This window comes from Canis aureus, chromosome 7 (genome assembly GCF_053574225.1).
Source record: "Canis aureus isolate CA01 chromosome 7, VMU_Caureus_v.1.0, whole genome shotgun sequence".
Taxonomy (NCBI): Eukaryota; Metazoa; Chordata; class Mammalia; order Carnivora; family Canidae; genus Canis; species Canis aureus.
Window position 1 is genome coordinate 31,931,187 of NC_135617.1, and position 120,389 is coordinate 32,051,575.

A 120,389-nucleotide genomic window follows, 5' to 3' on the forward strand; every position below is an offset into this window, starting at 1 on the left:
GTAAATTTCTTCTGTATATGTGTTGTAGGATTTCAGAGCATTTCAGATTTTTTATTGCAGTAAGTGACTAATCTTAAATATTATTTGAACTATAACACTCAGTTATGTGGGTCATTTTGTCTGGAACTACTGAACTATATGTCAGGACAGCCTGTATCAAAATTGCTAAAACTAAATCTGATGTGTTAGGATGCATAAAATGTGTAATTCAGGTACAGATATCCTCACTAATCTGCAGGTTTGTATTTTCAAACTGAGGAATTCCATTACATTCTATTTTGCATAATTCCCATCAAAAAATGAAAAAAAGTAGGGCAGCCCAGGTGGCTCAGTGGTTTAGCGCTGCCTTCAGCCCAGGGCGTGATCCTGGAGACCTGGGATTGAGTCCCACATCGGGCTCCCTGCATGGAGCCTGCTTCTCCCTCTGCCTCTCTCTGTGTGTCTCTCGTGAATAAATAAATAAATAATCTTTTAAAAAAAAGAAAAAAGTGTTGGTACTTTTATAATTACATGTATTTATTGCTTACCTTCCTGACCAGAAAGAACTTCTCTTTTGGTTTGGCATCAGTGAGAACTGAACCCTCAGTATGCAATGTTACACACTGGTGATAGGAAAACTTTCCACAGACCAGCTTATGGTTGATACATCACAAACCTTATTTTTTCTTCTATGTCCATTTGCTTCAATAGCAACGGTAGTAGGACATGTTTATAGCACGATTCCACCTCTGGTCCTGCATCATTGTGCTGTGATGCTGTGAATCAGCACAGTGGGAAGCAGGAGTATTCTTGGAGCTCATCCCACACCAAGCCAGCTAGCAGTAACTTCCCTGTACAAAGAAGTAACTGCCAACTACACAAACATTTTTCAAACTAAGTGTATCCCCAGTTCAGCTTCCCCTCAGCCATATTTTAGCCCCTGGCCAATTGGATATACTTGACACTAGAGAAATGATGACAGAAGAGAAAGACAGTAGTCTTGACCAGCCTTATGATTACTTTTATACAAATATATGATGATATGGGAACATATTGCTAGGTCCCTACTCAAGGCTTTGAAGGAGGGGTATGCAGTGGAAGTTCCCAAAGCTTAACACTTGTGACTAAATTAGTCTCTGCAATTATTGGACGATCCAGCCAGAGGTTTGTGGTCCTCCAGGAAGATACTTAGCATCAGTCAGTCTTTCTTGAAGCCTGAAGCTGAGAGTAGATCTGAGGAGCTAAGGTGTTCTAAACTAAAATCCACATGCACTTCTATTCAGAGTTAGTGTGGGGGCAACTCTGAAAGAGTAATCATTGGTTTAGTAACTTGAAATTGAGGATGCTGACTGGGGGGAGGGCAGATGAAGTGATAGAATTACTGTTGGAAAAAGCATGTTCTTGACCAAAGTAGAAAAAAGCTGTAGCACTCTATGCTCTATGTGTTTTCTGACTAGTTATTTCAGTGTCCCAAGGTTTTCACATGATGGAGAAATAAACTTCCATGTTGTTTAAGCTACTGTAATTAGGGTTTCGTCGAGTAGTTGCAGCCCAAACTATTCTTAACTGAGACAAGGTAGCATCAGGGTTACCTAGAGAGCTTTCCTCCATTCTGCTCTCTTAATGCAGGACAATTGTTTAATAATTTAATAATAAACTATTTATTATTTCCCATAATTCTGTGGGATGGATCGGCTCTGCTGGGAGGTTCTGTCCTCACAGTGTTATTTGGGATTGCATAGGTGGCTTCATGAGCCAGGTACTCAGCTCAGGCTGGGAAACACCCAAGAACACCCAAGATACCTTTATTCACATGTTCCACACCTCAGCTGGGTGCTGGCTGGGTCTCATCATGTGATCTTCCATTATTCTGTAGTGTAGTCTAAGTTTCTTTACATAGCCACAGCCCACCAGAGCAAAGCAGAAATTGCCAGGCCTCATAAAGCCCAGGCCTGGAGTTAGTGCAGTCTCGTTCCCACCACACTGTGCTGGACGAAGCAAGTCACTCAGCCAGCCCAGATTTAAAGGGAGGGGAAACAGATCCTATCTCTTGATGGGGCAAGTGGTTTGCAGGAAGAAGGATGGAAAAATGGTTGGCAGCCATTTTTGTAGACATGCAGAGAGATGTTTAGAGAAGTAAAATGATTCCTAAAAGGACAAAGAAAGTAGGATGGAATGCAACTCAGGTGTTTACTCTTCTGGCACATAGAACACATTGTCTCTGTCAGATTTCAACCTTTCTTTCTATTTAGTCACATTTAATCACTTGACCTTATAGAAAATTGATACTGTGAGGAATAGGGATGCTGCATGTTTTCCTAGACTGGGCCCACCCAGAATGGCACAACCTGTGGTGACTCTGTTCCCAGATCTAGCTTTTGGAATACAAGTTCCCACAGCAAAGTTTCTCAGCGAATGCCGAGTTGAGCTGATTCATTGAAATAAGCACATTACACACAAATACACATACACATGTGACAATCAAATTGCCAGTTTATGAATTAGAAATTGGAAAATAACTGCTAAGTAATCCAGAATATTGTGTTTTCTGACCTGTACATCTTTTCTTAGAAATTGGACAGTCTACTTGGAAAGCCAAATTATTTCTGGAGGTTGCATAAGCAAAATTAGAATTGGAATGAAGGAATCAGATCATTTTAATATGGTGTCCTCTTCTATGAGGCTTGAAGGAAGCGCCCAACCAAGTGGACAGTTAGATTACTGGTCCCCTGGCTAAATCAAATCTGTAGTCTGTCTGGGTACAATCTTTGAGCTCAGATTGAAAGTGCTTTAAAGAAAAACAAAGAAATACACAGTAGGGGCCTTATATAACCAATAAAACTTAAGATATTTACTACTTGGCCTTTTACAGAAAAAGGATACTGAGCCCTGAGCTAGATAGTGACTTCCTTGACAGAAGGTATTCTCTGTTTTTCCTAGAACAGTGTTTACAAACTGCATGGCACAACCCAATAGAGGACTGTGAAACTAAGTTACTGGGTAGAAACCAGTATGTCATGGGCACGGTTGTGTCCTCTAAAATTCGCTTATTGAAGTCCTGATCCCCAGTATCTCAGAATGTGATTGTATTTAGAGACAGGACCTTTAGAGAGGTAATTAAGGTAATATGAGGCTATGAGGGTGGGTCCCAATCCAGTAGGATTGGGGTCCTTTAAGAAAAGGAAATTTGGATACAAACATATACAGAAGAAAGACCATGTGAAGACACAGGGAGAAGATAGTCATCTATAAGCTAGGGACAAAGGCCTCAGAAGAAACCAAACTTGCTGAAACCTCATTCTGAGACTTTCAGACTTTCAGCCTCAGAATCGTGAGAAAACAAATTTTTGTGGTTCAAGCCACCCAGTCTGCAATACTTTGTTATGGCAGTCCTGGCAAACTAACACGCAGGAATTTTTGAAATATGCAATGGACTGAATGGAAAATGTCAGGGAGCACTGTATATTGAAAGAGTAAATATTTTTCATATAGTTGTATTACAATTACATGATATGTACATGTTAGGGGATTGACATGTGATGTATTTCTCAACGTGGCTCAGGGTCAAAAAGCTTGAGAGCTACTGCCTTAGAATGTAGTAGGCGCTCAATGTGTTTGCTAAAGAATAACTTGCATCATCCTGTCAGGATCCCATCTGGGGCTCACTGAGATTTCTGCTCTTTATCTGTCTTTCTCTGTAAGGGCTTCTCTTTTTCTCTTCACTTTATTTCTGGTATCATATTGTGATCAATTAGGGTATGATCTTCTTTTATACTGTCATGTCCCTAATTCTACCTTAAATCAAATTCTGTTATTCACAAAGTCTTACTACTCGATTTATGTGGCTTCTGATCATTTTCAGAACATTTCCAAACGACTAATTTCACTCATTTTTGGGGGCGTAGCAGATATCTGTTATTTTCATCTGACCACCATGACAAGTGACAATAGCCCCCCCCCCCAACCTTTCTTTTGGGGAACCACCTCTCCATACTCCATGTGGTTCTGGTAGGCTATTCTGTAGGGTGGATATGTGATCCAGACTGGCCAAGGTCTTCCCTGAAATTTGATATATAGTTATTAGTTTTAAGGACCATGGAGCTGTTTTTCCTTCAGCATGGAAAATACTCTGGGAAATGAAGCCAGACACAGGCTCAAGCAGAGAGCTGGAGAGAAAGAGCCCTGGCAACATGGCTGGAGTCCCAAGATCCAGCCGTGCCTAATGTGTTAACTTCAGTCCTCAAATCAGTATTCTGTTATCACTGCTTGAATTTAACAAGATGGGTTGGTCCTATTTGCTTCACATCCAAATTATCTTTGGGCTGTAGATGGCTACAAGTGCCAGTTATGTGGGCTGATAATAAATACCAGGTTACCCAATGAGGAGCACTGGTGTGATGATAAAGGTAGGTTTAGGAAAAAATGATAGCGTCTGGATACAGGACTGGGTGAATTCAATTATTTAGACTGTGCAAGTGGAAAAGAGATGTGTTACCTGGGAAAGGTGACAATAAACAAATACTGTAAAATGAATGAAGACCCCGTATGGGAGGTCCCGCTGTATGGCCAACAACTGAACTAAACCAATTAGCAGGCAATTTAAAAATCTTTCAGATTTATGATGTTTTGTTTGGAGGAAGAAATTATTGTATGTAATGACTGAGTAAAAATAAAGACTCCTACAAAGATAGTAATTACTCTGTCATTTTTAGTTTTACTTTAAAAAAACATAAAAATCATGGAAACAAAAGTACAGCTTCAGAATCAAGTTTTTGTGAATTATACTAGAATAGAAGGTAAGATTAGATACAGCTAGTAACTTACATGTCTGTGAGGATCTCCCATTCACTTATATGGAAGCCTTCCTGTGGGCTTTGCTTCTTGAGTAGAACAGATCCCCAAAGCATACATCTTTCGAAGACACTAAAAAAATTACCATGATAAAAACATCTCTGTAGCTCATGGACTGTGAACATTAAGAAAGTACAATAACTTGAAGCCTACCCAGTTTGTAATGCACTAAAAATATTACACCTAGAGAAACACAGCTAGGTAACAGCGGGTCTAGTGCATGGAGAACTTCCAACACAGTGTAGCGTGGACAGCCAGCTGAGACGTCATTAGTGATGTAAGACAATAGGCAGGGCTAACCCCATACGCTTCACGAGATAGAGCAAAACTGAAGACACTCTTAATGACCATCGTTTAAAATAGAGTCACCCCTGTCTTTATCACTTATTTCCAACTTTCTTCTTTGTTTTCCTTCTGTAAAAATCTCTATAGGACCTCTAATGCCTCTCATCTCCATTTTCTCAATTTTCTTTCTTTTTTCTGGGCTCCCTGTGCTTCAGTTGGCTCTTATAAGATTTTGGCTGAAGCATTCTCCTTTTCAAGTGGCTTGCTTGCTGCCATAAGAGTCCTTAAAATCACACCTGCTACTACAAGTCCACACACTCCAACTTGGAATTTTTCTTTAGTGACTTTCTCTATGCATTCATGGTCTTATTCCATTTCTATCCACTCCCTCTCAATTTCTCAATTCTGTCTCACATTTTGGGGGCCTATAAATTACTAAGGAGCTCACCCCAAAACTAGGATGTCACATCCAAAGGATGTGTTTTAGTGTTTGTTTGACCTTTCTTTGAGACTCTTCTCTCTCTCAGCTTCCCATACAATATTTTCCACTGGTTTTCCTACTTCTCAGGTGGTCATTCATTTTCTGTTCTCCAGGACTTCCTGAACTATCTTAGCCCAGCAACACTGCTGTCCAATGGTGAATTTCATCACCTGGGTGTTTCGCCTGCATCTCAAGCTCAGTGTCCAAAACCAGCCTCATTATTTCCCCTATTTTAGTTAATTGCACCCATCAGCCAAACCAGAAAATATGGGTGTCACCCTTCACTCCTCTCTCTCCTCAACAGTTAATCAGACATCTCTATGGCCATGATCCTTGTTCCAATCCTTATCAACCCTGAATTAACTTTCTAATTGGTCTCTACCTCTATTCTTCCCCAGATCACCATGGTTCACAACCCATCTTCTCCTCTCACTGCAACTCTGTGATTTTATACAAATGTGAACCTAATTCTTGGACACTCTTGCTTTAAATCTTTCAATATCTTCCATGATCTATAGCATGCTTATCAAACCTCAGTGTGACTCTGAATAAGTAGGGGCTTGTTAAAACGTGATTTTGACCAGGGTTGGGGTGTGGTAGTCTCCATGTGTTGCTCCTGCTCCTTGGACCACATTTTAAGTAGTAAGAGTTCCAGACTTATGTCCAAGTCCCATAGCCTATTATAGTCTGCTACCTCCTTAATGTTATAACTGCAATTCCTGATATTGGGGAAACACCTATGATGCCTCAGTCACTCCAAACTTTCATTCCACCTTGATCCACTGACCCTCATGGATTTCTAGCCACATTTCTCACTTCTTTTGTAGGCCGATGCAAGAAGCACCAGCTGGGGATTCGTCTATATTCAAAAGATAAAAATCTAATAAAATTTCCATAATAGCAGGGAAATACATGTTTTACAAGCTCTTTAGTGTGAAATGGTTCAATAATATCACATTTGTTTCACATTTCTTAACAATTCACCTTTGGGTCTTTACCATGGCAATCTTCTCTTCTTAATGAAAATCTCACTAAAATTTTCATGAGGCCAGCAGTAAGAGAACAGAACTATATTAAGAATCTTATGAAAAATATATTATACATCTTTCTCTAGATATTGTCTTTTAATATTTTCATTGGATTATCAATTGCTTATCTTCATTCTAGCTTTATGGCTCCTTTTTCTTTTATTATTAGAAGTGGCTAATAAAAAGGTAGATTAAAATACATTTGGCTGTTTTATCAGGGTTGAACATAATTTCTTATACCACAGACACTGGGAAGTAATGTTTATGTGAGAAAAGATCGGCCTCCTTTTTCTCTGAGCCCAGAACACATATTATTATAGGAAGAACAATCTCTCATAAGGTAGTTGAGTGATTAGGTTCAGCCTCATCTCCTGCCACCTCCAGCAGCACAACCTGACATCTTATTAATCATGGAAACTGCTGAGCTATTTCACACATTTCTGAACTTTTGCATATGCTATTTGCTTTGCTTCAAACTCCCTTTCTCACCCCCAGAGCTGACGCTCCCTGATCTTCCAGAGCTAGGTCACATGGCACCTGGATTAGGAAGCCTGAACCGATTGCCTCAGCTGAGCTAAGGCTGTTACCTTCATAACCACTGTTTTTCCTGCTGAAAAATCTTTTTTTTTTTTTCCCACAATCCCCATCTCCACCCTGTTAAAGGCAGGGACGTTATGTCTCCCGGGCCTGGTTGGCACAGTGTTCACCTATAGGGTGCTTGTGGTAGACAGAATAATGCACTCCTCCCAAAGATGTCCACATCCTAATCCCTTGAGCCTGTGAATGTGTTGCTTTACAATGGCAAAGGGAATTTGCAGATGGCATTAATGATCTTGAAATGGAGAGTTTATCTCAGATTATTTTGAGTGGGCCCAATGTAATCACATGGATCCTTTTAAGGAAGAAGTGGCTAAATCAAAGGAGATGTCAAATGAAAGCAGAAGCCAAGTGGTGCAGCCCTGAGCTAAGGCATGCAGGCAGCTTGTAGAAACTGGAAAAGGCAAAGAAATGAATTTTCTCCTAGAACCAGCAGAAAGAAACACATCCCTGCCAACACCTTGATTTTAGCCTGTAAGAATCCATTTTGGACTTCTGACCTCCTGAAGCCCACCATACATTTATGTTATTTTAAGCCACTGAGTTTGGGTAATTTGCAGTAACAGCAGCGGTAGGAAACTAATACAGTGCTCAGTTAATGTTCTTCTACAGAATGCATGAATTAAAAATGTCTCAGGGTCATCTTCTCTGTTCTTGTGTTTTTTTCTCTCTGCTCTTTCTCCCTGAGCTGTGAGAGAAGCTGCAGGCAATGGCTCTAGTTCTGCTGGTCCAGCTGCATCAGGGCTGGCAAGGAGGTCAGAACCTTCCCACTATATCACTCCAGCAAAACACAGAGTCACATTTAATATTTTCTATCACCTATTGGTGCGAGATCCTGTGGTTGGTGCTGTAGGAAATCTTATTTGGTCTGTAGTTTACTTTTAAATTCCCTGCCACTCTTTGAGAATGAGCATGGCAATAAGGAAATTCAAACACAACGCGTCTGGCTTGGCGATCAGCTCCTGCGCCCCACCCGCAGCTCCCCAGGCTCCCTGCCTGCCCCAAAGGTGCAGGAATGCCTACCTCCTTTGACAACATCTGTATCCTGACCCACTTGGGTAACTTTCTGAAATACTGCAGTTTCTCCTGCCCCAGACCTTCATTTCCAATTTAACATTCATAAATATATACTGAAAAAGATTTTTGAAAAGGTAAATTTCCTTTTCGCCATTATCCTCACAGGTCTTTTTTAATCACTGTGGTGACAAGTGAAATGTGTAACTGGTACTCAGCTGTCCGGCCTCTAGGTGTCGCCACCAGCCAAGTCCTGTTGAAGGGTGCCTGGCCCTGTATATATACATGCTGGGCATGTAGTATTTTTTTTTTTAGATTATCCAGCTGGGGGGGGGGGGGGGGGGAGGGGGGAATATATATATAGTTTTTCACCTGTTACATATATGTGTATTTATTCCATTCCAGCTCTACTGTTCTGTGCAAAATTCAAACTAAGAGAAGAAATGATATATGTAGCTACTTTTTAATTTTATTCTTTTGTTCTATTTTCCACATCAGCACTGGAACAGGGTGGATTTTGTTTGACTTTCAGAATATTCACTAAAGATGCACCCAGGTCCATAAACTTACAAAACAATCATTTTTCTTGCACAACACCATTTTAATGTTTTCCTTTCCTTTAGATTTGCATGCAGTTTTGGAGGAACTAGGTTGATTTGATTTTCAAAGCAAGTGGAAAAGCAGCAAACATTGGAGAGTGGATACATTTAGAGTTCTGGAAATACTCCAAAAGTTCACTAATATTTGGTTCTTCCCCATTTGGAAATTTTACAACTTATAAATATAAGTATGTGGTATTTTAAAATTTGAAATAAGAATGCCGAGTGGGAGAATTCAGAAGGATTCAGAAAGATTGAAACCCTGCCCTCCAGGACTGCTCCTTTCTGATTGTACAGGTTTCTCCATGTTGCCAAATCCAGAAGAGTTGTCTGTTTTGACTTCAAAACATAGGACGGACTTCTACAAAAATCATCAGTTCAGTTCTTCCACTTTTTTCCTTTATGCTAGAATTGCCTCCTCTGTGTGTCCCTATTTGTGCCATGGCACTGCCGCCACTTTTGCTATTCACTTGTCACTCTCTCCCTGTTTCCTATTTCTGACTGTAATTACTGCAGCTTACTTCTGATGGCTGCTATAGGTTAAATTTCATAGGCTAGAGAAAGACTTGAATGGAATAACTGGAAAGAACATTCTGTTTAAAGGTATTATTGCCTCCTTTTCCTTTAAGCTAAGATTTAGTAGAACTAAAAATTGAGACAAATCTCCACTAAGATATATATGTATGGATGTGTATACACACACACACGTGCGCAGATACGCACACACGCGCACACAAATGTGTGCGTGCACACACAAACGCAGACGTGTGCACACACCCACACACAAACACACATGTGTGCACACACAAACGCGCACACATATGTGTGCACACGCTCACATGCACACACACACGCACACATATAAAGAAATGAGAGCTTTCCACATCTTGCATTTAACATCTATACATTTTCTGAAAGCTTTGAATATAACCAAAGCTACTGGTAGGCAAAGAACTTTGACTATAATGAAGGTTATTGTAAGACAAGAGAACAAGCTGTTTTTATCACCCGCCCACGTGCTCTCCCCAAGAAAAATACCGAACAGCAGTGAGCTCATTTAAGGGCTATATCTAGTTACTGCTAAACTCGCAGAATTGTCAGGCTTCTAAAGGCAACGGGTATTGATTTCTGACTTTAGGGCTAAAATTGATAAGGAGCCCAGGAAGGCCAGGGTTTTTCCTTGAACAGAGAAACAACCCAAAGGTCATGTTAGGGACTGAATTTGCTGTGCTAGTTAAGGTTTTGTTTTTGTGTTTAAGTACGATATTAAAGAGTATCAGTCACATTGGAAGAACGGGTAGTTCTATAATGAGTGATTATCGGATTTTGGCCTGTTTTTATTGCAAGCTAGCAGTGACCCTTCCATTTGCCTATTAGAGAAATGGAGTGTTTTGCTAACTACAACTTCTGTGAGATAATAGTCTCAAACCTCGCCGGCATGTGTATTGATGGATGACAAACTCTGGGTTTGTGGAGTAAGAGTAATGAATTCCTGGAACCAAGACTAATGTTACTACTGATTTACAGACACCTATAAAATCTGCACCATAGAATTAAAAGGGCGCAGAGTGTGTGAAGGCTCCTTTCCACTGCAGAAGTCCTTTCCCAGGGTGGGCTCGGTGGCAGCACAACCACGTCAACGCTGTAAACTCCAATATGACAGAGCCACACTGGAAGCTACTTTTATTCTCCCAATCAAGTCCAGAACGATGTTGGCACTCTGAATATCTATTTGTTATCTTGATTTAGTAAACATCCCTCGATGTCACACAAAACCCTCCGATACTAGTGAGAAAATCAAGACAGAAAACGGGCAAACCAAGCTTCCCAGTAGCAAGGCTAGATAGAGGCAGGCACAGGTAAGGAATGGAGTAGTCTGGATTAGTTGTCTTTTGAAGCCAATGACTTCCTCAGCAAAATTAATTTTTTTTCACTTCAGGCTCACTTAGAAGTTAATAAAGGAAGACTATCTGGCAGGATCATCTATCTCTTCATCTACCCACCCGCTTAATCACTTAGCCACCATGAACCGAGAGTCTGGGAATGCACATAATTATTGGATTTAATTGGATCTGGCACATTCTATTTCCTAATAACCTTCTGTCTTGTCTTCCATTAGAGGTAAGATCTTTTAGGGTGAGTGAGTAGGTCAGACTTTACAGAGAAGTTTTTCAATTTTCTGTTTGCCACAGGAGTAAATTAAAAGCAAAAAGATTCAGAGCCAATAGCTATGTCCTTTGTTCTTGGTATTTATTGTTGAGGAATTTGAGAAATTCTAGTGCAAGGCTAAGAGCAGTGCTCTATAAATAGGTTGGTGCATATCCTCTGATAACTGATTATATGACGAGGCATTTCTAGAAGCTTTAAATATTTATTTCAGCATCATATGAGCTTTTTCCTTTAAATATTTCATCTTCAACATAAGGATGACTAGAAGTCATGGTTACATCCTAAAATTTGCATCTTTCTGTAACATTGTGTTTGTGACATGATGCTCACCAGGTTAGTCAACAAGTGAGTTGCCAACTTCCCACAATAAAGTTTTGGATACCTGACAGCAAGACATCGGTATTGCTTTTATTTTTTCATTTATTTTTAAAGATTTTATTTATTTATTCATGAGAGAGAGAGAGAGAGAGAGAAGCAGAGACACAAGCAGAGGGAGAAGCAAGCTCCATGCAGGGAGCCTGATGTGGGACTTGATCCCGGAACTCCAGGATTACGCCCTGGGCCGAAGGCAGGTGCTAAAGTGCTGAGCCACCCAGGGATCCCCAGGGAATTGCTTTTAATGCAAATTTTCACTTGAACTGCCTAAACTTCACAAGACACTGATCATCCTCTTGCTTTTAATGAACATGGCTAATTCCCAATAAGAAGTCATTAAGAGAATTCATTTGCGATACATGCCAGTTATCAGTTTACCATGTCTTAGCTCCAAGTTCACCCTCTGGCACGTGTTCTGTAATCGTGGACGGAATTCCTTTTAGCAAGTCTCCCTCACACGAGTACGATGTCAAGATTTCTCAGTTGGAGGGAGGCTCTCCTGTGTGGCTGCCGCACACTGGGTCAGTGGTATGGATCTAATGGTGCTGCCTTCTCTTGGAGGCCCCGGGCACATGGTCCCCCAGAGACCTGGAGTGCTGGCCTGCCAGTAACCTCCCTGTAGCTTCCTTGACATAGACGCATGCTCTGTGTCTCCCATCTGAACTGGCAACTGGACTCTCTTTGTAGCACACGAGCCTGGCCGTGGCTCACTGGGTCCCAACTGCACTCGAGGTTGCTTCCTGTTGCACCATGACTGGGCAACCTGCGAACCTCTGTGCCATCAAGTGAGCTGCAACTCTAACTTCTCCAAAGAGCTCTGAAGGCCGCTTCCCTTCCCGGTCTGCCCTTCCTTGGGTATTGTCCCTTAGCCCCAGGGTAAAATACAGTTTTCTTACATCTGATAGTCACTCCTTTGTCAATGTTTGGTAACCCTTTATATTTAACTTCCTGGGTAAATAACCATGTGGTGTTTACCTCGTGTTTGGTTACAGACTGATAAAAAACACATTTCACTTACACAACTAGTAGTTGTCAGCAGAAAGGACAGAAGGAGTAGAAGTTACTAGTGATACAGTAAGAAAAAACTAGACTTCTTAGTTCATGGTCATTTTTTAAATTATTAAGCAGACTGTTGAACACATACTAATAAACCATGTATTTTATTTGACTGTAGGGTCAGCTTTTATACATTTAGTGTACATAAAATAAAAAGACATACAAGTAATTTGACTCTCTTAATAAAAAGTGGACCCAGATCAAATGGTAGAAAATAACACCAAGAAAAGCAGCTTCTAAAAAGAAAAGAAAAGAAAAGAAAGGAAAAAAAAAGAGAAGCAGCTTCTGAGCTACTAAGTAGTGAACACTTATGCTCACAGGTTAAGTTACAGAGTATTACACTTTCATCAGCATCTTGCAAACGTAAGTATCAATACTGAGTATCAACAAACTCACATACTGGTTTTATTTTTTTTAAGATTTTATTTATTTATTCATGAGAGACACAGAGAGGGAGAGAGAGGCAGAGACACAAGGCAGAAGGAGAAGCAGGCACCATGCAGGGAGCCCGACGTGGGACTTGATCCTGGGACTCCGGGGCGGAAGGCAGGTGCCAAACTGGTGAGCCACCCAGGCGTCCCATACATACTGGTTTTAATACAGAAGAGAAAATGGATGTGGTTTTTATAACATCGTATTTGGGCTTAACTGGTGATTGGTGGTTATACCCTCACTGAATGGGAAAGTGCTATTCTCTTCTTTCTCAGATGTTTACAAGCTGGGGTACGAAAAAAATATATATATTATATATATACGACTTACCCGCACAGAGTTCTTGGGCTTTGGCTAGACAACTTATATGGTGACCCTTAGTTCTACCACAAATCATGCGAAGGATGCTCTTCCAATTAGCAACAAATGTAAATTATAACTATATTGAAAATACTACTCCATAAAGGGCAATTTGCAATGAAAATGAAATAAAGTTTTCAGTAATGGTGAAAACACTGGGAAAAAAACAGATCTTCACCATCATTTGAAATCTTTTCTCTGCTAAAATTACCCATTTTCAGCAAGGTGGCCATCTCTTTAGGTAGACACCATTTCCACCCAAATTCTCCCATCACAACTTGTCATTTGCCTTCACTCCATGTCCATCTGATTCCAGCAGTACCTCTGTCCCCTCTCGCTGCAGATGTTACAGTTTATGTGTTGGGGTTCTAGAGGTCTGAATCCCTCTGGAATTGCTCAGAGGCAACTTGGTCTCTAAATGAGTCAATGATGGGGAACAGATTTCCTGTTGTCATTCAGAAACCACCCACAAGTCTGAATGCTGTAATCATTTCACTTGCCAGATACCTAACTGCTAAAATTCTATTTCCCCAGTCACCTCATGACTAGGATAGGAAACCTGTCAGGATTCAGTTTCTCATTTATGATTGTGATGGTGTAATAATAAATACTTATTAGGCATGTAAAATAGTGCAGCAAGGGAAGTTGCAGGGGGAGGCATTCCTTCTGTCTGCCAATCTGGGGAGTAAAAATATTGCTGTTGTCATCACTTCTGCTACCCATACTAGTTGGTTAGGATGTGGCTAGGAGCAGATTGTTTACGGGTGGTTTGCCACTAAAGACAGGCAGGGTGAGAATAGAGGGTAAGTCTGGTCCAGGATAACAGACTCAATGCCAAATTACTGGTCTTTTTTGCCCTATCTATTGATCTGAGTCATCAATGAATCTAGTTATGGGCTGTCCCAGAGCCCAGAATCTGTATTTCAACCTAGTGATATATTATTAGTACATGGCATGAAATGGATTGATATGAAGAAAAATACTATCCCAATTTAACAGATTGGGATAATAGTATCAATAAGCTAAATCAAGTTAACCTGAGAAATGTTTATCTATAATTTACCTCAGACAGATTCTGTGGGGTTATTGCATCCATCCTGAAAGTATAAATCCAACAAAGGTGTGGTAGTTCATGAGAATGACAAATGAGCCCCCAAACAACATGCAAAACAGTTACATGAAACACAGATAGTTGGCTTCTGTTGACTTGCAAGGGCTATCATACAATCACTCTCATTTCAGGGAAAGGTCCCAAACAAAATAAACACACACACACACACACACACACACACACACACACCAAAAAAAACCATTCTCCTACCTAAACAACTACTGTCACCATCAATTATTTTAATAACAAAACTAATGTAGCTTTCCCCCCCAAGAAACTATTTTGCTAAGTAGTAGCAACAAGAAAATGGTTTAAAAACCTGGGCAATAAAAAGGAAGATATTTTTCCTTAATACTCACATTTTGTTTTAATATTTGGCAATGAGACCAGAAAGAAACTTTCAGAAAGACAATCACCATATATTCTTATGAGTTCAAATGAGTTTTACAGATACAGACAACATTTTAGGAAATCTAGGATAAAATCCTGATATTGGTCACTGTTTTGCAGGTTTAGATGCATCTGTATGGCTCATTCAATTCTCTCTTTAAAAATAAAGAAAAAAAACACAAAAAACTCCCACCATGACTATTCACAGATGTGGACCAATTCAACAGGAGACATCAACTTTGTAAGACAATAATGGAACAAGAGGTTATATACACAGAGAGATGCCCCATATTATAGGACACACAGATTACTCTTTTTATCCCAGGAAAAAAAATCTCCCTCCTCACTACAAATGTGCTTCAGGCTAAAAGGACAAAAAGAAAAATGAGAAAAACATTTCTCTTGGCAGTTCTATTAGAAAATTATATTCCAAAACATGTTCACATTTCCTTTCATCTTGCAAATTAAAGAAGTATTTTGCCAAAACCCAAAAAAAACTTTTAAAGGTTTTGTAAATCTTGTAAATTCTATTGTAAATTCAGGTAAAGAAGCTAGTAGAGAATAGTACCACCCAAGAGAACTGTAACACAAGCCCTACATGTAATTTAACATTTTATTGTGCTACATTTTAAGAAAAGGTGAAATAAATTTTAATATTTAATCCAACATGTTCAAAATATGATCATTTAAAATGCAATCAATATACTTTACAACCTTTATTCTCATACTAAGTCTTGTAGTATGCCAGGGTCCTTAGTCTATTAAAAATGCTGTCTCCTGGCCCAGGAGCCTCAGAAGATAGGACTGCATTGTAGTTTCCCATTCTTATACCTACTGGTCAGTTTACACACATGAAAACATGCTAGAAGCACAGTACATGGGTTATATTCCCAGGTTACATATCTATCTCATTCAGCTTAAGGATTATTTAATTACAAGTATAGATTTGAAACAATCTTTTAAATGAATTTCTTTGATGTCCTTAATAAGTGTAACATCATTTTGGCCTAGTGTAAGTCTATCATGTTGGTAAACTAAGGAAATGTGCATCTATAAACATGTAGTCTACATAAAGATTTCCTTTTGATAAAATTTTGTAGCAGAAAACCAAATATGACATTAATTTCCGACCAAATAACTAGAATTGATGAGCCTTAAAATAGCTTCAAGGAAAGAAACCTCCTAGAGCAGAGAGGGGTTTCCTTTTTTTTTTTTTTTAAGATTTTATTTATTTATTCATGAGAGACACAGAGAGAGAGGCAGAGACACAGGCAGAGGGAGAAGCAGGCTCCATGCAGAGAGCTCGATGTGGGACTTAATGCCTGTCTCCAGGATCACACCCTTGGCTGAAGGCGGGGCTAAACGGCTGAGTCACCTGGGCTGCCCCAGAGAGGGGTTTCCAAAGTACATCTTCTCTTGGCTAATATGCTGACAGGTTGAAAATTAGCACACAAGAACACACAATATATGCATTTAACTTTATTTTCTCCAAATAGAAGAAAATTTCACATGCCTTTCATACTTCTGGAAATTGCTTCAGAAGATTTTTCTATTCTAAATATAGTTTCTCTTTACTTTAATAGTTAAATAAGCATTAACCAATAAAAGGTAAGTATAAAGAACTTATAAAAACTAATAATTAAAAACAAAACACAATAGGAAAAAAGGTAAGAGACATGAAGAAGAATTTCCAAATTCCTACTTAGGAATTATCATAATAAAACATGTTCAACTTATTAGTAATCAAATATGTACAACATGTAACCACAAAGAGAGATCATTTTACATTTTTCAGCTTGGCAAAAAATCTAGGATACCAGTGAAAGTGTAGGTTGGTACCACGACTTTGGAAAACAATTTGGCCTTATCTATTAGAGTTGATAATGTGCTTTATTGTATGACATAGCAATTCTATTCAAGGCATACATCAAGTCTCGGGTATGTGCACCAGAAGTCTTAATATAAAAGAATGTTCATAGCAACACTGCCTTTTTCTATTTCAAAGAAAGATGGAGTTCAATATCTAATAACAGGAGAAGGGAAAAACTGTGAGATAGTCATATAATGAAGTGTAGTACTTAGCAGTGAAAATAAAACAGGTTGCTTAAAAATGATAATGCCCAACTGCAAAGAACATCAAGTAAATGACAGAAGATACAGTTTAATGCCATTTAGTATTGTTTAAAGATCCATATGATAAAGGACAGAAAGGCTATGATCAAGAGAGTTCAGGAGAGGGGCTCCTGCTCTCAAACGGGTGAGACAGGGCCAGAGGATAGCACACAGCGCCTCGGAGGAAAGGCAATGAATGAGCTGGTGACAGGCACGGGGGGGGTTTATTACTCTTTATATTTTAGTGTGTGTGTATATGTGTATGTGTGTATGCATATATATTCCACTGCATGAAATAATTTTTAAAATTGGCAGGGTTGTAACAAACAAAGAAGGTTATACATAATGTTTCAGTGAGTGCCACAAACTGACCTTGGCTCCATCATTCACCACTCAGCAGTAACCGCTGCTCCTGATTCTGTTTTGTCCTCCTTCCAGGTGGAGACTACTGTCCTGCTCAGAAAGAACCCACTGCGTGCTAGGGGCTCAACACATGCTGATTGAAAGGATGACCAAACCAACCTGACCTGCATTTCTAGAAGAACTAAGAAAACTGAAAATCGGGGTTATAAGTGGGCAGTGATTACCTGGCTTATTTGGTTTCACAATTTAGCACATTTCCTCCAAACTTACAGCCTGTTTTCCTCCTTCACCCTCCCTCTGTCTTGGTGTTTAAGGTCTGAAATAGTTCAGTGATGAGATCAGCCTCAGACTGCCTTCAGAAATGTTTTCTCCTGCTTTCAGAGAGGGCTGCATCTAAGGGGGCCATGCCGTTTAACGGTGGCAGCTACACTGTACTTGGTTTTCTACACCCAATTAAGGGAACAAATCCAGCATTCCATGGCTTCAGTGTACTCAGGAAACCACAATTGTTCATCTGTTGGAACCAACCAAGGGAATAAGAGATTTAATGGCATCCTTGATCATGGTCACTGTCTGAGGGGTCTGTGATCACCTCCCAACACACATACACACAGAACCGCATACACGTATGTTTCCTCGAACAGTCCAATGATCTGTCGCAGTCTTAGAACTAATCTGCGGCATTCAGGTATGAGATTCATGGGAGTAGAAGTATGGCATCCCAACTAAACAGGAAGGTTTCAACCAAACGCAGAACTAAACTTAGAAAAGGTATAAGAAATGGTAGGGAACAAATACTCCATTTTCAAAGCATGTGTTTTCTGGAATGTATTTCTGTTTAATGCTGAATATAAAATCTGAGATTTCACCAGTGCCTGTAGAGACAAACGCATACACACTGATATCTATAAACAATGATTATGCAGATCAAAGTGGGCACGGACACTTCAGAAACACTGTTAAATGAAAAGCATTTCTAGAAAAAGCAAAACGTTATAGAGCAAAATCAAGTTTAAAAAAAAGAAAACAGAAAGAAGCTTTGGTACCTTTCAATAACAGAGACCAAAAACAAGTTTAGCTCATTTTAAAATATATGTAATACAAAAACAGCAAGGTATTTAAAGGAATCTATAAAACAGAAATAAATCTAAAATATATATATAAGAATCTGAGAGAGAGAAAAAAATCTTCCTTTTCTCCTCTTTGATTTTAATAGAACACCAGAATTTGGAAAAATAAGTATTTCCCCAACTAAATTTTCTTTTGGTCTGCATATACCTAACAGGATGGCACTCTATATTTTATCTAATTTTAAAATGGCATAATTTTATTTTTAGCAGCACATATCCTTTGTCCCAATAAGCCTACTACAGGAAATAAAAATTGTCTTGAAATGCCTTTGATATTACATCTACATCTGCAACTCTCACCTATTGCTTTCCTAGGTTTTTAAGACCCTGCATATTCAAATCTAAAGGCATCTAGTTAAAGAAGGGAACAAGAAATCATTACATGTTTGTTTTGGTAAAACATTACACGTAAAGAGACAATATTCTCTGAACACAATGTGGTCCCAGAGGGCAATATGTCAGTACTCCGCAGAACCTGGGTATTGTAGTAAATGCCACATAATGTGCTTCTACCTCACTCATAACAAGTACAGTACTAGCCAGGGCTGGTCTCTCCTATTTCCATGCTGATTTAAAAAAGAAAAAAAAAAGTAAGGTGAGCAATAGACGATATGTAACTGGTAGCAATTTAGCAATACCATCCATCTAGTATGTTTAGGAGAACCATTCTGGTCCTACTATAACCACAGGAATTCAAAAGTTTTAAGATGAACAAATCTGAGTAGCTATCTTTGTCTAGCAAGTATCGTATCAATCCCACAACCCCAGGATTTAAATTGCAAGGCCCCAGTCTTACCAAGTTGGTTCTTGGAGCTCATTGACAAGAACAGACTAAATATAAGTTAGGTCACTGTAGAATTAAAGTTTTTAAAATTGTTGTATCTGAAAACGAAATTCTGAGTCTTATCAGAAGACTCATTTACTCAAACACAATATCCAGTTCAAAAAAAAAGTTTCCTGGATAGTCCCTGGGATTTATCAAATGGAATTTGACCTGGATTTCATTTAATGCCAACTGAGCAGTAATACCCATGATTTCACAACAGCTTTCTTTGGAGAGAAAATTGTGGATCATGTCTTTGTTCCAGTCAAGTAGAAATCTGTGGCATGCTCTTCTTCTGGTTGTAGTCCTGGGCTGCAAATCTCAGGCTGGGATTTCAACTTTAGCATTTGACAAGTCCTTTAGAGTGGTCCACATTTAGTTGAGGGTGAGAGAACACAGGTGACAGGGCTTTAATTCTTATGCTCTTTCAATTTCTTACATCCTGCTTAGAATCTGAAGGATAGGTCCCACATCAGGGTGCTGAGAATAGAATATTCTGGGCAACCCTCTAAGAATTTATCCTGTTCAAGACTGTTTATGTTTGGCAACTAAAAACTCTCAAGACTGTAAGCAGGGATAAGGATGGAGAAAAGTAGCCTCTGCCCTAATGAAGTAGACATGTTCAGTATCCACTCCAAAGAAAGTGGAGATTCTACATGCCAAGTACAATTCAGAGCTATTCTCTGACACCGCCTTTCTCACAAGACTGCTCTGAAAGCTCACTGGTATCCATATATGGAATGAGAACACGTATCTACATTACTCTGAAAAACCTGGGACTGTACATTGGCCAGAAATATGAGCAGTTAGATGTCCAGTGAAAAGCAACAGAGGAAAAAAAATGAAATTGTACCCCAATATTAGTATCTTTTAGTGTGGGTTCAAAAATATATCTAACTAAAGATCTTCCTTTCTCAAAAAAATATAATTCATTCACAAAATAGAACAAGCAGCTGTTAGTTAGGGAAGCTGCATTTAAAAATATGTTACTTGTGCATAAATACATTGCTAGAGCTGAAAATCCCTTTAGAGAGGAGTCGGATCATTTCCCTATAAATTTGCTATCTAATTAGTACACCTCCTAAAATATACCTTTTAAGCTGTCTTCTACATTTAAATGAAATTTTTCCTTTGCAAGAGATAAAGAAGCCTATATTTTTCAAAATACCAACTATTTTTAACCTTGTAACTTGGTCCTGATCACACATTGTTGCAACAGTGTTTTTTTTTTTTTTTTAAACATCTGTATGACTTTGGGGGATTTATGGAAAGAAGAGTGTCCTCTGCCAAAGGTGGTTAGAACATCTTTTTCTATAGGTGCTATTACAAAGCACTGGAATAGTGATGTATGTGACTTTTGCAGCAAAAATCTTTAGCCCTTTGTCAACCAGCATTGCTTTTTTTCTTTCTGATCAAAAATTTCTGATAGCCTGGCAAACTAATTTCAAGGATACAATCCAGGCAACTTAAAGAGAGGCAGGTCTGAGCAATACTGGCATCAACTACAACCTAGGGCAGATCCAACATTTTCTCTCCAATGGTGCCACCCACTTATCGTTCAGTCATTAAGGAAGCACACCTGTAACAGGTCAGAGTACCTCCAGGTGAATGAGGCAACTGCAGGCAATTCTGAAAATAAGAAAAAACACACCACAGTCCTGATTTGGTTTAAAGCAATCATGCAATCCCATTATACCCACGTCTTCCAAAAACACCTTTTCCATGGCAAGCAAAGTTACTGTTGATGCATGTGGCTTTAGTCACAGTGATGCATTGGGTAAGCAGGTGTGTGCTGAGTACCAGAGGGCGCTCCAAAATGCATCTCCGTAATCTTCCACTTGTCTTCTCTAAGGTTCTGCCTATTTATTAAAAAAAAAAAAAAAAAAAAAAGGGAAAAGTCAGTTGTTGCATTGGATTGACAAGAAAATTTACCCTGGCAATAATATTTTAAATGTCAGGAATGGAGATGTTGGAAATCACAATAAATCACCCCCAGGTGATTGATGAGAGCAAATCTTAGGTTTTAGGATCAGCACAGATTTCAATCATACCTACTCAACTACAAAAGTGAAATATAAAAATGAAAAAGAAGGTACATGTTTCCAATGACTGTTGAGACTCCTCTCAGAGGCACTGTTCCACTTGTACGTAGGTGAGTGGGTTGTGTTTGGGTACTTCACTTGGGGCCTGTGCAGGGCAACCAGAGATGAAGAACAGCACCTATAGGGCCAAAACTCTTGGTAAATAAGCTGCAGGCCGATTCCCTAAGTGCCACCTCTGGCCCTCCCCGCCAGGACAGCTCCATGTTTCAACCACAAAAGACACCTGCCATAGGGGGAGCTTCCGAGACATGCTCAAGCTAACTCTTGCTGATCAGTGTCCAGGATTTACCAGTTGTTACATATTTTGAATATCACCCCTGAATGGCAGGGATCCAAAAGCAGAAACTTCTACTCCAGGTCCTGCTTTGAATCTAATTAAACAACAAACTTGATGGTTTTCTACCTAAAAATTATTGGTGAAAAAGGGCTCCTTTTCTCTTAGGTACGTACCACAGTGGGTTGGCTTCTACTGGCTCCAACTAGTCAAAGGAGGAAGTGGACTCCCCTAGGGTTTCCATACCTTCCAATTTCTTCAGAAAAGTCAGAAGTCTGTATTTTAAATATTAGCAACTCATTTAAAATCTTTTCAAAATTCTGCACAGGACAGATGCATCCAGAGCCAATGTGGCCTATAGGCCACCATTTTGTGACCTCTTACCTTCCTCTGTCCTGTCCATTTTTGAGAACTGCCCAGAGTCTACCTTATATCTGGGCCTGTTGGGTTTGTAAACATTCTTTTCCTACCATCTGTCTGCTCTCTCCCTACTGTGTAAGAGCAATTACAGATGCTAATGGCGTTTTTATATGTTCCTTGGTAGGCTTTCTAATCCTATTGTTTATATGTATGTATACTGCAGAGAGGGTGGCAAAGGAAAGGAGAAAAGGGAGCTTCCACCTTTTAGTACATTGCTCTGCCTAGGCCTTTTTTTTTTTTTTTAAGATTTTATTTATTTATTCATGAGAGACACAGAGAGAGAGGCAGACACAGGCAGAGGGAGAAGCAGGCTCCATGCAGGGAGCCTGATGTGGGACTCAATCCTGGGACCCCAGGATCACGCCCTGAGCTGAAGGCAGGTGCTAAACTGCTAAGCCACCCAGGGATCCCCTGCCTAGGCCTTTGAGTGTGGATGTGAACTGAATGTATATTCCTCACAAGGTAATAAATAAATAAATAAATAAATAAATAGGAAGGGACAAAAGGCTAAATTGCTCTTAAACATATTTTAACCTCTCTCTATGCAGACGAAGTGTGAGCTGCTATTAACCCTTAAGGCACTGAATGATTCACAGGAGAGGGTCGCACAAACACTGCACCATGGCCTTCTATTTTGGTTCCATGTGCTCCTGCTCGTATGACTGATTCAGGAGCCTGAATATGGTGGGCTGAATGGGTCGGGTTGCCCAGAGCCTTTAAGTCCTTTGGAATGGTCTATTAAAATCAAGCCAATGTCAACAGTATCAGAAGACCAACTTTAATACTATGATCACAAGTCATGTGAAAATGCTATCTTATAGATAGCATAGGCTTCCTGAGAAACTTATGAGAATTTTTTTAAAGATTTTATTTATTTATTTATTTATTTATTTATTTATTTATTTATTTATTTATTCATTCATTCATTCATTCATTCATTCATTCATGAGAGATACACAGAGAGAGGCAGAGAGATAGACGGAAGGAGAAGCAGGCTCCTTTGCAGGGAGCCTGATGCAGAACTTAATCCCAGGACTGTGATCACGGCCTGAGCTGAAGGCAGACACTCAACTGCTGAGCCACTCGGGCATCACGAGAATAAATATTTTTAAAGAGTAAAAAAGTCATCCCTCAGAGTCTCTAAGGAATCTGCATCTTCAGGGAAAAATGAGAACAAAGATGGCAAGCACACCAAATTTTTTTTAAAGGTTTTTGCATAGATAATGATGTCCACTAGATTTATGCATCCTTTAGATTACTCCCACCCAAGTTTTCTCCACTTCTTTGAAGATAAATCTGGATTGTTTAATATCTTTGGATGAAATATGTTATAAAAATACTACAATTTTCCTAACAAGTATTCCAATTTTCCATCTTTATAAAAATAGTTTTAAGAACTTTTAAATATTATATGTGTGGGTTTTGCCACTGTTTAAAACATATGCACAGAAACCACCCACAACCATCTGTGGACTTAGCAATGTAAAAACAAAGCAAGATTTCACATCAGCTATGAACTGCGGGTGCTGGTGTATAATTTATATTATTGATAGTCTTTGCTTTCCTCCCATAGGTGTTCCAGAAATGGTACAAATCCTGGGTGGCTTCAAAAGACCTATTACTTATAGACATCAAAGTTCCCAGTAATATACTTTCATTTTAATTCAGTGTTAAAAATAGGCACTTTAGAATTCAGTCTCAATTTGAAATATAGTCAAAACCTCAATTGCTTCGTATATAAAGATCACAAGGAAATGCGTCCAAAAAAGTTAATATGCTTATCTCTGGATGGTGGAATAATAGGTGATTTTTATTTTCAACTCTATACTTTTGTAAATGAAACTAGGCTCCTTTCATAATCAGAATAAAATAGTTATGTTTTAATGGGGCGAATAATCAAAATATTATTTAATAAAAATGCTATTTTTTATTTTAAAAGTGAATCTACACACTTCACAAAGCTGTCATTATATATATATTTAATATATATATATATATATATATAAAATACAGATTAGACTTCTGGTCTAAATATTAGAAAAGCTTGAGCCTTTTATGTTCCATCAACGACATATGACATAATAAAGTAGCTTCAAAAAACATTTTTGATTAGTTTCGGAATTGTAGTGTTTTTTTTCAAGGTTGACCATTTATTATTATAGGTTATCTCCCAAGTAAAGAAGTTAAATGTGCAGAAAACCTTAAAGATATGGCTTTGATTCTGTTATTTCAAAAAATGTAAAGTAATGTAAACTTGCACTTTAAAATAGAAAGCACTTACTACCTTAAATTCTTGGAAGAAGGGGATATAGACTATAAATAAAATAAATTATAAAAATAAATTCTAATATACAACAATTGAAAATTTGAGAAAAAAATAAACTGTGCTTCTTTGTGTGTTTTTATACTGGCCAGACCCCTGACTATGCATTTGAGAAAGTGAAATTTAAAAATTTAGGAGACTACACATGATTCCTCTAACGCCTTCAATCTCAATCCCTAGAGACAATTCAAGAAAAATAAATTTTAAAACTAGAAAAGATTTACCTACCTTTGATGCCAACCGTGATTTCAGGCCTAAGAATGAATAGACTGTGTTGCTTTCCTTTGCTTCAAAAAAACTGTCATAATCCTAGAAAAAAGATGAAGAGAAAAGAAAAAAAGCAAAAAATTAGTATTTGGTACTTTTGAAAAATTCTTTATAGAAAGGTAAAAAAAATATCATTGCTCCATCCAGGCCAGGAAAGAGCTACATAAATCTACTGGATTTGCTGTGCTTGAGCATAAAAATTTCTCTGAGTATGACGATGGGTGTAACATGTTTTTAATCCAAGGCCTGTGATAGGATTAAAATGTAAAACACTGACAACACAGGAGAAATCAGAACACATTCCCTTTCCCTCCTGTGCGAAACACTAACATTTATTTGTGTGAAATCACTCAGATCTAAGATTTTATTTTATTCTAGTGCTTCAATATGAAAGGCTGACTCCCAATTCCATTCTTGATATTTTGTTATCTAGGGCTTTAAAAAAAAATCACTGGGTAAACAGAAAGCCATAAAGGTCTCCATGTGTCAGTGCAAGTGCTTCCATTCTGCTTTTGAAGTTTTCCACATTCTTTCAGACTGTGTCTTCAGAGAGAATAAAAAGATCAAATAAAACCTAGAGGAAACTATATTCTCTGTAACATTTATCTTTGCCTCAGACACAGAATCATTTTTCTCTTCCTACTTTCACAAGGGAAACCATCAAGGAATTCTAGTCAATACGTTCGTCAATTGTTTCTTTCCAAAAGTTGCACACATATATAACTATATGGTTTCTAAGTTGATGTAAAGCTGTCTTAAAATTTGGTAGAAGTCCCTCTGATAACTTTATCCGAAGGATAAATGTAAGCAGACAGTGATCAGAATCATTTTTAGCCATTTGCTCTGTGCCAGGTGCCTTACAATCAGTACTTCATTTAATCCCCACCATAGACCACCTGGTTGGAGACTGGCTCAGAGCAAAGAAATATTTTGCCCAAGTTTGACAGGTAATCCGTGAAAGAGCTGAGATTCGGGGCCAATTCTCATTAACATTGAAATCAATGCTTTTTGTACTCTGATGCTTGTTGCCCAAGAGGAAACCAGGTATGGAGCACCCTGTATACTGGAGTCACTAAGTCCTAATGAATCCACTGCTGAGCTGAGCCAATAGCATCACAAGGACTTTTGAAACTTGTCTAGGAACTAAATGAGAGTCCATGACTTGTAGAATGGAGATCTGCTTCTTGCAAAGGATGTCTCAATGATGAAAAACAATCTTTGAATTATTTCACTCTGTATAGATTCTCTTGTTCAAATGCTTTGGCAAGTTGAGTCTCATGTGGTTTTGAAGGTAGCTTGATTTTAATTCATTATCATCTCAGCCTAACAACTTGCTGCTCCTTCCAGATTTCTGGTGGTAGCTCCCTCTGCAATTTGGGGTCAGGCCTAATACAGTTCACCACCAAAGAGAGGCCTTCCTTGACGTGCCAAGAAGGAGCAATCCATCTGAAAAGGGAGACTCAGCAAAAAAACTACTTCAAAAATGGCATTTTAAGCTAAAATCTGAAGGAGGAGAAGAGTTGACCAAGTAAAGGATTGGAACAGGGGCACTCAGGACAGGGAACAGCACTGATGAAGAATGAAGCTGGCAGGTCTGACAAGGATGAGCACATGCCAGACTATGTAAAATCAAGAAAGAGATTTTGAATTTTATCTTAAGTACAAAAGGAAATCATGTATGGGCTCTGAGCAAGGGAGCAGAATGATCTAGTTTCCTTTCAGAAAATAGCTAAGTTAGGGGCGCCTAGATGGTTCAGTCGGTTAGGCATCCAAATATTGATTTCAGCTCAGGTTGTGAACTCAAGGTCATCGGATCGAGCCCCATATTGTGCTACACACTCAGCAGGGCAGCAGAGAGTCTTGAGATTCTCTCCCTCAGTCCTTCTCCCCCCTCTCTCTCTCTCCAAATAAATGGATAAAACCTTAAAGAAAAAAAGAAAGAAAATAGCTAAGTTAACTGTGTGGAGAATAGAGTCAGGCCAGCAAGAAGGAAAGCAGGTAGTAAAGTGAGAAGAGTGTTGTTGGTAATCCAGGTAAGATGGTGGCAGCCTGAACCCGACCAATGATAGCGGAGATAGAGAAAAGTGAACTGGAGATGTTATGGAGGAAGAATTGATCATACTCAACCATGGAATTAGGGGAGAGGGTTAAGGAGAATTAAGACTTAAAGCAGCTCTAAGCTTTGTGACTTGATAGGAAAGACCAGAGAAAAAGCAGATGTGAGAATAAGGCTAAAATGGAGTTTCAAAATGTTCAGTTTGAGCAACTGTATGAGACATTCAAGTAAATAAGATACCAAATGGGAAGTTGGAGGTTTCTAGTGACTCTAGGATATTACAGATTTCATATAATTTTATGGAAAATTTTTAATTTTTTATAAGAAAAACTATGTCATAAATAATACAGGTCTAGCAGAACTTAGGCAAAATCCCATGAACTGAAAATGTTGTTAAAATATTCTTTTTAACAAAGTTATTTCCAAACAGTTGAGTACCATTTCATTGATCCAGGTTCAAGAAATAATCCTGTTCAATGCATACTTTCTCTGCTTTTAACATCACTATGGCTGGGGGGCTTCTTATGTGAATATTGATTAGATCCTACTAACAGTTTAGAAATTGTCACTTAAGGTAATTAACTCCTTTCAAAGTGACAAATATAAGATTTGGTAATTAATTTTAAAAGTAGAATAATTTAAAGGCAATAATTTTTAAAAGTGAATGTTAGAATAGTACCTGACAAACACCAGGTTACCAACAGTTTTTGTCAAGGATGAACGAGTTGTGTTTGCAAATTAATGACTGATGTGTCTGTCATGTTTTAGGTAATCTCATGCTGGTAATATAATCTGAGTAAATCCTCCTCTACTATGGGTTTTTAAAAATTATATAAAAAATTATGTAAAAAATGTTTTCTAATAAAGTCTGATGAATCTCAAAGTGTAAAAGGTAAATTTTTTTTGTCATATTTAGACAAAGAGTAGGTGATTAATAATCTAAAATCTTGGATTTCTTAATAGTTAATACCTCCTTCCAGAGGTAATAAGTTAAATACTATGATTGAGATAATTTAAAATAGTATTAGAAATTTTAAAATCAAGTCCTATAAAGTATAAATTCTTATGGCCATAGACATTTCCCAATAAAAGAGAAAGGTCTGCTTTCTTAACAAATTCATTTCACTTATCAGCTTCTATTATTAAAAATATATCAAGGTTGGTACTGCAAAAGTTAAAAGCATTGTATTTTAAAAACTCACTATTATAAAGTTTCTAAATAGGTTTGCTGAATTCCTTATAGTCAAAGACATTCTCTCTGAAGTGTCTATAAATACACATCTGCAAATTATACATTTCAGGACAATCAAACCTCTGTAACAATACCAAATAATAATCAGTTAATATTACCTGTGGAGAAGGGCACAAACATAAGAGCATAGTCAAGATAAAATTGCCCAGTTTCAGAAGCTGGTACATTTTTCTTACGTGAAAACAAAAGATGTTTTTGTGCTAACTGCTTATGAAAAGAGAAATTTCTGGACTATATAGGTATCAGTGTAACTGAGCACTATTACTAATGGAATATCTATCTAAATGCTGCAATTTTAAGAAAAATAAAACAAGCTAAATAGCTGTTAAGAAGAAAAAAAAGCTTCTGTCACCTATATTTCTGTTTGCATTCAAGTGAAAACCAATGTTAGAAAATTTCTAAGCTCATGATAAAATCTACAACAGGTAAAGTGCACAATAGCCTCATTCTTCCACAGAGCTTACTTGCGTACATTACCCATACATACACCATGATTAGACTACTATGGGCTAAACGAGCATTCGAGACAAAGACCTTAAAGTTCTTTGCCCTTTTAGTGTTCCCTAGGAGAACAGCGAGGAAAACCCACAGCAGCCACGCTGCAAAGCTGTATCGCTTCCCACACTAAGTCAATGACAATTAAATGACAGACCCATATTATTTCTACATGCCAAGGGCATATCCAAACAGGAGGCTATGGGGAATAAAAACAATACATGGCTTATATGGAAATGGTAGCAGCACTGATTTTAAATGAGCCAAAGCAAATTTGGCTTACCCAAAGGGAAGAAAAAAAAAATTTAATTCTTTCTACCAGAGTTACTGCTGCTGCAGCTGAAAATGGGCAGAAGCTCCTTCTTAAAAATTTTCAAGCCTGAGGGTAGCCTCTGAGCAGAATATCTTGATTTAGTGGTTAAGGACCATTAATGCTATGTTCTATTTTATAAAATCTTGACATAGAAGGAAAAAATAGTTGACAGTTCCAACCCTGGTAGTGTATGTAAGATGTATTTGTCTGAAACAGCTTCATTCAGCAATTTTTATGCCAAACACCAAAAATATGGGCAAGCCCGAAGCTGAGGATTTTAAATTCCTAATTCATGCTTAACATTTCTGACCATGCTGGTTCAAGACAGTAGAGCAAGCAAGTACATCTACCCAAGCACCAACTGAAATTGAATTAAAAAAAATGTTTGTGTTAAACACAGGAAAAAGAACCAGCAATAACATTTTAAGAAATACCCAGAGGAGTTAAGTGAAGAGGCTTACAATTAATTAAGAGAATCTCTGGATATTGACATTTATGTCATTCTCTTTTAAGCTACAGGGATTTAGTAAAATAGGATAATGTATCATCCGCTATGACTGCTCACACAACTAAACAGCTCTATAGAGATTAGCATTTATATGTTTATAACAAAATAAATATTAATATGTATATATATTTTATTTTATAATAGTTATTACAGTTACAGGAGAATGTGACTTATAAACTTTAGCAATGTTGTGTGTGTGTGTGTGTGTGTGTTTGTGTGTGTGTGTATGGATGAACATGGGGGAGAAATGAGAGAAACTATTAAAAATCCATATTTCTCTTCATCTTTCTTTCCTTTTTTTTTTTTTTTAAAGATTTTATTTATTCATGAGACAGAGAGAGAGAGAGAGGCAGAGACACAAGCAAAGAGAGAAGCAGGCTCCATTCAGGGAGCCCAATGTGGGACTCGATCCCGAATCTGGGATCACGCCCTGAGCCAAAGGCAGATGCTGAACTGCTGAGCCATCCAGGCATCCCTCTCTTCATTTTTCAAAGAAAAACGTGCTGTCTAAAGTTTTAAATCAAGGAATATAGGCACAGAATGGTGGTAATTAAGAAAACTATAAAGCAGAACCTGACAAGAGAGGCTATCTCTTGGGAGTCCAGGGGAGGATGCATAGAAAGCAGGGCAGAGTAAAGGGAGTTTTCACTTTTGACCCTCCTTTATTATCTTAATATTGAAAGTATTAACATGGCCTTAGTGTCTTAACAGTTTTGTTTTCTTTTCATTAACTCTAACTGCATAAGGCTCAGAAGGAGAAACATTTTAACCAAAAGAAAACCTTGAATATGCACCCTATTTAAGCCATACCATTAAGCATGCAACTGGGGGAGCCTGAACCTGTCTGGATGAAGGTTTTCAATATTCACAGCACAGGCCATTGTTTTAATGAAAGACACGTCTCAGGGATTCATCACTGTAGAATATTGCTGCAAACATCTCAGTAAGGTGAAAATAGGAGATTAAACATTTATAGACAGAAGAATAAAAACTATGGTTATATAAAAGAGATAAAACTGCAAAGAATATCCAATTAAATTGTTATGCTTCTGGGCATACAGCTGATCAGCAAGCAATAAAGAGGAATTTATATCACCCCTTCCCCACCACCCTACTTTTTTCCTTTCCTTGTATCTGTGAGATGTCATATAAGATTATTTACAGTGAAACATCTGAAGAAGATTCTCCTTGATTAGATAAGTTATCTTTTCAGACAGAAAGCCTTGGAATACAGATCTTCTAATTCAAGTTAAGTTTCTTAAGAAAATTCTACCTGTGGGATAGGTGAACTTCTAGCAGAGGTGATCTTCCAAACAGATTTCATTGTAAAATTTAGAAGGATCAATAAGCTTCCTTTTGAGAAATTTTACTTTGACTTTTACTAATAAAATGGGAATGCAAATGCTCAGAGCTTCAACAAGGCAGGACCCCAAGAACAGCTTAGCTACCTGGTCAGCTGAAAACATCTGTGTAACTATTTATCCATTCAAACAACTGATTTTTGCTAAATACTTGCTGGGTTTCTAATATTATATAGATACTAAGATAAATATGCCACAGAGCCTGCTGAAGTGAACACAAGGAACCTCAGAGACTGGCTGAAGGGAAAGATGTGAAAAAAAAATTCTATGAGATCAAGGTCATAATAGGAATGAGGCACAGGTTTGCTGGGCCTAGGGAAGGGGCAGTGATAACCAGAGCCCTAGTTGGAGAAAGCTCAATAACAAGGCCCGTCTGCCTTGATTTCTGAGATAGAAACAGGGTGGAATTACATAGATAAAAATTACAGGATGTGGTAACCAAGTGGGTATTGACTGAGGTGAAGAAAATGAGTTAGGGTAACTTTTAGGGCTTTGCCTTATGTATCATGTAGATGAGATATAGTCATTAAGCCTACATCAACAACATCCATATTTTAGAAACAGAGCACAATCTCCTGTGAATAATGTAAATTTCAACTTTAGCTTTCCTTTTTTTCTTTTCCCTATTGACTCCAACAATCAGAGTTCTAGTAACACAAAATTACTGCCAGTCAGGCTTCATCATAGGTCAAAAGTCTATCATTACATTCTATTCTGTTCTGCCAGAGGATATATTTCGCTTTTATGGTGGAGACTTGGGAAACAGCCAATCCTGTGTATGGTCCAAATGTGACCATAAGGAATCCCAGGAGGTGGAGGAAAAGTGAATGGACAATATATAACAGGAATAAATTATGGAGGGGCCTCTGAGCTAAGCAATGGTTTGACATTTTTAAATGGTCAACAAATAAAAAAAAGACAACCAAACCAAAAAGATGATGTGGCAGAGAGAGCTGGTGGTCCGAAAAGACTAAAGTATTTACCAGGTAGCCCAAACCCTGATCTAGAACATTGGAGGATATATTTTGAGGCAGCCCCTATAAAAGTGAAATTTCTTTGAAGGCTTATTCAATCTTAAAAACTCATGAAGTCAGGCATCTTTCCCCATAATATATTAGTGTTTATTTTGCTTTTAAAAAATGTGTTTGCAATGTACTCAAAATCTTCAAGCCAAATGCTGCTCTGGGCAAGTGGGCAGTCTTTATGCTATGACTTTGCCGCCCCCCCCCCCGCCCCCCCCCCGCCCCCCCCGCCGCCCCAGCCCTAAGAAACTCAACTTTGGTTTTACCAGCAACCACATATAGTAATCAACTTGTTTTAACTTTTACTAGTTCTCATTTCACCAAGTGATTTTTTTCTTCACCTTGAACCCAGATTCTAAGGCCACCAACCATAACTCTTCATATCTTGGTAACAGTATACCCCAAAATATTTTTGTTATTTGATAGAAGACTCTTAAGGAAAGAAAGAAAAGTGGCTCCAAGGAAAAGAAAAAGGGTGGAATAGCTTAAATGAGAATGTACTTTATAAAATAACATTCAATTTAATGCATTCTTCAAAACAGCTTGCTAGCTGAAAACTATCATTTCAAGTGACTGGAAACAAACTAAATAGCCCACAATGAGGGAATGATTAAATAAATTATAATAATCCACCCAAGGGAATAATATGCAGTGTCTAAAAAATAAGCTTACAATGACATGGAAACTATTTTTGTTAGAGAACAAAGCAGGGCAAAAAATGGTATATATAGTATGATCAAAAAACATGATTTTAAAAATTTAAATCAACTTGTAAGAAAAGAGAGTGTGCATAGACCAAGTGTTTGCAGCTGTATTTGAAAGGTAGTATTTATTGTTCCCCCTTCTCATTCTCATTTTTCAAATATTCTCCACTTCCATATTCATTTTAGTGCTGGGGAAAAAGAAACAACAATAATAATGTTGGATAACTAATTCAGTATGAAAATCTCTTTAAATATCTCTAACAACTTCTTGAGAGACTTTTGGCTGAAAATCACTTCTTATATTTATCTGTGGATATGTATGTGTGTATACATACATATAGGTGTGTGTGTTCAAATTCAATATATTCAAATTCAAACATGATTTTTTAAAAATAAAATCATATGTATACAACAAGGATTTGAAAACTGATACTTAAGGGAGTTGGTTCTGCATGCTTCAAAAAGATGCCCAAACACACTTAAAATTTATTATCCCAAGACAATCTTCTCAAAAGACTTTCATAAATACTGCACTTAGAAACAATACAACTACATATATTTAGGTGTTCTGTGGTGTGCTTCTGAGCCTACACCAAAGGTTAGAAGACACTAACACATCTCCTTGTCTCCTTTGATGGGAAAGAAAGAATAGGAGAGGAGATGCCACAGGAAAAACTGCTAGTCAGTCAGCCTTTCTGTATCTCCTTAAGATTAATCTAACCCATCTCTAGACTACTTTCAGGCTCCAATTAACCAAGGTAATATGGGGAAAGGCAGTCAGAGTTGGTCCCCAAATCATTACTTAAATCAAAATAGTCAAGAGCTTTAACATAAACTTATTTGACTAGCATTAGACCCAATGCTTAGGTACAAATTTACCATTCTACAAGTATCACCCGAAAGTACCAAAATAGTAAATTCAACAGTTTTAAAATATAAACAACCTTATAAGTTGCCCTATAGAAAATTATCAAAATGGTTATTTTTCTATAAAAATATTCTGCCATCTATCTTTCAGCAAGCTGTCCTCTCTTCCTTACAAGACAAGACTTACATGAGTAACTCCAGCCACACATTCTATCTCACCTCATCTATTCTCACAATCATCCAAAACCCAATTCTGAATACAGGCATTCTTAGTCAAACCTGCACCAACTTGTCTTCACTATCTAAATAGTCACTACCTTTTCCCGTTTTGATGGTTAATGTGAACCCAGTCAAATGAAATGAAGTTGCATTCCCATTCCTAACCACCATTTTTTTAAAATAAAAGAATTAAATTCAACAAAGTTACAGGACCAAAAAACAGCATATAAAAATCACCTGTGTCTCTATACACTAATGAACAAACAACTGGGAAAGGAAATTTAAAAATAATTCTTTTTACAATACCAAAAGAGTAAGATTCTTAAGTATAAACCCTAACTAAGGAGGTTTAAGATTGTATGTTAAAAACTACAAAACATTGCTGAAAGAAATGAACAGAGACACAAATCTATAGAAAGACATCCCATGCTCATGGATTGAAAGACTTAATATTGTTAAGACCTCAATATTACCCAAAGCTATCTAAAGATTAAACATAATCCCTATCAAAATCCCAAGTGTGCTTTTTTGCAAAAATAAAAGAAAAAATATACTAAACTTTACATGGAATCTCAAGGGACCCCAAATAGCCAAAGAAGTTTGAAAAAGGACAAAGTTGGTGGCCTCTCATTTCCTGATTTCCAAACATATTACAAGCCACAGTAACCAAAACAGTGTGGTACTGGCATAAAGACAGACATATCAACCACTGTAGCTGAATAGAGTCCAAAAAAATAAACCCTCATGTATATGATCAAATGATCTTCAATAAATGTGCCCCAAGACTACTCAATGGAGAGAAGGCAGTTTCTTCAATAAATAGTGCTAGGAAAACTAGTTTTCCACATAGAAATGAATGAAGTTAAGCCCTTATCTTATACCATATACAAAAATTAACTAAAAATGAATTAAAAACTAAATACAAGACCAAAAACTATAAAATTTCTATAAAAAAACAGAGGGGAAAACTTCATGATACTGTATTTGGCAAGTAATGATTTCTTGGCTAGGACTCCAAAAGCACAATCAACAAAAGCAAAAATAGACAAATGGGGCTACATCAAATTTTAAAACTTTGTTCATCAAAGAATATAATCAACAGAGTGAAAGACAACCTAAGAATGGGAGAAAATTGATTTGACCTTGATTTACAAAGGACTTGAATAGACTTTTCTTCAAAATGATATACAAATGGACATAAGAGTATGAGATGTTCAACGTCACTAATTATCAGAGAAATGCAAGTCAAAATCACAATGAGATACCACCTCACACCTATTAGGATGGCTACTCTCAAAACAAAACAAAACAAAAAAGAAAAGAACAAGTAGTGGTGGGACGTGGAGAAGTTGGAGTCCTTCTGCACTGCTGATAGGACTGTAAAATGGTAAAACCACTATGGAAAACAGTATGACAGTTCTTCAAAAAATAAAAAATAGAGCTACTTTATGATGCAGCAATCTCACTTCTACATATATATCTCAAACAACTGAAAGTGGAATCTCAAAGAGATATTTGCAAACCCATGTTCAAAGCACTATCATATTCATAATAGCCAAAAGGTGGAAGCAACCCAATCCATCAATGAATGAATGAATGGATAAAAAAAATGTAGTACATATGTACAATGGAAGCCTTAAACAGAAATGAAATCTTGTCACATGCTTCAATGCTATAGGCTAAATGTTTGAATCTCCCTAAAATTCGTATGTTGAAATCCTGATGCCCAAGGGCCTTTAGGAGGTGATCAGGCCATGAGGGTAGAGCCCTCAAGGACAGGATTAATGGCCTTATAAATGAGGTCCCTTGTCCCTTTCACATGTAAGGACACTTCAGGTAGTTGGCAGTCAGCAATCCAGAAGAGTGTCTTCATCAGAACCGAACCATGCTGTCACTCTGACCTTAGACTTCCAGCTTCCAGAACTGAGAAGTAAATTTCTGTTGTTTGCAAGATATTCAGTCTGTAGCATTTGTTATAGCAGCCTTAACGGACTAAGATATACAACATGGATGAATCTTGAGGACATTATGGGACATTATGCTAAGTGAAATAAGCTAGTCACAAAAGGACAAACATTGTATGATTTCACCTCTAAGAAATATCTAACATAGTCAAATCCACAGGTAGAAAGCAGAATGGTTGTTATTAAGGTCAGGGGGGCAGGGGTGACAAATGGGAGTCGTTTAATGGGTAGAGTTTCAGTTCTGCAAGATGAAAAAGTTCTGGATATTTGTTTCACAACAATGAATATACTGAACACTACTAAACTGTACACTTAAAAGTAAGTAACTTTTACAACATATATTTTTATCACAATAAACATTTTTCAAAAAAACAAAACAAAACAAAAAAAAAACAAACATTTTTCAATAAAAAATAAGATAAAATAAAAATTTATTTTAAAAATTCAAATCTTTTCTCCTCCCCTGAATAGGAAGGGAGAAAAAAAAATGAAAAGGGAGTAAATATTTTCCTTTTGTACAGATGTGTGCATTTTCATTTCTGGTGCACTCCACACATGCCAGTTCCACAGAGAAAAGTTTAATCCTTCAACATGAGGATCCTGAGCTTTCCAAAATCTGAATCAGACACTATAAAACCCATGAGAAAAACCTAGTAATTGGGATGTTCACCTTTAGATTACTCATTTCCAGAGAAGAATCTTGCTCATGTTAGGTAACTCCCAGGAAACTGCAAGAACAACGAGTCTGTGCAATTTGGGTTCTTGACTACAAAAAACTCAAATGGACATTAGCAACTTAACAGGAAAGGAATTTATGGCAGGATAGTGAGAAGCTCTGAATCCACATTAAACCTGGAGATCCAGTTTATAAGAGGAATTTCTATGTCTGGGTGGCCAAGAACACACGCCAGGATCAGCCCCATTAGGACACCTGCCATGGCTATTCCTGAACCCAAGACCCCTGTCCAACTGATCCTGTGTTGTTGCATTATCCCCTCAATGTTCAAATTCTGGGATGAAAAGAACTGATGGGACATGCCAAGGAGCTTCCATTCAGTGGGAAATTTTTCCCAACAGGCAGATTATTCAATACTAAAGGGCAGAGAGAGGGAAATTGTCTATACTGATTACCGAGTAGCTTATCAGCAATTTATGTCTCCTATGGCTAGCTCACCCAGTTTAAAATAAGTAATAAGTTTCTAGCCACTTTCAGAAAATAGGAGAATCTTCATGCTTACTGGATCCTGTCACCAGCAATGTGACAGATCTCCACAAGTTATCAATCAGAGAAGACCACTCAAAAACTATCACTAGGTAAAGCAAGGTACACCTGAGCAGGCAGGATGAATGAGAGACCACGGTTAGTTGCCCTCTAATGCTTCTGCTTTTGTCAAAGTCGAATTTACTTGACCATGATAAGAGCAAACACTGTCTTCAAAACTCCTGCTAGCACAAACTATAAAGACAGAGTGTGTACTGGCGCTTCTGTCACCATCCCCACAGGACTAACATTGCTCACACAGAGAAGATGCTATTTATCCACCATAGTTTAATCAATGCATAAGCCTCTAGCCAGCTCCTAGACAGTCTATCTGAAAAAGTTTCCATAAACTCTGTAGGGCAAAGATTCACAGAGACTTAGAAAGTCATAAAGAAGTGAAAGCAAGGATAAGGAATTAACTATTTCACATTACATTCTTTTATTCATTCAATACATTCCTGTATTCAGAGGGCTCTGAAGACTTCTACTTTTGTGATGATAGAGCAAAGATGTCTTTTCTTACTTTATCTTGAAAAATCAACAAAACAAGAATTTAAAAAAAAACAATCAGAAACACTATTTAAAAAAAAATAAAACTTGGAGAAATCTACAGTTCTGAACCACAACATATGCAGGAAGTGGTGAGAGAAATGATGAAGGGCACTAGAGAGCAGAGGATCGTCAAACCTTGGTGTCTGAACACACTACAGGAGCCCCCAGGAAATGGCAGGATCTGGAGGCATCAGCTATTGTGAAGGTGGGTGGGGTGAGCAGACAAAGGCAGAAAACTGGGAGACTGAAAATCTACATAAGCAGCAGTTAGATTCCAAGGGTGCCTCACTGGTCAAGGAACTAGAAGGCACACTGTTAATAAATATGGCTTCTGGGAAGCAACAAACTCCTAAACACCAGCATGGAAGGGGTGTGTGTGTGTGTGTGTGTGTGTGTGTGTGTGTGAAAACAGGGCTATGGAGGGAAAATGTACATGACACAGAATGAGATCCTCCAGCCCTCTCACCCTATATGTCCAGAACTCCAGGAGCCAGGCTGATATCCCCAAAGCAAGAGACTGCAGGGCATTCTCTGGAAAAGTTAAACCATCATCTGAGAAAAGGCCTGTAGATTTTACTATCTGTATCTACAATGAGAATGTAACAGGCTACCCAACCAATCTACAGAGAAGTCCAGTGGGAAACAAATCTACACACCTATATTAAGACACACACAGCTTCTAACAAGCGTTCTAATGCTTAATCTCCTAAGCAAAAGACAAGCATCACCAGATATCTGAGGACAGCCCACCACATTTGAGAGAAAAGGCCAAAATAAACAAAGTGAAAAAAAAGGGAATTAGTAGAACAGGGACAACATTTTAAGGGAAGAAAACCTCAAAGAAATATTTGTTTGTTTGTTTATTCATTCATGAGAGACACAGAGACATAGGCAGAGACATAGGCAGAGGGAGAAGCAGGCTCCATGCAGGGAGCCTAATGTGGGACTCGATCCCAGAACTCCAGGATCATGCCCTGAGCCAAAGGCAGATTCTCAACCACTGAGCCACCCAAGCATCCCAAGAAATCATATTTAATATCTCCACTGAGCTAAGATCTTGTACTCATCTCATAAAAGCACATTATTCAAAAGAAAATATCAGAACATAAGAAAGGAAAATAAAAGGTGACATAATTCAATGAAAAAACTGAGGTTAAAGAAATCTTCCAGAAAGTAAAACAAAAAGTTAAAAAGGACAATACAAGAAAAAAAAAGATAATATTAGAAAATTGGTGTAAGAAGTTCACTATCTGGGATGCCCTATGGAAAACAGCAGGACACTTTCTATTGCAAGCCCTGGAAACCAGATGATAATAAAGCAAAACCATCAAAATTCTTTCTAACCTACTAGAATTCTATACCCAGTTGAATTACCCCTCAATTACAAGACCAGAAAAAGGAATTCTCACACCGGAGAAGTCTGAGAGATACAAAACTGTTAGATTTTTAAGTCTTCTAAGCACTATTTGACTAGTAGTTTTGCTTTGTTTTGAAATGTACAGTTTATACAGTTTCAGCTATACCTCGTTTTGGTTTGCAGATACAAGAGCACATTTTTTAGGCTTTGTAATCATGAATGGGATACACCTTCAGTTACCACATACTTTCTGTAATAAAATATGAAATCACAATCTAAAAAATTCCACATAAACAATAAGCTTTATGCTTAAAAAGCACCTTACAGTAATCAGGATCACGCCTAAGCTAAGTAAATATCCTGTGAAGTAAAACAGATATTAAAGATGAGAAAATTGATGCTTTAAGAGAAAAATGACTTTGGAAAGGTGTCAAAGCCAACATAAAGTCATACGAGAACTCCAATCTAAATCTAGGCCCATGTTCAGGGTTTTCCTCTTCTGACATGAATACAAGTGTGTGCACAATCTCTATGGGGTAGACGTCACAATATCTTCTTCTCTCTTATGCACATGGAAACTGTTTCCTTTCAAGATATCAAAAGTATTATTATTCCTTTTCTCCATTCCAATACAGCCCACCTATTTATTTCACCTTAAGCACATCGGCACTATAGCCCTTTCCCCTTCTTCAGGCCATGCTTAAAGAACTATAGTACAGGTCTCAAAACAAACACTTATACAGAGCATGATGAATGGAAAAACCTTAACTACTCATTAGGAATAAGTTTTTCAATTTTTTTTCTTAACCCAATAAGAAGGAAAATAGATAATTAGACAAAAATGACTTTATCTTCTCATATGCTACACACAGGAGGAAGGCACCTAAGGTATTTTAGATGTTCATAATGATCCATCTGGCTCATTATCCTAAAAAAAGAAACTCTGGTTTATAATCAGCTACTAGCAGTTTTTTAAACAATAGAGGGGTAAAGATTCAAGGATACTCCCTTCCACTCTACCCCTGAAACATATTAATCAAAAAAATCTGCTTTAAAATTTAGAACACAATAAACACACACATACACACCCCTTCCCACAACTTTCCTCAATCACAGAGACAGGAAGACCAACAGACACATACACACTCACATTCACACACGGTCTGTGTCCCTGGACTCATATACCCTCTATTAGACTGTGAATCTGAACAGCACAGGGTGAACAGGACACAGTCCTCACTGAAAAAAACCCAACTCACTCTAGATATTCCGAATCACCCAAAGAAATAGCATGGTAACAATCTGGCTACTTACCCCACAGTATCGGTCACCATTAAATATCTGAGGTGGCAGAGGGTTGCCCTGAGCGGGCTTCTTTTCTGGGGGGATGTTTTTGTACATCCATTGTCTCTGTTCTTCTGACATTGTGATATCCACCTCCTCAAACTCTATCTTGTTGGCTTCCAGAAATCTAACCACATCCTGCTGCTTCTTCTTTATCTAAAGAAAGAAGACAAACAAATAAGGAGAAATGCTCATCTGAAACAATATGTAGATATTTCCAAATTGAACTAGATTTGGTTTCTCATTGTCAGAGGTCACTGACGAAAAAAAAATAAAAAAGAGGTAATTTTCCTAGGCACCATGCATCATCCCCTCACTGGATATCCAGCAGAAGTCTATGCAAGTCCTCACACAATGATTTCTTTACCTAGATAGACTCCCCAGAACTTTGGGGCACAACCTGGAAGGATGAGATTATGTATGAGGTGAGAACTCGGTTCTCAGTAGGCCATAAGCACTCTCCCTCCTACTTACAGAAGTTGACATTTACAGTTATGAAAGCTCCCTCTGCCAAAACCATTTGAAAACCATGTAGAGTCCATTTGAGATGTTGACATTTCACTGATTCCTGGGAGCAGCAACATTTTTATTCCCTTAGCAGTCTCTTTCAGATATTCCACAGCTGTAGCCACTGTCATGAAAGCATCCTTTCATCAATTCACAAGAGAAAAATGTTCTCCACTTCTAAGGTGAGAGTAAACAACAAGCACCATCTTACTTTGAACTCTATTCCTTAACCCTTTTTGCTCCTCTCAGCTTTATGTTTCCTTCTTTGGTTACTAGGGGTCAGGTATGCTCTTGAAGAGCTGCAAACACATCTGTAGGTTTTCAAAATCTTATGAATCTTCTTACTTAAGGGTACACACTAAATAATTCAGACAGGATGACAATATTCAATATCTTAAACACAGCAGGTAAAACATTCAACAAACTTGCTTTTTCTAAACAATTCTGGGATGTGCACAGAGAACGAGCTTAAATGGTGCAGTGAATTTTTTAATGGCCAGAGAAAAGAATCATTCTGAGAGGTCAAGCCACCAGAAAGACCTGTCATCTAGAAAATAAAACGCTTGAAGAACAAACTTTCATATACTGATTGCCTCTATCAATTTCCTCCAACTTCCTCCAAAAAGCCTCAATGACGTGTGCTCCTGAGATGGAAATATGTCATATGTAGGAGCACAGAGATTTTGATCACTGGGTTAAAATTTATGAATGACTAACATGATTGTACAGTTAATACGGACAAAAAATACAAAGCTAGCAAAATAGGACATCTTAACACTCAGTGATATTAAAAACAAGAAAACTACTGTATGGTTATAAATCCAAATTGATGCATTATCGCAGTTTCTTGAATTAAGCTATTTCTCATTTCTGAAAAAGTTAACTTTTTTCCCTCACTGGTACACAATTTCAGAAATGTAGTTATATAATTTTGAAACTCTGGCTTGCAAAAAAAAGTATTATTCATCCTACTTAATTTCCCTTTATAACCATTTAAGGCAGATACACAAGGTTGATGATGCTGAGGTAAAAAATAGGTCACCTACTTTGATCAAGGTCCTATAATGTCAAGACAATCATGCCATTCTCCTACTTAAAATCCTTCTTTAGGGATCCCTGGGTGGCACAGCGGTTTGGCGCCTGCCTTTGGCCCAGGGTGCGATCCTGGAGACCCGGGATCGAATCCCACATCGGGCTCCCGGTGCATGGAGCCTGCTTCTCCCTCTGCCTGTGTCTCTGCCTCTCTCTCTCTCTGTGACTATCATAAATAAAAAAAAAAAAAAAAAAAAAAAAAAATTAAAAAATCCTTCTTTAGTGAATCCCCATTGCCCTTGGAAGAACACACAGATTTCTTAGCATAGGACAATGTCCATGATTCAGTTCCTTTGACTATGAAAGCAATGTATTTGCATTTTTAAAAGTCTAGAAATTGTAACACAAGCAAACAAGAAGTTACTTACAATCCTCTCAAAATTTAATTAGAGGAAAATCTTGGTAAATTGAACTCCAATAAAAAAATTAAAAAAAATTAATTAGAGGAAAGGGTTTGGATTTAATATCTGTATGTAGAGCTTTACATATTCAACACATTTCAAATGTTCATGAGAGTGATCAAAAAAGAAACTGACATATAGTCGAACCTTAGTTTTCCATATAATGTATATACACATAACATCCATCCCACTTCTTTATCTCCCCCAAAATGTGAATAACCTAAAAACTCATATACTCTCAATACTAGGATAAATCAAAGACATAGCCCCACAGACACACATACACACACACAGAGCACTTATTGCTGGACTATAATCCTTTGTTGCTCAACTGATCCCTTTTTTCATAAGATCACATTCAACAAAAACAGCTGCATCTTGCTCCTTTCACTCAAAAATATACCCCGTGTCCAGTCACTAAAAATTTTTTCAAAAGCATGAATTTTAATATCTGCTTAGCAATCCATCATGTACATATTTTCAGTTAACTACTACTCAATTGTTGGTATTTAGAATACTTGTAAATTTTCACCACTAGAAGTATCATGTAGTAAACACCTTTAGAGATCTTTGACTGTATCTCTCAACACTATTTTAGGACAAAGCCCTATGAATGAAACTCAGATAAAAGGGTAGAGACATTTCTCTAGCTCCTGATGGACCCATGCTAAACTGCTTTGCAAAAAGTCCATGTTGGGGTGCCTGGGTGGCTCAGCCAGTTAAGCAGCTGCCTTTGGCTCAGGTCATGATCCCAGGGTCCTGGGAGTCCAATGCAGGCTCCCTGACCAATGGGGAGTATGCTTCTTCTCCCTTTGTCTGCCACTCGCCTGCTTGTGTGCTCAAATAAACAAATAAATCTTAAAAAAAAAAAAGTCCACGTCAATTTACATTCTCATTAGCAATGTGTGAAAATATCCATGTCTCAACACCTCTCCCTCCCTACAGAAAATATTTGAAAGATGTATCACAGAATATTAAAATTCAAATGATGTGAGTGATGGATGTGTTAACTAACCTAACTGTGGTAATCCTTTCACGATATATCAAATTATTGGTTGTACACCTTACACTTAAACAATATTATATGTCAATTATATGTCAATAAAACTGAGGGAGAGGGAAAGTAATAAATTGGTTGCTGTTTTAAAAAAATTCAAATACATCATCACACACTAACAATGCTCAAGAAGCAATGGATAGTTACTAACAAAGAAGATAATTGGCAGTAAAGAGTAAAATGTAAATAATTATATCTGTTTTATTTATTTATTTTTAAGATTTTATTTATTTATTCATGAGAGGCAGAGACAGAGGCAGAGGGAGGAGCAGATTTCCTGCGGGGACCCCAATGCAGGACTCCATCCCAGGACCCTGGGATCACAACCTGAGCTAAAAACGTAGACGCTCAACCACTGAGCCACCCAGGCGCCCCTATATCTGTTTTAAAAGCAGAAAGCAGGGGAGACAGGACCAGGTTTGTGTTTCAAAGAGATAATTTTAATACCACACAACTTCAAAAGAAAGAAAGGGGAGTTCTGTATGTACTGTTAACATTGCTATGAAAAGATCTCCAAGGTACATTAGTAAGTGGAAAAAAAAAAAAAAAAAAAAAAGGAACAGAACTATGCATAGACTGGGAACATTTTAAAAAAATAGAGAAAAAAAAGGAACATACTTGTACTTGCTTATGTTTATGTTAACAAATGAACTCTTGAAGGTTATATAAAAAACTAACAGAAATAGCTGTCTAGGGGCTGCAGGAGTGGGAACTGGGTGACAGAGACAAAGTAGGAGCAAGAGTCTTTCTTTACCCTTTGCACATATGAACTTTAATCTTTTTCAAAAAGTGTGAATATGTCAATATTCTAAAGATTGAATAGAAGAAAGTTATATTGAGAGAGAGAGCTTCACTTAAAAGAAACAATATATGGTCACAGAGATGTGGTGTCTATAAATCAGGTTTTCCAACAGGATATGAAGCCCCAAGAGTCAGAGCATGTTGTCACATGCTGGCCTCCATATTTATTCAAACTTGTAAGAAAAGCCAGATGATTAAAAAGAAGTTTTTCTTAAAAAGGAGCTAAGGCCACAGAAAATTAACTAATATTATAGCAAATCATTCAAATAAACGAAGGGCAGAAATTTCTACGACCCAGCAATTGCACTGCTGGGATTTACCCCAAAGATACAGATGGAGTGAAACGCTGGGACACCTGCACCCCGATGTTTATAGCAGCAATGTCCACGATAGCCAAACTGTGGAAGGAGCCTCGGTGTCCATCGAAAGATGAATGGATAAAGAAGATGTGGTCTATGTATACAATGGAATATTACTCAGCCATTAGAAATGACAAATACCCACCATTTGCTTCAACGTGGATGGAACTGGAGGGTATTACGCTGAGTGAAATAAGTCAACTGGAGAAGGACAAACATTATATGGTCTCATTCATTTGGGGAATATAAAAAATAGTGAAAGGGAATAAAGGGGAAAGGAGAAAAAATGAGTGGGAAATATCAGAAAGGGAGACAGAACATGAGAGACTCCTAACTCTAGGAAATGAACAAGGGGTGGTAGAAAGGGAGGTGGGCAGGGGGTAGGGGTGACTGGGTGACGAGCACTGAAGGGGGCACTTGATGGGATGAGCCCTGGGTGTTATGCTATATGTTGGCAAATTGAACTCCAATAAAAAATAAATTAAAAAAAAAAACAATTAGACAATCTGAAAAAAAAAATAAACAAAGGGCAGAAATTTAACCCAGAGAATCGGAAGTTTTCACGTGGATATCTGTGACATTAGCATCAGGAAGGAAGACGAGTCACGAGCTGCTACCACTGGCTATTTTTCAGATCTGGTGAGGTGAACGTGGCCTGAACTGTGGGTGCCCAGGCTTATGTGGGGGGGAGACAGGTCAGCCCAGGTGGCAGCGGCTGGGAGAAGAGCCAGCTGGCTGGGCGGGGGGGGGGGGCTGGTAATAAAAAAGATTCTCATGTGGCACAGGAAGCTGCCATGGGCGTGTGGCCATAAACTCAGAGTTCAACTAACAGTAACATATCCCATTATTTTCTTGACACAAAGAGCTTCTCCTCCCCATATTTCACCTATCCCAAAACAAAACATACCTTAAAATCAACATCAAAAGACCTGTGAGGAGCAAGTGGAAGAGAATAACAGTGTGGTGAGAGATCCTGCCTTCACCCATGTGTATCCAGCCATGATGGAAGGACCTATATAATTCAGGTAGGCTTTTGTTTTTGTAACACACTTAAAAGCCACAGCGGATAATGCTAGTTTTTTGTTTTGTTTTGTTTTTACTCAGTAGCCAATCTTCCTTTTTTTCTTAATAACAGAAGGCTGATTTTGCCTGGAAAAGCTGATGTGCTCCCCTACAAATCCCTGTTTTACCAGACTCCTCTGGAGCCAGGGGTCATCACATGACATGGTTTTGGCCAATGAGATAGAAGGCAGACGTTCTCCAGAAGGCTTGACTTAATGAATAAAAACACAAAGCCCATCATGTTCGCGCCCCCCCCCCAGCCCCCTACCTCCCCCACCCCCCACCCCCGCCATGAAACCCAGAAGTTGTGCCTGGAGGTGCAGAAACCATTTTGCGAATGTGAAAACAAACACCATACGCTAAGGATGGTCAAGCAGAAAGACAGGAGCTTGGGTCCTTGATGATATTTTACAGCTGCCACATCAGTCTTGTGCAGTCCACTCTAAACCTTTCTGTATTTGACAAATAAACCTTTAATTGCTTAAGCTACCCTCTCTAGGTTTTCTATAGCTCACACTCCAATGCAGAGCTAACTGAAGAAATTCTTAACTATTTAAAATGTCTTCAGAAATACTGTAGGGATCCCTGGGTGGCGCAGTGGCTTAGCGCCTGCCTTTGGCCCAGGGCGCGATCCTGGAGACCCGGGATCGAATCCCATGTCGGGCTCCCGGTGCATGGAGCCTGCTTCTCCCTCTGCCTGTGTCTCTGCCTCTCTCTCTCTCTGTGTGTGACTACCATAAATAAATAAAAATTAAAAAAAAAAAGAAATACTGTAGTATGATGGATTGAAAAATAAAAGTATTACTGCATAGCAGAACCTAGAAATAAAGGCTGTAAGACATAAATTTAAGTGAAATGAATACTTGTCACTATATAAACAGATGAATTTTCATTATTTTCTTCATAAAACGACCACAAAACAAGAAAAAAAAAGTTGTTGGACCCAAAACAGGAAGATACCTACAAAAGGATGAGAGTTAGATTTTATTATTCAAACAAACATCATTACACATCACCCAAAGCAATTAAAAGGAACAGATACTCCAAAATCTCTTAGGCTAGATCATGGGAAGGCAAACTATGGCCCACAGGCTAAATCTAGCTCATTAACAGTTTTTGTATGGCCCACAGACAAAAATGGGATATTTTTAAATAAGGATGGAAAAAAATAGTATTTCATGACATGTAAAAATCATGAAATACAAATTTCAGTGTCCATAAAATTGCTTTGGAAGATAGCTCCACCCACCTATTTCCATACAAGCCCTGGCTGCTCTGGCCCTATGATGAATGGCAGAGCTGAGGGCTGCCACAGAGGCACAGAGCTCCCAAAGCCTGAAGAAAGTCTGTCCTTTACAAAGTTTGTCAGCCCTGGGCTAGACCAAAGATCTCCATTTCTGGTTCAAAGTTCAATTTCTTAATGAGGCCTTCCTTGACAACCAGATTTTGCATTTTTACAGCCCCCCCCCCAAAATCCTTACTTCCCTTCAAGCCTTCATTTTTCACCATAGCACTTAAATCTGACATACTGTATGTTTTCCGTATTTATTTCTCTATCTCCCGATTATAAATTCCATAGGGCCAGGGATTTTGTTCTCTGCTGTATCCCCAGAGCCTAGAAGCGTGTCTGGCATGTGGCAAACACTCACGACACAGTGTTAACTGATAGGATTTTCACACATGGAAGGGCTAGAAAGGCTTCCTCCTGACTCTCAGCAGTGTTGGTTCTCTCATCATTTAGAACAATCTACCTCGGAGAGTACTCTCTAACCACCTTAGCTGAAGTTCTATTATCTAAATTTATTAAAATTTTCTTTCTTTATCTGTGTACTTGACTTTATGCTCATCTGTCTCTCTCTCTCTACAGTGTCAGTTCTGTAAGCGCAGAGACTGGCAATGCAGGAGGCCCTCAGTAAATATTAACTGAATGGATGATTAAAGAATGATCACTTCAGCCCTGAACATCAAAGATTTCCAGGTGATGTTCTAGAGATCAAACTGAGTTGGTAATTTAATTTAGGAACAAATGTAACTGAAGTTCAGCCAAAAAGGATTGTAGATCAAATGCCAATATTTCTCAATTAATGCCAAAGCTGTATGATTTTAAAAAGCAGTATGTCTAGGACGCTACATGTAACTGTAAATTGCCTAAATAATTCAGAACAATCTATAGACCCTGAATGTGAAAAAGGCTTTGCTTCTAACATTGACAATGATATGGAAAAAGAAAATTGTATGTAGCATTAATGAAATAGCATTAAATGAATGCTACTGTCAGTTAATTTTAAAAATTACAAGTGCATAATGTAGTTTTTGTTTGGCCCAAATGTTTTAATTAAATTGTTGATATATTTCCAAGTGGAAGACAACTGAGAACAAAGCAAATATACCAGTATTTCCCTGACTCTGCTTCCAATTGCTACCACAGCTTTCTGTCACCCCCACCCACTTCCCCCCATATCTCCAGAAGCTCTGAAGCAAGCTTTGGAGTAGCTGTCTTGGCCCTACACCAAATTCATATGTTGAAACCTATCCCCCCAAGGTGATGGTATGACAAGGTGGGGGCCTATGGAAGGGGATAAGTTTATGAGGACAGAGCCCTCGTGAATGGGATTAGTGTCCTTATGAAGGAGACCTGAGAGCTTCTCTGCCCCTTTCCACCATATGAGGGCATAGCAAGGAGTCTGCAGTCTGCAACCAGAGGGGGGCTTTTACCAGAACCTAACCATGCTGGCACTCTCATCTTAGACATCCAGCCTTCAAAACTAAGAAATAAATTTATCTTGTTTATAAGCTACTCAGTCAGTTTTGTGGTGTAGCAGCCCAAACAAAGACCATGAGTATTTACCCTTTCAACTCCAAATGCCTGCAAGACCCAGCCCTGCCGAGGACCCCAATGCTTGCACCCAAGCCCTGGTGACCCACCCCCACAGGCGCCCGGGCAATAAACTGTCTGTGCTGGTACTGCTGAATCAGCTGACCTGGCATGAACACTCAATGACCCATGAAAAACTTAGTGAAGATGTCTGTAGCTCTTTCACTGTCAACCTCCTGGCTCCAGGAGTCCCTAGGGATCGGATCAGAGGCCAGGCTAAATAAATGACACTGTACTTGAGTTAGATTTACCCCTAACTCTGTGGCACTTTTAAGTAAACTTGCACTCCTTCAGTCTCTCTTCTCCTAGGATTAGTTCTTTCCCAGAAGGCTAACAATTAATTTATGTAATTAAGTAGCCCCTGTCAGAATCCTTCCATAGACTTCTAGACATGTCTAGTCATGTTTGAATTCCGGAGTATACACAGCTGATGCTGTACCTTTGGACCTTGGAAGTCATTAGCAAATAAGAGAAATACTCAATTTGAAGACTTTTTTAAAATTGAGATTTCATGTGCACAATTGTGGGAAAGCAAGTTTAAAGACATATGAAGTACAAATGGAAGACAACAGGGAAAATTAGGGGGAGGGAGGGGACTGTGTATTTTTCAGACAGACTCTCCAGAGTTTAACCCTGGCCCTGTCAGTTGGGTAGCCCTGAAGAAATTAGAAAGCTTCTCTCTCAGCATTAGTTGCCAAATCTGTGAAATAAACCAAATTTTTTTTTCATAGATTCATTGAGAGGATTAAATACAAAAAGAACTAAGTAATAACAGGCACTTGCTCAATTGTTTCATTCATTTGAACACGAGCTTTTCTTTCTTTGCCCTAGATGGGATTCTCTGCAAAAAAATATAACGTGACTTCTGGGTAGTACTTTCAAAGGCGTTAGGGATTCAATGGAACACTTCATTTCACTTACTTTCACACTTCAAGTACACAGTTTTCTTTTTTCCGACTTGAGGTAGATGTAGGACTGACTAGGACCTTTTATGTATCTCACATGGAGAAAGTCAAAGGCAGAGGAAAGAAAACAAAGTAAAAATTTTCTTATAACTTGACAAAACTTACAATGCAGGGGCTGGACTGAAGCATGAAGTAAAGGGCTCTAAGACAACTCCTTTCCACCACAAAAACAGGAAAGGCTCATGATCTTTACCTTGTCAAAGACCCTAGGAACTTCTTAGCAATTAAGCAAAATATCTCAAAGATGCATAATTTCACGGCAAATTCTTTACCTAACACCTCACTGTTAGACTCACCAGGCATTAGGCATCCCTGCAGCTAGGCAGCCCTGGGACCCAAATCTGGCCCCTGAGGCATGAGCCCATGTCTGCTAAGTGGAGCTTCTGGATGAGCCTTTGCTCTCCTGGTCAAGCAGATGTGGAGTCTGAAGCTAGGCCCTTTGTCCCAGCCCTTTGTCCCCCTTCCTGCTTGGAACCTCAGTGTGAGGGCTAGAGGTGTAGAGGCAGCTTTTCCGCGATGAGCCAGTAAGCATCAGGAAAAGGCCAAGAGAACCCTGGAAACACAGGCCCCGAACAAATCAGCCTGCAGACTTACTGAGAGACCAAAACTGCTGTTCTTTTAAGCTCATGTGTGCCAGGTTCTCCCTTTTCGGCAGGTGAACACATTCCCAAGTAGAACATTCACCAATGTTTCATGGTTGGGGAGTATGGCAGGGTGGAGAATAAACCCCAACCCCATCTGCTAACTGTCAACGTTCTGATACTGGTTAACTAAACATGAGGTTACACGTAAAGTACTGTGTGTCTGGTGTCTATTGCAGGTTATCTTACTAGAAAGCAAATACCAGGCTACCAAGCCAAAGATAACAATGAGAGAAGCTGTCTAGCAAGAGATTGAAACTTGAGTTTTAAGGAATCAGAGTGTCAGAAAGAGATGGATTATGAAATACAGAACAACTTTTGAAACAACCAGTATTATATGGTATAAGTTAAAGCAATACAATTTTAATGATGGAAGAAATTGTGCTTTTTCATCTGTGTATCATTAGCACAGTCCCTGCTACTTAACAGGCATGCAATATGTTTATATTAACCATATAAACACTACTGAGTTTGAATAAATACTTTTAACACATTTTCTTTTGAATCAGTCCAAATTTTTGGTCCTGTTTTCTTAACCAATTTGCATTGGTTTCTGTTTTCAATTTTTTAAGCCATCTTTGCAATTTAAGATTTATTTATTTATTTATTAAAGATTTTATTAAAAAAAAAAGATTTTATTTATTTATTCATGAGAGACACAGAGAGAGACAGGCAGAGACACAGGCAGAGGGAGAAGCAGGCGCCACACAGGGAGCTCAATATGGAACTCGATCCTGGGACCCCAAGATCATGCCCTGAGCTAAAGTCAGATGCTCAACTGCTGAGCCACCCAGGTGTCTTAAGAATTTTTTGTTTAAAAGAAAAAACAAAAACACCCATGACCTTGTCATCCTGAGGCGATTATTTCTTATTTTATATTCCAAGGATACAACATTTAGAAACATACTTTATGTAGTTGCCATAACATATACATTTGGGGTAGGATATTTTGGTTGAATTACAAATATTCTGTTTTTATAATCTTCAGAGTTATTGCATGCATAAATTCTTAAGTACTTAGAACATGATCCTACCACTGGAAATTTAAATATGTTCTAAAGATTTTTTTTTAAATTAAAAAAGAAAACTATTCCAAATGTGCTTTTGTCATGATGAGAAGTATATAAATAGTAGGCTACCTAACATACTAACATACACAGACTCTCTCACACACATACAGATATACACTCTCTTTTTTCGTAACTTATCCATTCAAGGTAAATATGATATTTTCTCAAATAACTTTTTACAGAATGGATTTTAGGAAATGTTTGATATTGTAACTGAAAACAATGCTTGTCATCTATAAAAACTGTCACTATGAAAACCTAGAAATATAACTTTCTAATCTAAAAGCCTTTCAAATAGAAAATTTCAGAGTTTTTAAAATTTTCAGTGTAAAAATGTAAGATCCTTCAACTGGTTTTTAGGAATAACTCACTGACATTGGGAAGACAGTATAATTTTAACTATCAAAATTTAATACCTTTAGCATGACGAATGGGATCAGAGAAATTATTACCATTGTTCTTTAATTATAATGATTCTCACCCTCCATCTGCATCTATGCATTCTTGGGGAGTTACCTTTTCAACAATGAAAACTGTTAAAGCAGACCTGCAAATTGTAGTATTGATTGTTAGCTCACACTGTTTTCACTAAGAAAAACCGTTTTTGATGAGAAAGTTTGATCATTGAAAAATAAAATTAACAATACTGTTTGAACTGTATCCCATGACTTTTATTGCTATTTTGTGGACATTTTACGATGTACATCTTTTATTAGTATAGTAGTATATATACACTATTTATTTAAAATATACACATATTGGGGATATATGCTCAAATAATTTTTTAAAGACTTTATTTATTCATGAGAGAGAGAGAGAGAGAGAAAAAGAGAGAGAGAGAGAGAGAGAGGCAGAGACACAGGGAGAAGAAGGCTCCATGCAGGGAGCCTGACATGGACTTGATCCCAGATCTCCAGGATCAGGCCCTGGGCTGAAGGCGGCGCTAAACTACTGAACCACCCGGGCTGCAGTCAAAGAATTTTTAAATTATTATTAGGGCATGTAATAAAAAAACTCCATAGACTACTGCACTAAAAAACCTGTAGTGACCAGAAGAAACATGCATATGCATGCACATGAGATTAAAATGTTTAAGTCTTTATAATGCTTAAGTCTAAATAATTTCCAAACAAGAAGGCAAATCTCTGCTCCAAACATTTGAGAAATATTAGATTCTATTATTCTAATTTTTCAGTGCCTTTTTTCTTATACTAGGTTTTAAAAGGAAATTTGCAAATTCCTATCTTGCAAAACCAGCAAAAATGGAGGGAATAAAATTCCACCATATTTTCTAAAAGTATAGCTTAAATCTTGATATTCTTTGCCTGAAAGTATTCTAGCATGCTTGGGAGTAGAAAAGTTACCAGACGGATAAGGAAATCCTAAAAATCTAATCTGAGCTTCACTGTAAATATAGTAGCATATTAAATTGCTAATATATTTTCTATAGATTAACATAAATGAGACATGGTACTAAATGTAGAGTCAGAAAAGACAGGAACATTAGCATATACTTACAACACTTGAATAAGGCAAATAGAGACATCTTAACATCTGGGCAATATCCTTTATAATCTGTTTTCTCTTCATATTAATACTTTTGCCCTTGAAGACATCACACACTTCTACAACTTCAATTATCACCTCCATGAAAATATATCTAAAAATTGCATTTCAAAATTGGCCTCTTTCACAAGGATCAATCCCATGGTTCCAAAGCCTTTCTGGAAACTTATGCTTAAATGTCCCAACATCACTTCAAACATCAACCGACGGCTAAAACAAAACAACAAAAACAATTTCACAAAGACATGCCACCAATCTACCTCCTTCCCTTAACTTTCCTGTTCCTATTAACAAAACACCACTTTGCTGATGACTCAGTATGACAAGAGAACTGCCTACAAGTCCAAAACTTCATACTGTTACAAAAATAACTTACCTAAATGAAAACCACACACTCTGTTATCAAACTAGATGAAGGGAGCCTCTCTGAGCTCAGTTTGGTAGCACTAAAAACAGGGACAGTGTAAAGAATAAAGGCGGTGGGGAAGAAGTCTGGCCACAGCAAGCTTGGCTCTAAGGTCTGTGAGGGTCACTGGTTCATCTGGCACCTTGTTCATGATGTTTGCAACATTGTGATAATGATGCCAATAGCAGTGGCCTGACCCTCTTTTGGACCTCTTAGCTCTGAGTCATGTTCCAGTCCTGGGCAGGCAGAAAAGAATGGATTAATTTCACCCCAGATAAGTTCCTTTTTCTATCAAAGCCTCCCCATCTGTGAAGTATAGATCATAATTCAGCTCAGAGGGCTGAGCTGAAAATTAAATGACATAATGCTCCCCAAGTTGTACCTGGTCCACTGAAAGAACTCCATACACGTTTTAGTTACTGTTACAATTTTTGTTCAAAGGCCACAGACCTCATCCTCTATTCTGTTCTTTAAGCAAGTGTATTCTGCTGGTCACTGGGGATACCTGGACCCCATATAACTCCACAGTCACCTGGCTTCTCTTTCTTCATTCATTCCTTGACTTATTCATTTGTTCATGCCACAAAGATATTTTGAAGGTCTGGCAAGTGTCAGGCACTGTACCAGGCATAAGGATAGACACTTGCCTCTGCCTTACTTCAGCTCATTTCCCAAATGAGCGGTGAGTTACAGGGGGTCAATATTCAAGCACTGACAGTGTCTGAACTATAAAACTTGATTTAAACACGGGATCCACTCTTTGGGACTGTACGTTTTAGTAATGGGTTTCCCATTATTTTTATTTTTTTATTTATTTTTATTTATTTATTCAGAGAGAGAGACACACACACACAGGCAGAGGGAGAAGCAGGCTCCATGCAGGGAGCCTGATGTGGGACTCGATCTGGGGACTCCAGGATCACGCCCTGGGCCAAAGGCAGACGCTTAACCACTGAGCGACCCAGCATCCCTGGGTTTCCCTTTAAATATGAACATTACACTTTCTCACTAGTAGAACGTGTCCTGAGTATTTATCTCGCACACAGGCTCATGCTCACGCCATGCTCCCATCCTGGCCTGGGCAGCGGGCTAAAGCGGAGCGAGAGGGAGGAGGAGGTAGACCTTTGTGCAGGGGCTCGTGGAGCCGAAGGGAGCGCAACAGGCAGGCCATGGGCGCTATTCACTGTTGGGTGTTCACAGGAATGACCTTTTTGACCTTCCCATCTCTGCTGCGTACAGGAACTGAGAAAAGGAATGCCAAAGTTAAAACTACACAGTGGCACAGGGAGAGAAGAGATTTCAGTCAAGGAAGGAGGAATTAACAAATGTCCCCACGGTACACCCTCAGACTTAAAGTCAGTACTGGTGTATTTATTTTAACACTGAGAGCCATTGTCAATGTAAACACCTTTTTTTTTTTTTAATTGTGAGTTATAGTTGTCTCTCTTTTGGAATTACAGATCAAGAAGTTTGGATGTAATTACATCTAATAATTTCATTTAGTTCCCTAACTGAAACTTAGGCAGGTGTCAGAGTCTACGGTCTATTGTTCTTGAGTTTAAAGAAATAATTCAGAACAGAGAGAGATTGCCACTGGCAGAACAATTCTTCCCATGAACTCAAATCTAACCACCACTAATGAAAACATTACCTGTACATATTTCTTGACTGGGAATAAATATTTTTAGAATAGCTTATTAGTCAACCCGTTTCACATTCCAGATCATAGGTTATTGAGACATTACTTGCTTCTAATTCTTGGCATAATTTTAAAAGATAGCTAAGTAGGACAATAGCAGAACTGAATTAAAAATTCAGTTAAAATTTAAAAAGTTAAAGGAGTCTATAAAATCTGCTATCTCAAGTTTAGTGACTTTATTTTTCAAAACCACGCTTACATGTTTAATCCCACATAATTATTTGTTCGTGTTAAAAACTAAACCAGTGTCTTTCCCAGCAGCCCCCTCTCTCCACAACTGCTCCATCAGGAGTCCAACAGCCAGATCTTCCTCCAGTTTCCCAGTAATCATGAAGTAATCTCCTCCTTTCTTTCCTTCAGCCACCAACTCCTGCAACTTCTACCCTTCCTATCTTGCCCATTTCTCCGCATTTCTGAAGTCCCTATTCTCTGCTGGTCACACAACCCAGAAATTTACTGTCCTACCCACTCCCTTCTAAAGGCAGACAAGAATGTCCTTCTCAAGCACATATCACTACCTTTTCAGAATTTTATAATTCCTCATTGACTCTGAATAAACATTGTAGAAAGACAGCTACACAATCTTATGCTCTCACCTCTAGAATCATGGAATCCTGGGGCACACTGGATCTCACATACCGCCATCCAGCCAGAGTACCTCAGCTCACATCCTAGGCCTGTTGAGAATTGAATGCAGCCTGATATCTCCTCTCTCCTCTCAACAAAACACTCCGTCATCTCTTTTCTCTAAATTACGCAAATTTACCTTCCTTGGCAAGACTTCTACACACCCCTGAGTCCAAACACCTTGTTACATCTTTGTTTTCCATCTTCTCAAACATCTTATACTTTTTTAGAGGCACACACATATTAGTATACATACCAATGTTGCTTAGGGTTCTAGATGTTGTGGCACATCTCCCAAGAGAATTTTCTATATAGTATATAACTCAAATGTCATCCTATGTTGTCTCTGGGGCTTGTCAAAAAGAACAGATTCTAGGGGGAGGAATGGATGCTTAAGCTTTACTCATATATGGGGGGGCAGGGTGGCTCAGTCAGTTAAGTGTCTGCCTTCAGCTTAGGTCATGATCCCAGGATCCTGTGATTGAGACCCACATGGGGCTCCCTGCTCAGTGGGGAACCTGCTTCCCTCTCTCCCTCTGCTTGCTGCTGCTCCCCTGCTTATGTACGCTCTCTGTCAAAAACATAAATAAAATCTTTTTTAAAAAATTTACTCACATATTTGAAAACCAGAAAATTCAGAAGATCTTAGTAATGGTACCACCATCCAGTTACCTGTCCAATCCATAAACCTGAACTTCATTTTTGACTCTCTCTGATGATGCAATTAATCAAGTCATGTCCTTTCTGCTTTCAAAATTTTTCTTGAACCCACCCATGTTTCTCCATTTTCACTCCCACTAATGCATGCCAAGCCACTGTCTCTCATCTACAGCTTCCCGTGTCTTCTTCTAACCAGATTCCCCCAAACTGCTTTTCACAATGAAGCTAAAATATGTTTTATTAAACCATAAACCTAATGGCTTCATATCTCTGTTTAAAAACCTCTCAGTAACTTCCCACTATCCTTGAGATGAAAGAAAAAAATCCATGCCTGGGCCCACAAGGTCCACCTCTCCAGCCTCATGCCCTCCCCTACTCACCCTGCAGCAATGGCTCTCCACCCACAGGTATATCTGGATCACCTGGAGAGCTTATCAGACCAGACTATGGAAACAAGGTCAACCCCAAAGTTTCTCAGTAAGGCTTGGGTGGGGCTCAAGAATTTGCATTATACATCCATAGATTTGAGTATTATCTGGCCATAAAAATAAATGAAGTACTGGTATATACCATGACATGGATAAACCTTAAAAACATGCTCAGTGAAAGAAGCTAGTCATAAAGGACCACATACTATATGATTCTCTTTATAAAAATGTCCAGAATAGGCCAATCTAGAGACAGAAAGTACAATAGTGGTTGCCTAGTGCTGGAGAGAAGAGGATGGGTACTGTTGGGGAATGGCTAAGGTGTGTGGGATTGGCATTTGAGGTCCCAACTTCTCAATGCCATCTCCTACCTCTCCTTTCCCGACATGTACTTCCTCCCCACAGAGACCTCTCCTTGTTTCCCTTGCCAGGAGTGCCCTCTTGCCTTCTTAATATTTAAGTCCTACTTTTCCTGCAATGCCCAATTAGAACCCACATCTCATAGTCTCATCCTATGTCCAGAATATTCTCCATTTCCTCCGAACTTGCAGAGAATGTGCTACTCAAATTCATTTTGTATCTGAGAGCTAGTGGGTTTTGTCAAGTAGACAAGAATTTTAGACAGAATTTTAAATTCTGGAGGGCAGGGGACATACGCTATACCTTTTTGACTTTAAAGGGCTTTGCATACTACATCAGCAAATGACGAAGCTGCAGAAACAATGAATGTGAAATTGCTGATGCCTGGACCATAGTCCTGACATCAATCATTTGTCCTACAATAATTATTCAATGGCCTGTCAATCTAGTCTTTTGACAAAATGGTAAAGCTGAGACACAGAGAGGTCATAAGTTACTTAAGTTCCAGGACCCTGGGATCATGCCCTGAGCCAAAGCCAGACGCTCAACCACCGAGCCACCCAGGTGTCCCTCCTAGGTCAATTCTGCTCTACGTGGAAGCTTTCCAGGCATTCATTCATTTATCCTGAAAAGATCTGAGAATGAGGCCTAAGATGTGTCAGGTACCCTGACTTCAATGTCCCATCTGAACCATACCTAGCCCATTGTACTTCCCCACCACACACACTAAATTCAGTCCAGACACAGCCTTGATATTCCTCCAAGTATTAGTGGTAAAGGATTAGTTTGCTGTTGTTCTCATTTTAATGTTCTGTCACAGACTGATACTTTCGGAAAATAAATTTCTAGAAAAACAAAATAATAAAGACATAAAAAAGAGAAGCCTAGGGGAGTCTGGCTGGCCCAGTCAGTGGAGTATGTGACTTGCAATCTCGGGGTTATGAGTTCAAGCCCCCGTTGGGCAGAGTTTACTTAAAAAAAAAAAAAAAAGAAAAGAAAAGAAAAGAAAAGAAAAAAGAGAGAAGTCTAAAGCTTCTTATTATTATCACATTAAAATAAAAAAAAAAACCCTCCAAACTTATAAAATTACTCTAAACTTGCAATAAAAGTTTCTAAATGTTTCCCTTCAATTGCAAGGCTAGTATCAGCAACACAGTTTGCTCCACAAGTCATCCTCTGAGTAGCCCTACTCCAAGACTGACATGTAGAAACTGAGTTTTTATTTAAATGCTTTCTCCCAGCTGAAATCATCCCCATACTATCCACACTTCCTATACAGGTTCTATTTACTCTTCACGGCTTAGCCCCAAATCCACACTGTGCTCTACTATGCCTACCCAGTGGTTCTTAACTGGGAACAATTCTGTCCCCCCACCAGGGATATTTGTTAATGTCTGTAGGCAGTTTTGATTTGTAGACAGTACTACTGGCATTCAAGTGGCCAGAGATGCTGCTAAACATCCTACAATGCACAGGAAAGCCATCCACAAAGTCAGTAGTACCAGGGCTGAGAAACTCTAACTTACACCAACTGCTCCCTTCCCAAATCATTCCCTTTACCAAATTCCCATTATACTCAAAGTAACCACCAACCCAGCACAGAATGACACACAGCCTGGCACAGTTTCATATCTGCGACATTCCCCAGCTCAACCATAAATTCCTCTAAAAGATGAAGACCATGAGAGAGAGCATCACATCTGCATCCCCAATGGTATTCAGTAGATAGCTTCGGAGGAGCTGCTCATCACATACCTGTCAGCTAATTTGTCTCCTTTCCCACCTGTTTGATGCAATGTAAACAGTTCTAACTAATTTCTCCATCAACACATCCATTAAACTACTTTTAGTTTGCATTAAAAAAAAAAAAAAACTTGTTTGCATTAAAAAAAAAAAACAACAGGAGCACCTGACTGGTTCAATAAACACAACATGTAATTCTTGATCTCAGGGTCATGAGTCCAAGCCCCATATTGAGCACAGAGTACACTTAAAAAATAAATTAATTAATTAAATTAAACTTAAAAACAACAACTTGTATTACTTAGCAATGTGAGGCCATAATAAATCTTTAGCAAATGGATTGAAAGATGTGGTCAGCTTGATTTTATTGTTTTTACATTTTTTGTCAAGATCATGTTTTACTTCCTTAAAGAAAAAAGTCAGCCAAGTATAAAATATGCATTTAGGATGCTGCTATCTTACGAGACTATGAAAATTATACACAATTGCTTGTACATGAGCCTTCTGTTAATTAGAGAATACTTTACAGAAGAGCTGGTCTAGCAAAACTTGCCATAATAATCAAAATCCTCTGCAGTAAGGAAGAAATCCTGCTGAGGACAGTATTTTCTGCAGGCAAGAATTATCAGCCTTCAACCAAAGGCCATGCCTTTATCAATGGCCTGAGATGCTACTCTGTACATTGTGTTTTTGAATGTGTTGTTCCCACTTCTACAACAGCTAATCCTCAATTGGGTGGAAAGTGATCCCAAGAGATGATCTGGAAACTATTTCTACTTACATTTGAAAAGTAATGTGAGGAACACCAGATCATTTTTGCAATTATATTTTATAAGGTATCATATAATTAATTCACGTTTCCTTTGTAGGCACAAACTGATACCTCTGAGACAAAGTCTGGATGCTCTTGCCTGCATTCTATGGAACCACCCTGTCTTGGATTGGCCATGTCATCAGCTTAGCCTTCCCTCCTTGGGCTACTGAGCAATGTTATGAGCCTTGTCTGCTAAGAACTGCAATCATCTAGCTTCAGCTAGACACTTGGTTCTGTTTGAATCCCACACAACTGCCACTGGAAGCTTTCATAGCTTTTTCAAATCTCCACAGGCACTCACCCTTCCCACAGATGACCCTAACTCCTGCATTTCAGATAAGGTGAAGTCTTGAAGAGTACCTCCAAATTCTGGTGTTTCCACCTCAAATTTCTCTATATCTTCTTCCATGGAATTCTCCCTTCCATCTCCACTCAAGAAAGTAAGTGGAGTAATTAAAAGAAGGAAGAGGAAAGAGAGAGAACAGAGAGCCAGTACAAAGAAAAATCAAAGTATCTTTAAAAGGTCAAGGAGTCATTGTTTTTATTCAGGTTTTTATGAGATCTTGTGGAGACCTTGCAATGTGCTAGGCTGTCCTGGGAACTAAAGAAACAGAGGTGACAAAACAAGGCCTCTAAATTGATGCAGTGCATAGTCTAGTGGGGGGGGTGGAGGGAGATGGGGCTGGCCAAAAATGAACTTCCATATGAAACTGGCAGTCAGAATGGTGCCTCCAGGCCAGGACAGTACTCTGTGGAGAAGGGGTGGGAGGGGGGTAGGGGGCGCTGTGAAGTTTGGCAACATGTAAGCAAAAAACAAACGCACAGTATCAGAAATATAAAAAGAAGGAATATAAATTAAACAGCCCCTAGGATGATGGGGGAAAGGAGCTTACAGGTAGGTATTATATGAGAAGGTAGAGAGAAAGGAAGATGGAAGGCAAAAGAGGAGTTGCAACGAGGGGGACAGAGGTAGGAGCAAATAAGTTACTTTCTCCTGAAATTGGAGATTGTGGTTTTCTGTATAACTGAAGTTCATCCCTTTAAACAAAAATTTATTTTGACGTTTTTTAAAAAATAATTTTAGTTTAGAAATCTTTCTAAAATGCACCACGTGCTCCTGCATTGTTTAGCCGAGTACATCAAAGGAAAACATGCCAAACCTGATTTAATCTGTTCTGGATGAAGAATCATCATTATAATCCATCTTTGTACTTTGATGTGGTGCACTGACATTCTCAGAGTCCACTTATGTGTAAAAGTCTGCTATTTTACTCTCTACCAACTAAAGCCTGAAACTGTGCTTCTAGAATTCTCCAGGTCTGCCTTAGGAGTCAGTTGTCACTTCTCAGTGCTTCCCTTTGTGGCTCCTTCATTGCAGTGCTTCCCTTTGTGGCTCCTTCATTGGAGCTGAAAATGGCTGTGGACTATTCCATTCAGCTGTCTTGAGGAGAGGCTCTGAAGGGCGGTCCCCTAGCCTCCCAGCCCCCCAGCCCAATCTCACAGTATGTGGAGTCACCAACTGCCTCTCAAAGACCCCTCTGGTTCCTTCCAGGTCTCCAGTTCATCCACACAGAGGTTTGAGAAATCTGATAGCTCTGCATAAGAGAAGTAATACTACAATAAAATTATCTCTAATAACATAGATTCTTCATGCCACTTATTTAAGAAGCGGTAAAATACAGGTGTCTTTGCTTTTTGAAAGGTCACAGTACACCACTTCACTTTTCTGAAAGGCCTACATTAGTACCTATTTCCACTAGCTGAAAGAAATCCAAAGAGGATTTTCACCTTCATGAAAAAGGTAAAAAGCGAAAATAGTATTGTTTGTCTTGCAGCAAGCCTTTGTAGAAGCAGAGTGCACCCCGGCAGCAAGAGTGGCACCCCCAAGCTCCTTCCCCAGAACTATACTCAGCAGCTCAGCATCAAGCTGCCATAGGTTTGAACCGTATCTATGAGCATCTATGCATTATCTCCATTTATTTTATGCATCTGTTAGCAAGATGTGTCTTAAGGTATCAAAAAAGCCTAAGAGAGGTTATATTTTAGTTTGGGAACACTCAAAAATCTTTTTATATAAATTAGTGGTAATTGCCTTTTGGCTTTATCCCATTTCAGCTTATGAAGTTTCATAGGAATGTTCTACTTTGGATAGCCAGGGAAACCTGTAAATCATGTCCCTCACAGCCTTTTGTTTTCCAAAGCAGACTTCTGTGTACATGTTCCATGCTGGTCCCACTCTGGCATGGTTCTGAACTCTAGATAAGCTTGATATTTTTGATGTGGAAGCTACAGAAACAATATTTCTTTTTCATTCATTCAGCAAATGCTACATGCCAAGTTCTTTAATAGGAAAGAGGTATATAGAAGTATGAAGGTATAGAAAGATGAATGGAACAGCCCTGACCTCAAAGAACTTAGAACTTGTAGTTCAAACAGCCTGGGTACAAAATAATTATAACCAAGGGTGGAATGTGTTGAGGCCCCAGGATAGCAGTTCCATAGGCTGCACCATGGAGGCTAGAGAAGCAGAGCCTCCCCGTTTGGAGGGAGGATGAGAAAGGGAGGGGCGTGGGGAAGACTTCACTGGGAGATGGTATAGGCTTCAAAGAGAGGAGGGAAATCTGGTCACAATGCAGGGTGAGCACAGGCTGAGGGGATGTTATGAGAAAAGGCATAGAAGGCAGAAGGTAAAAAAGACTGGTGTATTTTTATAGTAGTCAAAGGCATGGAAAGAGAAAATGCTGCAAAGGTAGGTCAGAATCAGATCACCGAGGCCCCAAAATGCCAGGGCAAAAAGTTAGGCCTTGAAGCTGTAAGCTGTCAGGAGTCAATAAGGTTTGTCTAAGTTCTCTGAACCTAACACACAGACTTAATCTTGTTAAAAGGATAAAGCCTTTTTCTCTCCTTTAATGGAAAAGGAATTCAAAAAGTGAATTATTAATCATCTCATCCCTGTTAATAATCTCTTAAAACCAAGTTTGCTATGAAAACAGAACTGTGGAACTAACTTTAGAGCCTCCATTTGTCTTGTTCTCACTACAGGAAACACCTATCAGTGGAAAAGGAGTCATCTAGTCTAAAAGGGTAGCACTGATACACAATTCAAATTCATTCTTTTCACAAAAAGGAACAGGGAGGATGACATCTATTTCAGTTCACACGCTCATACAAAATATTTTTTTTTGGGGGGGGAACCTCTTCATGTTCCACTGGCCACTTTTATTTAAGTGAAATTTTCTAGAATCTTAAAAACAGCCACCTTCCCAACTCAAAAGGATGCTATTTTTCTGTCCAGCTCTGATAACAACTTTCTTTGGCCTCGTCCAAATAAACATACCTGCCCTTGAGACTAACCTACAAGCCAGATAATTTTAACATTACATTCCATATGACTCTGTGTTACCCTCTGTTTTCCATGTTCATTTATTCTCCTCAGATTAGGAGTTATGTGGGAGGGGAAAGGACCATGTCATGTACCTATTCTGCATCCTGAATATGGCTAAACACTGTGCAATAAAAGGTACTAATAAATATATGAGAACTGATTAACCCAATTAATTTCCAAAATAGATATCCCTAAGGACTCAATTCTGTATTACTCATATTGGTTCATATGTAGAATAGAAGAAAAAACTTTAAAATTCAAAGCTAGAAGAACTCTTCAAAAGAAGGATCTAAACCAGTTCTTAAAAAGCATCAACATTATTGTGAGATGCAAATCAAAACCAAACTGAGATACCACTACACACCCACTAAAATGACTATAATTGAAAAAACAAATAATGAGTGTTGGTGAAGATGCAGAGAAACTGGAACCCTCAGACCTTGCTAACAGGAATATAAAATAAAACAGCCACTTGAGGAAAACAGCTTGGCAATTCCTCACAAAGTTAAATGTAGAGTTACCATATGAAACACCAATTCTTCTCCTAGGTATATGTCCCAGAGAATTGAAAACATACTATCACACAAATGTTCACAGCAGCATTATTCATAATAGACCAAAAGTGGGAACAATCCAAATGTCCATCAACTGATGAATGAATAAACAAAATGTGGTCTATTAATACAATGGAGTATTAGCCATAAAAAGAAATGAAGTACTGATACCTACTACAACACACATGGACTTTGAAAACATTATGCTAGGTAAAAGAAGCCAGACACAAAAGGCAACATACAGTGGGATTTCATTTATGTGAAACAGCCAGAAGAAGTAAATCCAAAGAGAGATAAAGAAGATCAGTGGTTGCCAGGGGCAAGGAACAGGAGGGAATGGAGAATGACTGCTAATGGACATGCATTTCTTTTTGGGGTGAGGAAAGGTTCTGGAATTAGATAGTAGTAATAACATAGGGAATAAACTAAAACCACTGAAATATACAGTTGAAAAGGGTGAATTTTCTGGCATGTGAATTATATCTCAATTAAAAATAACAATAACAAACAAACAAAAACAACAACAACAACAACAGCCTGATGAGAAACCTGAAGCCCAGAGAAGCTAAGTTTCTTGTCTAAAAACAGAAAGCTGATTAAATGGCAGCAAAAAGGGGAGGGGGGGAGGAACACCTGGCTGGGTCAGTTGGTAGAGCATGTGACTCTTGATCTCAGAGTTGTGAGTTCCAGCCCCATGTTGAGCACAGAGTTTGCAAAAAAGAAAAAAAAAAAAAATGTCATCACCAGACAGTTTCTCAACTCCCAATGCAATATTCTAGGTCTACAATGCACTGTTCTAGGACTGTCAGGACAAGCAGTGTAGACTTGAACTACTAATTTAACAGTTCACACCTCATCAGAAGAGACAGATGAATTAAATGATCTCTTCAGTTCCTTTTGGTTTTAAAGCAATCTGAGTCTTCTCTTTATGAGCATTTCCTCTCTGCTACTATACAGTAGAGCAGGGCTTCTCAACCAGGTGCGATTTTCCCCCCTAGGAGACATTTGGGAATATCTGGGGACATTTTTCATGGTCACAACTGCAGGCAGGGGGTAGTAATAGCTACCACCTAGTGAGTAAAGACCAGGCATGCCACTCAGGGTCTGCAATGCACAGGACAATCCCACAATAAAGAATTACCTACACCAAAATGACAACGGTAATGCTGGTGATACAACCTGGCTTAGGGTATGACCAGTTTCATTTTTAAGCTTTTCCAGGAAATTCTGTTCTAGAGTATAACGACTTCAAGCAGCAGTTCTATGATTAGAGGACTGAGAGGCCAGCACCAAGCACAGATAGGAAATAGACACTTGTTGGGCAGCCCGGGTGGCTCAGCAGTTTAGCGCTGCCTTCAGTCCGGGGTGTGATCCTGGAGACCTGGAATCGAGTCTCACGTTGGGCTCCCTGCATGGAGCCTGCTTCTCCCTCTGCCTGTGTCTGTGCCTCTCTCTCTCTCTCTCTGTCTCTCATGAATAAATAAAATCTTAAAAAAAAAAAAAAAAAGAAATAGACACTTGTTACCTCCCATAATAATTCCACAGAGTCCTTCAAATATCCAAAGGTGTCAGGTAGTTAACACAAAGGCATGAAGCCACAAGCACCTAATAATAATTTAAGACTATTATTTCCATCTTTCAACAACAACAAAAAAACTTCTGCTGAATTCCATTCTTCATGAAACATATAGAACCCTCTCAATATAATCTTGTAATTTCCACTTTTCATAAACATGCATGCCAAGAAATACTTCATATTATAGGAAAAAGAACAGCATAAGCTCAATAACAAATGGCTCAGAGTTGGGAAGACAGCAGAAATGGTGGGGGGTACAGAGACCCCCAAAGGCACATGCCCCGATGCAGAGGTCACCATTAATCAACTTTGATGTATCCGTCATGATGGAGTAAGGCCCTGGAGTCAAGAGATCTTCAGATGTCTGAAGAAGAGTAGGAATTCTAGACATCTCCTCATATTTAAAATCTTTGCTCAAAAACAAACAAAAATCAAAAAAGAAGGGGTTCTAGCCTCTGCAACTAGACTGTGACCTCTAGCCTGTACTAACCCTAATAAACAATGTCAACCCTAATAAACAATATCAGTCTCAGGTCTTCCTACAGATGTGTTCCAATCTAACTCAGGACCTATTGCCTGACTGGAACAATAATTTATTTTTCCCTAATTAAATATGAATAGCTCATTTAGAGTTGAAAATTCATAAAAGACCAGAGAATTATTATAGACTTAAATGTAAATGAAATCCACAGTATTATTAGTGGCGACCTTATCATTAAGCTCTGACAACTTTGAAAATGGTGATACTGAGATCCAGAGAAGTTAAAAGACTTGCTATGCCACCCTGCCACTTAGGGCACCAGAGCCATAATTTGAACCCAGGTCCCTCTACTCCTAAAATTCACATTCTTTCCATTTATCATCTTGTTTGTAACACACAAATTTCTTCTATCAACCATGCTTATGAGGCTCTTTTAGTAAATTACATATAAAGCATTTGATCTTAGAGAGAGAGATGGCTAACAATAAGGAAAGCACAAAAATTACAATTACGCAAGTGGGCAGATAAGGTATATAAATGCAGGCTCCTTCTGCCTTCCTGCACATGCCAACTGTATCTTTCCCTCTGCTCTCCCACAGGCCTTCCTTCCCTCTCCTACAACCACCAACAGCCCTGCCTCTGGCCTCTCAGTTTCTACCCACTCTTGCATCAAACTTCCATAGTAGGCTGCTATATACCGATAAACTCTTTCTACCCAAAAGGACACATTATTTACAGGGTAGAAAACAAGGAATGATCAGCCTGTGGAGAAAAAGTCTCCCAAGAACAGAGGATCCAAGATGGAAAGAATGAGAACACATGCTTCTACTACCACCAGTTGTCCCAGGAGATCTCATGTTGCCCAAAACATCCCAAGAGATTAAAACATCTCTACCCTGGACCTCATCCCAGCCAATCTCTCCTTCTCCCATATTACCCTATTACTTTCTCAACCCATGCTGCTCCCTCCAGCTCAACACATTAAGTCAGTTCTACTCTGTCACACAAAGCAAGAGAATTGCATTTGAAGTAAATCATACATTTGGTTTCAGGACATCCAACAAAACATTCAACAGTGTCTTCAAAGACGGTCTATTCCAACTTCTCTTTAACCTCTGACTCCTTCCTCTGTGACATGGTCATTAGGAAAATGGATGACACAGATCTAGTGTCTATACCTTCTGGATTCTATGACAAGGCAAGTTATTTGAAATTTCTGAGCTTCAGTTTCCCATTCTACTAGAGAGTGAAGGAAGCCAGGGAATGAATACAAATGGCTACCAAGCCAAGTTACTTTGAGGAATACAAATAACAAACATAAAGCCTTGGGTACTTCCTGCACATGGTATGAATGATAGTTGTTCTTGTTACTATTATAATTATTATGAAATACTAGCTTTCCATTTCAACCATTTCCATCCATTCCATAAATGAAATATCTTTCCATTTCCATTCCAAGTATCAGTCTCTACAGAAGCAAAGTCATTGCTTTCATGCCAAGGATACTGTGGCTACAATTATCGGCCAAATAGCTGTGCGTGGGGACCCCTGGAGCTGCTCTTTAGCAGTCCTGCCCCTCCCCCTTTCTCTATTGAGTTCACACACTATTATCCTAGGCTGTTTTGGGTCTGCAAGACTCAGGATCTCACTGGCCTCCAAGCAGGGGCTTTTCTCACTAGTAATGTGGGATAAAAGCACTAGACACAAAATCTTAAGACAGGGAGGGGTTCAAATCTGTATTCATTGAATTGAATGATCCTAGGCATGTTACTTAGTCACCCTGTACCTCAATATTCTCATCTGAAAAATGAGTATAATAAATACAGTTTGTAGGGGAATTATGAGGATTAAATAACCTGTAGGAAAAATCCTACCACATTCTGGGCACAGGTAAACATTAACTGTTCACCTGACCTTCCAGTGCTCTAAGGCTCAGCAAGGTAGTTAGTCATATTTGATAGTCCACCTATTCCAGTGTCTTTCTCCCTGTTTCTACCAATTTCTCCCACAAAGCCCCCAACTTCTTTTACCACCATCTGCCTGCCCATCTACCTCATAGGCAAGCTCCCCACGAATGTTTTGCAAGCATCAAAATTCAGGTTTCACAGTCATGATAATCAGTTTCTTCACTCACCTTCATTAAACAGAGATATCCCTTCTCTACCACCTCCCCCTAGATTTGGGGTGAGACGTTTGCAGAAGATATTGTCTATCCATCAATTCAACTTGGTGTCTCACATTTCTTTTCCCTTTTACTCATACATTCAAAATACATTCAGTTATGCAAATCTCAAAGAGTCTAAGACAGGGCTGGCATAAGCCCTGGCCCTTTCTCCTCTGGTGCCAGATAAGACATCAACAACCAATCACAGTGGTTTTCCAGCTGATCTCAGACAAAGCTCCAAAACCTCTCTCCCACTCTACAGGCAGCCACCATCCAACAACCAAAGCTGTTATCTGGGATGAAATCTACTTGCTAGGTAAAGGAAGCCTTAAATCAAACCAGGAATTCTAAATTCATGTACTAGATACAACAAAGAATAGTGATCAATTGCAAATAGTAAGCACTTTGTAGGTAATGAGTCAATATGGTTTAGTGACTCATGTTTGACATGCTGTGTACCTATAAAGTGTTAAAAAATTACAGAACTCTAATTAAGTGATTTATTTGGGGAATGACCTCAAATTGCAATGTTCTTATTAATTATTTAATTCAAACTTCAAATTTCAGTAAAAAAAAATTCCTTATAAGTTTACCAGAAACTATAATACCAGCATGCAACCTTGGCTTAGTAAGTTCTATGTACCATATATAATTTTTTTGATGATTAAAGATCTTACATGACCCAAGTTTTTAACTTTTTTAATTGTTTTATTACTGCTATTACTAGTATGCTACTGTTCATGAGAATATAACAGAAATCATACATAATACACACTGAGTACTTACTATGTACCTGACACTCCAGCTAAACACCTCCTGTGGAAGATTGCTCAAAGCAGTTATATACAGAAGGACCCATTCCTATCCCATTTTTACAAAGAGTCTGAGATTACTTGCATAAGGCCATGCCCTTCATCAATGGCAGAGCTAGGATTTGGATAGCCCCTGCCTTAACCATGAGATTATATTGCCTCCCAGTGATAATCTGTGGATGGAGCAGAAGGAGGTGCTACTTGAGTGTAAGCTAACTCCAGAATTAAATAAATCAATTTAACCCAAATACTTACTTGGGCTAGTAAGTAGTTTATCATAAAAGGTCAGTGCGGCTTGAAACTGTCAGTTGGGGACCCGTGCTTACAGAAGTGGCCAACTCCCATTCAAAGAGCTATCCTAATGAATATAATTACTAAAGCAGAAAACTAGTATGCTTCAAATCACATGGGAATGTCATGAATGAAGAAGACCATACTCCCACTCTTTGTGTTAATACCAAAAGGAAAACAAACTAACTCAAAAGCTATGTTGGTTGTGTTGTTTTGGGTTTTCTGTTTTGCTTCGTTTTATTTTGAATAGAGGATTGGTATGCAGTAACAGCTGCTGACTTTAACTATACTCCCATACCACCAACTGACCTGTCAAGCAAGTCAGTTAATTGGGTCTCTCTTCTTCTCAGCCCTCTACTCCCAAATCCACTAGGCCCAAGCTGACAAAGAGCCAATTCCAGGTCTGAGCCATCATTGGTAGGAAATGGAAAACACATCCTGAAGTACCTAAAACCCTTCGCCCTCAATCACAGCCAACATTCCATTTCCGGTTTCAGGAGCTCTGAGCAACATTGGCAGAGAGCCCACAGAGGTCCCACAACAAGGAGGACACACCCTGATGTACACCACGCCCTGTCCTTCCACCTTCAGGGGTCAGTTCCAGGAAACCCCCTTTAGTAATGAGCCAGCCCCAAAGAGTTAGGTCCCTCCAAGAATGAGAAAGCTGTCAATGGTTAACAAAGGACACCAGATCTAGGGGACCAGCTGCATTGTTCTAGGCTCCAGGGGTTGTACCAGCCTAAAAGTACCTGGGTTTGTTGGTAGGGGTCCCCTATCTGCCAGCATCTCATTCAGCTTTCAGTGCTACATCAAAGCTGTCCTGAGCCAGAAGGTGCTTTTCCTAGGTTGATTTATGTTTTAGAGTTTGGAAAAAAATAATCAAACATAAAAGAAATAACAACACTTCTAGTTACCATAGTACAGTTTCTGAGTAATTAGTCAGTGCTGGCAGATAAACTCAGATAAGCCTATTTTTAAAAGAGGACAGACAGAAGGGAGGCTGCACTGCCTCAGACTACATTGCTGGGTTGTGGCTGCTTGTCGCCCTCCAACCTCCAACCCCCACCTCTCCTGGCCTCTGCAACTGCCCCCGCCCCCCCACCATTTCGGAAAATACTGATCACTACTGGTCTCAACAATCATTCAACAGGAAGGCTCAAAGATATGTCTTCATTTTTTAAAATGATTTTATTTATTTATTCAAGAGAGAGACAGAGAGCATGTGCACATGCACTAGCAGGAGGGAAGGAAAGAGGGAGAGAGAGAATCTCAAAGAGTAAACATTTTCCCTGCTGAGCACAGAGCTCAGGGCAGGGCTTGATCTCAGGACCTGAGCTGAAATCAAGAGTCTGACCCTTAACCAACTGAACCACCCAAGCAACCCTCAATAACGTGTTTTTCAACTATGACTAGAAAAAGGACCTAAAAAAAAAAACAATTGAGCATAATCAGAAGTGGGAAATTTCCCTCAAATCTCAAATATTAATAAGCATTTGCCATTTTACAGGGGAAAAAAGTTTTCACTAACGTACTAATTTGGAAAACCAGGGTCCTTTTTCACATAATGAACAGACAGTATAACAAAATTTATCACAGAAAAATAATGTATATAGGAATGTAATTTAAATCAGAGTAACATCTGTTTCTACCTAACTGCAGCTACAGCAGCACCCATTTATAGCAGTTCCTACTGAAAGTTTGCTGAAACTTGGAAGAGCCTCCTTTTGAGGTTAGAGTGGAGGGTGACTTTTAAAACACTTGACATTTAGCAATTAAAGCAATAATGTCTTGATCCCATTTTTTTAATCTGCATTTCAAAATAAAGAATTTTATTTTTTTTGTTTTTTTTGTTTTTTTTTTCAAAATAAAGAATTTTAAACTTTCATATACAATATCCATATGTCACACTAATTTTTATTTTTAAAAATGAAACATTCTCTAAGAATCTAGACTTTTTCTATCCTATCATCTACTTCTAACTTTACTGGGAAAGGAAAATCATTTCAGGATTTTTTATAAATTAAACAAGAAGGGGCTCCTGGGTGGCTCAGTTGGTTACGTGTCTGCCTTTGGCTCAGGTCATGATCTCAGGGTCCACTATGCTCAACCCAAGTGGGGCTCCCTGCTCAGTGGGGAATCTGCTCTCTCTCCCTCTAACCCTCCTCCTGCTCATGCTCTCTCTCAAATAAATAAAACATTAAATAAATAATCATGAAAACATCCAAAGAAGAAATATTATTTAATTTGGTATCTCACACTGCTTTTTGCTGCTTTTTATCACTACATTTGTTTTCCTTTTCTGTTCTGACCAAAAAAAAAAAAAAAGAAAAGAAAAACACGGAAAAAACAAGATTCAAATAGTCTTAAATTCCCAGACTATGGAAACCACATTATATTCCATATTATATTTGTCAAAATTTCATTTTCTCAAATAGAAATGTTTATTGGGATCCCTGGGTGGCGCAGCGGTTTGGCGCCTGCCTTTGGCCCAGGGCGCGATCCTGGAGACCCGGGATCGAATCCCACATCAGGCTCCCGGTGCATGGAGCCTGCTTCTCCCTCGGCCTATGTCTCTGCCTCTCTCTCTCTCTCTGTGACTATCATAAATAAATAAAAAATTGAAAAAAAAAATATCAAATAGAAATGTTTATTAAAAGTATCCCAATACAAATGGATAAAAAGCCCCTAATTTTCTAAGAGTCCATGCCCTTGATTATATTTATATTTTCAAGTTTAAAACTTTGGGAAATAGAAAAATGAACTAGAAAAACTGAGGTCAGGCCTTCAGTTGGGATATTGCTAAATCTCCCTTTCTATAACAGACCTTATATATTCACTACAATTCCATATAACTCCATATCCAGCTGCTAACTTTAAGATTCAAGAAATGTGCCTACGGTCTTTCCAATTAAAGGGGAAAATTCCATTAATTAGTCTATTTGATCCCTTATATTCCATGTTGTTATGGGTTGAATTGTGCTCCCCCCAAAAATGCTGAAATCCTAACCCTCAGTCCCTATGAATGTGACTTTATTTGAAAAGAGGATCTTAGCGGATGATCAATTTAAGGTGAAGTCATTAGAGTAGGCTCTATCCAAAAGGACTGTGTCCTTATTAAAAGGAGAAATTTGGATACTGTGACAGACACACAAGGAGAACACCTTGCAAATATGAGGCAGATCTCAAAATGATTTATCTACATGTCAAGGAATGTCAGATTGTCAACAAACCATCAAAAGCTAGGAGAGAGGCATGAGCGCACAGTCTCCCTCACAGCCCTAAGAAGGAGGCAATCCTGCCAACACCTTGATCTAGCTTCCAGAACCCTGAGAAATGTCTGTTGTGTAAGACCCTGATTTTGGTACTTTGTTAATGGCAGCCCTTAGGAAATCAATGCACTTGCCTTCCCTTACAATCACATCCTTGTCCTTGCCTGCACCCCCAACTTACTCTTGCTTCTCCTGGCCACTTCTTACTAATATGCTCCTACTTCCCTAATCTCACTCTACATCGTCACTTGCCAATGCTCTTTGGCACTGTTTCTCATGAAGGATACTTCCGGCATTTTGCAAGGGCAGTTCTTCTGGGGAACCATCCAGCACATGATAGGATGTCAAGCATCCCTGGAACTCTCATTCCCCCCAGGGTGCGGCAGTGCCCAACGAAGAGAACTGTTCTGGAAACTTGAGAGCCACCTGCTAGCTAGAATATGACTCAGGATCTCACCATCTACTATGTCTGATCTCATCAGAGCAGTTAACTTCAGCTTCTTCATCTGCAAAATGGGAATAAATAATCACCTTGCCCTGCGACTCTGAAGGCTCAATGAGTTAAATGGACTAATGCAGGGTGCCTGCATGCCTTAGTGGATTAAGTATGGGCTCAGGTAAGGATCTCAGTGTCCTGGGATGGAGCCCCACATCAGGATCTGCGCTCACTGGGGAGTCTGCTTGTCCTGCTCCCGCTCCCGCTCCCGCTCCCTCTCTCTCCCTCTCCCTCTGCCCCTCCCCCTGCTCGTGCTTGCTGGCTCATGCCCATATGTGCGCAGTCTTTCTCTCAAATAAATAAATAAAATCTTTAGAAATAAAGAAAGAGGTTGATGAACCAGGCTCACTCTCACTAGTTTCTGGCATTAGAATCACTTAGGAATTACTGCCCAGTCTTAGTCTATTCTACATGGTCATATCCTGACTTGAACTGCCTTGTAACTCTTTTCCGGGGCCTTCTCACACAGTGAAGCTTCACTGAATACATTCTGTGGTGATGCAACAGCATCCTGGTTATTGCATGTTTAAAATAGTTATATGTCATGCAAACCAGTAGAGTATGCCTTCTACAGTTACAAAGATCTAGACAACTCTGAGCACAACTTCCATGAGTTCCCCGGCTACTCTCATCTCCACTTGAAAGTATAGCAGCAGCCCTGGACAAAGCTCTGTTTTCTAACTTTGCATCCAATTTCTTTGTATCTTTTCTTCCCCATGATGGTCTCTCTCCAATATCCAAGGGTATACCGCTCCTTTCACCCTCCTCCACAGAAACCCATTGGCCCTGCATTCTCCCTGTTTAAATGGTCTGTATCCCAAGCCTTTGAGCTACAGAGAGCACCGATTTGTGTTATACGGGCCAGAGTTTAAGTCCGTTCTCCTGACCCTCACAGACACCTAGCACCTAACAGCACATAACGCAGACCCTGGTACTTTGCAGGTTTTCAATGACTGATGACTGCAAGAGTCAATCAACGCATGAATGAATGCACTGCAGAATGAACAGAGGAATGAATACATTTAGGAGTCAGGAGACCTGGTGTCCATTTAACCCTTTCTTAGCTCTACAGTGAGTGACATAAATGACCTCAGAGTAAGCCACTTAACTTTCTATGCCCAAATTTCCTTCTCTGTGATTTTAGGTGGTTGGACTTCACAAGAAAACCTCTTTAGGTTTTCTTCCAGCTCAACCGAGCCCAGAAACTTTTAAAAAGATTGAAAGATTTTCTTTTTTCTTTTTTTTTTTTTTTTGACATTTTAGTCAAGGCAAGCACAGAGGTAAAGATTTTTCTAAAATCACATACCAGGGGTCCCTCCCTGCCAGTATCCCTTGTTAACTGGGGACAAAGGGTTCCAGACAGCAGGCAAGCTGCAGAAACTGAAGCCATCACTGAGATGCTGCGCACTACACAGTTTGTTATGGGCTTCTTGCAAGAACTTTATGTCTACCCTGTTCTCAAATGAGGTCCACAGGGACATCCGCCACCTGCCCTCTTCTACACAAAGCTCCTCCCTTTCCAGCCTGAACAAGGTGGACTCTGCACTCTCCCAGGCTCCAAATCTAACCCAACTCCTCTCCCTGCCATCTGCCTAAGGCTCCCACATGCATATTTTATGATTTCTGGCACATTTCCCTCCTTATCTGACATTCTGCAATGTATCCCTCTGCCCCTATATTATTTCTCTCTGATAATGTGTTCTGAAAGAGCCAAGTGTCTATCCTTGGGCTGTACTTTATTACTGGTGGTTTTAGCTTTCCTATCTTATCTCCCCACTCAGTCTCCACCTAAATTCCTTGAGGGCAGAGACCACATCCTCTATTCTCCTCCAGTTCCCCACAAGAACAAGAACAGAGTTGGGCAAGCAGCAGACCCTTAGAAGATACGTGTTGAATAAATAAAATAATGAATGAATGAAACAATTGACTGATTTTCATGTTTTTAAATTAAAAAGTCACATTAATCTATTTCCTGAATAAAGTTCCCAGGACAATCCCTTTCAGGTATACAACCAGATAAATTAAATTTTAAAATGGCACTTTGGGAATAAACTATTTTCTGAGGACTGAAATAAATGTTATTTACTACAATATGAATGACAGCAACACTATCAGTTGCATAAGAAATCTGCTTTTTAGGTGTCCATAGCATAATAATGTGGCATCTCTTATTTCCTTATAAAAGCAGATTTTACCTGGAGCTGAGGAGGACAAAAGGACAACCATGCCTTGGTGTTAATTATTCCATATATTACTGTTAGTGCTATGTGTTGAAGCTGGAGAATTCAGGCAAGTCAGACAAGATATGAGGATTTTCTCTAAACAGATTGTTTAAATCTATCGCTGATTGGGGCAGAGCATCTTTTTGAAAATACGGGAGATTCACTTAGCAAAGTCCATTTTTAGTTACATTCATTCCTTCCTTGTGGTTTAAGAAACTTCGGCTAGAACCAAACTGCCTTGGAATCAAATTATTTGTTCTCTCATGCACTTGCTAATCACAGGTGGTCACCAAATAAAACAGCGCCAATGACCAACACAACACTGCCGGGGGCAGGGGCTTTGCCTTCAAAGCTTAATATAGCTTACTGCTATAAGCCCTATTAACCTCCCCAGGCCCAGGCTGACAGTTAACCTAAACAACTTCACGATCTCTTAGAAATCATTATTCTTGCATATAAGCATATATTTACTTATCACCAAAAGTATCAATATTACATAATTATAGAAAAACTGTGTATTAATATAACAGATAATATAACTGGAGGGACTTACTGAGGATTATCTGAGACCTAAAAAAGTTAGGCCCATTACAATAGATAATTACTGTTTATGGGCTGTACATATGTGATAACAGATTATGTTTTCCAGTTCAAATCAAACCATGTGAAACACGTATTACCAGGCAGGGCAGTCAAGGGACCTGAGACACCACAGTAAAACACCAAAGGAAAATAATACAGTCACTTTGAGGTTAATATGTATAAATTTAAAGTCTAAAAAAAAAATGCTGCTAGAAGGATTTATCCACTTTTACCCAACTGATGAAATCAGAGCAGTTTAAAGCTAGAATGTAATTCTGAGTTTACCTTACAATCCATTCTACCTCAGGCAGAGATAGAGCAGCTTATCCAAGCTTACACCACCAGCCAGAGCCTGTATTAAAACTTAGGTGTCTCAAGTCCAGCTTCATGTGCAAAACACATAACAGTAAACTTAAAAATTAAAAAAGGACATAGGTAGACAATAAATACTTATTAATGGATTTGAGGAAATAGAGACGCACAATTCAGAACTATCTTCCCCCTTTGTAAATTACCTGCTGACAGGATAAGCCAAGTAATTCCCTGAAGTTCTGACTTTGACTTGTCCAACATAACCTAGGCTTCTTAATGCTGCAGATCAGCCTTTTCATAATCAATAAAATGCTATTGCAACAATTATTGAAGGATACAACTTGGTGGTGAAACCAAAAGCTTTGTAGCATTCTTATGAAGAAGCTCACTTGAAAAAAACCTATCCACAAAATATGGGTTTCCTGACACAAGTGCAGTTCAGTAGAGAAATCTGTAAAAGACAGGTATGACTAAGCAACCACAAATAACTAGAAATACAAAAACTGTCAGGAGTCTGGGGACCAGCACATGCCTGCACATAAAGATAAGTTGGAGTTTCCCCTCTATTGTTCCTAATGAAAAAGAGGTCTTTTTTGTACTAGTATTGATTTCTTTTTAAACAAAAAGTCTCCATGGTGTATAAGGCTTTATAAACAATATTTTATTGCATACTCTGTCGCACCTGCTTCAAAAACAAATTTTGAAACACTCTGGTTGTTGCTGGGCAGGCAACTGACCAGATCAAATTTTAAGCAATCAATATTGCATTTTTGATTAGTTTGATTGTGTATCTCCCCAAGGAACCTCTTAAATCTATAGCTTAACTCTTACTAAGGAAACTAAGTCTTAATAATCATGTAAAACATACTGCTACATGTCCTACGCAGTATCAAGTATACTACCGAATTGTTCCTTATAGTCTGACACCTTGCTATTTAACTTCTCTTCTTCCTAAAAGAAAAAAAAAAAAAAAAAACACAAAACAAGAATCTAGACCCAACAAAACAGCTTAAAATAATTAGAGGCCACAATTTATACATCAAGATGTAACTGACCATGGCACTACAAGGGGAAAGAAACCAAACACCCATATTTACATCACCATGTAAAAATATTCATAGCATCCCAGGCAGAAGAAAAAAAAAAGAAAGAAAAAAGACCAAACAAACCAGGAAATCCTGGCACGACAGGACAAGCCTAGTTTACAGTTCTCTTTGCGCAGGTATAAGACTGAAGAAATGTACTGGGTGGCGAGGGAAGGGAGAGTAGAGAGCAATTCCCTCCTTGAACTTGTTTCATTCAGGAGCTAGGTAAGTAAGCAGCCTAGAAAAAAGCTGGTCATACAAAACAGAACGAGGCTGAATGTCCCAAATCGGGAGGAACTAACACCAAGGGAAGCGGGACCCCTTCCCCAGATTCCCGACCACCCCGCTGGAGCTGGGGGCTTCCCGCAGACTCCATTTTCCCGCAGCGCTGTCGCGCTCCCAGACCGCGGAGGGCCGGCCTGCGGGGAGCTGGGGCCGAGCTGGGGCCCCCCACGGGCCCCCCACCCACCTCTGCTCCCCGCCCTTCTCGTTGTCGTGCGAGTGCGACGGGTCACCTGCCCGCGCGGGCTCCCGCGTCCGCACGCGCTGCGCACCGACACGCGCAGGGGTGAGCCGGGCGCGCCCCCCGCAGGACCCGCGCGCGGCGCCCCCGGCCCCGAGCCCCCGAGCCCCCGAGCCCCCGCCCGGCCCGTTGCGGGCTCCCGCAGTGCTCACCGCCACGAAACCCGAGGAGGAGGCGATGAACACGCGGATCACCATCCTCTCGCACGCCGGGACGGACCGTCTGCCCCAGCGGGCTCGGGGCTGGCGGGGACGCGGAGGCAAAACTCGGCTTCGAGCCGCCGCCGCCGCCGCCGGGCAGAGCACTCGGGAAGGGGGAGACCGCCCGGACCTGACTCCCTCCCGCCGGTCCGCAGATAAAAGCGCGGAGCCTGCCGGCCGCTGGCCGCGGGAGGAGGGGGGAGGGGAGGAGGAGGGAGCGGGCCGCGGGGCGTGACGGGAGTTGTAGTTTCGGTCTCTCCTGGGAGCGCCCAGGGGACTGAGCTCTTTCCAGCCCCTCCTTGCTGCGTGACAATCGCGCACACACGCAGGTGGCTGGAGGGAGAGGCTGGGAGACGCTGTGGCACGGGGTCGCGAGGACAAGGGGCGTGCGGGGGGTGGGGGGGGGGAGGAAACGAGGCGAGAAGGCTTGGTTCAGAGTCTCAGCTTGGGTCCTCTGATTTGGAGCATCCCCACGCGGAACGCCGACGGCCGGGACCGAGCGGCGCCCACCTGCGGTCTTCAGGCCGCGAGCGCGCGGGACAAGCCCTGACGACCTGCGGCCGCGGGCGGGGCGGGGCGGGGCGGGACCGGGCGGGGTGGGGCGCGCCGGGCTCTCCCTGCGGGGGGGGGGGGGGGGCGTGGTAAGGGCGGCGGGGCTGGGCGCTCTTCCGTGTGCCCAGCGGCTCCCGGGGTTGCAGAAAGGTGATTCTTTTAGTTAAATGAGACGTTTTCTTCCTCTGTAGATGCTAAAGATTAGAAGCCAGATGAGAGCACAACCGATATTTTATTTTTCTTTGCAAAACTGTAATTGTAGTAGAAAAAATAAAATACCAAGCGAAATTAGAATCCTTCTATCAACCTTGGGCATCAGGACCCCACCCGCCCCACCCCCTCCTCTACACAATGGCTTCGCCTCTGTGCACCTCATATTTACAAATGAGCCAAATCTGTGCCTTTTTCAGACCTGATGCACATTCGAAGCACAGCCTCCCAGGAGGATGCTGTTAAAATAAAAAGCTTTTATGTAGTTGCTAATAGTTTAGGAATAGTTATTTAGCAAGTGTTTTCTGTTTCACAAAAGCTTAAGCCTCTCACCGTTTGGTGGAATGAACCAGTTTTCCCAACTGTATTTACTTTCTGCCTTTCAGCGGGGGAATTTAGCTGAGTTCTGGGAACAATGTTAATTAATAGTTCTAGAAAGAGAGAAATGAGATGATGAAGTCTCTAGCTCTTTGGTACATTTCTTGCACAGATACTAATCATTTTGGAGCTTTGCTTTTTAGAGCATTTTTTAATATTTCAAGTTTCTAACCTTTCCTATTATCTTAAGTCATTTCTGTAGTATTTCTGTTGAATTTAGTACATTAACAGAAGATTCAATCCTAATGGGACGTGATTTCTTATAAACAATAACTAAATATAACTTTTGCTGTAATTAATATCTCTCTGCATATACACTTTGATTTGGCTACCCCATGTGGAAATGAATATTTTATGGAATTTAAAATAATTTCTTAGTGTATCCTATGTAACTGCCACTGTTAAAAGTCAACATTTTCTTCAGTTTGGAATTATTCAGCTGTGAAGATATGGTTAAACTAACTCAACAAATAGAAACTCAGAGCCTATTCTCTGAAAGGTACCAAAGTGGATGAAAAGTTGAATAAGTCATTTCCTCAGTCAGCAGAGAACCTATTGTCTGCAAAACAAAAAGACAGGTACAGAAATAGCAACAGAACAAGACACACTGTACCAATAGACTGCTGTGTGGATATAGAGGAGAGCGTGGCTTTTTAGAAGAGATTTTGAAGATGAATAGAATATCTGCTGGCAGATAGGGGGAATGCAGGGTGAGAATATGCAGTTTATGAGATCAACAAGGAGTTGGTTGTGCTTCAGAAAAGGATATCTGGGGGTTAATAGGAACAATGTGGAAAATGCAGGTTTGAGTGAATGCAGCAGGAGACTCCCACTGGGTTGTCTGCCCAGCTCCTTGCTCTTTTGTGAAATCTCTTTCTCAGATCTGATCTAAGAGGTTGTACGGGTGCACCCCAAAGACCTGTTCACATAGCAAGACCCAAGCCAATTGGTCTAGAGGTGAACACCTGACCCAAGGTAGACCAGGCAATATCCCTACCCTAAGATTTGGAATTAGCACTGGTAAAGAAAGAGAGAGCTTAAACTTTAACTTGTGATCTGGAAGCTGAGAGCTTTCAGAAGCCGTTGCAACATGAGAGCGGGAGAAGCCGAAGAAGCCAGTCAATAGGAAGAAAGCAACAAAGCAGATGCCTGGAGAGTGATGGAGATGAGTTTCAGAGAATCCTGATAATGTTTTTGTCCAGAGATCCTAAAATTATGACCTGAGTGGCAAATTGTATGTTTTATGAATAAAGTTTTATTGGAACACATTTCTTTTTATATTGTCTATGGCAAAGTGACAGAAACCATATGGCCTGTGAAACCTAATACATTTACTATTTGGCCCATTACAGATAAAGTTTGCCAATCCATGTTTATGGCTCAACCTGTTCCTACATCCCTGCTTTTAAGACCTACATAATATCCCTGTATCCATATCATAAATTCCTCATCTTATGCCACCTGAAATAGGTTTCTGTTTTTTGCAACCAAAACGCCCTCACTGAGAAGTTTAAAGTGAATTTGAAAGCATTCCAAGGAAGCAAAGGATATGATCAGAGCTATACTTTAAGATCATTCTGGTTATAGTTCTTTTTATTCCATGCTGGTGAAAAAGTTTAGAACTTGTATCCAGGACAAAGTGTTAACAGTACAGGAACCCACAACAGCTAGTGTGGCGTTGAGACCCAGAGTTAGTAAACAACATGGAAGAGTGAGTGAGAGTAGAAAACAATCTGGGATATAAACTAGAGGTCCAAGATGAACACCAGGGTATCAATACCACAGGGAGGATTAGGTGCCCATCTGATAGGTAAAGTCTGCAGAAAAAGCAGACAAACCAAAACTTAAAGACAGAACTCAGAAAATTGAGTAGGTCATTAAGGCTTTAAGTAACGCTTCTGCATTACCTAAGACTTGAGCCCCTTTATAAGTCAGGATAGCCCTGGCTAGTGTGAGTTTTTTCTTCCTTTAATTGAGATATAAGTGATATATAATGTTGTGTAAACTACTTATTTCACCCATCCTCCCCGCCCACCTCCCTTCTGGTAACCATTAGTTTATTCTCAGTAATTAAGGGTGTATTTCTTGGCTTGTCTCTGTCTCTCTTTTTTTCCCTCTTACTCATTTGTTTCTTAAATTCCACATATGAATGGAATCATATGGTATTTGTCTTTCTCTGACTTGTTTCACTTAACATTACACTTTCTAGCTCCATCTATGTTGTTACAAATGGCAATATTTCATTATTTTTATGGCTGAATAATATTCCATTATATATATATATATATATATATATATATATATATATATCCCACGTCTTTTTTATCCATTCATCTATCAATGGAGACCTGACTGCTTCCATAATTTGGCTATTGTAAATAATACTGCTGTAACAATAGGGGTACGCATGCCTTTGAATTAGTGCTTTTGCTTTTTGGGGGTAAATATCTAGTAGCTCAATTACTGGATCATGGGAGTTCTATTGCTGACATTTTGAGGAGCCTCCAGACTGTTTTCCACAGTGGCTGCACCAATTTTCATTCCCACCAACAGTAAAAGGCAATTATTTTTTCTCCACATCCTTGCCAGCACTTGCTGTTTCTTGTGGTTTTTGTATTTTAGCCATTCTGGCAGGGGTGAAGTAAGCTACAATGATTTTAAAGTATAATGGGAAAAAATAAAGATATTTGCAATGGTTGGAAAATATTAAAATACCAATGATTCCAATGATTTCTATTGGAAACAAAATCACAGATGTTTGCTGCTATTACAGTAACTTGTCTACATTCATAATTGAAGGAATTAGTATGTTTTTAAAAAGATTTTTATTTATAGAGCAAGAGAGAGAGCACTCGGGTGCAGGTGCATGGGGGTGGGGCTGGGGCCAGAGGGGGAAGGAGAAAGAATCTCAAGCAGACCACCACCACCCAACCACCAGTGAATACAGAGCCCAACACTAGGCTGGATCTCACGACCCTGAGATCATGACATAGGCCAAAATCAAGAGTCAGATGCTTACCTGAGCCAGACAGGTGCTCTGGAATTAATAAATTTCTGTTAGAGTTCAATGAAAATATAAATATGTTCATTTTTTTTTTCTCATTCAAGTTCATGAACTCCCTAAATTCTATCCACAAATCTCTTGGGGTAGGCTGGGAGGGCATGTGTGCCCAAAAACCCCAATTTAAGAAACCATAGTATCTGACTGTATCCAAATATGTAAAAGTATATGAATTTGCCTAAACAGAAAGTATAGAAAGAAACAAACAAACAAAAAAAGCCATGAAGAGTTCCTTGGAGAAAGCTTCCATTTAAAAATTGGAAAGAGGGGATCCCTGGGTGGTGCAGCGGTTTAGCGCCTGCCTTTGGCCCAGGGCGCGATCCTGGAGACCCGGGATCGAATCCCACGTCGGGCTCCTGGTGCATGGAGCCTGCTTCTCCCTCTGCCTCTCTCTCTCTCTCTCTCTCTCTGTGACTATCATAAATAAACAAAAATTTAAAAAAATAAATAAATAAATAAATAAAAATTGGAAAGAGAACAAAGAACTAAAAGGAATGGAGGAGCCATCAGAAAAAATACAAAACCCAAAGGGTACAGTATCACAAAATGCATGAGAGGAGTTCTAAGCTTCAGGAAGCAGAGAATATCAAGAACATTACTCAGCCTAGAAGGCAAGAAAGATAATAGAAATGGAGGCCTGGAGTTCGTTAGTCAGCAGCCTGTGTTCACATTCCAGCTTTACCACTTAATTTCTTGGACAAATTTTGTCACCTCCCTAAGCCTCAGTTTTCATGTCTATAAAGTGAGTCTAAATAATAATTATCATTCACGACTGTTATTAGTGTGAATTATGCTTTGGATGTTCTCCAAATTATGCCGTAGAGTATCTGTTTGGAGGCTATTCCCACTCCAACTGGGTGCAGATGTTTGGACCCTATCTGTGTACTTAGTGTGACCTACTGCAGCCTGAGAGCAACTTATGACCTTCATGACCAGGCTTGAAAATACATGTCAGTCCTCTTTCAGGAATTCACAGTTGGAAAATCTAAAGACTAAGGTAATCGCTAGTAGGAGCATAAAGGAAGATGCTACAAGGGTTGAGAAGCTTTGGGCCAAGTTAAGGAATGAGGAACTGAAATGAATTAAGAGGGAGTCGGTGTGTGATGGGAGAACGAAGCCCCCGTGGAGTGAAAAGTAGAAGTGCCAGTGAAGAGGCTGACAGTTGTCTTAGTTCCAGTCTTAGTTTCCATGAATCCAGGTGTGCCACGGTTCCTGTTTTGGGTTGCTGTTTAATAACATCCACCTTTTTTCCTGGGCTAATTTAAGAGGGGTCTTTTCCTGACAACTCCCAAATCCTACCAGAATACCCATGTAAACTGTGGGTAGTAAATCATGTGCCTGTCGGGGCCAAGCAAGTGACGTAAATGAGAGAGGTGAGGAAGGTCCAGGTACAGGGGCTTCACCGTGTGGTCTGTCACTAACAGGACAGTACATCTAAAAAAATTGAGATTTTTGCTGAAATATTCTGAAATTTCAGTGTCAACTTAATTTTTTAAAAACTGACTCAACTAAGCCAAAACCTCTGTAATCCTGTACAATCCTGTGGTTCTCCAAGTTCCTCCCTCCAGTGTAAATAAAACTCTGATCCCAGTGTTAGGGGCCCAATAAATCCACAAGAAGCACTAGGTGTTATTACAATGATGATGGTTTGTTATCATTGCTGACCTTTGTGAGAGCACTTCCAGCAGAGGCTGGAAGCATTAGCCTGCTGGCAGTGGCTTCAGGGCTGACGAGGCACAAGAAACAACTGCATCGTCTTTTCTAATTAGGATTTGATTTGAAGAGTGATGAGAGGGGACAAGGGAGGACAGAAATATGAAGCGGAATCAGGGAGCATAAACATTCTTCAGTAAGTTTTATCTACACATTAAAGAGCTCTTTTAAGCGGTCTGGAATCTCAACTCTCCAGATTTTATTTTTAGAATGGAATTGAATCTGATTGATAATTCTGTTCGGTCAGGCCTGCCCTCTTTAAACAGGACTCAAGCCAATAGTATCTAGCTCCCCAAGGATTTAACTTAAGGCACTTCTGTCACTACATCTATGCCCATCACAAATCCCTGCCCTGCTCCAGACAGTTGCTCCTCTGAAAGCTGATTTGGTACATTTGGCTGTTAGTAGGTGACAGATGTGTGGGAGAAGAGGTTATAAGGTTATAAGAGGGCAGGGGTAGGTCAGAGTGGTTATGGAACTGGTCTCTGAGCCAGACTTGAATTAATGTCACAGCTGTATGAACCTTCCTTACATGGGAACCTAACATGGGATACCTCACCTTCCTCATTGTTGTTGGGGGCTTAATGAAGAAGATGCATGTAAGATGCTTTTATACACAGTGCTTTGGATGTAGTTAGGACTCAATACGTATTAGCAATTACTAATCATGTAAAGTAAATTCAGAGAATGGCCTTCATTTGCATAAAGAATATAAATTTCGGGGCATCTGGGTGGCACAATTGGTTAAGCATCTGCTTTTGGCTCAGGTCATGATCTCAGGGTCCTGGGATCCAGCTCTGTATCAAGCTCCCTACTTAGTGGAGAGCCTGCTTCTCCCTCTCCCTCTGCCTGTCCCCTTGCTTGTACTCTCTCTCTGTGTCAAATAAATAAATAGAATCTTTAAAAAATATATATATAATTTTCATAATTTTTTTTAAAAGATTTTATTTATTTTAGAGAAAGTGCGAGCAGGGAAGGGAGGGAAGAGCAGAGGGAGAAGGACAAGCAGACTCTGTACTGAGCGTGGAGCCTGATATGGAGCTTGATCTCACAACTATGAGATCATGACCTGAGCCAAAATCAAGAGTCAGACACTCAACAAACTGAGCCACCCAGGTGCCCTTAAATTTCACAAATATTTCTGTTTTATGTCTATGAGTTTCATTTTCTAAATAGCAAAGATCTGGTTTGTATGGGCCTCTTTGTACAGTGCCATGTTCAGTTTAAGTACTTAAAATCTTTTTGATGTTAATGAATTTTAGAGAAAACCATACTTAAGATAAAAGGAATATTGGTAAAATGAAGCAGTAATAAAGTCAAATAATGGCAGCTTGAATTCCCTAAGAGAATGGAAACAGGCTCATTCTGTGTATTTTTAATGAAATAAAGTCTTAGTTAACAGGAACACACTAACCAGTCCCTGAATTGGATGGAACTTTGATCACTCATGTTTAAGGAATGAAGAAAAATCATAAAGTAAGGAACAAGCCTTGAAATCAACATTCAGGACATATTCTTGAATCTGCACATATTTGACTTACCCCAGAGGGTTCCCTAACCTGTCTGACAGGAGAAAACACTTTCATTTCTTCAATGCCTTGATCCTTCTAGGAACTGGAAAAAGGTATGAGAAGAAAAGCGAACTGTAACTAGAAGGCTTTGAGATCTGCTGGTCACCACAGGAAGAACTAAAAACCTTGTGTGCGGTTGATTTCTTTCAGCTATTTTCATTCAGTATGTGCCAGAAGCTTTGCTAGGTGCTGGGAATTCAGTGGTAAATCAAACACAGTCCCTACCCTTATAGAGGTTATGGCTAATTCGGAAGATGAAAGCTGAACAAGAATATACTTGAAGGAAATGACAACACAAAAATTGTGTTGCTTTTTTTTTTGTTTTCTTATCTTAAAGGACTCTCCTAATCAACTATTTTTGGAGAGAGATATCTATAAAATTCTCTTCCCATTCCAAGATTACATTCCACGTCAGAAGATGATATCACCATGACAAAATAAAAATTAAAAGTTGATACTATTTAGATAGTTGCAGGCAACACAAGTTAGGAGAACTTTCAGTACTCTACAATATTTTGGTTGCTAGTTCACTGCCTTTATAAATGATTACCATATTATAATAAACAAAAATTTACATTTAGGTTATTGTTGAATTCTGAAATTATTTTGATTTCTCATGAATATATTGCTAATGAGTTTTCAGTTCATTATAATTTCTTATTATGCTAGGCATAAAGGCCATTTAGAATAATTGCAGCAGAGAAAGTCTAAGAAAATGTTTATATATAGCTACAATTAAAGAAAATGGAATAGTGTGGTTAAACAAACAAAGTGTTATTATTGTTATAGCAATTGTTTTTTATTATTTGTTTCCTGTGATTTTGAAGGGCTTGCTGAATGAAAATTATGAACATTTGCTTTTAGTACCTTTTAATGCCTTGAGCAATAATGATTTCAAAAAGAACAATGAGGTCTGATTACCTTTAAATTTCTTGACTCTTTCCTTAAAAGTAGAACCAAAAGATGAGAAAAATATATATAGAACACTCTAACACTAGGTTGCCACTTCTTTTCCTCAGTTCTTTGTATCTATCCTTATCCAATTCATTCAGGGACAAGTTTAATTATGGATATCATTCTACTTTGGTCTCAACTGCAGTAAGAGCCTGTGGGTTTCAATACAATCTTTCCAGAAGGAAGGCATTTTTGCATTAAGCAAAATTCCATTTAACACTGATGTCAGGGAGTGAAACTTCCCTATAAATTCAACTCACTGTACTCAGAAGCCATGACCTGGACAGACATCCTAAGTTTATGACAACATGAAGCACTTAACAATAGAATTCTACTCCTTCCTTGCTCCCTAGTTGTAAACCAGACATATTCAAAAAATTCATTAAATTTTTCTTGCTATAAGAACAATGTAGTGAAAAATCTTATTTTACTTTAACCATAGTTACATTTGCCCCAAACATATGGCTTTTTAAAAAGCTAAATCCATTCGGTTTGATTTATCTGTTGAACACCTGCTCTCTATGAGCAACTTCTTAAACTTTATCTCTTCAGCAATTTGCATTTCTTTAAAATCTAATAATTATTAAGAAATCATATCTCAAAATCAGAAAAATATTAACATGTCCTCATAATTCCTGAGAAGCTTAAAACTTTGATAGCAATTCAATAGGAGGGGTATTAAGCAATTTTAATTCCATACCATGACCATTTATCAAGGTCCTACTAGGCACTAGGCACTCTACTGGATGCTGAGAATACAAAGATTCATAAAATAGAGTATGTTGGGGGTGGGGTGAAATGTTTTTGTACAAACTAAAGTCCGGGGTAGAAGCACAAACAAAGGTCAGTGAGTGGTTGTGTGAGAACAATGCAGAGACATGGAATATGGGTCCTTTGAAAAGAATCTTTGTAGTGTGATCTAAAACTCACTTGCAATATGTATCATTATTGTTCCTGTTTCAGATAGTAGAGTGATATTTTGGATAGTTGAAATCTCGTAAATTTATATTTTCCTGTGATTTGCTATATTTTACCCTTGTTCCTGGGTGAAGAGTAACAACTGTATACTCAATCAAAGGTGGAAGATGCTCAAGGACACAACTCTGCAGTCCTGAATAGAGGCCTGTGAGCCTAAAGCAGAGATGGGCTTCCTGTGTCCAAAATCTACTTCTGTTCTCATATCAGTTGCTATACATACAGCTGCAGGCTGGGCTAAACCCTAGAAATTTTCAGGGGCCTTAGTGACATCATTTCACATAACAAGAAGAGTACAAGGAGGTGAACCTAGGTTTATTGTAGCAGTCCAACAATGTCCTCAAAGTCCAGGACACTTTCTGCTTTCCATTTTGCCATCCTTAGCATAATGACATTCTTCCTTGGGCTTGTGGCTTCGTGGTGGCCACAGCCTCAAGTAGAGAATCTTCATACCATCATCAGGTAGTAAGAAGGAAGAAGGCAAGCAGAAAATATGCTTTCCTCTTGTCACAGAGGGAAAGCTTTCCCAAAAGTCCCCTAGTGAACTTCTTCAATCTCATTCATTAGAACTTGGTCCCATAATCACCGGCTGAGGAAGCTAGGAAAATGTGTATCAGTAAGGAGAATGTGAGAGCCAAGATGGGCTTAGGTCTGTTATCATTGATCCAGTGGGGGTAGGATGAAGGATGGGCATATTAGTAACCCAAATTACTGAGGTTCTGCTAGCAAAGCAGATAATGCTGGGGGTGGGGTGGCTGAGTGCAACAAATAGTGACTACTACAGTCATTTGCTTAGTGGGACCTTGAGTACATTATTTAGCATCCGTGCCTCAGTTTCCACATCAGTAAAATGGAGATCATAATAAAACCTAATTACTAGCCTTGGGATGAGGATGAAATGACATAATCCATGCCAAGTGCTTAAATAAGTGCCAGACATGGTAAACACTCATAAATATTGCTTACTAACAAAAAGAGGCACTGTATTTTCCAAGGTGCTTGATTTACAACCAAATTCCTCAAATCCCCTGGATAGCACTGTGTGCAGAAGATATAGAACTGGAGGACATGAATGTTTCAACCCTCCAAGGAGAGTTCTTTCCCCAAGACCTATGTCTGTGGTACAGTTTGGACCCTCTCTCTACTTTCCCTGTAATATTCCCTCATTCTTCTTCTTTTCTTCCCTTCCCTCCTCTCCCTTTCTCCTCTTTTTCTCACATTTACTTTTCCATCTCCTCTTCCCATGCATATTCCTTTTCTCTTTTATGATTTCCCCCCCTTCCTTTCAGACCAGGAAATGATCACTGCTTCACTCTTCTTCTTCTTCCTGACTTCAAGGCTAAAAAAGAATGCTGACTCTCATATAGGACTCTTCCAAGTCCTGAGACAGTTATCTTCCAAGGTTATAATAGGTGATATATTCAGAGCTAGGTTAATTTATTCTGCATGTGCTAAAGCATAAGTAACTCACAAGCCAGTTGATAGTCATGAACCTGGCATGGATGGATTCGGTGCAAAACACACATCATCACTGCATGAGTTTCTTTTTTGCCCTATCACATTTCTAAAGGCCAGAAGAAAATCATTTTAGGAAAAGGCAAAATCTTTTAAATTTAAATCATTTTAATTTAATCAAATTTGTCTACCCACCTTTTCCTAAAAGAGTAAGGCAGAAATTAACTTAAGAAGTTAATAATAACTTAAGAAATGAACTTTGAGGGGCACCTGTGTGGCTCAGTCGGTTAAGCATCGGTCTCGAACTCAGGTCATGATCCAGGGGTCCTAGGATCCAGTCCCATATCCGGGTCCCTTCTGTGGGGTGGGTGGGGGTCTACTTCTCCCTCTCCATCCTCCTCTCCCCCATTCATGCTCTCTCTCTCAAATGGATACATAAAATCTTAAAAAAAAAAAAAAAGTGAGCTTTGAAAGAATAGATTTGCAGAAGAATTATCCAGCAAGAAAAAAATATTTGTTCCTCATTTAAAAACAAAACCAAAATAGAACCAGATTCCTGTGAGATTGATGGGGGAATGCGAGATAAATGTGCATGCTATGAGCTTTGGAGGTGAGCAGGAGAAAAAGTCAGCATAAAGCTGTCTATTTAAGGCTACTCTGAGAAATCGGAAACATTCATTTTTGAAAATGGAAGTTCCAGCTTCAGCATGCAATATGATCTTTCTTCAATTGAATGATATGACTTCTGAACATCAGTAAAAGTCCTGTGTTTCTCTGTTTTTTTTTTTAATTGCCTTTAAATTAGCACAAGAGGCAGATGATTCCCATTTGTGCTTTCGAGAGAAGAGAAAGGGAATAGATGCAGAATAATAGATGCAAACTGTGTTAGAGCCACTCCCTCTTCTCACTCATCACTCCCTAGCTCTCCATCCAAACAGGAAGAAGCCCCGGTGCCTGCAGCAGGATCTGTGAGAAAACAGCAGCGCTTCACTTCCTATTTCCCCTCATCTCCACCAAAGGCCAGTGGACTGAGGTGTTGAGTCTCCTGGGAATCTGTGGTACCTGGCATTCTCTGCATCCACCCAGCTGGAAAGCCTTAGCAGAGGTCAAAACCTCAAATGCAAAGGAGGACCGAAGGGTATAAACTAAGGCAAAAAAGAGCCAAAAGTAAGATAATGTAAGCTAAACTGCTTGCTTTGGACTACATAGCAACAATAACAGCATAGGACTGCTGAATAAGGTATGCAGTAATACAAAAAGAATGAGGATCATATGTACATACTTACATGGATTCCCCTGGATATATGTTAATATTTTGAGGGAAGAAAAAAACAAGGCACCGAGCAATGAATATCATTTACTTTCTTTTAAGAAGTGGAGGAAATTACAGAGGCATAAAATATCAAATCCACAGAAATAAAATAATCGGTTGCCGAAAGAGGCCAAGCAGTAGGGAGGAGAGCAAGGTGGAGGGGATATAGTTGGATATGGTTGATTTCTCTATGTTTTTATGTAATTTTTATTTTGAGACACATAAGTCTTCAACCATGTTTTAACTGTTCAAAAATAAAATTTAATGACAGAGAAAAATAAAAGCAAACTCAATTTGAAATCAAACTGAAACAAATTGACTATATATCATATAGGTGATATACACAGAAAATTTGTTCAAGTGACTTTGGAACACAATATTGTCTTGCTTTCCATATTTAATTGAATATATCCTAAGGACAAATAAGAAATTCCCCTCCAAAAAATATCTAAAATTCACTTCATAATTTTCTGGTATTTCTACTTTAAAAAAAAAGATTTTATTTGTTTATTCATGAGAGATACACAAAGAGAAGCAGAGGAAGAAGCAGACTCCATGCAGGGAGCCCAATGTGGGACTCAATCCCAGGACCAGGATCATGCCCTGAGCCAAAGGCAGATGCTCAATCAGTGACCCACTCAGGCGTCTCTGGTTTTTCTACTTTAAAACTACTTTATATATATTGAGGACTATGGCAAATAAGTAAATATGTTGGGTTATTAGGAACTGAGATTTTCTATGTAAGAGAAAAGAGGCACAAATAAAAAATAAAAACCATTAATATTAAATTTGAATTGGAAATATCAATATGAACCCATGATTTAAATAAATATATTTCTTAGTTTTAGCCACTGAAACAGTTTAGAAGCAATGACCCTACAATGGTAATGAGCTTATCAAGTACAGAAATCTTCTTTTTTAAATACTATTCTCAACAAAAGCTTCCAGGGCTCCTTGAAGAAATGGTGGATTCTGGATCTGAGGCATGGAAAGTACAAGGTGAGTCCAGGATATTTTCTTGTGCCAAAAAGGCAAGGAAGTGCCCAAAGAGTGATGGGGACATCTCAAAGGACAAAGGAGCCAGCCAGCTTGAAAGAGCTCCCTCTGTCCAAATTTGAGGCAATTTGAGAACCCAAAATGACTGCAATTGACTATAAAAGTTGAATAAATAAAAAGCCACAAGTCCATAGACCTGTTCAAAGAAGAGGAAAAAACTAAATTTGCCACCATTGAAAGCAACTTGTAGCAATTCCTTACTCTGAAAGTTAGCACTAAGAGAGAAAGAGATACCCTGCCTTTTTAAAGGAACGATAATTCATCTCAATAGGTAAAGAAAAGCTGTTGCTTACAAAAGTATGCCTGCAAGTAAATGAAGAAATTATAATTTAGAAAATCACCATTTTGCAACCACCAATTAAATAATATATACAATTAAATAAATATCAATGATGTTAATGCCTTAAGTATAAGGAAGGATATGTGGAACAGATTATCCATACCTTGTAAAATAAATTTTTAAGGAATTCCTACACCTTTGCAACGGAAGTAATGTAGGAAAGATGTTAGGGTTTGAAGCCCACCGCCAAGAAAGAATTCTTGAGACATCTTTGGTATAGAAAGGTGGTTTTATTAAAGCACGGGGGCAGAAAGAGCTGCCCTGGGGTCATGAGGAGTGACTCATTATATACTTTCAAGTTTATATACAAGGGACAAGGTAAAAGATAGTGTAAGTCTCTAAGGAATTGTGGAAGAATGGTTTCCAGGACTTTGAGACGGCTAGCTATTGTTGGGAAACGGTCATTTATTACTGTCTAATAAAACCTTAGTCATGAGACCCTTCAGATGTATATCAGTAGGTCATATGCTTGGGAGATGATTGCCAACATATATCTTGAGGGGTACAGATAAAGGAGGTTTCCAAAGGAATTTCTGTATGTTAAAGTTGATTTACAGGATCCTGGGGATTGGGCTAAGATTGCCTCTTACCCTCAGCAAAGTACTAACATCAAGGCAGCTGAGTTCCTAGAGGAAGTTCACTCTACCTGTTTTAAGAACTTATGAGTGGGCTCTAAGTAGTAAGGAAATGTAATTTTTCTTTTGCCTTTCTTTCCCACATCAAAAGGACTTGTGGATTGTCACTTTAGCCAAGTGATAATATTTGGTATCACTATTGTTGGATAACCTAGCATTTTGGATCTCCTGATTGAAGTGATGTGAAATACACATCACCTGTGAAGTACTCGGGACAAAAATGTTTCACCTAATTCCAATCAAGCCTTTAGACCCAACTTCTAGTTTACGGGAAAAATGGGGGAGAGGGATTACATTAACAGCACAAGGAAAACAATCAGACAAATCCAGAATATGAGTTATTCCACCAAACTTTGGTCTGGACTCCTCTTAAAGTCAATGTCATGAAACAAAACAAATATACCAAAGTTCAAGGGATTTTTTTGTTTGTTTGTTTACCTTACTTAGTCAAATCCAACAAGTGAAATTTGACCGGATCTTGGTTCCAAAAACCAAAAACAAATAACAAACAATAAAATTATAAAAACTTTAGGAGGGAAGGAAATTTTAATCTGGATTGGCTGTTAAACTAGGATATGTGGTTTTTCCCAGTAGGAGAATGTGCTCTGGAATGAGGAAGACATGTATGCAAAGCCCCTGTGTGATCTCAGATATGTCACTTATTGCTGCAATGCATCTTCTCCCTATATCCACCTAACAGGATAATAAGCCACCTTTCACATAGTTACTATGAGGATGTATGAGAAAATATGCATGAAGAGCCTAAAGCAGAGCTGCCATATAGCTGAGAATTCCAGTAAATGTTAGTTCTTATTACTCCTGTCGACAGCTCTTCACACTCTAGTTTTCTGCTTCCCCCAGCTTTCCCTACAGTTGCCCCCTTGAGTGGCCGTCTTGCTTGGGCTTCCCCAAAACAGGCTGGGTGCAGGATCATAGTACAAATAAGCTCCTGCTTCTCCTTGTGGATGTTCCAGCCTGGCCATCTGATGTGAGCTCTGCTGTGTCATTGTGCTGAGGAAAGTCCTTCACAGCCTGTTCAGGGCCTTCTGCTTTGCCAGCATGACAAATGAAGGTGGCTTCAGCCCACATTCTTACAAAATAAAACCCTGAAGAAATCAGGGATGGTTTAAAGCAGATTTTTAAGGAAAAATACAAAATATTAATAAAAATATAACCCCGGAAATCATTGACATTTAGACTGGTAACAGTTTATTGTGTTTACAACTCATATACAGGAGGGGCTAATGGCTCCTGAAAGATAAATAACCATTACTGGGGAGTGTCCAATAATATCAGGTACTGCATTAGGTACTCTATAGGTGTGATCACACTGAATCCTCACAGCAACCCTTCGAGGGAGATATTTCACCCCTTTTACAGAAGATGATGCGAAGCCTCAGAGAGATGAAGGGATTTGTCTATTAAGCAGCAGAGCCACATTTGCATCTGGCGCCCACTGTAAAGTTTGCACATTTATTAACCCAAAAGGTGCACCATGGTGTAGAGCTACCTGCACAGAAGTGGCCTCACAGAGTCACTTGGTAGTGAGGGTCCATTCAGCTTGACTCTAACTGATATTTTTCCAACCATATCAGCCAAGAAGTACAGTCAAGGTGTCAACTCATGATATAGCCTGCTGACTGGCTGAAACCCAAGCTCCATTTAAGCCCCTGCCTTTCATTCCAGCTGCTTGCAATCCCTGTAGTGCGATTTCCAAATTTAAAGCAAACATGCGGTCTCCTGGATTCCCTTGTAGGATGGTCCCTAACCAATGCAAGAGCATCTGAGTGCTGGTGCTTTAGGTTACTGTCCACTGTAGATGTTAACAGTGAGTCCTCTGGGCTGCCTCTGGCAGTGTCTAAATCAGTCCTCTGTGGAAGTAACCTATGGATTGAGTCCTGAGAAGGGAGCCAGGAGTGGCTTACTTGGAGCAGAATCCTCTCCCAAGCCACCTTCAGTCACTCCAATGGTTCTTTCTGTTTCCGCTCCCAGAAATCAGAAAGTGGCTTTCAGCTCTCTTCTCTATGTACCTGGGCTGCTGTCTATCCTGGGTTACAGTCCCAGTCCTTCCTAAAACTACTCTTTCCTCTCCTGTGGCCACTGACCTCCAGGATCCACAAAATGCATACTTTGTTTCCACCAAAAGATCTGTTTCAGGATTAGTCTGTTTGAATCAGACTAGTCACACGTTTCTACACAGTGTGCCAAATACATACTCATAAGCTTCCTTGACTATTTCCTGGAACTAGTTGGGTAAGTAAATAAGTGGATGCAATAGTAGCCAAGCTTGCAAAGCTTTGTTCTAGGTTGAGAAAGGGATGCCTAAAATCCCACAGAGGGCAAGACAAAGGCAGAGGTGGTTGCAGTATGAGGCCCAAAGCAAATGTTGCAAGAGCAATAGCAAACAAGATGCTATTTGGGTTTTAAAGAGAAAAAACAGAGAAGAAAAAGAGGAAGAAGGAGGAGAAGAAGGCAGAAGAGGAGGAGGAGGAAGAAGAGGAGGAAGGGGAGGGGAGGAGAAGAAATGGAGAGAGGGAAACAAGCCATAAGAGATTATTAATGATAGAGAAAAAACTGAGGGATGATAGAGGGAGGAGAGTGGGGGATGGGCTAGATGGGTGGCACTTGTTATGATGAGCACTGGGTATTGCGTGTAAGTGATAAATCACCGAATTCTGGGATCCCTGGGTGGCGCAGCGGTTTGGCGCCTGCCTTTGGCCCAGGGCGCGATCCTGGAGACCCGGGATCGAATCCCACATCGGGCTCCCGGTGCATGGAGCCTGCTTCTCCCTCTGCCTATGTCTCTGCCTCTCTCTCTCTCTGTGTGACTATCATAAATAAATAAAAATTAAAAAAAAAATCACCGAATTCTACTTTAGAAACCAATATTGCACTGTATATTAACTGTATATTAACTAACTAGAATTTAAATTTTTAAAAATTAATGGAAAAATAATAAATAAAAATTTAAAAATAAGGAAAATCTCTGGTTGTCAGGGGTAACGAAAGATTTCAAGAGGTCATGGCATTTCACAGCATTTTTGAGCCCTAAATATTATGTCAGGGGAAAAGAATGAATAAAATTCCTATCTTGTGCACCTTATCCCTTGCCATCCCTACAGATGCGTTCTAGATTCCAACCAGGCTAAATCATTAGTTCTACCCATAATATTCCCCACCATTTGCTTCCAACTTGGCTCTTTCTAACTGAATCACTTCCTTTTAACCCACCATCTCCAATTGGCTAAATCTACTACCTCCCAAGACTCATGGTCATCCTCTCTAGAATGCTTTCTATTTGGGAGCCCCTAATGGACTCTCATAGCAACATGTGTTTGTCTTTATCTTTGATGGTATGCGGTAGCTATTAGCAAGGCTTCTGAAACCAGAATGTCCAGCTGTGAATCTTGGCTCTGACATCTATCAGCTAAATTACCTTCACTTGTTAAGAGGACTGAGTTCATCCCCACAAAGTACCTAGAATAGTGTTTGGTTATAGAAAGCATCAAAAAGCTACTATTAGCACCACCACCAGCAGCATAGCTTATATCATTCTGGATTGTAATTCTTGGTTTGATAACCTGACAAGATCTTCTTGAGCACAAGAACTGTGTGTTATAGAATTTGGTATCTTTTACTCTTCATACATTTCCCAGCACATAGTAGCATTTAATACTTACCTAGTAGAATTGGGCGGGGGGTGAGTGAGTAGAGGAGTGAAATGAATATGGGCATGTCCACAGGATAAGACCAGAGGACGGCTTTCAGCGCTGACATGGTCTAAGGCATGGCCTTGTGTCAAGTGATGAAGGGAGAATGGAGGTCATCAGAAGCAAGGAAGCCTAGACCTATGAATCCTGACGTTAGAGGGATTATTCAGATAGGTTTTTAGATCAGCAAGGTTGAAATCAGGAAGTACAGGGATATCCTGGGAAAACAGGAAATCCAGAGACGTGATGCTTGCATCAGATGGGAATGTGTGCAAGAATTGGAAGATGTTGCTGCAAAGGAGGAGAGGAAGTATGGCACTGAGAAAAGGAGAGATTGCCTCTCTCCTGTTCTCTACCCCTGTTATATGCTTTATGTTTGAAAACAAATGCTGTTGGTTAGCTGATTATTTGAAATCTGTCCCTGGCTTCCCTAGCTTGTAATTTGTGTGAACATGAGTGTGTGTATATGTTGGCACAAAGGCTTCCTGTTTGGGCCCTGCTGATCTCACTACCTTCCACTCCCCCACCTCCGCCCTTCACTGTATCCTATTTCCATCCTCCTTGCCTTGGAATGCTAGTCTATGTAAGTTTTTGCTATGTGACCTTGGACAAGTCACTTCCTTTTTCTGGACTTTTGCATTTTCTGATACCACATGGAAAAGTAGAACTTTAATCTCTATGCTAGTATTTTTCAAACTTCAAGCCAAAACTCATTAATGGATCAAGGAACTAATTTAATGAGCCAAATATTAAAATATAAAATAGAACAAATAATAAACAATAATATGTAATAAAATAGAATATATATTAGATAGAATGTGCATGTGTGTATATGTATACTGGGTCATATGTAAATAATATATTTCTTACTCCAGATCATGGCCAAGAAAGATTGAAAACACTTCTCTTTAGATCCCTTCTGGCTTTACAATTCAAGATGTGTAGAATAGTTCCAACTTTAGTTTGCAACTTTGAGGGTGGAAATGAGCAGGAAAAAAAATTATTTTTAAGGAAAAATTATTCGTGCCAACAGCCAGAAACTTCAGGTTGTGCTGACAAGGCAGTTATCCTATGTTTCTTCAATTTGAGAAATTATTCATGATAGTGCAATGACAGGTATCAGATTTCTGGGGTAACACAGTATCTAGCTCAAAATTTCACGTTGAGGGGTGGGAGTGGGAGGAAACCCTCTGGGACCTTCAGAGTCAGGCTTACCTTTGGCTGCAGTTCCACATTGAACACAGTGTATCTGCCAAAAGATGAGAGGGAGAAGGAAGAGCCAAGAGGAGGAGAAAGCAGAAAGGAAGAAGAGGAAGTTAATACTTCCTTCTCCCAAATCATAGGACAATTATGTAGTGTTTCCCTCCCCAATGCATAAATTGCCACCATTACCAATCTAGTGCTATGTGTTAATCACAATTCCTTCTAAAGATTCTGAGGGGACTTCACCCTAATAATGTAACATAGGAGAGTGAGTTTTATGGTGGAGTATTAGAGCCTAGAATTTTGTTGAGGTCCTGAGTTCGAATCACAGAAAACACAAGTTCAAGTTCCATCTCTGAAGTTTAAAGTCTGGGTCAGCTCTCAATGGGAGTTTTTTGAGTACCTACAAATTTAACCTAAAAATCTGCTTTTTCTTTTCTATTGCAAAGACAATTAATTAGAACTTCTTTGAGTTTCCTTTCTTTTTTTTTTAAATATTTTTTTAAATTTTTATTTATTTATGATAGTCACAGAGAGAGAGAGAGGCAGAGACAGTTTCCTTTCTTATACATTGCTCAAGTGAGTGGATTCCACTGTATGCCATTATAAACCTTACTTTTTTCTCCCAATAGCCTCATGACAGAATTAATTTTATTCCTAGTTTTGGACATGGTGTGGAGAGCTAAGTGACAGGTCCCAGATCACATGACTAGAAACCAACTATGGTCTCTGCCTCTGAAGCCTTTTATAAACTAGTGGTTTTTAAACATTGGTCCTCTTAGGCCTGCTTGGGAGGGAGGGGTAGGGCAGTGGCCCTGGCCTCACCCAGACTTACTGACTCATAAGAAGGTGGATAGCTTCTCAGGTGATTCTGTTTAGTAGTCCCAAAGCTAGAGGACCACAACATTCAACAAAGATGAATAAAAGAGCTTAGGACACACCCCCATCCTTGCCCCCTAAAAAAGTATGCCACACTTGAGTCAGGATGAGTTGATGAGATGACTTTCCTGAGTGACTACAGTAGCACTGAATGTTCACAGCACACCTTCTAATAGCAGGCACTGGGCTAGATTCCTTATGTGAACTCTAATTTAATTGGAGTCACATTATGAAGTGAGTACTATCCACACTTAAAAGTGAGAAGTCTGGGGGTACCTGGGTGGCTCAGTCAGTTAAACATCTACCTTCAGCTCAGGTCATGATTCTAGGGGCCTGAGATGGAGTCCCATGTCTGGCTCCCTGCTTAGAGGGGAGGCTGCTTCTCCCTCTGCGCTCCGCCTCATGCTCACTGTCTTTCAAATAAACAAATAAAAAAAATTTTTTTTTAAAAAAGTGAGAAGCCTGAGTTTAATAACTCGATGTGGTCACCCAGTTACTGAGTGGCAGAGCCATTGCAACCAGGCAACGTGGTTGCCACTTCCCCACCTGGAAGAAGTACATCAATCTGTCTCTTAGGGCAATAAAAAAAAGCTAAAGCAGCACAAGAGAACAGGGAAGTGTGAAGACTGGACAAAGAGCAAGAAACGAATGGAGAAGAAAAGCCTGGAGACACTGAATACAAATATTCTTCATTTTAGTGCTTTCTATCATGAGCTTTAGAGAGAGAGTGAGAAGAACCAGGCACATGATGTGGTATCTAGTATGAAGCAAAATGAGGAAAAGAACACTTACGTTTTTCATTTCTTGTTAAAAAATGTGACTTTGTCATCAAGGAAAGAGTCAGGACTCAGAGTATGAAGAAAAAATCTGCTCTCTGCCAACCCGGGAACATCTCGGACTTTGATGGAGCTTCTGCCATTCAACAGGTAATGAGCTTTTTCCAGTGCATGGTTTCTCTGCCTTTGTCGAATATTAGTTGACCACAGAGTTGAGGGCCCACTTCTGGATTCTCTATTCTGTTCCATTGATCTATGTGTCTGTTTTTGTGCCAGTACCACACTGTCTTGATGATCACAGCTTTGTAGTACAGCTTGAAATCTGGCATTGTGATGCCCCCGGCTCTGGTTTTCTTTTTCAATATTCGGGGTCTTTTCTGATTCCACACAAATTTTAAGAAATGGAGGTGGGTGGGGGGACAGGGTGACTGGGTGACGGGCACTGATGGGGGCACTTGACGGGATGAGCCCTGGGTGTTATACTATATGTTGGAAAATCGAACTCCAATAAAAAAATATATATAAACATAGGTAATAAGCTGCACACCTTCGCCATGACCTTTTACCTTAGTTCTCTGGGTTTCTTTATCTGCAAAAGAGACATTACAATATCTGCTTCACAGAATTGCTAAAAGTAGCAAATCATATTAAATATTTGGACCTGCCTTGTGAACCATAAAACAGTTGACATATGTCCAGAGACATCATTATCCACCTGCAGTTTCTTCATCATCATTTGTTTGCCAAGTACCCACTGTTCACCCAGTATTGCCTAGACACGGGTAAAAACCCTAATTCACAGGTCACACAACTATGGAGACCAAAAATGAACCAGCCAGGGACTGACTATCCATACTCTGTTTTGTGCACAGCTCTTGTCAATTCAGTAAGTGCCTTCTGTATATTGCAGATGAAACTGCAGGTTAGGGAGGTCAAATGAACTACCTGACCTCATATGTCTTTTGAAAGGCAGAACAAAAAGCAGGAAAGCAGTCCCTTTGGTGCCAAGAGCACTGGCTCCAGATGAATGTGACTTAAATTTTTTTTTTTTTTTTTTTTTTTGTAAAATACAAAAGATGGGGAAGAGTCCTGTTTATTATTACTTATGGTCAGTGAATTGTCTGATAGGTAGGAGTTCCAAAGTTCATCCATTGTCTGTAACATTTACATAGAGCTTTATCTCTAAGTACAAATGCTATCAGGTGTTGAGAAAGAACATAACTCCTCTACATTATTTTCCCATAAACTATAGATTATAATATCATATACGATAAACTGCAATAAAATGTTCAAAAATTAGTCTACTTCACCCAAGTGAATGTCACTCTTTCCTTCCCTAGGGTACAGATTGCTTTCATTTCTGATTCTTTTTTTTTTCTTAAAGATTTTATTTATTTATTCATGAGAGACACAGAGAGAGGCAGAGACATAGACAGAGGGAGAAGCAGGCTCCCCGTGAGGAGCCCGATGTAGGACTCGAACCCAGAACCCCAGGACCACACCCTGAGCCAAGGCAGACACTCAACCACTGAGCCACTCAGGCATCCCTCATTTCTGAACAGGACAGGCTGGTTGATTTTTTTTTAAAGCCATGTTCTGAACAGAGTGCTGTTTGCCTTTGTAGTTAACAGGGCCCTGCAGAGGTATCTCCACGCCTGCCCCTCAGGTAATACAAGTCCCAGTAAGTCTCAGGAAATAAAAGTCCCAGTAAGACTGGCCTTCCTCAGGGGGAAGCCTGAGGTCCCCCAGACAAAGCTACTGGAAGCAGGGTCAGCAGTCGGATGTCTCCATCCGCCACCCCCAGGCCCTTAGATATCTGGCTAGGAAGGACACAGATGCATGTGAGTGGGACTGGCCTGTGCTGGCTAAATTCATAGAATCAATTCACATTTCCAACTTGATGAGTAGGCAATGTTTGATTCTATGGATTTTGTGGATTGCTAGAGGATTTCTGTAGCAACTACTTAACATTGAGCAAGTTGGGCTTCTCTGAAACCAAGGAGGTTTTTGAGCTGCCTCTTCCTGCTTTCCATTGATGTAAGCTCAGGAAATGGGAATTGATTTTATCCTAGGTAGAACTTAATTAGACAGGACATTTGTTACTGCAACACCCCAAGCTTCATTTCAAAGTCAAATCAAAATTATTTTTGTATTATTCAGTGGCTCGGATTACTTAGATATGCCAAGCATCTATTTTAGCAGCACTGTAACAGAGAGTAGGTTGCAGTTTGAAACCATTTACATTTTTTTCACTCACTTTATATCAGATACTTGATAATAATCTGGAAGTTCCTAGAAAAGGTGGGGTTAGGGGAACAAAACAATCATGGGGAATGCTGGCAGAAATCTTATAGGCTGCCACTGGGGGAATGGAATTTGTAATAGACTACACATACCTGTTCTCTTCTGTGAATGGTGAAGTTACAAAAAACCCAAAGCCGGCCTTGCTTAACATCATGGACTTGCTTATAGCTGGTATTTGGGGAATAATTCTCATGCCATACTTTAAAAAAAATATTTATTTATTTGAGAGATATATATAGAGAGAGCATGAGTAGGGGAGCAGGGTGAGGTACAAGCAGACTCCCTGCTGAGCAGGGAGCTCCATGCAGGGCTCAATTCCAGGACTCTGGGACTGACCTGAGCCAAAGGCAGGTGTGTAACCAACTAAGCCACTCAAGTGTACTCCCATGCCAGATTCTTTTCAAACAATTAATCCTCCCTAAAAATCAGCAAAAGAAACATAATGATTTATATTTTACAGATGAAGAGACTAAAGTTATGAGTGGTTGAGTGACTTCCCTGAGGTTTCACAGCTAGTAACTGGTTCAGCTGTTAGAATCTGAATTTGCCCAATACCAGAGCCCATGACTGAATATTTTCAAACTAGAGACTTGACTTATATACTGTAGTTAATTTAAGGCCAAGAGATTTAGCAAAGCTCTATTAGCTAAAAGAGAAAAAGCTGCTATTTGATAATAAAAATAGCAACAACTATTGGGCACCTTTTTATTTATTTTTATTAGTTTCAGAGGTATAATTTAGTGTTTTATCAGTTGCACATAACACCCAGTGCTCATTACATTAAGTGCCCTCCTTAACGCCCATCACCAATCATCACCAATTATCCCTTCCCCCATTCACCTCCCCTCCAGTAACCCTCAGTTTGTTTCCGAGAGTTCAGCAATTCTTATGGTTTGCCTCTCTCTCTAAATTTTCATCTTATTTTATTTTTCTTTCCCTTCCCCTATGTTAGTTTGTTTTGTTTCTTAACTCTCACATATGAGTGAAATCATATGATATTTGTCTTCCTCTGACTTATTTCGCTTAGCATAATATTCTCTAGTTCCATCCACATTGTTGCAAGTGGCAAGATTTCATTCTTTTTGATGGCTGAATAATATTCCATCTATATCTATACATAGATATATGTCTATGTATCTATATCACATCTTCTTTATCCATTCATCATAGAGAACTCAGAAATGGTCCCTCAACCCTATGGTCAACTAGTCTTCAACAAAGTAGGGAAGAATATCCAATGGAAAAAAAAGAGTCTCTTCAATAAATGGTGCTGGGAAAATTGGACAGCCACATGCAAAAGAATGAAACCAGACCACTTTCTTACACCATACACAAAAATAAACTCAAAATGATTGTTGGGCACCATTCTATGTCTCAAGAATGTTTCCAGGCATCTCATATCCTTTATTTTATTTAAGCCATAACATAGCCTTAGGATTGTTGCCCGTCTTTGTAGATGAGGACAGTGACACTCAGAGAGGTTACCTAGCAAGCTTTTGAGGATCAGTTCAGGGTCTCTCAGGCTTCATACAGGAGGATTAGGTTATGGATCCAAGCTGTGGGTAAAGCTAGGATACAAAATTATAAAATCATAGGACCTTGGAGCTGAAAGGGATGGTCAAGGTGATCTAGTCTAACTCCTTCATTTTACATGTGGGAAAACCTAGGTTTAGAACCTTACCAAAAAAATCAGACATCATCCTGTTAGTTGTAAATCTAAGACTAGAATCATACTCAATTCAATCAATTAATTTTAACTTGAATGCCTCCTCTGTGCCTCTCATGATCAGGTTTCCTATCTCTTGGACCAAGGACTTTTTCTGTCAGACTTTGTGTAGAAGGCAGGATAGGGCCCAAGATCATGCAGCTCACCCCTAATTCTGCAGGGGATGGGCCTGGGGCCTGAAGAGTAAAGAAAACAGGTGTGACAGGGTTTGAAGAGAGAGTTGTTTCCATTCATTTGCTCACCGCCCATTCATACAATACACCTCTATTGACGGTCTACTTGTGTGCCAGGCATGACTCTTCTCTTAAACTGTGAAATATGACAGATAATGCATGAAATTCCTGGGCATTATCAGACCTTGTGGAGAAGGCAGGACGTGTCAGACCTTGTGGAGAAGGTCATGAGTCCAAGACATGAAATCTAAGTCATGGGATTGACAGCAATTAGTGAGAAACATTTTCAACCTACCCTGAAGCCAGAGGAGAGGGCTCAGAGCTGGAGCATCAGTCACAACTTGATCCTAAAAGTAAAAGCCAAAAAATATTATTCTGAGTTACTTTCAGAACAATTTGTCTTGCGTAAAATAAAGTCCAAGCCTTTTGAGTAGATCCTCACTGGATGATTTCTTTTAATACAGTTAATAAGACTCATGAATAACATGTTTCTGTAACAAAGGCCCGTATTCATCAAGTTCACTTGAGAACTGTGGGGCATTTATGAAGATAAGAGTGGCTCTACTATGCACAAGGCAATGCAGAGTTCACCTTCCTCATTGGCTTCAAGGGCATGAAAGCTGAAAGCATGAACTCCTGGCTCTCTAAACCGAAAGCATCAACTCCTGAAGCACTTTATGTATGAGATTCTTGGCTCTAAATATTTACATATAATTAAAGAAATGTATCTTGAATGAAAAAGATATGTGACTGAGAAAAATGAGCTCAGTGAATTAAGTGACAATCCAAGGTTATATAACTAATTAGCAATCTTAGACTTGAAGCCTCCAGCCTCCATATAATTTGTATTTCACTCTCCCAATTTTCTTCTTTGGAATCTTTCAGCACTATTAAAAACAAAAAAGAAAGAATGGTAATATTGTGCTTTCCTTTGCTCCAGAATAAGAATGTCAGCAAAATGTCTTGCAATCTTTCAACAAGCAAGAGTAAAGTCAATATATGGGAAGGCAGACATTATAGACATTATCTCCAGCAGCATATCTCTAAAACCTGTAACAGATTACCTAATGACATTTCTAAAATGCTCTAATTTGACACTGGAAATGTGCCTTCCATGGGCATAAATGTAGTAATAATTCCATTTGCTGGGTTACATGATAAATGAGACTTGAATGGTTTTCCCTCTTTGGTCAGATGAATTAATGAGAAGATTCTAGCCAGTCTCTTCTAACTTTATGTTCATAGGCATATTTGCCACATTAGTGGAAAATAAGACCATCTTTATAATGAAGGCAGCCAGGCTGAAACATGACTGATTCAGTGTTTTGGAATCCTGAAAATTAATGGAAATATAGTTATGTGACTGCTTGGATCAATATGGCTATTAGATCAACTGCATAAGAATGAACTCTTACTAATTGCCACAGAAAAAAGGATTATGCCAACTTACATGGCTCTGCTTACTTAACCATGTGGTAGGCCTGGGAATGGATGAGGCTGGATAGAAACATGAAAAATGAAAAGAAGAAGACTCTTCCAAATGGGAAAGCTGTCTATCAGTGGGGGAGGGCAGGGGTGGTGCAGGTGGAACCCTGAACCTAGAAAGGCAGGGCACATTCTTGAATCAAAGCCAGTATCGAGTATGGCCATTCCTTCTCAACCAGTCAAACTTGTCTGGATATGTCTAAACAATGTCCTTGGTAGGCAAACAAATTTTTCAAATAGTACACACTTACCGCTCTTTATATACATTTTCCCCTTATAAAACTTTCATTTGGCACCCAGTGCTACCTCCTTATTGTCAGCACACCAGCCTCAAATACATAACCCAATGTCCAATGTCATGAATAGAAAAGGAGCTCATCACACAAGAAGAAATCCTATTGTATGCCAATAAGAACGCACCTCTCATGCCAACAATGAATGTATGTGTTAGTGTAAATGATCAACTTGACTCTCCACCCCTCCCTGTTCCAACCCTGATAGGAAGCAGATTGTTAGCTCCATGGAGAGCTACACCCTCAGTCTTCCCAGCAATTTCGCAGGGTGTGGAAGATTAGCCTCTTAACAGAGGACTCTGCATTTCAGCATTCCCTGGGGGATGTGTACCCAAACCTTGCTAGGCATCAGACAATCACCTAGGCAACTTAAAACAAATGCAAAAAAAAAAAAAATGCATATTTTCCAATTGTATTCCATATCTAATGAATCAAAATTGGTGGTGAGGTGAGTGGGGGTGGGGGTAGGACAGTTGTAGTTTCAACAAGCACTCCAAGTAGCTCTGATCTACAGATCTCTGATCTGAGATAGGAAGCTAGATTTGTACATTGAATTTGAGGCTGGGGAACAGATTTTGTAGGTCATGGGGAGAATTTTGTCACTCAATATGCTCAGTTATGCTGAGACACTCTTGGAACCTTTATAAAACCACTGTCATAGTACCCCACATTACTATGTTAATGCCCTTGGTTTGAACTGTAATCTTTTTGAAGGAAGGTCTGGATCCTATTAAGCCAGAGCTTCTTGAGCAGTCACCATGTGCCAAAACCTTTGGGCAACAAAATGGGTTAAACATGTTTCCTATCTATAGGGAGCTAACAATGAATGTAGACGGGAGAATAAGCCTCTCATACATGAATAATCAGTTGATAATCTAGAGTCTAAAAGAGTAAGAAAGAGGTACTGAAGGGATGAGTCTGTAGCTTGATCCAGGTGATGTTGGTAACTGTCCTCCTAGGAGGCCATGGGGAGCCCATTTCCAGTCTCTTGTTACTTGTGATTGATGAAACACCCCACATTGCAATGTATCTGTGCTGGGTATGGCTGTCCCTGTAGGGTTAGCATCAGGCAGTAGAGAAGCACCTCCCAGTCTCTGAGGGAAGAATTGAAGAAAGGCTGGGATCTCCAATAAGGCTGTAGATCTGTAGGGTAAGTACTCAACAGAGCTATGGATTCAAGGAAGCGGGGGCAGGGATGATGATTAACGAGACAAGAAAAGAAGAGATAGGAAGAACCAGGAATGCTTCCTTCTGCCGGGTACACTGGGAGCCCAGCCTGTGTTTTTTCGTCCAGCTGTGCATTCTGAGCCTAATATTCAAGTGCTCTGCTCTCCATCTCCAAATCTGTTCCCCAGACTTCAGGCTTTCTCCTTTATGCATGCTTTCTTGCAAAGCTAAAGTCGCCCTGCTGTGGTTTGAAAGCTACAGGGAATCAGCTGGGGGTAGGAAGCTCTATACTGCAGAAAATTTTAAGACCAGCTGAATGAAGCAAACAGCATCAACAGAGATCCCATTGAGCCTGGGAGCAATCAAGGCCTATGTGTGTAAGGGTATGTTGTGAAACAAGGTTATTTACGTTCTTATAAAAAGAGTGCTGGCGGCTAAGGTGGATAGAGTTCTGGTAGTAAAGTCAGCAGTGAAGTCCCTTTTAAACGTCTGAAGAATTCTAAAAATGTACTGTAGAGGGGTGTCTCTTCTATTCTGGCAAAGAAGCAAAGTGTGTTCAAATTTAAACAACTAGTAAAAAATTTTTTATGTCTATCTCAAAACTGGAGGCCAAAGTTGAATTCTGAAAGTTATGAACATCCAAAACCAAAATAGTTCTCTTAAAAAAAAAAAAAAAAAAGTGTGGTAATAGGTAACAATGGCATTACAATGTGTACTACTGACAGAACTTTCCATCCAGAATTAATTGTGTAAATAAATGACATTGTTAATTTATATAGACTCATCTGAATAAGGAAACTGTCCTGAGTTCGAAAATGTACGTATATGGTAGTTAGTAAAAAAGGAAGGTAGGTTTCCGATTTCTAAAAAGCCAAAGATCCAGTTTCCTTGACACAGTAACCTGTGACATTTTAACCAAAAAGCTTATGGTTTCTAAGGGGTCTGCTAGCCAGCCAGCACTAAGGGCCAGACTGTTTCTGTGATGCACCGGTGTCGGTTCCAGTCATAATTACGCAGCAGTGCTCAGCATGGAGGGAAAAATGCAATGTAACCATAATTGTGAGAGCAGAAACTTCTGAATTCTATTAGCAAAGGTATCTAATGCCCGACGTGAAAAAAGTTTTAAGAGGCCTATGAATATAAACGTAGCTATGGATGGGTATATGTCTAGAAAGAGGAAGAACAAAATATGTGCCCCACCACCCAACACCTAAACACTTTGTGTAAGGATGCATACCCTTTCAGCAGAAAGGATGCTTTGCAAGCCCCACCTGGGGATCAATGGTACCCCAGGTGGCTTGTGAGCTTCCTGCAGCTACCCAATCGATCATCAATCAGCTCCGGAAAGGCCCTTTCCAGCTCTCAGGATCAGTTTCCCAATTTGCAAAGTTAGGTTTGGAAGACTAACCTAACAGCACTCTAAAGTTTCATTACATTATTTTTTCTTTTACATTAGGAGCCTCAGGATTCTTCCACTGGCAATTAATATGATTAAATCAGTAACCTAATGTCCAGGAGAACTAACCAAAGTAAACATTTTCTCACCACGATTCTATTTCCAAATGAAATTTGCTTCCTAGTGACCAACTCTACCACAATGCTTTCAGACACTGTTTTCATTTCCGATTCACTCAGCAGGAAAGATTTCTCTTTTGAATGTGTTTAAACAAACTGTAATGACCACACGTTTTCCAAGTTTTCTTTGCAAAACTTGGCGTTTCAACTCTCATGTGCTGCATACTCTACCAGCAGTTGATGGATAATAACAATGCTTGTTCAGCTTCTTGAATTCCTGTGCTACACATTTCATATTGGCACTTAACATTTGAATTGGGGCACTCATTGAATTAATTTCCTACATCTTAAAATTGACTGAATATTATAGCTTTACCACAACATTGAAAATTCAAGGTGATTTGTGAAGAAAGTTGTGATCTTAATATTTGTCTGAAGAATTCCTCATGCTAGTTCAAGGGTAAAGAGTAGGAAATTGAAGGGTAATAGGAGATTGGAAGAGCATCATGAAGGTATTCATTCATATGATTACAGGTTCAACAATTTATTTTTTTCCTACAATTCTGTGGATTGCCTGACTGTTCTGCTGATCTCTCCTGGCATCATTCATGTGGCTGCACCCACGTGGCAGATTAGGTAGGGGTGGGACCAGCCAAGGGTTTTGGTCACTGCACATTGATCTGACCACATGTAGGCTCTCCATTATAGCCATCTTGATCTTACAGTGTGGTGGTCTCAAGGCAGAGTTCTTGGAGGGAACATTCCAAGAGTGTGAAGAGAGAGCTAGAAAAACTTTTAAACAGAAGCCATAATAGTTGCATAACTTCTGCCACATTTTGTTGTTCGAAACAAGTCACAAACCAGCCCCAATCCAAGGGAACAGAAAATAGGCTCCACCTCTTGAGGAGAGAAGTGGCAAAGCCACATTGCACAAAGCTTGTGGGGTGGTACATATTGATGATCCATTTTTGCAAACCCTTTACTATAGCCCACCTAAGTAAATCAATGCACATTCCTTCTGCATGCAGAAAATGCTGATCATTCCCCCCCCATCCCATTATGGCACCTGCTTCAAGTTTGGATTTAATTATCTCAATCAGGTTTAAATACTGAAGGATGAGTTCCCTGTGCCCTCATGTATAGCTGCTCAGATGTGCTTCTCTCCAGCTGGAAACCAGTGAACAAAAAGGCAAGTTTCTGCTCCCCACACACCCAACACACAATGATGACACAAGGACAGGAAAACTGCAATAGACAAATGATTATTTGTGGTGCGCCATGGGGATCCTAAAGGGAGCTGAGAGTGAGTATGGAAAAAAGTGGGAAGATACTGCCCTGAGAAAGATGAGTTAGGAGCCCATGCAGTTTTCTGGTGACGGATAATCATGGAACCACCTTCATTTCTTAAGCATTTACTAGGCCAGGGGCTGTTCTGAGCATTCCCCATACACTTTCTCATTTAACCGTCTTTAATAACTTGAGAAGAAAGGAATCTATTTGGCAATTGAGGAAAACCCAGGTTCAGACCTGATAAGTAAACTAACTCATCTAAGCCCCTGTAGCTACTATGGTCGGAGGTGAGAAGGTTAAAGGTAGCTTTGAACTTTCTAGCTTGGACATTAACTGGGATAGGGGAAGCAGAACAAGTGATAGGAAGTGGAAAAGTTGAATTGATCTTTGGATGTGGATTTTCAGGTGCCTGCAGGATAGCTATGAGTCAGAGCTAAGGGCGGGATATACATCCTCAGGAGGGATTGGCCTTCTTTAGAGATTTTTTTCATCTCTAAATTATTCAAACCTTCAATACAAGTTTGAATTATAATGTTTCCATAATAAAACTGCATTTCTTATTTGTCTCTCCTTTATTTAACTAAGAGGTATGGAAAGGAAAGCAATTTGGGGATGGATGCAGTTATGGGATGAAACTGGCAAAATCCAACTCCTCTCAATTCTAGCTTGTCATGGTTAAAAGTGCCTTATCTGTGGCTGGCATTCTCCTAAATCATGCTGTGGGCATGGGTAGGTGGGATGGCTCAGGGCTGTTTTTTCTGCCAGTTGTGACATAATTCTCACCACAGTTCCCTTGAACTTGCACAAGAAAGCTCTATTTCTGGTGAGAGATGAATTTAGAATATTCATTTCCCTGTGCTGAGGAGAGTATATTCTTTGCATATCCCACATTTGAGGAAAATTGGATTTTCGGTCAATGGAGAGTCTCGTTTCCTTATAGAGAATAGTTCTTGTGTTTTAGTCTACTTTTGGTTTATTTGTAAATCAGTTGCAACTGAAAACACATAAATGTATCAACTGCTGAGACCGCCTAATTATAAATTTAGTAAGGGGCACCTGGGTGCCTCAATTGGTTAAGTGCCCGACTCTTGATCTCAGCTTATGTCTTGATTTCAGGGCTGTGAGTTCAAGCCCTGCATTGGGCTCCACGTGGAGCCTACTTTAAAAAAATTAATAAGAACAATGGCCTCTCAAGGATTGAAAATCAGGGCTATTGCAGTACTTCAGATATTTCTTGATGCCCTCAAAAGGAATTGTACTAGCATTCTAGAGTGTTTCATGTGGAAGTAGACATAAAGAGCAGTTGTGTAATGTTGCAATTTCATTTTGAATCACCCTTTTAAAAAATGACAAAAATAACTGGTGTCACTTTTAGGTCCATTTTAATATTTAGCTGGCTACCAGGTTATATAACCCTTTGGCGTATGGGAGGCTAGAACACAGATGGTCCAGTAACCATAGCAACAACACTTAGGCTTGTTTTCTGCCTGTCAGCCTTTTTCAACATCATATTTCTATTACAGCAGAGGCTCTCTCTTACACTCACGCTCACTTCCTCTGTCTCTCTCTCGCTCTCTTCCCATTTCTTTCTCCTCTTCCCCGCTCTCCTTGCACTCTCCTTTTACCACTCTCAGCAGACTGAAAAAGAAAAAAAGAAGTTTCATATAACTTCCTCCTGTTTTTCCAATCTCTAAATTATTCAACCTCAAATATGAGTCTGAATTAAAATGTTTCTATCATAAACTGCATTCCTTACTCATCTCTCTTCTACTTAGTAAGAGCTATGGAAAAGAAAGCAATGATATGGCCACAAGTTAGCAAAATAAGGCCTTTGAGTTTTTAATCCCTTGAGTTTAGGCAAAATCACATAAGCCCAAGGTGGTAAGCAGGCACCCTTAAGGACTCTTGGAAGCAGATTTTGCTACCTCTTTAGGGAAATCTTAATTTCCTCTTTTAATACCTTCATATTGAAAGTCTCGCTTGAGGGGCATCTGGGTGGCTCAGTGGTTGAGCATCTGCCTTTGGTTCAGTGTGTGATCCTGGAGTGCTAGGATTGAGTCCTACATTGGGCTTCCCACAGGGAGCCTGCTTCTCCCTCTGCCTGTGTCTCTTATGAATGAATAAATAAAAATCTTAAAAAAAAAAAAAAAAAGTCTTGCTCAATTCTATCCCAAGGGCCTCATTCTTAGGCACATTAATAAAAAATCTGGCCCCTGTGTTCCAGGGCCAGATTTCCCCTCTGTAACATTGCTAAGCAGGATATCTGACAAATATACTTCGACTTTCTGCACCTCAAAAATCAAGTCTTCTATAGGATTATTTTAGGGCACTGAACTTCCCTGAAACATCTTTGGGCAGAAATTACGTTTCATCTCTTTGTTTCTTAAATATCACCGCCTCAGGGAGGCCTTCCTGAATTTTAGTTTATTTTCCTAGTCCCCTTGTACTTCTTCAATTGTGATTTATATGTATTTATTTGATTAGTTATTTATTATTTGTCTCTCTATGAGAGCAGAGACCATTCTTGAAACGTTTAACATTGTATTCCCAGTAGGTTATACAGCATTTAGTTCCTTGTAAGTTCTAAATAATTTTCAAAAATAAATAAACATAAATAATATAATAAACATATAAATAATATAAATAATAGTGAAAGGGAATAGAAGGGAAAGGAGAAGAAATGGGTAGGAAATATCAGAAAGGGAGACAGAACATAAAGACTCCTAACTCTGGGAAACGAACTAGGGGTGGTGGAAGGGGAGGAGGGCGGGGGTGGGGGTGAATGGGTGATGGGCACTGAGGGGGGCACTTGATGGGATGAGGACTGGGTGTTATTCTGTATGTTGGCAAATTGAACAGCAATAAAAAATAAATTAAAAAAATAATAGATAAATAAACAATTTTTGAATGAATGTTTCTTTTTGAATAAATTCCTTTTAGATTTGGTTACAGAGCAAAACCAAATGTGTTTTTTCTTTTTTTTAAATGTGAAGTATTGGCATGGCTTCTGTTTCCACTTTTGGTTTCTAGGAAGTTTGAGCTAATGCTCAGCCACTATAGCTTTATTTTCTCATGAGCTGAAAGTATTTGCTTTCTTCCTTTTGCAGGGCTTTTATTTTCTACTATTACAGTTGTATTATTTTTGTTTTTTATGATGAGCCACCTCAAATACTTCTTGAAAGCAATAACCATATAACAATAAAGTAAATATAAGAGACTTCACAATAAAATTATTTTTCAAGAATCTCCTGGAAAGAATGATGTGTATTATGAATAGTTAACTCTATTAAATGATGACATGAATAATAACCAAAGAAATGTTATTTATTTTTAAAGATTTACTTGTTTATTTTAGAGGGGGGAGGGGCAGAGGGAGAGGGAGAGAGAGAGAATCTCAAGCAGACTCCCTGCTAAGCACTGAGCCAGACCCAAGGCTCAATCTCATGACCCTGGGATCATAACCTGAGCCAAAATCAAGGGTCCGTGGCTTAACTGAGTCACCAGGAGCCCACAACCAAATAAACTTTAAATAGTAAAAGATTGAAAACACCTTTTTACTCCTGAGTTATGTTACTAGGTATTGGTGAAAATAAACAAACATTATATATAAAACTTGTATCAGCAAAATAGCTGAACTTTTAAGAGGTAAAATCCACTTGAATTGCTGAAACATTACCATATTATTTATGCATATTGTATATATATTTTATGTATATAAAATATACATCTATATGTATATGTTCTTGCAGACCCACTTAAAACTCTTTCCTTCTGTGGCCTACGAGATTTCCTGCTGCCTTTTTATAAAGAGAACCTGTCCAAAAATCATAATTCACAGGTTTTACCACCTTAGGTAAATGGTGTTGACAGATGATCCTGGTTTGCAGATTTAGGGCATGAAATCCTTCAACTGACACTAAGATTTGTTTACCACTGGTAGAAGGGGAGGAGAGGAAGCCTTAGGAGGCACTCCTGAGCTGCTTTCAAGAATCTGTGGCCAGAAAAGGAAGTCATGGTGAGGGAGCAAATCAATGACATCAGTGTCACCTGGGAAGATGGTAAGACGAGTGAGGATTTATTAATAGAAAGGACAATGTGGGAAAATGTCACGCTTAGAAAATAAATGATTAGTGAGGATTTATTAACAGGACAAGCATAGGAAAATGTCACACTCAAAAAATAAATGATTAGTGGCAAAAGAAGCTGGGAAGCCACTTCAGATGAAAGAAGGAAATACTTTTCCCAGCAATAAGACAGTATCTACTGTGCCTTAGGGAGCAGGATGAAAACAAGGAGGATCAGTTTGGTTTCTGCCTTGCCCCGGGTGTGAGGGTGGAGAGTGGAAGAATGGTTAATGTGGGTAATGCAGATATTGAACCAGCTTGGGAATGGCGGGTCCACTGGCTTCTTCTGTCCCTGTTCCTAATTCTCTGGGGCAGGGGGATATGGTTAGGGGAAATGGAGAGTAGTTTGCCTTCTGCTTACTGTTACTTTTCTTCTGTTCATAGCTAGAGACAGTGTCTCTCCCCGCCAGGGTCCCATCTTGCACCTTGGAAAACACTTAGTTGCCAAGCCCCCATTTTCCCAACTCTCCTATCCTCTCTTTCTAAGATTCTGCACTCATGCTGGGCTAACAATAAGGTGCATTGCTTTTCAGGAGTTTGAGGGAGCTATAGGTAACCACACCCATATTCCCTGTGGGTTCTGAACAAATTGTAAAAGGGAAAAAAACCCCTCTGATGTGTAGAGAGTATTTGTTTTGTGATGATGGTTGTTTTTGGCTATTCCCCTCTCCTAATAGCCCAATTTCCACTTACAAAATGTCCTTTCCTCTGTTGTAGGTGGCTTCCATGGGACAATTGATAAAGTGCCTGTTGGCCTGGCCAACAGAATCCATCCCACAGCTGCACATTTGGGTTGCACCAATCTTTCGCTTTCACAATAGAAGCTGCTATAAACAGTGTTCCTGTCTCCTGATGTTTGCATGAAAAGAATGGATTTGCTAGGTCTTATGGTGTATACAAGTTATTGCCGAAGCATTTCCCAAAGTGGTGCTTCTAATTTGTGCTCCCATAAGCAGCAGATGACAGTTCTCACTGTTCTGTTACCATGTTAACACTTGACATTTTCCAAAATTTAAGTTTTCCCACTTGTTCTTAATAAAACAATACATCACTGGTTTTAATTTGCATCTAATATTGAATGAGGTCGAGCACTTTTTAAGTTTTACAACAACTTCATTGAAATGTAATTCACATACCTTACAATTTGCTCATTTAAAGTATACAATTCAAAACTTTTTAGTCCATTTACAGAGTTATACAGCCATCACTGCAAGCAATTTTAGAAGATTTTCATCATCTCCCAAAGAAATGCAGCATCCACTAACAGTCATTTCCCATTCCCCACCAAATCCAACAGCCCCAGTAACTTTTTGTCTCTATTGGTTTACCTACCCTGGGCATTTCCCATAAGTGAAATCATAGAACATCTGTTTCTTTGTGAGCAGCTTCTTCCACTTAGCATAATGCTTTCAAGTTTCGTCCATGTTGTAGTGCATGCCATTATCAGTACTTCATTCCTTTTATTGCCAAGTAATAATCCATTATATAGATATACAACATTTTATTTGTTCATCTGTTGAATTGTGTATAGAAATACAATATGTGACTTGCTCCCACCTTTGAACACTGCATGCAAATTTTAAAAAATATTTTATTTATTTATTTGAGAGAGCATGAGAGAAAGAGAGAGCACCAGCAAGAAGGAGGGGTAGAGGAAGAAGCAGATTTCCCACTGAGCAGGGAGCCCATTGCAGAGCTCCATCCCAAGACCCTGGGATCATGACTTGAGCTGAAGGAAGATGCTTACCCTACTGAGCTGCCCAGGTGCCCTATGTACAGATTTTTGTGTGGATATATATTTTTATTTCTTTTAGATATATACTTAGGAGTGGAATTGCTGGGTCATATGGTTAACTTTAAGTTTAACCTTTTGAGGAACTGCCAGTGGCTGCAGTTCTAGAGTGGCTGCACCATTTTGCATTCCCACCAGTAGTGTATGACAGTTTCCAATTTCTCCGTATCCTCACCAATATATTATCTGTCTTGATTATAATCATCCTAGTGGATATCAAGTGGAATCTCACTTTGGTTTTGATTTATATTTCCTGATAGCTAATGATGTTGAACATCTTTTCAGACCATTTGTATATGCATCTTCTTTGGAGAAATGTCTATTCAGATCATTTGCCTATTTTAAAAATTGGCTTAACTGTCTTTTTATTGTTGGGCAGTAAGAGTTTGTTACACGTTCTATCAAAAAGTCCCTTATCAGATATAGAATTAGCAAAAACCTTTTACCATTTGTTAGGTTGTCTTTTCACTTTCTTCATGGTGTACTTTGAAACATAAAATTACCAAAATGCCCTGGCTAATTTTTCTTACCAAAATGCCCTGGCTAATTTTTCTTACCATTGCCCCAGCCAGTGCAATGTTGAATAGAAATGGCAGGAGTGACATCTTCATTTTATTCTTGATCTTAAACAAATGCATCTAGTGTTTCATCATTAAGTATGATGTAAGCTGTCAGTTTTTCATAGACACCCTTAATCAGATTAAGGAATTTCCCTTGTAGTTTTAGTTATTGAGTGTTTTTATCATGAAGGATGCTGAACTTTGTTAAATGCTTTTTCTGTGTCTATTGAGATGATATGATTTTTGTCCTATATCCTACTGTAAGATACATTATAGTAATTGTTTAATTGTTTTTAGATGTTAAGTTTGACCATTTTAAAATATGTTCCTAGGCTATTTGTGCTCTTCTGTTAAACACTGTTCATATTGTTTGCCCTTTTCTACTGGATTGTTTATCTTTTTATTACTGATTTATAATAATTTTATGCAGATTAAATATCTTTATCAGTTATATGCATAGCAAATATTTTCTCCATATTTGTGGTTTGTCTCACAAAAACCTTTCATTATGAGGTCTTTTGATGAGCACTAGATCCTTACCTCAATGTTATAAAATTTTTAAATCTTTATGGTTTGTACTTTTGGAGACTTAAGAAGATTCTCTCTTCTGGTAAGTGTATTCTCCTTAATTTTCTTGCCATTCACAGTTAGATCTCTATTCCACATGGAATTGACTTCTTTCAAAATGTGAGGTAGGATCAGATGTCTTATTTTCCCATATGATTATCCAATTGTTTTGGACACAGCTAATGAAGCTCCTTAATTCACTCAGATTCACTTTGCCTGGGGTCCTCAGCTGATTGCTCCTGGTGAGCTCCTGATGGCTCTATGCTCTATGGCTGCGGGAGCTGTTGCCTCGTCTACCAGCACCACCATTTGTGTTGAGCTTCCCCATACAGAATGCCAATGGCAGCATTGCCCCCATGATGTCCTTTGCTGTGGGAGTACCAGTGGATCTGGCACCCAGTCACAACCCAAATGGATTCATAGAGTCTCTGGCTCCTCCTGCTAGTGCCCCTGCTAGATAAAATCCAACACTATAAGGAATAAGATCTTGGTCATCCTAGAGGTGACCCAAAGGGACCAAATGAGACAGCCTGGAATTGTGGTGAGGTTGATGCTTTCTGAGACAAATTTTGGCCAGTGACGGATAGAAAATAAGTGAAAACCAGCAGATTAATTCTCCTCTCATCCTTCTTCTGATAGACTGTTGTGAAGCGTGATGCTTCTGAACACCCTGTCTAAAAATGTTCAGCATGACTGAGCAGTGGGAACCAGCTGTGCCTCTTTGGAAAGCTCAGATGTGTATTTGTTTCACCGTCCTTCCCAGCCTCACTGTCCTTCACTCTTTCTGCCCTGGGATTAGATCTCCCAGTAAAGACATAGCCCTTAAACTTTGCTCCAGACTCTAGTTTCCAAAAAAACAGACTAAGATAATTATGTTATTTTTTCCTTTACTCACTTATTATAGCACAAATGAAGTTTCCCCAAATGTGTCTGTTTTAAAAGTGTATATTTTGTTCCACTGATCTATTTGGGTAGCCTTGCCACTACCACACATTTTTTAAAAATTATGATTATAGTTTATCAAAACATATTCATCTTCAGGTGATTTAGGGTCATAATACATTATAAATTTATATATAATATATATGTCATATATTTTATGATAATAAATAATAATATATATTATCTGGCTTCAGGTTATTATGAGCAGAAGAGTTTGTGTAAAGATGGGATAAAATTTTCTTTAGAGGTTTGATAGAATTTGTCTGAGAACTTTATGGGGCTTGGAGGTTTTTTCTGGGAAAATTTTTGAATTACTGTTTCAATTTCTTTAATAGTTAAAGATTATTTCTTATATGCTCATACTTAAAAAAAATTTATTTATTTACTCATGAGAGACACAGAGAGAGGCAGAGACACAGGCAGAGGGAGAAGCAGACTCCCTCTAGGGAGCCTGATGCAGGACTCGATCCCAGAACCCTGGGATCACAACATGAGCCAAAGGCAGATGCTCAACTACTGAGCCACTCAGGTGCCGTATATGGTCATACTTGAGTTAATTTTGCTAAGTTATATTTTTCAGTTTTGATAAGCTATATTTTTCAAGCTTATTGATCATAAGTTCACAATTTCCTTTTATTTTCTTTCCAGTATCTGAAGTATTTGGTACTCTTACCTTTTTCATTCTTAATTGTCCTTACTTTGAATGCTCTCCTTTTTTTGATGAAGCTTGCAAGAAGTTTGCCAATTTCATTAGCATTTTCAAGGAACCAACTTTTCACATTCTTACTCTCATTTATTGTATATTTTTTCTATTTTAATAATATCTTATTTTCTTGTTTCTTAATTGATTTTTAAAAAATTTTCTGCTATTTATATTTTAAACCTCTTAAGTTTGATTCTTAGCTCATTAATTAGAGCTTTTATTCTTTCTCATTTGCAAGCATGTAATGCTATAGATTTCTCTCTAAGAAATGTCTTTGCTGCATCTCCTTATTATTTAAATCTAAGTATTTCCTAATTTCCATTAAAATATTCAGTTAAGCAGTACTTGTTTATACGTGTATTTATATTTTTTGTTGATATCTAACTCAATTGTAACAGAGATTGTTGTTGTATGATACCAAGCCTTTAAAACTCATAAAGGTTGGTTTTATGGCTTAAAACACAGTCTGTTTTCATAAATATTCCTCATCTGTTTAAAAAGACTGTACAACTGTGGTCCAATGAACATATGGAGAACACTGCAACTAACAATCACAATGTTCTCCATTTTTATTAGCTCAGGCTTGCAAATTTTGTTCAAATTTCTAACATTCTCATTCATTTTTGCTTGTTTTCTGTGTTTCAAGTTTAGAATGTCATATTTTCCAGATAAACTAAGACTTGTATCTTCATGTAATGAATCTTACTACCCCTCACAGCAATTTTTGCTTTAAAGTATACTTTGCACGTTATTGCTATAGCTAGACCACTTTTATTTGGTTAGTGTTTTCCTGGTATATATTTCTCCAATTTGACTTTCAATCTTTCTATGTCCTTACATTTTATTTTATTTTATTTTTTTAAAGATTTATTTATTATTCACTCAGAGCGAGAGAGAGGCAGAGACACAGGCAGAGAGAGAAGCAGGCCCCATGCAGGAAGCCCAATGTGGGACTCAATCCCGGGTCTCCAGGATCACACCCCAGGCTGCAGGCGGCACTAAACCACTGTGCCACCGGGGCTGCCCCTATGTCCTTACATTTTAAGTGTGCCTTTTATAAACAAAAAATAGCTGAATTTTAAAAATCCAATTTGACAATCTTTGGTTTCTAACTAGAGATGTGAGAACTTTAAAAATACTTTTGCTTGACTATTTATATATTTGGTTTTAAAAAATTAGTAAAATAGTGAAATAAAAACTATTTTATTTCATGTTTACTATTTTTCTGTTTTTATCTTCTTGTTTCCTCTTTCTCTTCTTTTTTCCTTCCTTTTTCTTATTCAGTTTCCTTCCCTGTACTGTTTTGGAAATGTTATACACTCAATATCTAGTTCTTAAATTATTACTCTTGCCACCTTACATGCATATTTAAAGTCTAAAATATCAATATAGTTATTACTCTTCCTAATAATATAAAGATATTAGAACTATTTAGTTGCCCTCACCCACTTATATGCTTTATGTTTAGTATTTTGGCTTTATTCTGGTTACCTTTCAGAAATTAGACATTATTGTTATTATTAACCTACATTTACATTAATATCTTTGCTCACTATTCTTATACAATCCATTTGGGATCACTTTCTGTCTGGATTATATCTTTTATCATTTCTTATAATGAGAAACTGTTAGTTCTAACTTTCAGGTTCACAATTGCATAAATAATGTCTTTATTTCACTCTCATTCTTGAAAGAAAATTGTAAATATATATTGATATACTTTAAAAGAGACCTACTAATATACCATGTATGTGGACACAAAGACTTAGAACATAAAGATACCAATTTTACTCCAAATTCAGCACAATTCTCAATTTTACCAAGTTTTGTGTTGTTGTTTTGTTTTATAGACCTTAACAAGCTGATCCTAAAATGAAGCATTAATTAAAATCCTTCCAATGAAATGGAAGGGCAAAAGGCAAAGAAAAGCCAAGTCATTCCTTTTTTGTTGTTGTTGTTAAGATTTATTTATTCACGAGAGACACAGAGATGGAGAGGCAGAGACATAGGAAGGGAAAGAGAGGCAGGCTCACACCCTGAGCCAAAGGCAGAAGCCCAACCACTGAGCCACCCAAGCTAAGTTATTCTTAAAGAAAAACTATGAAATGGAGCCTCCTCCACATACTAAGACTTAAGGATTTATAATTAAGATGGTATGGCATTAGCAAAATGACAGAGAAAAAAGAGAACAATGAAGAGAACAGTGCCCAGAAATAGAGCCACGCACATATAGTAACTTGATATTTAATATTGGTGGCATTGCAGATCACTGGGAAAAGATAAATCATTCATTAAATGCTGCTGTGATAAAGGATATCTATTTGTGGAAAATGAACCTGGATTCCTACCTCACACCATACAAAAAATCTGCATCAAGAGGAGGAAAGACCAAATGTACAAAGCAAAATTTTCGAACTTTTAAAATAAAATATAAGAGAATATTTTTGTGCTTTCAGAGTTGGGAAAGATTGTGTTATCAAGAAAAAGAAATTCAAACCTTTAGGGAAAGACTATGAATTAATTAGATCATATTAACATTTAAAATGTCTGGGCACCTGAAGACATTTTTTTTTTTTTAAAAAGTGAGAGTAGACAAGCCACTATCAAGAGAAGATATTTGCAATACCTATTGTCAACCAAGATTTAGTAGAGTATATGTGTCTTTATAAATAAATGTCTACAAATCAATACAAAAAAAAAGTAATGGATATGAACAGGCACTTTATAAAACAGAAAACATAGAAAATGCTCAATCTTGCTAGTAATAAAGGAAATATAAATTAAAATGAATGTTATTTCATGCCCATAAAATTAGTAAAAATGTAATCTGACAATATGAAAATTTGGAAGGAATTTGGAGCATTGGGAACGCCTCGTTTATTTGTGAGATTGTATGTAAGTATAACATATGTTATATATGTGTGCACAAGGATATCATATATGTATACAAAGATATCATCAGTTGTACTAATGAAAACTGGAAACAACCCAAATGTCTGTCAATACAAGAATGGAGAAATGGAGAAATAAATTTCTGTATAATCATACAGTAGGAAAAAAAATGAATGAATACTAAATGCAATGTGGTATCCCAGATTAGATTCTGGAGCAGGAAAAAGGGTGTTAGTGGAAAAACCGGTAATACCCAAATAAAGTCTGAGTTTAGTTATTTGTAATGTACCAATGTTAATTTCTTAGTTTGAACAAAAGTACCATTGCTATGTGGGATGTTAACACCAAAGAAAATTGGGAGAATGGCATACAGGAGCTCTCCATATTCTGCAAGTTCTCTGGAGCCTAAAACTATTTCAAAGTAAAAAATCTGATAAAAAAATCAGTTTCCCTAAAAGGAAGAAAGGAAGGGAGAGAGAGAGAGAAAGTCGAAGGAAGAGAAGGGTAGGAGGGAAGAAAAAAGAAGAAAGGAAGGCAGTATTAAATACAAGGTGGTTGGGCAGCCCTGGTGGCTCAGCGGTTTAGTGCTGCCTTCAGCCCAGGGTGTGATCCTGGAGACCTGGGATCAAGTCCCACGTTGGGCTCCCTGCATGGAGCCTGCTTGTCCCTCTGCCTGTGTCTCTGCCTCTGTGTGTGTGTGTGTCTCTCTCATGAATTAATAAATAAAATCTTTAAAAAAATAAATACAAGGAGGTTGCAAAAATACTGCTTTCTGAATGATTCAAAAGTCTCACTGAGAACAGATTTTAACAACCTCTTGTAGAAGTTTTTAAGGATTTGAGTGAAGAACTTTTAGGACAACAACCATCTGAATCAGAATCTCAGAGAAGCTGGCATAAAAGTTTAATTCCTAAAAAAAAAAAAAAAAAAAAGTTTAATTCCTAGGCCTAAGATTCCCAAGAGACTTGAGTTCAAGTTGGACCCAGGAACTTGAATTTTTATCAAACTCTCAGTGTTTTCATGCCATTTAAAGTACATCTGTATAGGTAAACCGATTTGGTTTATTTCAGCCATGCACTGATTCCAAAAATTTCATATATATTTGAATATATTTCATATATATTAGAATATATGAATATATATATTAGACTATATATACACATATACACATTATG

At 39.0% G+C, this 120,389-nt stretch overlaps 1 protein-coding gene across 1 annotated transcript; it reads right to left on the reverse strand.

The window, feature by feature from the left end:
- Positions 1 to 18,017: 18,017 nt before the first annotated feature.
- On the reverse strand, positions 18,018 to 100,136 carry SH3BGRL2 (SH3 domain binding glutamate rich protein like 2). Its single transcript, XM_077902601.1, has 6 exons — positions 100,078 to 100,136; positions 82,402 to 82,536; positions 76,854 to 77,160; positions 39,787 to 39,972; positions 24,503 to 24,583; positions 18,018 to 21,014 (listed from the first exon to the last, which is right to left on the reverse strand). The coding sequence occupies exons 1-6, from the start codon at positions 100,134 to 100,136 to the stop codon at positions 21,003 to 21,005; spliced, it is 780 nt and encodes a 259-aa protein (XP_077758727.1). The 3' UTR covers positions 18,018 to 21,002.
- Positions 100,137 to 120,389: the final 20,253 nt, after the last annotated feature.

Excerpts from the sequence above, each read along its gene's own strand:
- SH3BGRL2 (XM_077902601.1), bottom strand. The coding sequence starts at position 100,136 with ATGTTAAGCAAGGCCGGCTTTGGGTTTTTTGTAACTTCACCATTCACA. Across the intron at positions 77,161-82,401 it reads CAGTTTACATGGGTATTCTG|GAGAGACCGAAACTACAACT; the intron begins GTAGGATTTGGG and ends GGGCGCTCCCAG. Across the intron at positions 24,584-39,786 it reads ATGGTGACCGATACTGTGGG|GATTATGACAGTTTTTTTGA; the intron begins GTAAGTAGCCAG and ends TCTTTTTTCTAG.